Source organism: Macaca fascicularis, chromosome 1, assembly GCF_037993035.2.
Source record: "Macaca fascicularis isolate 582-1 chromosome 1, T2T-MFA8v1.1".
NCBI lineage: Eukaryota > Metazoa > Chordata > Mammalia > Primates > Cercopithecidae > Macaca > Macaca fascicularis.
The window spans coordinates 61,621,762-61,756,223 of NC_088375.1; the positions used below are offsets into that span (position 1 = coordinate 61,621,762).

General features: G+C 41.3%; 4 protein-coding genes and 3 pseudogenes across 58 annotated transcripts; 4 read left to right on the plus strand and 3 right to left on the minus strand.

Annotated features, from left to right (window-relative positions):
• Nucleotides 1-1,979: 1,979 nt before the first annotated feature.
• On the plus strand, nt 1,980-60,244 carry ZC3H11A (zinc finger CCCH-type containing 11A). 50 transcript variants are annotated; one of them, XM_074033621.1, is made up of 21 exons: nt 1,980-2,111; nt 2,611-2,919; nt 7,904-7,957; nt 9,303-9,361; nt 19,331-19,411; nt 22,987-23,185; nt 24,625-24,744; nt 34,847-34,970; nt 35,979-36,182; nt 36,308-36,424; nt 36,655-36,735; nt 38,150-38,260; nt 40,572-40,634; nt 45,004-45,102; nt 47,937-48,005; nt 53,483-53,986; nt 54,626-54,702; nt 55,864-56,179; nt 56,666-56,832; nt 57,198-57,265; nt 58,264-60,244. In XM_074033621.1, exons 6-21 carry the CDS (start codon nt 23,132-23,134, stop codon nt 58,520-58,522), a joined length of 2,433 nt encoding a protein of 810 aa, XP_073889722.1. In that variant the 5' UTR covers nt 1,980-2,111; nt 2,611-2,919; nt 7,904-7,957; nt 9,303-9,361; nt 19,331-19,411; nt 22,987-23,131; the 3' UTR covers nt 58,523-60,244. The 50 variants fall into 50 exon arrangements, with proteins under 50 accessions (XP_073889722.1, XP_073889719.1, XP_073889742.1 ...); XM_074033618.1 differs by having other exon boundaries at nt 2,611-2,814; nt 8,918-9,361; XM_074033641.1 differs by having other exon boundaries at nt 2,611-2,814.
• On the plus strand, nt 3,551-7,247 carry ZBED6 (zinc finger BED-type containing 6). The gene has a single exon (XM_065540010.2). It carries the CDS (start codon nt 3,843-3,845, stop codon nt 6,774-6,776), a length of 2,934 nt encoding a protein of 977 aa, XP_065396082.1. The 5' UTR covers nt 3,551-3,842; the 3' UTR covers nt 6,777-7,247.
• LOC135969663 (uncharacterized) lies at nt 8,441-9,360 on the plus strand. The gene has a single exon (XM_074033692.1). It carries the CDS (start codon nt 8,441-8,443, stop codon nt 8,537-8,539), a length of 99 nt encoding a protein of 32 aa, XP_073889793.1. The 3' UTR covers nt 8,540-9,360.
• Nucleotides 11,628-12,501, minus strand: LOC102115034 (charged multivesicular body protein 5 pseudogene; annotated as a pseudogene).
• A 7,719-nt stretch (nt 60,245-67,963) lies between the features above and the next one.
• On the plus strand, nt 67,964-76,139 carry SNRPE (small nuclear ribonucleoprotein polypeptide E). Of its 6 annotated transcripts, none has more exons than XM_065540148.2 (5): nt 67,964-68,123; nt 68,547-68,587; nt 70,064-70,126; nt 71,434-71,512; nt 75,933-76,139. In XM_065540148.2, the coding sequence occupies exons 1-5, from the start codon at nt 68,021-68,023 to the stop codon at nt 75,986-75,988; spliced, it is 342 nt and encodes a 113-aa protein (XP_065396220.1). In that variant the 5' UTR covers nt 67,964-68,020; the 3' UTR covers nt 75,989-76,139. The 6 variants fall into 6 exon arrangements, with proteins under 6 accessions (XP_065396220.1, XP_065396218.1, XP_005540571.1 ...); XM_065540146.2 differs by having other exon boundaries at nt 67,964-68,104; XM_005540514.4 differs by having other exon boundaries at nt 67,964-68,074; nt 68,561-68,587.
• Nucleotides 76,140-77,701: 1,562 nt separating this feature from the next.
• Nucleotides 77,702-80,353, minus strand: LOC141409750 (keratin, type II cytoskeletal 8 pseudogene; annotated as a pseudogene).
• Nucleotides 80,354-105,562: 25,209 nt separating this feature from the next.
• On the minus strand, nt 105,563-109,000 carry LOC135968555 (10 kDa heat shock protein, mitochondrial pseudogene; annotated as a pseudogene).
• Between the last annotated feature and the right edge of the window lie 25,462 nt (nt 109,001-134,462).

Below are 134,462 nucleotides of genomic sequence, written 5' to 3' on the forward strand. Positions count from 1 at the left end.
GCCTCCAAGAAGCTGGGATTACAGATGTGTGCCACCGTGCTGGGCTAATTTTTGTATTTTTAGTAGAGGTGGGGTTTCACCATGTTGGCCAGGCTAGTCTTGAACTCCTGACCTTGTGATTTGCCCGCCTCAACCTCCCAAAGTGCTGGGATTAGAGGAGTGAGCCACCCTGCCTGGCCGGCCTGTCAGTTTAATTGGCAATTGGTGGTTTTTTTCTTCCACTTAGAGGCTTGTAAAATAAAAGTGTATCTTACAATCAATGACACGTTAGGTTTAATGAAATATGATATAACTATAAATACTAGTCAGGCCAGGACTGCATCTTGGAAAGCCCTAGGTTGGAAAACCCTTAAGCTATGTGGAGAGCCCTCTGGTAAATTTTAAAAACCCTAGGTGTTGTGGCACAGACAGAAATTGGTTACCAGTAAGAGTCACACAGACCAAAAAAATAAAGACCAAAACAAAAGAAAAAGAAAAAGAAAGAAAGAAAAAAAGAAATTGGCTACCAGGAACTTGCTTATTAGGTCTGTTGACATGGCAATGCCAGAGCATTGTCACGTAAGGCAGAGATTGGAGCTAAGATTCTAAAGTTGTGGTTCTTCCTTTGAACGGAGATAAAAGCCCAGATATGAGGAGGCTCAGGACCCCTCTGCTCTGATAAATTCCCAGTCTTGGGCTGCCTGGGACTTGAGCACCACCAAGCTGGCAGCTGGAAGAACAAGCACACGAGGAAATAAAAGGTGCCTGAAGTCCCATTTGCTTTATCATCAAGTGTTTCTTTCTTAGTAGCATTATATCCTTTACCCAAGTTAGGTAAAATGTTGCCACCTAATTAGAGTTCTGCTGAGCCACTACTCCAGGGGGACCTTTGGCTTCTATTATACGTGTAATATATTTAAGGATATTTTCAGTGTAAAAGCCAGAAAGGATATATGGTAAGTTAATGAGAGCTATTTCTCAAGAATGAGATTAATAGAGATTTTAACTTTCTACTCTATATATTTATGTATTAAGTTTCTAAAAAAACACGTGTATTACCTTTTTTTTTTTTTTTTTTTTTTGAGATGGAGTCTTACTGTGTCACCAGGTTGGAGTGCAGTGGTGCGATTTCAGCTCACTGCAACCTCTGCCTCCCGGGTTCAAGCGATTCTCCTGCCTCAGCCTCCCGAGTAGCTGGGACTACAGGCGTGTGCCACCACGCCTAGCTAATTTTTGTATTTTTGGTAGAGACGAGGTTTCACCACGTTGGCCAGGATGATTTTGATCTCTTGACTTTGTGATCCCCCTGCCTAGGCCTCCCAAAGTGCTGGAATTACTGTCGTGAGCCACCGCGCCCCGCCACGTGTATTACTTTTATAACCAGGGGGAAAAGGTAAAAGCATTCAAAAGGGAAAATAAGGGACAATGTTAATAATGAAGCGGGGATGAGACTGCTGATTGCGACCTCCAACTAACCCTCCTGAATTTTGTCACGAGCTTGAATTAGTTTTCCAGTATACAGATTTGCTTTAAGAAATCAAAGAAACGTCCCCAAAGCTCAATCTCACTTCTTCAAGTAAAAATAAACTAACAAATCCTTCTACATTGCATGCTTAGGAAAAGTACAGTTTATTTCTAAATTAAATATATACATGGTTTGGGAGATTTACTCATTAAGAAAACACTTTGGTAAGAATAAATTGAGCGTTTACTGAATGGTAGTCTCAGTTCCTGCGGCCCTCCCGCTTATTACCTCATTTGATTTAAAAACAAAAACAAAACGTTATGAAAGCCAGCTTCAAGGCATTCCTTTGAAGGGAAGGGACTCCCCGACCCAGCGCCTCCCCCGTCACGTGACCCTGTGACCCGGAGCAGCCATCTTAGGCATCGCCTCATAGAAGAACTACATCTTCCAGAACCCTCGCGCCCTGCGTCGTGCTGGCACTTTTACCGGCCGGGCCTTAGAGCGGAGCCTGTAGCCGGGCGCCATCTTTGACGCTGGCAGTCTTGGTTTTCTGCTGGTGCTGCTGCTGGGAGGACGACGGACGGCAGCGGCCAAGCAAGAAGAAAGACGTGGCAGCAAGCGGGAGTCGGGGATAGTGTCATCGGTTCGGTAAAGTTTCTGTTCTCTGGTAACTAGACCCGTTTTTTTGATTCCCGGGTGGCTTGGGGCCGGGGAGGTGGGGGAGAGGGCGAGGGGAGTGGCAGCGGCCTCCCCTCGCCCCTGGGTCGCGGCCTATCCCGGGAAGTCAGAGCGGATCCTCCAGCTTCGCCGTAACGACCCCTCCCCCCCACCTCCCGGCCGCGGCCCTCGCCGGGGCGGGCTGGGAGCCCCAGGCTCCAGCTCACTTTTCCCATCCTCCCCACCCCCACCCCCCTTCACCCCACCCCCACGGCGCCTGCTCCTTTCCCAGCCAACCTTTCTCCCCTCCCCCACATCCGGTGTTCGCTAATCTGGGGGAGCCTGGAGCAGCCCCCGAAAGCCGACTGTTCCCCCGAATCCGAAGAGTGAACTGACACTAGATTGCTTTCTTCGGGGCAACAGTTTCTCGAGTTGAGCGGACCCTCACTGCCTAAATCAATCAGACAGAGTGCCGGGCGCTGAATTTACCTACTCTCATTCCTCTCCAGGGTCCCACTACTTTGGAGCTTGTCTCAAACTCCACATACAGAAAGCCACCGACCTTATTCCGGTATCCTACACCCATTCCCCACCCTCATTACACTCCCACCCCTGGCCCTCAGCGTCGGAGTCAAGAGCAACAGGGACACTTCCGTTCTCCTTGTAGGATTGGTGAAACCGTAATGAAGAACACCCCTAAACTCCCATAATCGGTGCGGATTCCTATGGGGAAGGCCTATATTGTTGACATCTTCCAGGCCTTGGTTCTGGACCTTGAGAAGGAGGCTGTGGAACTAGAGATAGCGATGCTTTTTAGGGTAAATGTATGTAGGTATTGGGGGAAGGGGAGGGATCAAGCGAAAAGAAATGGAAGTGGTTTAAAGTTCTTATTTCACTTTTTGCTATCCCTATAGCGTCCAACTTGTGAGTTACTTACAGGCTGTAAAAGCTTTTCCAGTCTAAAAATATCTGAAAACTAAACTTGAATTAACTCTTGATACAAATAGTACTTTGAAAATGCAGCATTTAACCTTGTTTTAAAATTTTATTCTCAAAGCATTTTTTTTCCAGCCAGTTACATTTTTAAAAGGTTGTATTTTAGTTAGAACTGAAAGGGCTCAACTAGCATTTGCTGTGACCAGTATGCGGAGTCTGTGTTGGCTTTCCAGAATTGACTTTTTGGGTTGTATTGGCAAATCACAGTCCTAAATGATGAATGTTGAATGATGCACTATGTTTTTGTTTAAATGAGATTTCCTGAAAATAGTTAATTTCAGAATTAAGGGAAATTGATGCCGCTATCATGAGGCATCATAAAAATATATATTTTAAAAGGCGAAGGCATTTGAAGCAGATATAGTTCTTGATGAAGCAGAAAGACTGTGGATCTGGGATTTGGAAGACCTGGCTACTAGCTGCTACTAACCAACTCTGTGACTCTGGGAAAGGGGGACTCAGTTCTTAACTTCTGTAACATGAGGACACTGGACTATTTGAATTCAGAACTTAGAAAATTGGAAGGGACCTTAAAGCCCTCTAAGAAAGAGTTCGGGAATGTTCTCCATTGCTGTCACTTTTCCTCCAAAAATAACCGGGCTTGGAAGTTATTGGTCCCGTGGGAATTTGATTCCCCATAGAAATTGGAGAAAAGGTAATGCAAGTAGAGAGGGACAGCTGTATTTCTGCTTGAGTTATAAACCCTCTAACGGATTCTGGTACGAATTGTGGAGACATAAAGAGAATGAGTGTATGTACTTTAAGTGTACCAGTTTCCTCACTCTCTCCTGGCAGAAGATGCAGCACTTTTAGTGATTCTGGGATTCTGGGATGTGTTCCTATTAATTCTAATACAGATGAAGAAGATGTGGTAGAGGAAAAGATGGTAGCGGAAGGAGTGAATAAAGAGGCCAAACAGCCTGCTAAAAAGAAAAGAAAGAAGGGTTTGCGAATTAAGGGGAAAAGGCGTCGAAAAAAATTGATTCTTGCCAAGAAGTTTAGTAAGGATTTGGGATCTGGGAGGCCTGTTGCAGATGCCCCTGCTTTGTTAGCTTCCAATGACGCTGAGCAGGATGAAGAAAGTCTTTTTGAGAGCAATATAGAAAAACAGATCTATCTGCCTAGTACTAGAGCCAAGACCTCCATTGTGTGGCACTTCTTTCATGTTGACCCCCAGTACACCTGGCGGGCTATTTGTAACCTCTGTGAGAAAAGCGTCAGCAGGGGTAAACCAGGTAGCCATCTTGGTACATCTACTCTTCAGCGACATCTGCAAGCAAGGCATTCACCTCATTGGACCAGGGCCAACAAGTTTGGAGTTACTAGTGGAGAGGAGGACTTTACCTTGGATGTATCTTTATCTCCCTCTTCTGGAAGCAATGGAAGCTTTGAATATATTCCTACTGATCCATTAGATGATAATAGAATGGGTAAGAAGCATGATAAATCAGCATCTGATGCCCTAAGGGCAGAAAGAGGGAGATTTCTCATCAAAAGTAACATTGTCAAGCATGCTTTAATTCCTGGAACTAGAGCCAAGACATCTGCCGTTTGGAATTTTTTTTACACTGATCCTCAGCACATCTCAAGAGCTGTGTGTAATATATGTAAAAGAAGTGTGAGCCGGGGTAGGCCAGGGTCCCACTTAGGGACTTCAACACTTCAACGACACCTGCAAGCCACACATCCTATCCATTGGGCTGTTGCCAACAAAGACAGTGGTGCTGTTGCAAATGGATTAGATGAAGCTGAGACTGAGAGAAGTGATGTCTTGAGTGATGCCTTGCATGGAGAAAAGTCTACAGGCAGCCAAGATTTAACAGCTGAGGACCTTAGTGACTCTGATTCAGATGAACCTATGTTAGAGGTTGAAAATAGATCTGAAAGTCCTATTCCCGTTGCAGAGCAAGGCACTCTGATGCATGCGCAGGAGAGAGAAACAACATGTGGAAATCCAGTCTCAAGTCAAATAAGTCAAGCAATTATCCAAATGATTGTGGAGGATATGCATCCTTACAACTACTTCTCAACCCCAGCCTTTCAGAGGTTCATGCAGATTGTGGCCCCTGATTATAGGTTGCCATCAGAGACTTACTTTTTCACTAAGGCTGTACCTCAGTTATATGATTGTGTCAGAGAAAAAATTTTCTTAACTTTAGAGAATGTTCAAAGCCAAAAAATACACCTGACTGTTGACATATGGACCCATGACCCATCCACTGACTATTTTATTGTGACTGTACACTGGGTTTCTTTGGAAACTGCATCTTTTCTCAATAATGGCAGGATCCCCGATTTTAGAAAGTGGGCAGTGCTTTGTGTTACAGGTTTGGCTAAAGACTGTTTGATAACCAATATTTTACAAGAATTAAATGACCAGATTGGTCTGTGGCTTTCTCCAAATTTCCTTATCCCTAGCTTCATTGTTTCTGACAATTCCTCTAATGTGGTACATGCAATCAAAGATGGTGGTTTTACCCATGTGCCATGCTTCCTGCATTGTTTAAATATGGTCATTCAGGACTTTTTCTGTGAGCACAAAAGCATTGAGAATATGTTAGTGGCTGCTAGGAAAACCTGTCATCATTTTAGTCATTCAGTCAAGGCCCGTCAGATACTGCAAGAGTTCCAAAATGATCACCAACTTCCATGGAAGAATTTGAAGCAGGATGAAACTGGCCATTGGATTTCTACTTTTTATATGTTAAAATGGCTCTTGGAGCATTGCTACTCAGTTCACCATAGTCTTGGTAGAGCCAGTGGAGTTGTGCTCACCTCCCTTCAGTGGACTCTAATGACTTATGTTTGTGATATTCTTACGCCATTTGAGGAGGCTACCCAGAAAGTGAGCGTGAAGACCGCAGGATTGAATCAGGTGCTACCCCTAATCCATCATCTACTCCTTTCCTTGCAGAAACTCAGAGAAGATTTTCAAGTCAGAGGTATTACTCAGGCCCTCAATCTGGTGGATAGTTTATCTCTGAAACTTGAAACGGATACCCTACTAAGTGCCATGCTTAAATCCAAGCCCTGTATCTTGGCTACTTTGTTAGACCCTTGCTTTAAAAACAGTTTGGAAGACTTTTTTCCTCAAGGTGCTGATTTAGAAACTTATAAGCAGTTCCTTGCAGAAGAGGTCTGTAATTATATGGAATCTTCACCAGAGATCTGCCAAATTCCAACTTCAGAAGTTTCTTGTCCCTCAGTTACAGTAGGAACTGATTCATTTACCTCATCTCTAAAAGAAGGCACCTCCAATTCAGGTTCTGTCGATAGCTCAGCTGTAGACAGTTGTGCCCTTGGAAGCAAAAGCTTCATGTTCCCTTCTGCTGTAGCAGTTGTGGATGAGTACTTCAAAGAGAAGTATTCAGACCTCTCAGGAGGTGATGACCCTTTAATTTACTGGCAGAGGAAGATAAGCATATGGCCAGCTTTGACCCAGGTTGCCATCCAGTATCTAAGTTGCCCCATGTGTAGTTGGCAGTCTGAATGTATCTTTACTAAAAATAGCCACTTTCATCCAAAACAGATCATGAGCCTGGACTTTGACAATATAGAACAACTAATGTTTCTGAAAATGAACTTGAAAAATGTTAACTACGATTATTCTACATTGGTTCTGAGCTGGGATCCTGAGAATGAAGTTGTTCAAAGCAATGAAAAAGAAATACTGCCTTAATTTCTTTTTCTCCGTTTAAAATGGGCAACTTTTTGCTGTGTTACTGTATCTTAATAGCTATAGTTGTTAAATATAATCATTATCTTTATAAACACATCTGGGGAAACCTGAAATCACAAAAGGGCTGAAAATTCCTCAGAGGCAATATAATTTTGATAAAATGAAGATTAAAAATTTCATAGCTATAACTCATTGTCGCTAGCACTTGAAAATTTTGCTTATACCAATGAGAGAGAAAAGATATTTTTAATTAAAAAAAATATAGTGCAGCATTGAAAGGCCTTAGGCTTTCTGCCTGGTAGATTGAACTAGTAATTGGTTTTAAGTAAAATTTCCCCCACCATGGGAAATTGTATTGCTCTGAAACCAACGAAATGAGAAAGAAGTACTCTAGGCTGGCATTCCTCCTGCCTCCGTTTTTCTGTTTCCTTAAAAACCCTGATGCTTAATTACAACTTGGCAAAAAGAAAACCCGTGAAATTGTTTTATATTTGGAAATTTCTAATTGCCTCCTCATACTGGTCAGCTTTATAATTTCAAATTGTCGAGTGTGATAGTGTTACCCTTTATATTTAGAATTGGATCTTACATAAAAGGGAAATATTAGAAAACAATTAGGAAAATATACTTTTAGTCTTTGAAATACCTGTTTTAACCTTTACAAAATATTATAAAAATAACAAGGATTGTGTAGGTACTTTCAAATGATTTATGGGTAAAAACAGACTAAAACGTTTGCAAGAATTGGAAAAGATTGAATGGGAATTGTAATGAGAGCCCTTTGAACATGCTTGGAAAAACCCAGTAGATATTTCCCAAAAATTGTTTCTGTAATTTTAGGTAATCTTTTTAAAAACATACTTAATGACCCATAATACTGTATTAACTGTGCGGTTGTTTCGGCCATTGAATTCTTAATGAAAACTAACAGGTCGGTATTTTTATGTGTTAGGAATCATTGGTGAAATGAGTGAATTGATCTCATTTTAAGATCCCTTTTTACTCTGAAAGTATGTTTCTGTGATTGAGTAGGAGGCCAGAAAATGATGACTTTAGTAAAAGTCTATTAAAAGTTTCAGACTGAATAACTAATGTGAGATCCCAATTTTTCCTTTTTTTCATTTTAGATTTGGGGATATTCCCTGCCCAAAAAATTCCTGGAAAATTGACTAGTATTAAGTGTGAGTAAAAGGTGTCCACTTTTTTTTTAAGTTTTGACTTTAGTTTTGTCTTGGATAGTATTTGGCAAGATTTAGCCTAGAAATTATGTAGTATTTATTACATGAGAATCAAAATTGCTTTGTTACTGGGCTGGTTTCAAAGTTTAGAACTCATTTCTATGTATCAAAATAAGGGTTTTTGTTTTTGTTTTTGTTTTTGATTTTTTTTTTTTTTTTTTTTGAAATTCTTAAATGGTAAATACGCCATTGTGAAGTGAAATCTCAACTCCAAAAGTTTACCCTTTTACTAACTGGAGTAAATATATACTTACAAAGTCTTTAGCTGTAGCCATTAGTAGTAAAGAATTTGGACCTAGGCTGCGTAAGCAAGCCTTTCCAGGGCCACTATTTAATGGCAAACCAGTGACACTGGTGTTGATACAAAATAAGAAATAAATTTTCCCTTAGATAAAGCTTTCTGTGTTTTGACAGTGCCAGTTTAGAATGGCTATAATGCTGCTCTGCCTTCTACAGCTTGCTGCACCACTCTGTAGTTACTCTATTACCATACGTTTCTATCTTTTTTGGTTAAACACTCCCTGATGACGATGATGGATTTATATACATACATCCATATTATACATATTGATATATGTGTAAGGATTTACCTTCGTCTTTATTTTGTGGGCTGGGCAAAATTTAGTGTAACAATAAGTTCATGATACTTTGGTATAAGAGTAAGTTCTTTATTTTTATAATGAACCCAAATCTAAAGTCTTTTATAGTGCATTTTAAAAGGGGAAACTTACCCAAATGTTATATTTCTATACATTTGTGTATATATGTGTGTGTGTGTATAAGCCAGTTAGTATATATCTGTACGTATATTATATACATAAAACACTATATTTTTACATACAAGTATGCTTTTATTATACAGATAATAAAGATGGGGGAAGGTTTCTGTTTTTTTCTTAATAGGTGAAGAAATCTTGAAGACCAGAAATTGGATCTTACTGAAAAACTGATGGTTATTTTTGTTTTTTTTTTAAATTACATTGTTCAGCTATGGAAGATGGATTTTTGTTTTCATGATCCTTTGACTCTCAAGTTCATCTTTAAATGAACTCTTTTTGTTTTTGTTTTTGTTTTTGTTTTTGTGTTTGAGGAGATAACTAACCCTAGCTGTCTCCAGTCTGACAAAGGTTATTTGAATGGACTTTATCTCCCAGTAGTTGGGAGATGTTTTAAAAACACATGCTGTGTTTGAATTGTGGCTGAGAGGTTTTCTTGGCAGTGTGAAGAGGAAAATTTTTTCTGCCTCATTATTATTAATTCATGGATTGAGTGTTGGTTCGACCTACAGGCGTAATAGATTGGAACTCAGTGAAGACACAGACGTTCCTGTGAGAACAACCAGCTAATGTAAGTGGGGGAAGCAGGCATTTTTGTCATGAAAGGAGTGAACATTCTTGTCATTTAAGGCATAATTTTCATGGATCAGTAAGAAATTAAAAGGTCATTGTTCAGATATTTTTGCTTGTACATAATTGTTTACAAACTTTTAGTTTTTGAATGGAAACATATTTTTTTCTTTCTTTTTTTTTTTTTTTTTGGAGACGGAGTTTTACTCTTGTCCCCCAGGCTGGAGTGCAGTGGCGCAATCTTGGCTCACTGCAACCTCCTCCTCCTGGGTTCAAGCAGTTCTCCTGCCTCAGCCTCCTGAGTAGCTGGGATTATAGGCATGCACCACTACACTCAGCTAATTTTTGTATTATTAGTGGAGATGAAGTTCCACCATGTTGGGCCAGGCTGATCTGGAATTCCTGACCTCGGGTGATCCACCAGCCTCAGCCTCCCAAAGTGCTGGGATTACAGGCCTGAGCCACTGCCCCTGGCCCATATTTTTTCTTTCTTTGTTTTGATAATATATGTACATTGTAAAAAAGGTAAAAACAGTATAGCCAAAGTGAAGTCCTCCTGTAATTCCATCTTCTTGGAGAAAAGCACTGGGTTATTTTGTTTCGTTTTGAAACAGGGTCTTGTGCTCTTGTCACCGAGGCTGGAGTGCAGTGGCATGATCATAGCTCACTGCAATGTCAAACTCCTGGGCTCAAGAGATCCTATTGCTGAAGCCTCCTGAGTAGCTGGGACTACAGGTGCGCACCACTGTACCTGGCTACTTTTTAAAACTTTTTATAGAGATGGAGTCTCCTTGTGTTGCCCAGGCCAGTCTCAAACTCCTAGGTTCAAGCAGTCTTCCTGCCTTGGCCAACCAAAGTGTTGGGATTAAAGGTGTGAGCCACCACGCCTGGCCTCCCATTCCTTTTTAAATAACGATTCTAGATGATTTTATAATCAAGTTCCAGTAATAAACTCTCATTGGGATTTTGACTTGAATTACATTCGATGTGTGCATTGTTTTGGGGAGAAGTAATTTGTTTAATCCTTTATTCTATTTATTCATTATCCAGGTCTTCTGTGCCTTAGTAGTTTCATAGTTTTTTGGTTTTGTTTTTAATTTAATGTGAGTCTTGCATACGTCTTCATTTTCTTCTTGTATATCTTTTTATTGTGAATTGTCTCTTCCTGTATATCTTTTTACTGTGAATGGTACTGTGTCATCATCTGAATGATTATTGCTGGTATGAAGGATATTTACTGCTTCTGGTAGATCTTATATTTTTATTATTTTCAGTTTGTTTTAGTTGATAGATTTTCTAGTTTGCAAGCGTGTAATCTGCAGGTTCTGGATTTTTTTTTTTTTTTTTTGCCTCATCTTTTTTTTTTTGAGATGGAGTGTTGCTCTTGTTGCCCAGGCTGGAGTGCAATGGTGCTATCTCGGCTCGTTGGAACCTCTGCCTCCTGGGTTCAAGTGATTCTCCTGTCTCAGCCTTCCAAATAGCTGAGATTACAGGCACATGCCACCATGCCCGGCTAATTTTTGTATTTTTAGTAGCGATGGGGTTTCATCATATTGGCCAGGCTGGTCTCAAACTCCTGACCTCAGGTGATCCGCCCACCTCAGCCTCCTAAAATGCTGGGATTACAGGCGTGAGCCATTGTGCCCGGCCTGTCTCATCTTTTTAATATATGTTTGTAATTTATGCCTTTTTTTCCTTTGGAAAAAATTGAGTAAATGTCCTATTCATCAGATATCAAGAAATATTCATTATTGATTTCAAGATGTAGTATTGAGGAAATCACAGAATCAGAATACCCACTTCTGATACAGTAGTGATTTTTTTTTTGAGACAGAGTGTCGCTCTGTTACCCAGGCTGTTGGGGTGATCTTGGCTCACTGCAACCTCTGCCTCCCGGCTGCTTCAGCCTCCTGAGTAGCTGGGACTACAGGTGCCCGCCACCACGCTTGGCTAATTTTTTGTATTTTTAGTAGAGATGGGGTTTCACCATGTTGGCCAGGTTGGTCTCGAACTTCTGACCTCGTGATCTGCCTGCCTCAGCCTTTCAGAGTGCTGGGATTACAGGCGTGAGCCACTGTGCCTGGCCAGAATCAAGTTTTAGTACAAAAAAAGCATTTCCCAAGCAATGAGTCTCAAAGGAAAAAAATAGAAGAGTAATGTAATTAAACTTTCCTTCAAAGAAAGGACAGAAACATATCTCTTATGGTAAGTTTCGAAAGATCAGTATTTCATGGTCCCATAATATGTGTTTGTTTTACATGATGTACTTAAATAATGCAAATGTATGAAGCAGGGATCTGTGGCAATCCAAATTCATCCACCAGAACTCCATCGTTGGTTTTTTGTGTCAGTGGAAACACTTTCTGGAATTGCAGGTGCAGATACTGCCTCATCTAAATAGAACTGTCTTTGTCAGCCACAAGCTCATCACCCAGTGTGTATCCAACTCTGCTTCTAGGTCGTCTTCATTGAATTCTGGGCCACCATAACTGCGACTCAGTGCTTCTTGGATTTCATTTGCATCTTCCATCATGTCCACTACCTGGTCTTGTAAATTCTCAATCTGGTCAGTTTTCACTTACTTGTATGCCTTCATTTCCCCTGCTCCCAGTTTCATTGCATCAGCCGTGGTCTTGGTATCCTTCAATGACTGGATGGTGTAATTGACTTGTTCCGTGTTGAATGACTGTTGGGTGCGATTCTCCTGCTGCTGCTCATACATCCGCTTTTGTTTTAAAACTCGCAAGGCTTTCTGCGTAACGGTATTCTTTGCAGGACCCCCTCTCATCTTAATCTGGTCCTTACACTTCACTAGCTCAGTATCCAATCTAGAAATCTTCTTGTCAGTGGATTCTGCCCTGCCGTCCACCATGCCAATGCAGTCATTCAGGCTGGGCGGCGGAGCTTTAATTTCACTTTCCTGAAGAATCAGTTCATCTTGAGCGGCTGTGAAGAAACCCAAACACCTTTTTTTCTTTCTTTTTTTTTTTTTTTGAGATGGAGTCTGGCTCTGTCGCCCAGGCTGGAGTACAGTGGCCGGATCTAGGCTCACTGCAAGCTCCACCTCCCGGGTTCCCGCCATTCTCCTGCCTCAGCCTCCCGAGTAGCTGGGACTACAGGCGCCCGCCACCTCGCCCGGCTAGTTTTTTGTATTTTTTAGTAGAGACGGGGTTTCACCGTGTTAGCCAAGATGGTCTCGATCTCCTGACCTCGTGATCCGCCCGTCTCGGCCTCCCAAAGTGCTGGGATTACAGGCGTGAGCCACCGCGCCCGGCCTTTCTTTTTTTTTTTTTTTTGTCTCACTCTGTCACCAGGCTGGAGTGCAGTGGCGTGATCTCAGCTCACTGCAGCCTCTGCCTTCCGGGTTTAAGTGATTCTCCTGCCTCAGCCTCCTGAGTAGCTGGGATTACAGGCATCTGCCATCATGCCCAGCTAATTTTTGTATTTTTTAGTAGAGATTAGGTTTCACCATGTTGGCCAGGTTGGTCTCGAACTCCTGGGCTCAAGTGATCAGCCCGCCTGGGCTTCCCAAAGTGCTGGGATTATAGGCATGAGCCACTGTGCCCGGCCTAACACCTTTTTTTCTTAATGCATATATTAGAACATCAGGAACAGTGTTGAAAGATGGTGAAGACAGTTGAATGGGTGTCCTTTTTTCATTTATCTTGAGTGAGTTTACCTCTAGTGTTTTACCATATTGCATATGCTGATGATTTCTGGTGATTATGTGCATTTATGCTGGGAAGTACCTTATAGTTTACCAAGTTTTTATTGAGTGGATATTGCACTTCAGGTTCCTTTCTGGTTTTTTTTTTTTTTTTTTTTAGCTATTTTAATAGTTTAAAAAAGACAACTTCAAATACTTTTCTTCACTTTTTAACCATTTTTTCTTTTTTGAAGTCTTTCAAAAATTACTACAGAATTTTGTTTTTTGTTTTTTACCCCTTTTACTCTATTAAATATAATGAGTTTCCTAATGTTAACCCATTCCTAGTCCCAGAATAAACCTGTTTGATTATGTAGTGTTATTTTTATTTATTTTATTTTAATTTTTATTTAGAGATGGGATCTCACTGTGTTGCCCAGGCTGGTATCAAACTCCTAGCCTCAAGTCAGTAATCCTCCCAAAGCTATGGGATTACAGGCATGAGCTACCATACCTGACCATGTTACTATTTTAATATACAGCTAGTTCAATTTGCTAATGCTTTATTTAGGATTTTTTATCTATCATAAATCAGATGTCCAAAGCAGCTGTTTTAAACATTTTTAAAATTTTTATTTATTTAGAGACAGTGTCTTGCTCTGTTGCCCAGGCTGGAATACAGTGATGTGATCATAGCTCAGTGCAGCCTCAAACTCCTTCAAGTCTTCCTCCAGCATCAGCTCCCTGAGTAGCTGGGATTACAAACGTGACTCACTATGCCTGGCTATTGGTAAAAATATTATGACTGTTTTTTGAGTTTGTAATGTATGTGGCACAAAGTTTTGTTTTGTCTTGCTTTTTTTTTGTTTTTTAAGAGATAGAGTCTTGCTCTGCCTCCCAGACTGAAGTGCAGTGATGTGATCATAGCTCACTGCAGTCTCAAACTCCTGGCCTCAGGTGATCCTTCCAACTCAGCCTCCTGAGTAGCTAGGACCACAGATGCATGGACCACGCCCAGCTAAATTTTTTCTTTTGGGAGGGAGACATGGTCTCACTATGTTGCCCAGGCTTATTTATTTATTTTTCGAAAGAGGGTCTTGCCCTATTGCCTAGACCAGAGTGCAGTGGTGCAGTCACAACTCACTGCAGCCTCGACCTCTTGGGCTCAAGCAGTCCTTCTGCCTCAGCCTCCCAAGTAGCTGGAAGTAAAGACATATGCCGCCATACCTGGCTAATTTTTTAATTTATTGTAGAAACTGGGTCTCACTATGTTGCCCAGGCTGGTCTTGAACTTCTGGGTTCAAGCAGTTCTCCTGTCTCGACCTCCCAAAGTGCTGGCATTACAGGTGTGAGCCACTGTGCCTGGCCTTTTTTTTTTTTTTTCTACTTTCATTGAGTACATTTTTGTAAATTCTTTTTCTTAAGTTAGAATACTTTCTTATTTTTCAAAGTATGAGTACATAGGTGGTATAGAGCTATCTGTGAAATGTAATTTGAAATTTTAAACTTAAAGGTCATAATCTCCTTTAAATTCTGGATGAATAGCATTTTTGTCTTTTGGCATGTAGAGATTCAGATGAGAAGTCTAATAATGTCAAGTCTGGTTTTCTTTGTTGTCAATCTGATTTCTCCTGGAAGTTTGTATGATTTTGTCTTTACCATTGGAATTCACAAATTTCACCATGTCTGTGTATAGCAGAGATGTCTTTAAAGAAAAGTTCTGCCTGGCATTTGATGAGCCCCTTTAATGTGAAGACTCAAGTCCATCAAATTGAGGGAAATGTTCTTATATTGTTTCTTTCATAATCTCTACAAATTCCATTCCTTTTTTGAATTTCTATTTATAGAAATTGAGTTTTCTGGAATTATTTTCATTTCGTATACAATTTTCCTCTTAGTGACATATGTTGGCATTTTTGTTTGGATTCGTGGAGATGTCCTGTCAGTAATCTCTTGTAATTCAGTTATTACGTTTTTCATCAGTGTGTATTCTGTTCTTTCCTCTACTGAAATCTATTTTTGAAGGTAGGGGCTAGAAATTTGAGTCTTCATCTTCTTCGTCGTCATCGCAATCGTCATCTTTTTCTTCTTCATTATTACTATTATTTTATTTACTTTTTTGAGAAGGCGTTTCTCCCTTGTTGCTCAGGCTGGAGTGCAATGGCACAATCTTGGCTCACTGCAACTTCCACCTCCCGGGTTCAGGTGATTCTCCTGCCTCAGCCTCCCAAGTAGCTGGAATTACAGGCATGAGCCACCACACCCAGCCTGAGTTTTCTTATTTTTTAAGCTTTGTTTTTTTCTTACTCTTTTTTTTATTTTTTGAGATGGAGTCTCGCTCTGTCTCCCAGGCTGGAGTGCAGTGGCGTGATCTCGGTTCACTGCAACCTCTACCTCCAGGGTTCAAATGATTCTTTTGCCTCAGCCTCCCGAGTAACTGGGACAATAGGCGCACACCACCGCGCCCAGCTAATTTTTTATATTTTTAGTAGACACGGTGTTTTACCATATTGGCCAGACTGGTCTCGAACTCCTGACCTCGTGATCTGCCCGTCTCTGAAATCCCAGGTTGCTGGGATTACTGAGCCACTGCACCCAGCCCCACTCCTTTTTCATAGTGGTATGTTCATTTGTAGCAATGCTATATCCTTTAAAACTTGCTGAGCACATGAGGATTTTAAAATAATATCTCCTTTTTCCTACATTAACTTCTAGAGAGTGGGTTGAGAAGGTCCTGTTATTTTTCTTGGCTTCATATTTTCAAGCAGTTATTTTCTGTTGAAAAGTAACCAGGTTAACTGGGTGTGGTGGCTCATGCCTGTAATCCTAGCACTTTGTGAGGCTGAGGCGGGCAGATCACTTGAGGTCAGGAGTTCGAGACCAATCTGGCCAACGTGGTGAAACCCTGTCTCTACTAAAAATACAAAAATTAGCCAGGCGTAGTGGCAGGCGCTTGTAATTCCAGCAACTCAGGAGGCTGAGGCGGGAGAATTGCTTGAACCCAGGAGGTGGAGGTTGCAGTAAGTCAAGATCATGCCACTGCACTCCAGCTTGGGCAACAAAGCGAGACTTTGTCTCAAAAAAAAAAAAAAAAAAAAAAAGTAACTGGGTTTTTCTTGGCAACCTGGATACTTTTTTTTTCCTTTTAAACTTAAGAAATGTATGAATGTGCATCTTTGTTTTGTGTTTTTGCATGGGATGGTATTTATTATAAAGTAATTGGAGCATCATTTAAAAGCTGGAGTGGATTTTTTTGTTTTTGTTTTTGTTTTTGTTTTTTTTAGAGATGAGGTCTCTTTTGCCCTGTTCTTGAACTCCTGGCCTCTAGTGATCCTCTTGCCTTGGCCTCTCAAAGTGCTATGGTTATAGGCAAGAGCTACTGCACCTCGCCTTGCCGTTTTCTTGAATAGCAATTATATTTGTTTTTTCCCTAGTGAAAATTACAGAAGCTTAGTGTATGAAGATGATATATAAAGAAACTTTTCTTTTTTTCTTTATCTCTTACTTTTTCTTGTTTTACACTGTAGCTCTTAGATCTGGTTTTTTTTTTTTTTTTTTTGAGATGGAGTCTTGCCCAGGCAAGGCTGGAGTGCAGTGGCACGATCTCAGCTCACTGCAACCTCCACCTCTGGGGTTTACGCCATTCTCCTGCCTCAGCCTCCCGAGTAGCTGGGACCGCAGGCACCCGGCTAATTTTTTGTATTTTTAGTAGAGACAGGGTTTCACTGGGTCAGCCAGGATGGTCTTGAGCTCCTGACCTTGTGGTCTGCCCACCTTGGCCTCCCAAAGTGCTGGGATTACAGTCGTGAGCCACTACACCCGGCCAGCTCTTAGATCTTATGAAGGAGTTTTTATTTGTTGAAACATTAGTAAGGGAGTGTTATCTACTCAGGATTCCATTTCTCCACACTCCGCCCAACTTTGGGGCTCTTTTCAGAAGCTGATTTGAAAATTAGTTGTGGACCAGATGGCTCACGCCTGTAATCCCAGCACTTTGAGAGGCTGAGGCCGGTGGATCACCTGAGGTCAGGAGTTCCAGACCAGCCTGGCCACCATGGTGAAACCCTATCTCTACTAAAAATACAAAAATAAATTATCAGGGTGTGGTGGTAGGCGCCTGTAATCCCATCAACTTGGGAGGCTGAGGCAAGAGAATCGCTTGAAACCAGAAGGTGGAGGTTGCGGTGAGCCGAGGTTGCACCACTGCACTCCAGCAGCCTGGGTGGAAGAGTGAAACTCCGTCTCAAAAAAAGAAAAAAAATTAGCCAGGTGTGGTGGTGGGCACCTGTAATTCCAGCTACTTGGGAGGCTGAGGCAGGAGAATTGCTTGAACCCAGGAGGCAGAGGTTGCAGTCAGCTGAGATCGTGCCATTGCACTTCAGCCTGGGCAACAAGAGCAAAACTTGAAACTCTATCTCCAAAAAAATAAATAAATAAATAAAATTCATTGCCAAAAAATTGTAAATTCTGCTGTGTCTTTGCATTTCATAGCTACCATTTTATTGTTTCAGTTATTTTGTTGCTGGTCTTTCTGAAACCGGTAACAGTTTCAAATATGTTCTTTGGAATGTTGATATCATGAGTGAAATTGACCTCTAAGCCTTTTATTCCCCTTCATAACTTTTTTTTTTTTTTTTTTTTGGAGACAGAATCTTGCTCTGTTGCCTAGTCTGGAGTGCAGTGGCAAAATGGTGGCTCACTGCAACCTCTGCCCCTGAGTTCAAGCGGTTCTTGTGCCTCAGCCTCCCGAGTAGCTGGGACTACAGGTGTGGGCTACCACGCCTGGCTAATTTTTTGCATTTTCAGTAGAGACGGTGTTTTGCCATGTTGGCCAGGCTGGTCTTGAACTCCTGACCTCAAATGACTTTTTATTATTATTAAACTTTTTCCTTTGTTGCATATACGTCTGAAAATTATTCAGATAGCCTTTTTTTTTTTTTTTTGGACAGGTCTCACTCACTGTCACCCAGGCTGGAGTGCAGTGGTGTGTTCTTGGTTCATTGCAACCTCCATCTCCTGTGTTCAAGTGATTCTCCCACCTCAGCCTCCTGAGTTGCTGGTACTACGGTTGTGTGCCACCATGCCTGGCTAATTTTTGTATTTTTTGGTAGAGATGCGGTTTCACCATGTTGGCCAGGCTGGTCTTGAACTACTGACCTCAAGTGATCCACCCACCTTGGCCTCCCAAGGTGTTGGGATTACAAGCGTGAGCCACCACACTGGGCCTTAACTTTTATTTTAAATTCAGGGGTGCATGTGCAGGATGTGCAGGTGTTACACAGGTAAATGTATGTCGTGAGGGTTTGTTGTACAGATTATTTCATCACCCAGGTATTAAGCCTCGTATCCATTAGTTATTTTTCCTGGTCCTCTTCCTCCTCCCGCCTTCTACCTTCTGATAGGCTCCAGCATTTGTTGTTCCCCTCTATGTCCATGTGTTCTCAGCATTTAGCTCCCACTTACAAGTGAGAACATGCTGTATTTGGTTTCCTGTTTCTGCGTTAGTTTGCTAAGGATAATAGCCTCTGGCTCCATTCATGTCCCTGCAAAGGACATGATTTTGTTCCTTTTCATTGGCTGCATACTATTCCATGTTTTGTGATTTTTCAGACTTCTGTCTTGTTGCTTGCCATCCTCACCAGCATTTAGTGCTTTTGGTATTTTGGATTTTAGCCATTTTTATTTTTTTTTATTATTATTTTTTGAGACAGAGTCTCACTCTGTTGTCCAGGCTGGAGTATAGTGGCACGATCTTGGCTCACTGCAGCCTCTGCCTACCAGGTTCAAATGATTCTCCTCTCTCTGCCTCCTGAGTAGCTGGGATTACAGGTGTGTGCTACCATGGCCAGCTAATTTTTGTATTTTTAGTAGAGACGGGGTCTCACCATGTTTGCCAAGCCCATCTTGAACTCCTGACCTCAGATGATCCACCTGCCTCGGCCTCCCAAAGTGCTGGGATTACAGATGTGAGCCACTGTGCCTGAATGGATTTTAGCCATTAGAAAAGGAATTTGCAGTCCCTAATGATGTATGATGTTGGGCAAGGTTTCAAATGCTTATTTTCCATCTGTATACCTTCTTTGGTGAGGTACCTGTTCAGATCTTTTGCCTTTTTGAATTGGGGGGTTGTTTTCTTATTTTCGAGTTTCAAGGGTTATATATTTTGTGTATCAGACCTTATCACTTATGTTTTGCAAATATTTTCTCCCAGCTTGTGACTTTTTCATTGTTTCTTTCTTAAAGCTTCTTAACAGACCTTTCACAGAGCAGACCTTTTTTAATTTTAATGAACTCCAATTTAATGGGTTTGTTTTTTTTTTTCAGATGGTGTTTCGCTCTTGTTGTGCAGGCTGGAGTGCAGTGGCGTGATCTCGGCTCACTGCAACCTCCGCCTCCCGTATTCAGGTGATTCTCTTGCCTCAGCTTCCCCAGTAGCTGGGATTGCAGGCATTCGCCACCGTGCCCGGCTAAATTTTAATGGTTTTTATTGAAATCCAATTTATTGGTTTTCTTTTATATTTAAGTTGTTATCCATTTTATTTTTGTGAAAAGTGTAAAGTCTGTGTCTAGAATTATTTTTTTATATGTGGGTATCCATTTGTTCCAGTAACATGTTGAAAAGACTATCCTTTGCTCCTTTGTCAAAGGTCATTTGACTATGCTTGTAATCTGTATTAGTTCCTAGGACTTCCATAGCAAAGTATCACAAACTGGGTAGCTACAGAAGTTTGTTGTCTCACAATTCTGAAGGTGAGATGTCCAAAACGATTTCAGCAGGGCCATTCTCCCTCTGAAGCCTGTAGAGGAATGATCCTTCCTTACCCCTTCTGGCTTCTGGTGTTTGTTGGCAATCCTTGGCATTCCTTGGTTTGTAGATGCATCACTCCAGCCACATGGTCATCTTCTCCTTGTGTATCTTCTCATCACGTCCCCTCTGTACATGTCTGTCTTTCGTTTTGAGCTGGCAACATTTTTTGCTAAGATGGTTGCCTGAATCTAGTCACACACCTAATCTCCAACAAACTGTTGCCCACCCATACCCTTTTCTCTAGAGAGCATACATTCTTGTTTTTTTTTTTGCAATATGGATAGAGTGAGAATTTTCTAAATTTTCAAGTTCAGATTCTTTATTCCTTTTTGCTTGATAGTTCTTGCCTCAATATATTTCTCTCCTTGCATTTCACTATAAGCAGCAGGAAAAGCCCAGGCTGTTCCTTCCACACTTTGCTTAGAAATCTCCTCAGCTAAAACCCAAGTTCATTGCTTCCAAGTTCTGCCTTCTGTGCAACAGAACACAATTCTAAGTTCTCTGTCACTTTATAACAAGAATAACCTTTCCTGCCGGGCACAGTGGTTCACACCTGTAATCCCAGCACTTTGGGAGGCCGAGGTGGGTGGATCACCTGAGGTCAGAAGTTTGAGACCAGCCTGGCCAACATGGTGAAACCCTGTCTCTACTAAAAATACAAAAATTAGCCATACGTGGTGGTGCAAGCCTGTAATTTCAGCTACTTGGGAGACAGGCAGGAGAATTGCTTGAACCTGGGAGGCGGAGGTTGCAGTGAGCCAAGATGGTGCCATTGCACTCCAGCCTGGGTAACAGAGCAAGACTCCATCTAAAAAAAAAAAAAAAAAAAAGCCTGTCCTCCACTTTCCAATAACTCGATCCTCATTTCTGACTGAAACCTCACCATAAGTACCTTAAGCACCTTTAATGCTCATATGCTTTAGCAGCAGTTTCTTCTCGGCCTTTTCTATCAAGCACCTCGAAAGTCTTCCAGCCTCTACCTGTGATCCAATAACAAAGCTACTTACATATTTTTAGATTTTTTTGTTTTTGTTTTTGTTTTTTTACGGCAACATTCACTTTCTGGTATGAAACTCTAATGGCTGTATATTGTCACATTATGTGAATATACCATAATTTTTTAAATTATTATTTATTTTTGAAATGGAGTCTCACTCTGTTGCCCAGGCTGGAGTGCAGTGCGTGATCTCGGCTCACTGCAACCTCCACCTCCCAGGTTCAAGAAGTTTCCCTGCCTCAGGCTTCTGAGTAGCTGGGACTACAGGTGTGTGCTACCACACCTGGCTAATTTTTGTATTTTTAGTAGAGATGGGGTTTCACCATGTGCCCAGGCTATTCTCAAACTCCTCACCTCAAGTGATCCACCAACTTCTACCTCCCAAAGTGCTGGGATTATAGGCATGAGCCACCGTGCCTGGCCATATATCATAATTTTTAAAAACAGTCTCCAGTTTTTGAACAGTTAGGTTTCTAGATATTATTTCATTATTTTTTTCCTTTCCTTTTTTCTTTTTTGAGACAGTGTCTCGCTCTGTTGCCCAAACTGGAGTGCGATGGTGCAATCTTGGCTCATTGCAACCTCTGCCTCCTGGGTTCAAGTGATTCTTGTGCCTCAGCTCCCCCAAGTAACTGGGATCACAGGTGTGCGCCACCACAGCCAGCTAAATTTTTTTCTGTTTTTTAAGAGGTGGGGTTTTGTCATGTTGTCCAGGCTGGTTGGTCTCAAACTCTGGACTCAAGTGATCTGCCCACCTTGGCCTCCCAGAGTACTGGGATTATAGGCATGAGCCACTGCACCTGGCCTATTTCATTATTAAAAGAAGATTGTGATAACATTTCTTGTGCATTGTTACCTTTAATACTTTTGCCTTATAATAAATTCTAGAAATTGAATTGTTTGTCCAAGGGTATGTAAACTTTAAACATTTGGGTACGTGTTTAGTATCAGACTGTTACTCCTAATCTGGGTTGTTAACATCAAGGCGACTTTTCATCATGGCATACCATTCTTGCATTAAGAATTATTAGTGGGAGATATGATTGAATTTGACTTAATTGATTTCAAGTTGTAGATCACTGTTTCTGAAACCTGATCTTATGGTGTATATAAGTTTGTGGAAACCCCTTCCATATTCTTATATGTGCTCTTGTTATATGCTTTTGCAGAAGCTTGCTTGGACGTTTTAGTGTGGAGATCAGGGTATGCCGTGGACTAGGGGAGAAAATATTTGTTGTTTTGTGGACTTACTATTATGGAAAGCCCCGAAGACTTCTTTTGCTTCTTGTTTGTAATTGGTGTACAGCTCTAGTCATCTTCATTAATGTAAGCTAGATCCGTAAATGCTTTCAGAAGTAATTGTTTCGTCAGTTATTCTAGCTAAACAGGGTTTTCTCACCTAGTTATGATTATATACTTTTGAAATAAAAATGCTTGTGAAAATATTTGAACTTTTTCATTTAGATGAAACATTCTACTTTAATACATTTTGTTAGCAAGTATCTTGTGTTAGTAACCTAAGTCCCATTAATAATCTAAAATGTATGTAGTGTTTTGAGACTTTCAAATTATACATATATGTATAATGTAGATCAGGCTGGGCGGGATGGCTCACAGATGTATTCCCAGCATTTTGGGAGGCCAAGGGAGGAGGATTGCTTGAGGCAGGAGTTCAAGACCAGACTGAACAACATAGCAAGATCCTGTCTTTACAAAAAATTTTTTTAAAAAAATTAGGTGGGCGTAGTGGCATGTGCCTATAGTCCTAGATACTTGGGGGAGGCTGAGGTGGGAGAATCCCTTGAGCCCGGGAGTTCAGTGTTGCAGTGAGCTATGATCACATCATTGCACTCCAACCTGGGCAACAGAGTGACTGTCTCTAAAAAGAGTTAAAAATAAAATGTAGATCTTTAGTTAACAATGCTTATTTACAATGCTGTAATCGTGTAATAAGCATCATAGAGGATATAAAAGAACAGCATGGCCTTTCTAGCCAAAATTTTACGTTGCAGATGGGAATGTACAGTATTCACAATCAGTGTGTATACAAGGCTCTGTATAAGCAAGTTTGTATTAATAAAATTTGATTCTAGCAATATGATCTCATTAGCCATGGTGATTTGAAGGAGGAAGAATTTACCTGAAATATTTTCATTCATTGTCTCCTCATTTTAGGTTTACAGTTTAAAGACAGTTTCTGTGATTGAGTTGTCATTTGGAAGATTAAACTCATTTCACGAGGACTTGGAGCCTGGTCCTTGCTTTGAGGAAGCAGTGGCTTGTTTCAAGAAGCCACTTCTGATCTAAGAATCTACCCAGCATGCCTAATCAAGGAGAAGACTGCTATTTTTTTTTCTATTCTACATGTACCAAAGTAAGAATTGACATCTTTAAATTAGTTCTTTCTACAATTTGCTTAATAGAATTGGATAAGATTTTCCCAACATTTTAAGTTGTTTTTAGTATATTTATATTTTTTGCCCAGCTGTTTATTATTGGCTGTCAGTTTTTTAAAGGATAGTGTATTTAGAATAATTCATTGTTTTTTTCTCTTCATTTTATATATAACTAATTTTCCCATCTTCTACAAAAGTGAAAAGGCATGTGGCATGTAGTCATCATTCAGTGTTCACAGTTAATCTGTTCAGGGTGGCTTTGGAAATGGGGGCACTTTGACCTATGCCTTACTAACTGATTTTATATACTTTATATTAAATGAGTGAGTGAATTGTGTTGTACTTCCAGAAACTGTCATGGGTTGAATTTGACTTCTTTCTTCTCCCAGATTTCCTGCTGAGTACTGAGAATATAGAGCCATCTATATTTAGCTTTTGCATATTTAGAATGGCTTTATCTTTGTCAAAACTTCTGTTTTTCTGCTTGATTCTTTTGCAGCTCTATTTACGTATACCTATTGCTTTCTGTGATTTTATGACTAATTCTGTAAATGTATATGTTACAAAAGTTTGTTCTTCAGTCATCTTGATTTTTTTTGTTTTTTTTTGGAGACCAAGTCTGGTTCTCCACCCAGGCTGGAGTGCAGTGGCACAATCTTGGCTGACTGCAACCTCTGCCTCCTGGGTTCAAGCCATTCTCCTGCCTCAGCCTCCCAAGTAGCTGGGATTACTGGCGCCTGCCACCACGCCCAGCTACTTTTTGTAGTTTTAGTCAAGATGGGGTTTCACTGTGTTGGCCAGGCTTGTCTCAAACTCCTGACCTCGTGATCTGCCCGCCTCGGTCTCCCACAGTTCTGGAATTACAGGCATGAGCCACCACGCCCGGTGATATTATGTTTTAAACGATGAGTTTTGAGCAAAGCTATGATAATTTTATCTTACCTATAGCAGTTTGCACAACAGTAGCATTTTATTTCAGATATTACATTGCATAAAGTATGCAGTGAAGCACAGTCATATTGTATATATGTTAATTATATTTAAATTCTGTTTACTTTCTGATTTACATCACAAGCTAGAGTTACACAAATCAGTATGTCAGTTTTGAAGATGAACTGTAAAATATATTTTTAAAGAGTATCTAACACTCCTACTTGTCTTTTTCAACCCTTTGTCTCAGCTTGTGTCACTCATGCCAGATCAAATGAAGGGTACTGTCAAGAAATAGGTTATAGGAAATAATAAATTTGTTGCTCTCAGTTTGTTCCTGTCATTCCATCTCCATTGTTTTCTACCTTACCTATCCTTTCTTACTCATTTATGCTTATCTAAATTCCAGGAGCTATTGTTATGGGTATTTTACCTAGGGTGTATTTCAGTGCTACAGTTTTTTTCTGTGTTCTCTATTTGTTTACAGGGCGACAGCTGCCCATTCCGTCACTGTGAAGCTGCACTAGGAAATGAAACTGTTTGCACATTATGGCAAGAAGGGCGCTGTTTTCGACAGGTGTGCAGGTTTCGGCACATGGAGATTGATGTAAGTTTTTGATTTCTGTTAATAAGTAGTCTGGGGACCTGGTGGGCCAATAAAAAACATAGGGACAAAAGTGACTTCTAAAAAATATATTAAGGCTGGGTGCGGTGGCTCATGCCTGTAATTCCAGCACTTTGGGAGGCCGAGGTGGGCAGAACGAGGTCAGGAGATGGAGACTATCCTAGCCAACACGGTGAAACCCCATCTCTACTAAAAATACGAAGATTAGCTGGGTGTGGTGGCGTGTGTCTATAATTCCAGCTACTTAGAGGCTGAGGCAGGAGAATCACTTGAACCAGGGAGTTGGAGGTTCCAGTGAGCTGAGATTGCACCACTGCGCTCCAGCCTGGCGACAGAGCAACATTCCATCTCAAAAAATATATATGTGTATATATATATACACACACACGTGTATATATACACACACACGTATATACACACATATACATACGTATATATACACATATGTGAATATATGTGTATGTGTATATGAATATATGTGTGTATATGTGCGTATATACATGTGTATATACACGTGTGTGTATATATGTATCTGTATATATATGTATATGTACGCATACATATGTGTGTGTATATACATATATACACGTGTGTGTGTATATATATAAAAAACTTAAGAATTTTATATATTTTGTTATAGATACGGGATTTCGCTATGTTGCCCAGTCTGGTCTCAAACTCCCCGGCTCAAGCTATCCTTACGCCTCTGCCTCCCAAAGTCCTGGGATTATAGACATGAGCCATCGTGTCTAGCCAATTTTTATTTTTTTTAATGATCCAGTGAAATTCCCAACATTACTAATGTTCACTTAATGTCTAAATGATATAAGCATAAATTGATATAATTTTTCTGGAGGATAGTTTGGTACTATCTAAGCTTTAAAAATACATATGCATATTTGGAGAGTATCTGTTAATTTCTTTTTATTTTTAAAAAATTGCATACTTAGAGGAAAGTTGTCAATACAGTATAAAAATGTTTAAAGCCGTGTAGGAGTAAATTACTGACATTCCCTGTTACCTCCAAATACTTGATTAGTGTTTCCTACAAGCAAGTAGGACATTCTCCTACATAATCATAATACAGCTATCAAAATTAGAAAACTAGGCTGAGCATGTTGGCTAGTGCTTGTAGTCCCACCTTTTCGGGAGTCTGAGGTGGGAGGATACTTGAGCCCAAGAGTTCAAGGCTGCAGTGAGGGCTGCACCATTGCACTCCAGCCTGGGCAACAGAGCAAGACTCCCACATTTTTTTTTTTTTTTTTTTGAGGCAGAGTTTCACTCTTGCAGCCCAGGTTGGAGTGCAATGGCGTGATCTCCGCTCACTGCAACCTCCGCCTCCCAGGTTCAAGCGATTCTTCTGCCTCGGCCTCCTGAGTAGCTGGGATTACAGGCGCCTGCCACCATGCTGGCTAATTTTTGTATTTTTAGTAGAGACGGGGTTTTACTATGTTGGCCAGGCTGGGCTCGAACTCCTGACTTCAGGTCATGTACCCACTTCAGCCTCCCAAAGTGCTGGGATTGCAAGCATGAGCCACTGTGCCCAGCTGACTCCAATTTTTTTTTTTTTTTTTTTTTTTTTTTTATGAGACGGAGTTTTGCTCTTGTTGCCCAGGCTGGAGTGCAATAGTATGATCTTGGCTCAGTGCAACCTCAGCCTCCCTAGTTCAAGCAATTCTCCTGCCTCAGCCTCCCTAGTAGCTGGGATTACAGGCATGCACCACCATGCCTGGCTAATTCTGTATTTTTAGTAGAGATGGGGTGTTGCCATGTTGGTCAGGCTGGTCTCGAACTCCTGACCTCTGGTGATCCACTTGACCTCGGCCTCCCAAAGTTCTGGTATTGCAGGCATGAGTCACTGCACCCAGCCAACCCCAATAATTTTTTGAAAAAGATTAACATTGAAATATTACCGCCATTTAATCCTTTGATCTCACTCAAAGTTTGCCAGTTTTCACAATAATATCTTTTATTTTAGAAAGAGCAAGTCCAGGCTGGGCACAGTGGCTGATGCCTGTAATCCCAGCACTTTGGTAGTCTGAGGCGGGCGAATCATGAGATCAGGAGATCGAGACCAGCCTGACCAACATGGTGAAAGCCCATCTCTACTAAAAATACAAAAATTAGCTGTGTGTGGTGGCCGGCACCTGTAATCCCAGCTACTCAGGAGGCTGAGGCAGGAGAATCGCTTGAACTGGGAGGCAGAGGTTGCATTGAGCCGAGATTGCACCACTCCACTCCAGCCTGGGTGACAGGGCGAGACTCTCAAAAAAAAAAAAAGAGCCTGGGTGACAGGGCGAGACTCTCAAAAAAAAAAAAAGAGCAAGTCCACATTCAAGTGTTGCGCATAGTTGTCGTGACTCTTTTTGTCTCCTTCTGTTGACAGCAGTCGCTCAGTCCTGCCTTGCGTTTCATTGGCCTTAACACTTATGGTAGCTATAGAGAAATTGTTTTTAAGAATATTCTTCAATTTGGGTTTGTTTGTATTCCCCCTCATTATTAAATTAAGATTATGTATCTTTAGCAGGACTATCACAAATTATATATATATATTTATTTTGAGACAGAGTCTCATGCTGTTGCCCAGGCTGGAGTGCAGTGGTGTGATCTCAGCTCACTGCGACCTCTGCCTCCTGAGTTCATGTGATTCTTGTGCCTCAGCCTCTCGAGTAGCTGGGACAGTGGGCCTGCATTACCACACCCATCTAATTTTTTGTATTTTTGGTTTTTTTTGTTTTGTTTTGTTTTGTTTTGAAACGGAGTCTTGCTCTGTCGCCAGGCTGGAGTGCAGTGGCATGGTCTCAGCTCACTGCAACCTCTGCTTCCCAGGTTCAAGCGATTCTCCTGCCTCAGCCTCCGAAGTAGCTGGGACTACCACATCCAGCTAATGTTTGTATTTTTAGTAGAGGCGGGGTTTCACCATGTTGGCCAGGAAGGTCTCAATTTCTTGACCTTGTGATCTGCCCGCCTTGGCCTCCCGAAGTGTTGGGATTACAGGAGTGAGCCACCTCGCCCGGCCTAATTTTTTGTATTTTTTTAGTAGACACGAGGTTTCGCCGTGTTGGCCAGGCTTGTCTCGAATTGTTGGCCTCAAGTGATCCACCCGCCTCAGCCTCCCATAAATATTTTGTGGAGAGGTACTTTTAGACCCTTTACCCCATTTCTCATCAGACTTCAGCTTTTTCCCCATTATTTATGTGAGTTAATGCAAACTTGTGATGATACGGTTTGGCTCTGTATCCCCACCTGAGTCTCACCTCTGTTGTAATCCCCATATGTTAAGGGAGGGACCTGATGGGAGGTGATTGGATCATGGAGGTGGTTTCCCCCATGCTATTCTTGTGATAATGAGTGAGTTCTCATGAGATCTGATGGTTTAAAAATGTGGGACTCCCTTTACTTGCACTCTCCTGCTGCTTTGTAAGCCTTGTTTGTGCCTTGTGTCCTCTTCACCTCCTGCCATAGTTGTAAGTTTCGTGAGCCCTCCCCAGCCATGCGGAGCTGTGAGTTAGTTAAACCTTTTTTTTTTTTTTTAAATAAATTACCCAGTCTCAGGTAGTTCTTTATAGCAGTGTAAAAATGGACTGATATATGTGGTTTTCTATTTTAACTAGTGTGTCATACTCTTGTTACTATCATTACTGACTTTATGCTCAGATTGACCCAGATTTGGCCAGTAGGAGCCTTTCAAGCTGATTTTTGTGTCCTTTTGATGTTTCCGTCATTCTTTGAGCATCTCTGCTTTTTGGCCTAGCCAAGATTTTCCAGGCTCATCCTGTCCTTTTCCTACTTCAGCCCTGGATTCAGCCATTTATCCAAGGTGCCCTGGTTTCTTTTAGTGAAGAATGGTATATAGAAGTTAAGATTTGGGCTGCTCCTAGAGTGTCATCACTTTCAGGTCGTCTCAGTGGACAGAGCTAAGGAATATATAAATGTATACACTTAACAGACATTTACATCAGAACTTTTTTTTGTTTTTTGTTTTGTTTTTTTGAGACGGAGTCTCGCTCTGTCGCCGAGGCTGGAGTACAGTGACGCGATCTCGGCTCACTGCAAGCTCCACCTCCTGGGTTCACACCATTCTCCTGTCTCAGCCTCCCGAGTAGCTGGGATTACAGGTGCCTGCCACCACACCCGGCTAATTTTTTGTACTTTTAGTAGAGATGGGGTTTCACCATGTTAGCCAGGATGGTCTCCATCTAATGACCTCATGATCCACCCGCCTCAGCCTCCCAAAGTGCTGTGTTTACAGGCATGAGCCCCCATGCCCGGGCCTATGTATTCAATAATAGATACTTAGTATTAAAAATTATAGTTCATATAGGTGCTTCCAGTTCATCAGTACCACAGGACTTAGTGTAGGCTTCTCCTTTTCCGTACCTGTGACTCTTCTCCAGAAGTGAGAAACTTGGTTTTCATTGTTCATAATACTTTTATTTATTTGATCAGTCTCCTAGTATGAAAACCAATACTGTGTCACAGCCTTTTCCTTCCTCTCAGGCTCTGGCATGACACACAAAGCTTCTCCACAGGGACACCTTTCTCACCATGTTCAACTCCAGTGCCCTGTGCTAAGCCTCCCTGCTTCCTTCACCGTAGGGACCTCTTTCTCACCCTCCTTGGACCCCGGCATCCTACTTTTGACCCCCAACCCAATCCCTACAATGGATACTGTTTTCACACCCTTGGGCTGTGATACTTTGTGCTGAGCGGCTCTCCCATGTGAGATGCTGTCCTGACCCTGCGCACATATTCCAGCTCTGTACGAGGTTCCCTTGGGAGTACCCTGCCTTCCTCACCCCACTTGGTCTTTGATGCCATTCTAAACTGACCCTACATGAGTATATATTCTTCATCCTACATTGGGATCTCTTCTGCACAGAAACATTGCTAACCCTGCTCAGGCTCAACACTTGTCAGGGTACCTTCTCATGCACATGTCCTCTTAACTCTCCATGGGTTCCAACACCCTATGCCAGTTCCACATGGTCATGTGGATACCTTCCTATTCTCAGTCAGACTCCAGTACCCTGCTCTGGGCCACCATGTCTTTCCCTCCTCCCATCTGAATGCCTGTCTCCCTCAGCCCCATCTAACAACTTTGGACTGAATTGTTGGGGTGAGACTAAATATGCAGTTCATATGCCTGGGGTCAGCTACTCCAGTCTGGTTTCATATTTCTTGTCTGTTAACTACATTCTAAGCTACCTGTCTTGCAAATAGCAGCAGATATCAAATAAATTGATAAAGGAGTACTCTGCAGCTTTTATATTTTATGTTACAACATGAAAAGTCTTGTTGTAACATTGTTAATGGAGCGTATATTGGCACAACTCCTACGGAGGGTATGTCAGTGTCTCCAGGAGCACCTCTTCATTTTAGAGATTCTCTAGAATGTATTCAGAGTTAAGATTTATTACAGCAATAGAGTGAAGACACACTGTAAGATCATAAGGGAAAAAGACATTGGAGGAATCTGGAAGAATCCATGTGCCTGTTTTTTTATGCCCACTCACTTTAGGGGTGACACAGAGCACACTCTTCTACGAGTCATGAAAATGCAGCAGTGCGTGTGTGGTGTTCCTGCCCAGGGAAATCCATTAGAGACTCAACATCCAGGATTTTCATTGGTGCTGGCCAAGTAAGCACCCTTTACCAAACATGTACCCAAATTCCAGACTCCCAAAAGGAAGGCAGATGTTCAGCATTAACCATATCGTTTGCACAAACAGTCTAGACATACCAAGCCTTCTCCCTCCCCCACTTACCAATTAGCTTGGAGCATCTAAAAGCCAAGTTCCCAGATGCTAGCCAAGAACAAGCCTTGCAAGCAGGCATTTCTAAGATAGTAGTCTCAGAGTTGCTATGTTAACTCTTTTCTGCACAGAGGCTTATTGGCTATATTGCTTGAAAGAACTAAATGCTTATACTTTTTACACATAGGTATTTACCTGCAAAATAAGATGTGTGCAGAATTACTTATTGTAGTAATTTGTAATAGTAAAATACTGGAAATAACCTAACTGTCCTTCTTTTAAAATAAAGTTTTGCTACATTCATGCAGTGGAGTGCCAGGTAGCTGTTAACAAAAAATTTTAAAGGGGAAACTAACTTATTGATATGGAAATAATTAGGATATATTGTCAAGTGGAAAACCTAAGGTGAAGAGCAAGATGGGTTAAAAAAAGAGAGGGAAGCCTGGTGCCGTGGCTCATGCCTGTAATCCCAGCACTTTGGGAGGCTGAGGTGGCTGGATGACCTGACGTCAGGAGTTTGAGACCACTTGGCCAACACAGTGAAACCCCATCTCTACTAAAATTACAAAAATTAGCCGGGTGTGTTGGCACACCCCGTCGTCCCAGCACTCAGGAGGTTGAGGCAGGAGAATCACTTGAACCCAGGAGGCAGAGATTGCAGTGAGTCGAGATTACACCACTATACTCCAGCCTGGGCTATACAGTGAGACTCCCATCTCAAAATAAAAAAAAAAGAGGGAAAACAGTTTATATTTGTTTTTCACTTGCATATGAATTTTTAAAATCTCTGGAAGTATAAAGGTGAAACTTAACAACAGTGGCTATGGGAAGGTGACAGGGATGAGAAGGAGTCTTTTTATTGTTTACCGCTTCTGCATGCAGTTCATTTTCATTATTCATTGGTTCCATATTTGCAAATTTGCCTACTTGCTAAAATTTATAACCCCCAAATCAGTACTTGGTCATTTGTAGACATGTTCATAGCAGCAAAAAATTTGAGTCATCTGACATGTGTCACATTGGTTCACAAATTGAGTCACATTTCCAGGTGAGGTGGAACAGAGCTCTGCCTTCTTCTGATACTGTAAACAAGTGTCCTTTTCATGGTCTATTTGGTTCCATGGCTTTTGGTTGGTGGTGATGCTGCTTAAAATGGCTCCTAGGCCTATTGCTGAAGTGCTTTGTAGTGTTCCTGAGTAGAAGAAAGCTGTGATGTGTCTTACAGAGAAAACAGATTGTTAGGCCGGACACGGTGGCTTACGCCTGTAATCCTAGTATTTTGGGAGGCCGAGGCAGGCAGATCATGAGGTCAGGAGTTCGAGACCAGCCTGGCCAACATAGTGAAACCCTGTCTCTACTAAAAATACAAAAAAATTAGCTCGGCATGGTGGCATGTGCCTATAATCCCAGCTACTCGGGAGGCTGAAGCAGAAGAATTGCTTGAACCTGGGAGGTGGAAGTTTCAGTGAGCCGAGATTGTGCCACTGCATTCCAACCTGGGCGACAGAACGAGACTCCATCTCAAAAAAAAAAAAAAGAAAATAGATGTTAGATAAGCTTTGTTCAAGTGTGAGTTATAGTGCTATTGGTCTTGAGTTTCGTATTAATGAATGAACAATATTAAATGCACCCAAAACCAAGTTATGTATTGATTAGTTGATGAAAATGTGACCAGAGGCTCACAGGAACCCAACTCGATTTCCCTTAGGAAAAACGGTTTAGTATTTACTAATTCAGTGTTCCTAGTGACTTTATAGAACATAACTACTGCAAATAATGAGAATCAACTTGTTTTAACTTTGGATCATGTGCTGTATTACTGTTAAAAATGTGAAGACATAATTATGTAGGAGAAATATTATTGTGGAGGATTTTTTTTTTAATTGGTTTTTTTTTTGAGACAGAATTTCACTCTGTCTCCCAGGCTGGAATGCAATGGCTCCATCTTGGCTCACTGAAACCTCCACTTCCCGGGTTCAAGTGATTCTCCTGTCTCAGCCTCCTGCCTAGCTGGGGCTTCAGGCGCCCTCCACCATGCCTAGCTAATTTTTGTATTTTTTAGTAGAGACGGGGTTTCACCATATTGGTCTGGCTGGTCTTGAACTCCTGATCTCAGGTGATCCACCCACCTTGGCCTCCCAAAGTGTTGGGATTACAGGCGTGAGCCCCCACGCCTGGCATGTGGAGGATATTACTAAGGAAAAATGTACAGAATTACATGGAATACCTTTCTTTTTAGTATGCATATAGTCACTTGTGTTTTTTTTTTTTTTTTTTTTTTACAAGTAAAAAGAATTCATACCAAAATAAGTGATTCTCTTTGGGTAATAGCATAATTGGCATCTATTTCCATTTTCCAAGTTGTCTTCATTGCACATATATTACTTTTCAATTAGAAACAATCTAGTAAACGTATTAAACAGAGCAGATAAATGTCATGTGACTTCTGTATATAGAAGATTCTGTTACAGAAGTCATTCAGTAATTTGAAAATTGCTTCCAGGAAAGATGTAAAATTTAAGCAAAGGCAGGCTTAGGAACAAGGAAGATTGGCTTTAGGTTCTGCCTTGAGAAAGGGAGAATTGAATAATTGTTGTTATTCCTGTCTAAAAAACAGTGGTAGCTATTACATCTATCTTTTGGGTGTGACAGAGGACTAAGAAATTCTGTCTAGTTCTTTGAAAGTAATGATATTTGCTGTACTTTTAGTTTTACTTTATTTATTTTTACTGCTCCTTGCGGAGCAGTGTGCCCACAGTAACCTACACTTTAAAAAAATGTTAATAGGTAATTATGCATATGACATAAACTTAGAACATATTTTTAAAAAACTGATTTTGCCAAATCACCTTTCAGAGATGTGGAGCTAATTTACATTTCCATTATATGTTTGAGACTGCCTGATTCTTCCACATCCCTAAAAACAGTGTATTATTGAATTTTATCAGTCTCTCAATATAGTAGATTTTGGAATTTGCCCTTTTTGATACATTTAAGCATCTTTTTGTAATGGTTATTGTTTCTCTGTTTCTCTTCTCCATATCTTACATTTCAATGCTAGTGTTTTTTCCTGGAATTTTAAACCTTAGGCTGTTTATGATGATTAGAGATTCAACATAATGCAGTTCATCGGAGGTTAGTTACTTTTTCGGAGTACTTCTCATATCTTTTTATCCCCTTTTTTGAACTATTAAAATGTATATAGAAAAGTGCACAAATCGTAATCTTACAACTTGAAGAATTTTCATAAAGTGAATATACTTACTTGATCAGCACCTAGTTCAAGAAATAGAGTATTAGCAGTAATCTATCTTCCCCTTCATCCCCTTGTTACTAACCACATCCCCAAAGCTGATCACCATCCCTACCCTGCCGTGGAGAAGTTTTGACTGTTTTGATCTTTTCATAAACGGAATCATATAGTATGCACTCTTGTGTCTGGCTTCTTTCATTCCACATGTGTGGCATTGAGTATAGCAATGGTTTATTCCTTCTCATTACTAGATGACATTCTGTTGTATGAATACTTTACGGTTTCTTTATCCATTCTGGTGTTGATGTACACGTGGGTTGGCAAAAGTATAGAGCTATTGAAAATAATATTGCTGTGAACATTGCTTATACACAGCTTTTGGAGAACTAATGTATATATTTTTCTTGGACATATATCCTATGATCCGGCAGTTTATTCTAGATGTACAGGTATTCTTTTTTTCCTCCCAATTTTCGTTTATAAAAGTAAGGTGACTTGGGAAGGATACCTAACATCCTTAGTGTGCTGTTACATGTGCCTTACTTGGAGAATTCATGAATGGAAAGAATTTTCTCAAAGCCTTGAACTCTCAGCTTCAAGTAATAACTGCAGTTTATTGAGTTTGAACTATGTGCTTAGTGCTTTATTTTATGTGCTCTTCATAAGAAACCATTTATTCCCGTTTTATAGCTAAGGAAAGTGAGGCTTAGAGGCATAAATTGTCCAAGGCTATCTGACCAATAAGTAGCATAATAGAGATTCAGATCCTATTATCTTTGATTTCATAAACTTAAACTACTGTATCATCCTGCTTCTTTAAGTATAGACATTTTAGGGGTTCCAGGATGAGGGTAAAAAGGGAAAGAATAACATAAACTACTCTCCTGCTCTTTTCAGCTCTCCATCATGCCTAAGTTATGTTGTTTTCAGCAACCTCTCTTCCTTGTAAAAATCATCTCATCTCACATGCCTCGGATTTTTGAACCCTGTATGAACTTTGCCTAGAAAACAAACTACCACTTTAATACATGTATCACTGTTTTATTTGAAAGCAATGTGTTTTTCCCTCTTACAGAAAAAACGCAGTGAAATTCCTTGTTATTGGGAAAATCAGCCAACGGGATGTCAAAAATTAAACTGCGCTTTCCATCACAATAGAGGACGATATGTTGATGGCCTTTTCCTACCTCCGAGCAAAAGTGAGATCAGTTTTTAATTTTAAAAGAATACTATCAAATGAACAGCTATTATGCACACTGTACAACAGTACTTTTCAGACGTTGGCTCCTTTCAGTCTTGTGAAACAGCAGAATTATTTCCACTTTACAGAGTGAACTGAATCTTATTAAGGTTAAATGATTTATCCATGGCCATAGAACCATTATATCTTGGCATGCCATTTAAGTTATTATACTTACTTCATTTTTCATATTCTTATCAGACCCATAAACATTTTCAAAATAAATTTGATTTTCTAGGCCAAAGGTCGGCAAAACTGGTCCTCTGCCTGTTTTGTAAAATAAGTTTTATTGGAATGCAGCCTTGCCCATTTACATGTTTTCTATTACTAGTTTTGTGCTAGTGCTGTAGAACTGAGTAGTTGAGACAGAAACCATATGACCTACAAAGCCTAAAAACTGGCTCTTTGCAAAAAATATTTGTGCCAACCCTACTCTAGACTATAAAGTAAAACTAAAAAAGCTAGTAGTTATTCCCAAAATCCATTTTAAAATAATTTATAAGTGGAATTGGCGATTTAAAAGCCACATTTGCTACGTGATTAAAATTTGATGGCTACATCTTTTTACCTCAATTTAAGGGAAAAAAGTAGACCTACTCTGTTCTGGTTTGGTTCAAATAAGTGTCATATGCTTGGTCTTAAAAGCTACTTTGCTGAGCAAAAAGCCTAGAATTACACTATTAAAATTAAAGGTCTAGAATTTGTGAACAGGTACTATGCTTCTTCTAGTCTTCTGTTTATTCTGTTTTGAGTGCCCACTTTGTGTTTATGTACAGTGGAGAGTTAATTAGCTAAAAGCACATTTTTTCCCTCCCTAGGACTTTAGAACTTAAATGAGGAAATTTAGTGAAAAGACGTAACTGCTCATAAGATAAATACACCATACTTTTTATAGGAGGTCAGGAATTTTTGGTAAATTGGGGTTGTATCTTCTGTTTTTAATTTATGACTGATTTTGCGCGTTTAGCTGTGTTGCCCACTGTGCCTGAGTCACCAGAAGAGGAAGTGAAGGCTAGCCAACTTTCAGTTCAGCAGAACAAATTGTCTGTCCAGTCCAATCCTTCCCCTCAGCTGCGGAGCGTTATGAAAGTAGAAAGTTCCGAAAATGTTCCTAGTCCCACGCATCCACCAGTTGTAATTAATGCTGCAGATGATGATGAAGATGATGATGGTAAGTTCTGTGTGGCTCCTTCTTTAAGGCAAATAAATAGGGTCACATAGTAAATTGGGCAGAATCAGGATTAAAGCTATAGGCTTATTTTTAATTGTTAATTTGCCTTAAATGTTGGCATACAGATCAGTTTTCTGAGGAAGGTGATGAAACCAAAACACCTACCCTGCAATCAAGTCCTGAAGTTCACAATGGATTACGAGTGACTTCTGTCCGGAAACCTGCAGTCAATATAAAGCAAGGTAAGAAGAGGCTATATTGGTGCCAAATCTTACAGCACTGTTGAAACTAACTTTGAAATTTAGTTCACAATAATTGGCTTCCCTCTTCCTTTTCCCATGCTACACACATACATACCTATACTTAGTTTCTGTTGATCATTTATTCAAAAAATAAATGCCTGCTATATTCATATAGAATACAAAGATGAAAAGGCTCTAGTTCCTCATAAAATTTCTATTTGGATTTTCAGGTGAATGTTTGAATTTTGGAATAAAAACTCTTGAGGAAATTAAGTCAAAGAAAATGAAGGAAAAATCTAAGAAGCAAGGTGGTAAGTCATCACAAGTTTTGGCATGGATAGTTTTATGTTGCTAGGGAAGAATACTAAGGACGCTTCTAGAAACAACAGCCAAAATGAGAAAATAGATTTTCATTTCCATGGCCTGTTTGAAGTAAAACACAAACTTACTTAAATTGTGGTTGCTTTTAATTCACTGCAGCTGTGTTTCAGTCCCTAATGATTGAGAGCTGAGTACAATAAAGAATCTGAAAGAACCTGTATATCTTGAAAAATACAGCTCTAAAGAACATCATATAAGAACTATATTAATTCTGTAAGTTCTTATAGTGGTTAAAAAGAAGTTATATTAAGAGAGGAAAGGCTGGGCGTGGTGGCTCACGCCTGTAATCCCAGTACTTTGGGAGGCTGAGGAGGGCAAATCATGAGGTCAGGAGACGCAGACCATCCTGACGAACATGGTGAAACCCTGTCTCTACTGAAATACAAAAAATTAACCACGTGTGGTGGCATGCGCCTGTAGCCCCAGCTACTCGGGAGGCTGAGGCAGGAGAATCACTTGAACCCGTGAGGTGGAGGTTGCAGTGAGCTGAGATTGCACCACTGTATTCTAGCCTGGCAACAGAGCAAGACTGTCTCAAAAAAAAAAGAAAAAAGGAAAAACTTCATTTTCTAGTAGAAGAGTTATTCCTGAAGAGCTGCTAGGATTTTCTTCTGGAGCTTACGGTAGCCTGACTGATCTGTATTTCCAACCCCCAATTTTTTTTTTTTTTTTTTTTGAGACAGAGTTTTACTTTTGTTGCCCAGGCTGGAGTGCAGTGGCGCAGTCTTTGCTCACCACAACCTCCACCTCCCGGTTCAAGCTCTTCTCCTGCCTCAGCCTCATGAGTAGCTGGGATTACAGGCATGCACCACCACGCCCGGGTAATTTTGTATTTTTGGTAAAGACAGGGTTTCTCCATGTTGGTTAGGCTGATCTCAAACTCCCAACCTCAGGTAATCCACCGCCCCATTTATAGTTTGAAGTGTAGTATATATAGAGAGAAATGGTTCTAAGAACGTTGTTTTAAGGCTTGCTTTATAGGAACCTTGGAGTTGTGTTTTCAGATGATTAAATTTGAATAGAATAGGTTGGATTGATACACCTGATGGCTAGTATACCTCTGAGGTTAATTTTAGAATAATATTAGCCTTATTGGTAAATAAAAGTAGTTTGGGTGCCTAAGTCACTCAAAATAATTTTATATTTTGTTTTCACATCTTGCCCAAGGCTCCCCTCACCACTACCCCGTTTGACTGTAGGCAAACAGATACAGAAAGGCTGATTGGCTTATAGTCATAATATCAGTCTGTATTGGACTTAACTAGTTACAAAAACAAATCTTTTGACTTGCAGTAGCATTATTTTCCATAAATTATTTGCTGTTCTTTGACTTGCCTTATTCAGAGGGTTCTTCAGGAGTTTCCAGTCTTTTACTTCACCCTGAGCCCGTTCCAGGTCCTGAAAAAGAAAATGTCAGGACTGTGGTGAGGACAGTAACTCTCTCCACCAAACAAGGTAAGGTATAGGTAGGTCTTAGAGTTGTCAAGCCTCTACTTTTATATAATTGGGAATGCAAAATCCTTGAGTATCTTTTACCTTTGATGAATTTTCAGGAATTTGTTAGTATGTTGATGAGATACAAAGATGAAAAGTTGGTACATTCAACTCTAATATTTAAAAGGTTGAAATTCTTCAACCTTCAAGCAGCCCTCACATTTATTTTTCCATTTACTGTTGATACCCACTCAATACATTTATTGGCTTCCTGTGTGACTAAAGAACTATAATAAAGTTTTTTATTTATTTATTTTTTTGAGTTTCACTCCTGTTGCCTAGGCTGGAGTGCAATGGCACAATCTAGGCTCACCGCAACCTCCGTCTTCTGGGTTCAAGTGGTTTTCCTGCCTCAGCCTCCCGAGTAGTTGGGATTATTGGCATGCGCCACCACGCCCTGCTGAGTTTTGTGTATTTTTAGTAGAGACGGGGTTTCTCCATGTTGGTCTGGCTGGTCTCAAACTCCCGACCTCAGGTAATCTGCCCACCTTGGCCTCCCAAAGTGCTGGGATTACAGGCGTGAGCCACCATGACCAGCCATTAATTTTTCTTTTTTTTTTTTTTTTTTTGAGATGGAGTCTTGCTCTGCCGCCCAGGCTGGAGTGCGGTGGCTGGATCTCAGCTCACTGCAAGCTCCGCCTCCCGGGTTCACGCCATTCTCCTGCCTCAGCCTCCCGAGTAGCTGGGACTACAGGCGCCCGCCACCTCACTCGGCTAGTTTTTTGTATTTTTTAGTAGAGACGGGGTCTCACCGTGTTAGCCAGGATGGTCTCGATCTCCTGACCTCGTGATCCGCCGGTCTCGGCCTCCCAAAGTGCTGGGATTACAGGCTTGAGCCACCGCGCCCGGCCCTTTTTTTTTTTTTTTAATGGAGTCTTGCTCTGTCGCCCAGGCTGGAGTGCAATGGTGCGACCTCCACTCATTGCAACCTCCGCCTCCCGGTTTCAAGTGATTCTCCTGCCTCAGCCTCCCCAGCAGCTGGGATTATAGGCACCCGCCACCACACCCGGCTAATTTTTGTATTTTTGGTGGAAATGGGGTTTCACCATGTTGGCCACATTGGTCTTGAACTGCTGACCTCAAATGATCTGCCGGCCTCGGCCTCTGAAATTGCTGGGATTATAGGTTTTAGCCACCACACCCAGCCTGTAATAAAGTATTTTCATTTAATAATTTTAAGTTTAATAAGGAATTATAAATACATTCAAGTGTTTGTGCAATTCAAACAACAAAGAATTAGAAGAGAGCTCACTTCTTCCTGAGGTGATCAAAGAGAGTTATATTGGAGAGTTAACATTGGAGTAGAGTACAGTTTCATTTAATGTATCAAAGTGCATAAGCAAAAGTATAGTTTCAGCTTTATAACCAATTGGTTGAGAATACAATCTGTCTTATACTCGACTGCTATTACTAATTAGTACTATGCTAGGCCAGGTGCAGTGGCTTACATGTATAATCCCAGCACTTTGGGAGGCCAAGGTGGGCGGATTGCTTGAGGCCAGGAGTTCAAGACCAGCCTGGCCAACATGGTGAAACCCCATCTCTACTAAAAATACAAAAATTAGACTGGGTGTGGTGGCTCATGCCTGTAATCCCAACACTTTGGGAGGCCGAGGTGGACGGATCACAAGGTCGGAAATTCGAGACCAGCCTGACCAACGTGGTGAATCCCTGTCTCTACTAAAAATACAAAATTTAGCCGGGCGTGGTGGTGCACGCCTGTAATCCCAGCTAGTCAGGAGGCTGAGGCAGGAGAATCGCTTGAACCCGGGAAGTAGAGATTGCAGTGAGCTGAGATCGGGCCACTGCACTCTAGCCTAGGCGACAGAGTGAGACTCTGTCTCAAAAAAAAAAAAAAAAAAAGCCAGGCGTGGTAGTGTGTGCCGTAGTCCCAGCTACTCGGGAGGCTGAGACAGGAGAATTGCTTGAACCCTGGAGGTGGAGGTTGCAGTGAGCCAAGGTGACACCACTGCACTCCAGCCTGAGTGACAGAGCGAGACTCTATTATTATTATCAAAAATAATAATAATAATAATTAGTACTGTGCTGTTGCTTCTGTTTGGGCTGTATGTTTGGCTGTTTGTTATTAATAGGTTCTGGGTTTGTTTTTTTTTTTTAATGTAGTGGGCTTCCTTGAGACTGAGACCTGATTTTCAAGAGACTTTTCTGGGTGGGTTCATGCTAATATCAGAACATACTTTGTACCTATTAGTAGTTACTGAATACAGAAAAATTGACTAAGGATAGAGAAATTCTGCTTTTGCCATTTCAGGAGAAGAACCCTTGGTGAGATTGAGTCTTACTGAGAGACTGGGGAAACGAAAATTTTCAGCAGGTAAGATAAGTTTTGTGCATATCTTTTCTTTTCTGCTTGTTTGTGCGTTAACATGATAGCTTCTCCAAACTCTCTTTAAACAGATCACATCATTGTTATTGGTGCGCCTGTATTGGCTGAAAGCACTTATAAATTCCTCATGTTTTCATGAGTGCTTTGTACCTTTTATTGAAGTTATAGAGATTTGAAGTGTTGCAGTTGAATTAGATTATGACCATGACCAGCATTTTGAAAGGAACTAGATTTTTAAAATGGTAAAGAACACCTCTATTTCTCTGGACATATTTAAATGTGAGTGTTTTAGAGGTGAAAAAAATCATTGGTTAATATAATGTGTGTCTCTTAGAATATAGGAATCCGTAAGAAGAAAGAAGAAAATATGTATATATAAAATTTGAGTCCTTGAGTCTATTGGTGCTTGCTTATTTATTTATTTAGAGACAGTCTTGTTGTGTTACCCAGGCTGGAGTGCAGTGGTGCAATCTCAGCTCACTGCAACCACCATCTCCTGAGCTCAAGTGATCCTCCCACCCCAGCCTTCCAAGTAACTGGGACCATAGGCATACACCACTATACCTGGCTAATTTTTGTAATTTTTGTAGCGATGGGGTTTCACCATGTTGCCCAGGCTGGTATCCAACTCCTGGGCTCAAGTGATCTGCCGGCCTTGGCCTCCCAAAGTACTGCCATTACAGGCATGAGCTACCATGCTTGGCTGCTATTTTATTTTTGGGGGGAGGTACTTTACCATATTAGTAAATTGTTGTATAACTACCCTAATGTGTCTGACTCCAAAAAATTATTATTATTTTTTGAAACGAGAGTCTTGCTCTGTCGCCCACTCTGGCGTGCACTGGCACAATCTCAGCTCACTGCAACCTCCACCTCCTAGGTTCAAGTGATTCTCCTGCCTCAGCCTCCTGAGTAGCTGGGATTATGGCACTACCCCTGGCTAATTTTTGTAGTTTTAGTAGAGATGGGGTTTCCGCCATGTTGGCCAGGCTGGTCTCGATGAACTCCTGCCCTCAGGTGATCCACCCACCTCCGCCTCCCAAAGTGCTGGAATTATACGTGTGAGCCACTGCGCCTGGCTTTCAAAAAATTATTTTGAGAATTTTTTCTGACTTCAGAATTTTCTTCATACTACTTTAAATGTCCTAAAAAGGAAACCTTACCTTCATTTTGTGTTTTCTTTGATGCAATTCTCGCTACCCTATCTTCAGAACTGTTCTGAACTTAGTAACATTTCGAAGTTTCAGACAGTGAGAGATGGGAATGTGTTGTTGAATGAGTTATGCACTTTACGCTCTAAGTAATAAAAACTTTCAGTGATGAGATAATGCCCATGAATTAAATTAATATTTGCTGTGGCTTTGCTGTATATCGAGCATTATGTAAATTCTCATCGAATCCTCGGCAACCATGAGTAAACCATGTGCAATGTTTGGCACTTGATATCAGTAAATATTTTCTGCACTGAGCTCAAACTCAGGAAGGGTTAAATAACTTGCCCAAGGTTATAGTCAAATGAATACTTTACACGTTATACAGTCATTTACAAAAAGAGCTTAGAAGAGACAGAAATGAGGCAGTCTTTAGAAATCTCTTGTAGCTGTAAATCAAGAAACAATACCAGTTCTAGGTTTTAAAGAGCAGTATTTTATTTTTATTTATTTACAATAGCACAAATCCACTTTTACTGACTTTTCATTGGTTTAAACCCTTGTGGTGTACAGCATCACTCAGATTCTGTGTCCAATAGCATTAGCAGGAAGATTGCTTTGGAATTTGGCATGAACCACACCACTGTTTCCATGGGCCTGAGTTACCTTTCTCCAGATTACTTTGGTTTTGTTTGGTTTGCCACCAGGAGTCACTGTGTTGTTCTTTGCTTTGTATACATAAGCACATCTCTTGCCCAAATAGAATTCTGTTTCTTCTGGGACATAAACACCTTCAATTTTAAGAAAAACTATGTGCTCCCTTTTTTCCCGGAGACCTGTGCCCTTGGACCACAGCCTTCTAGACATATTCCCTTTAAGAAGTCCTGTTCCCAGCAGGCCTCCACAGGATCCAAGATGGTGGGGAGAGCTAAGAGCAGTATTTTAATGTCTCAGCATGTATTTAGAGTACAAACCAAACCAGGGTTTCAAATTAATAAGACTTTCAGTTTGGATAAAGCTGATCTAGACATTTTAGGTAGAAAAAAATAATACTAAACCAGGTATGGTGGTGCGTGCCTGTAGTCCCAGCTACTTGGGCAGCTGAGGTTAGAGGATCCCTTGAGCCCAGGAGTTTGAGTCCAGCCTGGGCAACATAGCAAGACCCTGTCTCTAAAAATAATAATTAAAAGTTTTTAAAATATAGAAATGAGCTGTTTTAACATCAGCATACGTATAAACTTTGTGATTGTTTTCTATTTAAATTATAAATGAGGGGAGAAAGACAATCATACTCTGTGTAGGGTCTTTTGAAGTTTTTAATGGTACCTTGCAAACAATGTAAGTTCAGTCAAGCAATCTAAAAAACCATTTCTAAAAACTGGTGACTTTTAAGCAACTTGTATTGAACAGTGTAATAAAACTAGAAGGCTGAACGTGGTAGCTTATGCCTGTAATCTCAGCACTTTGAGAGGCCAAGGCGGGTGGATCACAAGGTCAGGAGTTCAAGACCAGCCTGACCAACATGGTGAAACTACTGAAAATACAAACATCTCTACTACAAAAAGGTCTCTACTGAAAATATAAAAATCAGCCGGGCATGGTGGCGTGCGCCTGTAATCCCAGCTACTCGGGAGGCTGAGGCAGGAGAATTGCTTGAACCTGGGAGGCAGAGGTGGCAGTGAGCTGAGATTGTGCCACTGCCCTACAGCCTGGGCGAAAGAATGAGACTCCGTCTCAAAAAAATAGCAACTATAATTAGGAAACTTGATTTAGGTCTTGGCTGTATCACTAACTAGTTGATGACTTGGGTAAGATACAGAATATTTCAGAACCTTAGATTTCTTTTGTAGAATTGGAGAGAAAGGGGTTATGTGGCTCTTAAAGTCTTCATACTAAAAAACTTAAAATTTTATAATTCTTAACCTGTCTTCCTCATCCTGGATGCATTTACTTAATTCAGCAGCTGACCAGTTAAGATTTTTGGGGGGGGGGCTTGGCATAGTGCTGTAATCCTAGCATTTGGAGGCTGAAGTGGGCAGATCACCTGAGCTCAGGAGTTCAAGACCAGCCTGGGCAACATGGCAAACCCTTGTCTCTACTAAAAATACAAAAATTAACCAGGCATGGCGTGTGCCTGTAGTCTAGCTAATTGGGAGGCTGAGTTGGGAGTATCGCTTGAGCCCAGGAGGTGGAGGTTGCAGTGAGCTGAGATTGCACCACTGCACTCCAGCCTGGGTGACAGAGTGAGATCCTGTCTCAAAAAAAAAAAACAGATTCTTTGTACATGAAGATTTTTCACATTTCTAATTCTGAACTTTAATCTCAACCAGGGTTTATGACCTTTCCTTTGTAAGTTTAGTCAGTTAATTTATATGGTAAATGTTTGTGCATTCTAATTTTTTGCTCTTTTTTTTTTTGAGACGGAGTCTCGCTCTGTCGCCCAGGCCGGAGTGCAGTGGCGCGATCTCGGCTCACTGCAAGCTCCGCCTCCCGGGTTCCCGCCATTCTCCTGCCTCAGCCTCCCGAGTAGCTGGGACTACAGGCGCCCACAACCGCGCCCGGCTAATTTTTTGTATTTTTAGTAGAGATGGGGTTTCACCGTGGTCTCGATCTCCTGACCTTGTGATCCGCCCGCCTCGGCCTCCCAAAGTGCTGGGATTACAGGCGTGAGCCACCGCACCCGGCCTTAATTTTTTGCTCTTTTCCTTGTCTCTTTTTTTTCTTTTCTTGAGAATGGGGCCTTGCTGTATCGCCCAGGCTAGAGTGTAGTATTACGATCATAGCTCACTGTAGCCTTTCTACCTCCTGGGCTCAAGTGATCCTCCTGCTTCAGCCTCCTAAGTAGCTGGGACCACAGGTGTGTGCCACCATGCCCGACTATTTTTTATTTTAATTTTTTTAGAGACAAGGTCTTGCTGCGCTGCCCAGGCTGGTGTCGAACTCCTGGCCTTAAGTGGTCCTCCTGCCTTAACCTCCCAAAGTGCTGGGATTACAGGCCTGAGCCACTGCATCTCGCCTTCCTACCTCTTCTTTCTAGGACATTTTTATGTTTCTAACATTGAGCTCTAAGGAAGCTGATGAACAAACATGCCATATGTATGCAGAACACTTAACAGAATTATGCTGTGTTGTCTGTTTTTGTTTGTATTTCTTGACCTTGCTGAAGATTGACTTGAAATCTTAAACTAAGTTCTCCCTCTTTATAGGCAGTGACAGTGATCCTCCATTAAAGCGTAGCCTGGCACAGAGGCTAGGGAAGAAAGTTGAAGTTCCAGAAACTAACATTGACAAAACACCAAAGAAAGGTACCTGTGTTCTTATATACTTTGTGTGTGTATGTAATTGTGACACTTGTTTCTTGTAATGCTAACAGCTGTAGTTTGTCATTCTTTTGTTCAGGTAAATGGGTTATTTTGTATTTGTTATATTATTCACTCAACAAACATTTAATCCTTACTCTGCTAGATTCTGGGTAGACACCATTGAAAAAAACACCGTCACACTCCTCAGGAGCTTATAGGATAAATGGCAGGTAGGAATACTTAGAAATGCGATAAATTTTGTAACAGAGAAAAGTACACAGTGTTCATGGTAACATGTAGGAGAGGCACCTGTTATTACCATCTGTTAGGGGAAGGTTCACAGAAGAAGTTATATTAAAGTTTGGACCTAAGGCATGAGTTAGCAATTAGCCAGATGAAGTTCGAGAGCCAGGGGCTGTGTCTCAGGCAGAGAGAATAACTCCTGCAAAGGCAGAGCTAAGAGTGGTATGCTCAAGGAACTGCATATGGCTAAAACATAGAAGTGGGCTGAAGAGCGTGGTGACTGGATCATAATGTTGTCTTTAAGCCATGTTAGAAAGTTTGGACTTATTCTAAGATATTAACAACCCATTGAAAGGTCATAAACAGGCTGGGCATGGTAGGTCATGCCTGTAATCCCAGTACTTTGGGAGACCGAGGGGGGTGGATCACTAAGTCAGGAGTTCAAGACCAGCCTGGCCAAGATGGTGAAACCCTGTCTCTACTAAAAACTACAAAAATGAGCTGGGCGCAGTGGCAGGCACCTGTAATCCCAGCTACTCGGAGGCAAGAGAATCGCTTGAACCTGGGTGGCGAGGTTGCAGTGAGCCGAGATCGCACCACTGCACTCCAACCTGGGTGACTGAGTGAGACTCCATCTCAAAAAAAAAGAAAGGTTATAAACAAGGATCAAAGGTTCAAATGTGCATTTTAAAACCATTACTTTGCCTGCAATATGGAGACAGATTAGAAGGGGGCAAACATACTGGCCTGGAGATGAGTTGGCAGGCTGTTAAAATAATCTGGATAAGACGAGGTCGTGGCATAGGTTTGGTATTTTGCAAGTTTATTTGAGGCATGTGGACTAAATCAAGAGATGGCTGGGAGTTAGATTTTTTTGTTTTGTTTTGTTTGTTTAAAGACAAGATTTCGCTGTGTTGCCTAGGCTGGATTCAAATTTCTGGCCTCAAGCCATCCTCCTTCTTCAGCCTCCCAAGTAGCTGGGAATATAGGAATGTACTATTGCGCCGCTCAGGGAATTAGAATTCTTTCTGGTTGAAGGAGAACAAAAAGCCAAGGTTGGATTTATGTTTTTTCCCCTTTTATGACTTGCAGTGAAACACTGGCATTAAATTATTAAAGAATAGGTGTTTTTTTTTCTTCTCATTGTGTTTGGTTTTAACTTTCTTTGAAATAAGAAGCTTCCTTTAATTTTTCCCCTTGCCCGAGGGGCTTTGATGAGTAGATGTTCCTGTTTGGAGGTTTTCTTGTATTCTCAGAGCAAGCTAAAGTTGCTTTCTTTGCCACATTCCTTTCCTCCTTGTGTATCGATCATATTGAAGATTTTCATAACTAAGGAGCATATTTTAAATTTACTTGGAGGAAAAATTCTTTCGCTGACAATAAGGTTTTAGAAGGCTCTACAATAACAAAATTATTTTCTTTAATTCAGTAGTTTTTGCTTTTCAGATATAAAGTAAGTTTTTCTTTGTTTCTTTTGGTATTTTTGATTTTTGAGACAGAGTCTCACTCTCTCACCCAGGCTGGAATGCAGTAGCGCGATCTCAGCTCACCCCAACCTCTGCCTCCTGGGTTCAAACAATTCTCCTGTCTCAGCCTCCAGAGTAGCTGAGATTACAGGCATGTGCCACCATACCTGGCTAATTTTTGTATTTTTAGTAGAGATGGGGTTTCACCAAGTTGGCCAGGCTGGTCTTGAACTCCTCACCTCAGGTGATCTGCCCGCCTCAGCCTCCCAAAGTGTTTGATTATAGGCGTGAGCCACCATGCCTGGCATGTTTTAAGCTTTCCAGAGTACTCTAGGGAATCTGTGATTGACATAAATCTGTTCTGTGGAGAAGAAAAATTTAATTTTTTTTTTTTTTAATACAGAGTCCCTCTCTGTGGCCCAGGCTGGAGTACAGTGGCGCGATCTTGGCTCACTGTAACCTCTGCCTCCCTGGTTCAAGTGATTCTCCGCCTCAGTCTCCCTAGTGGCTAGAATTACAAGCACACGCCACCATGCTCGAGTAATTTTTGTATTTTTAGTAGAGATGTGGTTTTACCATGTTGGCCAGGCTGGTCTCAAACTCCTGACCTCAGGTTATCCACCCGCCTCGGCCTCCCAAAGTGCTGAGATTACAGATGTGTGCCAATATGCCCAACAAACCTGTATTTAACCTATAAAAAGTTTCTGTTTAACTTTTGATTTTTTAAAATCTTTATTTTATTTATTTTTTATTTTTTTGAGACAGAGTCTCACTCTTGTCACCCAGGTTGGAGTGCAGTGGCATGATCTCAGCTCACTGCAACCTCTACCTCTCAGGTTCAAGTGATTCTCCTGTCTCAGCCTCCTGAGTAGCTGGGATTGCAGGCACCCGCCACCATGCCTGGCTAATTTTTTTTTTTTTTTTTTTTGGTATTTTTTTTTGGTAGAGACAGGGTTTCATCATGTTGGCCAGGCTGGCCTTGAACCCCTGACCTCAAGTGATCAGCCTGCCTCGGCCTCCCAAAGTTCTGGGATTACAGGTGTGTGCCACCATGCCCAGCAAACCTACATTTAAGCTGTAAAAAGTTTCTGTTCAACTTTTGATTTTTTAAAATCTTTCTTTTCACAGCTCAAGTTTCCAAGTCTCTTAAGGAGCGATTAGGCATGTCAGCTGGTCCAAATAATGAAGATGCAACAGGTAAATAAATCATAAGACCAGATTCTGATAATTTTTTTCTTTGCTGTAAGAGCCTTTGCTTTTTCTCACATTTACCTGTTGCTCGTTAAGGGCTTTGGATTTTTGGGTTTTTTTGTAGTTCTGTTTGTTTTTTAAGTAATTGATCAAGTCAACTCAAACTCAACTGGGATCAATTCCTTTTTTGTGCTTAGAGATGGTAAAATGATTGTTCATCATAGCATTAATAGTAGAAACTTACTTATTTAATTTATTTATTTTTGAGACAGAGTTTTGCTCTTGTTGCCCAGGCTGGAGTGCAATGGCGAGGTCTCAGCTCACTGCAACCTCCACCTCCTGTGTTCAAGTGATTCTCCTACCTCAGCCTCCCCAGTAGCTAGGATTACAGGTGTATGCCACCACGCCTCGTAATATTTGTATTTTTAGTAGAGATGGGATTTCACCATGTTGGTCAGGCTGGTCTCAAACTCCTGACCTCAGGTATCCACCTGCCTCAGCCTCCCAAAGTCCTGGGATTATAGGCATGAGCCACCGCACCTGGCTAAATAGTAGAAAATTAGAAACAACTTAAATATACAACAAAAAGGGTTTAGATAAAATTATGATAGTTATGTGCTAAAATAATTGCTGTCATGAAAAGTCAAATGCTGAACAATGATGATACGGAAAAATCAAATTGCATTAGTGAAGAAAGATAACAAAAGAGCACATACCACTTTTGACCTCCTGATTTAGGGCAACATAAGAATCTTTTTTTTTTTAGTTTATTTTCTTCTTATAGAAACTTATTGTCTAGGGAATCATGCATATATATGAGATTATTCTAATTTTGTAAAGATATAAACATACGCCTTTAAAAAAATCTTCAAAAATACACCAGAATATAAATAAAATTTGGTGTTATCTGGGTATTGGGGTTTTCTGTATATTCTTCCTGTGTTATAATTTTTAAATTTTTTAAAGTATGAAATATAACTACATAAGTATATATATGTACAATTTAAGGAATAATAAATTGAACATCCATGTATTCAACCTTCCATCTTTTTTTTAATACCTTGCTGGATTCAGTTTGAGGCTTTTAAAAATTTTGTATTTTTACATCTCTATTTATGAATGGTGTTAGCCGCCTTAGGTTACTTTTTATCCCCCATCCTTATCTGATTTGGATGTTAAAGTTATATTAGCATCATAACAAGGAAGTCCGATGTTGGACATTCTTATTCTGTTGTACGCAACCTGAATTATTCAGAGATTTCTAGGGTTTTATCTCTCCCTAGTATGCTACAGGTTCACTGTTATGGATCAAACATGCATCATTTTTGTTCATTCTCCTAAATCAGTATTTATGATAAATACATAAATACTGATTCAGTAAATACATAAATACTGATTCAGTGGGCCCTTTGAATCTAAAGATTTGTCTTCTTTAGCTCTAGAAAACATTAATTTCTTTTGAGTATGACCACTGCACATTTCTTTTTGTTTTCTTGTGAAATTTGTATTAGATAGATGTTGGAACTTTGGGACATATGCCTGCATGTCTCTTTATACTTTTTGTTTCTTTGTTTTTGGCTAACCTTCTATGAGCTTTGTTCAACTTTGTTTTTTAGATAAGGAATTGACAATTTTTTTCTGTAAAGGGTCAGATATAAATAACTTTGCAGTCCACAGTATTGCAGCTACCCCATAGAGTGAAAGCAGCCATATGCATATGTATGCAATATGTAAATGAATGACTGCTGGTGTGTTCCAGCAAAATTTCATGTACAAAATTAGGTGGTTGCCATATGGGCTATATGTAGTTTGCCTATTCCTTTTTAGATTGCTGATTTGGGGCCAGCCTTATCTTTTTTTATTATCCAGTCCTTCACATGAATTTATTTTGGCACTTGAAAAATTTTATTTTTCAATAACTTTCTTTGTTCTCTTATTTTTTTTTTTCTTTTTTCTCAGCTGGGATTTCTAATTTTTTTTTTTTTTTTGAGATGGAGTTTCGCTCTTGTTGCCCAGGCTAGAGTGCAATGGTGTGATCTCGGCTCACCGCAACTTCTGCCTCCCAGGTTCAAGTGATTCTCCTGCCTCAGCCTTCTGAGTAGCTGGTATTACAGGCACGTGCTACCACGCCCGGCTAATTTTGTATTCTTAGTAAAGACGGGGCCTCTTCATGTTGGTCAGGCTGGTCTCGAACTCCCAACCTTAGGTGATCTGTCCACTTTGGCCTCCCAAAGTGCTGGGATTACAGGCGTGAGCCATTGTGCCCACCAATTTTTTTTTTTTTTTTTTTTTGAGACAGAGTCTCAGTCTGTTTTCCAGATTGGAGTACAGCGTGATCTCAGCTCACTGCAACCTCTGCCTCCCAGGTTAAAGTGATTCTCCTGTGTCAGCCTCCCAAGTAACTGGGGTTACAGGCACGCACAATCGTGCCTGGCTAACTTTTGTATTTATAGTAGAGATGGGGTTTCACCATGTTGGCTAGGCTAGTCTCCAACTCCTGACCTCAAGTGATCCGCTCACCTCAGCCTCCCAAAGCGCTGGGATTACAAGTGTGAGTCACTGTACCTGGCCTGCTCTGGGATTTCTAATTCAAGTCTTTATTTTTATTTTAAAAAGTTTGTGTATTATTTTGGCTTCTTAACCACTTCTTTTTATTTATTTTGGTTTATCTTACATATTGTTTTTCTATAGTTGTAAGTACCTGGCTTGGGTTTCCTTTGATTTTAAAGACCCTTCCCCAAGTTGTCCTCTTTCCTGATTGGGAGACTTCATTAACGTCTGGCTAAGTGGAGAGGGTGTACTAACAGGCAGCTTGTGTAGACTGAAGATGGGAAGTCTGGGGGCTCATACAATTGCCGCAATAAGACTATTTTCTGATGGAAACAACTTTTTTCCTTTTTCAGATTTGCTATTTTATCCCTCCTCCCTCCCCTTTTTCTGCTTGGTATTGTGAAAGCCTGGGATTTTCATGCTCTGCTTCTCTCCAGCCCCAACATCATAATGTGCTCTTCGTGGGCAAACTTGCCTCTTTTTAGTGAGCAGTTCTCAGGAGGAGATCTTGACTCGCCCATCTGTTGTATAGGTGGTCCTTAAATTCTACCCTAATGGTTATGTCAGATCCCATTGTTGCTTTTAATACTAGTTAACCCAAGTTTGGCAGTTTCCTTTGGCTCTATTGGGAGGAGCAGAACTCACGCCTATGGTTTTAACTATTCTTTTTCCATTTTTCTGTAAGTTCAGACATCTGCTTTCTGTTTTAGAAATTCTTCAAGATGTATGCTCTGCCAGAGACATCCTTATTTCTCATTGCTGGTGTGGATTTATTTTTAATGTTTTGTCATTTCAGTGAAATTTTGGTAGCGGAGGGAAACAGGGCCTCCATGTCACCATTCATATTGTACTTTCTTGGAGTGGTAATTGTGAAATGTTTGCTACCTTGGATTGAAAGAACTTGCAATTTTTTATTAAAGAACTTGAAGATACAGGCAATTACAGTGTACTGAGTGTTCAGTGCTGTGATCAGAAAAACTAAATTGGAGGGTATCAGGTTTTAAGTGGAACTCATTTGAAACTAAGCAGGCCCAGTGTGGTGGCTCACGCCTGTAATCCCAGCACTTTGGCAGGCCAGGCAGGCAAATCTCTTGAGGCCAGGAGTTTGAGACCAGCCTGGCCAACATGGCAAAACCCTGTCTCTACAAAAAATACAAAAATTAGCCAGGCATGGTGGCGGGTACCTTTAGGCCCAGCTACTTGGGAGGCTGAGGCAGAGAATCACTTGAACCCAGGAGGTGGAGGTTGTGGTGAGTCAAGACGACACCACTGCGCTCTCCAGCCTGGGCAACAGAGCAAAACTCTGTCTCAAAAAAAAAAAAAAAAAAAAAAAACCAGGTAGCAAGAGAAATGAGATCAGCAGGGAATACTCCAAGTAGAGGGAATAGCATACTTAAGAGTTCAGAAAGTGAGACAGAACACAGTATATTTAAGATTTCAGACTGGGTATGGTGGCTCACACCTGTAATCCCAGCACTTTGGTTGGTTGAGGCAGAAGGATTGCTTGAAGCCTGGAGTTTGGAGACCAGCCTGGGGCACATTAGGAAGACCTCATCTCTACCAAAAAAAAAAAAAAAAAGATTTTGGAAGGATGTTTTTTTTAGGTGTGGGGGTGGGGGTTCATTAAAAGCTGTTATTCAGTGATTACATATATATGTGTATGATCTCCAAATTATTTATTTCATAGCACTATCTCTTTTTTTTTTTTTTTTTTTTTTGAGACGGAGTCTCGGTCTGCCGCCCAGGCTGGAGTGCAGTGGCCGGATCTCAGCTCACTGCAAGCTCCGCCTCCCGGGTTCACGCCATTCTCCTGCCTCAGCCTCCCGAGTAGTTGGGACTACAGGCGCCCGCTGCCTCGCCCGGCTAGTTTTTTGTATTTTTTAGTAGAGACGGGGTTTCACCGTGTTAGCCAGGATGGTCTCGATCTCCTGACCTCGTGATCCGCCCGTCTCGGCCTCCCAAAGTGCTGGGATTACAGGCTTGAGCCACCGCGCCTGGCCAACACTATCTCTTTTCATTATTTATTTTCTTAGCCCTTCGGTAATGAGAATGGTTCTATCTGTGAAGTGTGACATTTGCTCTTCAGTTTAGACAGATATAGAATGATTAATGTATCGTTGAAAATAGCTCTTCAGTGGCATGCCAATTTCTGGGCCTTTTGTATTTTTCTTCTATCTCGTTACTTGTTTTACCTTCTTTTTATCCTTTATCATTTAATATCACTTTCTTGTAGACAAGGGTAGGTGTTCCTGCTGTGTCCTTTTATAGCATTATACGTCCCTTATCAAAGCAGTTATCATTACCATACTCTGCTATAGCTTGTTTATTTATCTATTAGACTGTAAATTACATGTGAACAGAGATTTTATTTTGCTTACCATTGTATTTCTAGCCCAGTGTTCATTACATGTTTATAGCCATAAGTTAATGAATGATTTATTGCTATTTTTGTTAAGGTTTATAGTGACAAATTTATCCAACTAGTAATGGCTTTCAGTTTCTGAAGAATAAGCTTCTGAATAGAAATGCAAATCGATTTTTGCCTCCAAAGAGTTTTCCTTGAGGACCACTGCCTGAAACTTGTAATAATCTAAAATTGAAATAGAAACAATTAGCCGGGCTTGGTGGCGGGTACCTGTAGTCCCAGCTACTTGGGAGGCTGAGGCAGGAGAATCACTTGAACCCTGGGAGGCAGAGGTTGCAGTGAGCCGAGATTATTACCACTGCACTGCAGCCTGGGTAAAAGAGCAAGACTCTGTCTCAAAAAAAAAAAAAGAAAAGAAAAGAAATAAATGTTACCCTTTTGATCCTTTTAATTGACTGCTTAAATGATAGCTCTCTATTGGACTGTCTTGATCCAAGAATAGAGAGATCATAAGTCAATAAGAGGTGAACTTCAAGTATAATGACATGTTTTTCTCCTATGAAAACAGAGAAAGTTAATAAAGTTGGTGAGATCCATGTGAAGACATTAGAAGAAATTCTTCTTGAAAGAGCCAGTCAGAAACGTGGAGAATTGCAAACTAAACTCAAGACAGAAGGACCTTCAAAAACTGATGATTCTACTTCAGGAGCAAGAAGCTCCTCCACTATCCGTATCAAAACCTTCTCTGAGGTCCTGGCTGAAAAAAAACATCGGCAGCAGGAAGCAGAGAGACAAAAAAGCAAAAAGGATGCAACTTGCATCAAGCTAAAGACTGATAGTGAAATTAAAAAAACAGTAGTTTTGCCACCCATTGTTGCCAGCAAAGGACAATCAGAGGAGCCTGCAGGTAAAACAAAGTCTATGCAGGAGGTGCACATCAAGACACTAGAAGAAATTAAACTGGAGAAGGCACTGAGGGTGCAGCAGAGCTCTGAGAGCAGCACCAGCTCTCCGTCTCAACATGAGGCCACTCTAGGGGCAAGGCGGCTGCTGCGAATCACCAAAAGAACAGGTAACAAGAGAACTTGGTCTCTAGTACCACGTCCCCACATAATATTCTAGAGGGGTGTTCCATGGGATCTTCCTAGGAGTTCTTTGACAACCTTTCTTTACTCAGATAACGTTGAAAACACTGAATTAAATGAAGTTTTTCAGTAGTGCTGTGTAGACCTTTGCTTTTGTTTTATTTTATTTTTGAGACAGTCTTACTCTGTCACCCAGGCTGGAGTGCAGTGGCGTGATCTTGGCTCACTGTAGCCTCCACCTCCTGGGTTCAAGTGATTCTCTTGCCTCAGCCTCCCGAGTAGCTGGAGCTACAGGCATGTGCCACCACATCCGGCTAATTTTTGTATTTTTAATAGAGATGGGTTTTCACCATGTTGGCCAGGCTGGTCTCAAACTCCTCACCTCAAGTGTGATCTGCTCACTTCAGTCTCCCAAAGTGCTGGGATTACAGATGTGACCTACCATGCCTGGCCAACCTTTGCTATTTTAATGTGTATTTTGAGACTTTAGGAGCACAAATGGACTTTAACTGTAATTTTATTTGTCCTGTCTTACTACTTTCATTAAATAAAGTTTTGTTTAACATATCTATCATGAAGTTGCAGCTTAAATAAAATAACTGATGATGTCTTTAATGTGAATATAGGGATGAAAGAAGAGAAGAACCTTCAGGAAGGAAATGAAGTTGATTCTCAGAGCAGTATTAGAACAGAAGCTAAAGAGGTAAATTTAAGATCATTGTATGGTTTTGTTCATGGCAAACAAAGGCTAGATAATTGGTAGTTTTACCTTACAGTAAATTTCTCAATAATTCACTCATATATTAGGTAAACAATCTTTTTTACTTATAATTTCTTATGAGAATTTCCTATAGTTCTGTGTATATCAGTATTTGCTGCTGTTTTAAAGTTTTTTGTTTAATTGGCCATCAATATTTTTTAAACTGAGTTTTTTCTAATGCTATGCATCATACAAAAGTTGGAAATTTAATTTTTTTAAAAAATGAACAAGCCCTAAAAATATACAGCTCAGATGTAACCATCATTATCTTTTCCGTGGATTTCTTCGAGATTTTTCAGTCTTGCTCTGTTGCCCAGGCTGGAGTGCAGTGGCATTATCTTGGTTCACTGCAACCTTTGCCTCCTGGGTTCAAGCGATTCTTGTGCCTCTGCCTCCCATATAGCTGGGATCAAAGGCATGCACCACCATGCCTGGCTAATTTTTGTATTTTTAGTAGAGACAGGGTTTTGCCTTGTTGTCCAGAGTGGTCTCGAACTTCTGGCTTCAAGTGACCCGCCTGCCTTGGCCTCCCAAAGTGCTGGGATTACATGTATGAGCCACCACACTTGGCCTTCTTCGACCTTTTTGTTTATATATGCATGCATGTGAATTTGTTTAATGTTAAACCCATATTTAGAACATAATCGAGAACTCTACAGTGTATCATTTGACAGCCTACTTTAACTTTATCATGTTAATAATTCTTCAAGAAGTTTGTTTTTACTGACCACATGATTCTCCATTACACAAATAAAGTCTTTTCCTGGACATTCAGAGTTTGTTTTACACAATCATAAATAAAATAATATCTTTGTACATAAATCTTTGTGCAAGTATTTGATTATTTAGGAATCATTAGTATTTGACTTAGAGTCATGGTTTTCCAGCCTGTAGAATCTGGGTTTTTTTATTATTCCACACATGTCTAATTCTAATCTTTCATCTCTAACAGGGTATTGTCTATTTGACATCAAATAAAGAGCTTTTCTCTCAGATTCTGGATCATGTGAGACTCTGCTTAACTTAGATGTTAGCCTGGTACTTATATCATAGAGGTTATTAGAGGTATCAGATTTTAATTCTGTCATTTAAATTTATCCACAGGCTTCAGGTGAGACCACAGGAGTTGACATCACTAAAATTCAAGTTAAGAGATGTGAGACCATGAGAGAGAAGCACATGCAGAAACAGCAGGAGAGGGAAAAATCAGTCTTGACACCTCTTCGGGGAGATATGGCCTCTTGCAATACCCAAGTGGCAGAGAAACCAGTGCTCACTGCTGTGCCAGGAATCACACGGCACCTGACCAAGCGGCTTCCCACAAAGTCATCCCAGAAGGTGGAGGTAGAAACCTCAGGGATTGGAGACTCAGTATTGAATGTGAAATGTGCAGCACAGACCTTGGAAAAAAGGGGTAAAGGCAAGTATTTCTATACTATGTATTGCTTCAGGTTATCAAAATTACCAGATTCAACCCAGTTGTTGCCAGTAACTTCCTGGCAATAACTGGGTTGAATTTCATTTGCCTTATATCCACAGGTAGACAGTAATATTTCTGATATTTTTATACAAAGGCAAAACGAGATGAGTTCTTTTCTCAGAATTTAAAATTGCTATTTAAAAAGCTTTGTGTAAAACTTTCTATGGTGCATCTTCCCTCTGGTATTGAATAAAAAGGAATAGAGGAATGGTAACAAATTTAAGTGGTATTATATCTACATGGTGACCACCTATAGTGACCACCATGGTGACCACAAATTGCCTTTGGACCATTTTCAGTCTCTTTTTAAATAAATTATTTGTGATATTTCTAATACTGAAGGAGTTTTGATATTTTATTCTGAGTTATTCTCCATTTAAAAGAGTTTATTCTCGCTGTTTATCAGATATTTTCTGCCCCTTGTAGCTAAACCCAAAGTGAACGTGAAGCCATCTGTGGTTAAAGTTGTGTCATCCCCCAAATTGGCCCCAAAACGTAAGGCAGTGGAGATGCACCCTGCTGTCATTGCCGCTGTGAAGCCACTCAGCTCCAGCAGTGTCCTACAGGAACCCCCAGCCAAAAAAGCAGCTGTGGTAAGACGTATATTCACTTCGTGGTGCTTTATTCTGTGTGGTGGGAAAGCAGGAAAGACTGTCTACTAGCACTCTTATCTATATCTTGTGTATATCGCTTCCTGGCATTTCCGTAATTTGGGTTATTACTGTATTTTATATTCACAGTTTGATATTTGTGAAGTAGCAGGACAGGATTTTTTAAAAGCTAATTTTTAGGTGGCAAGATATTTTGCTTATTTATATACTCAACCTTTAGATTATCGATTCTTAGATTCACAGGCTTCAAGAATCAGCCACAATTCTAAGAAGGCAGCAAAAGAAAATGAATATGCTCAAATTAAAAAGCCAACTCTCACTGAATTACCTGACTCTTCCTTTTGCAGGCTGTTGTCCCGCTTGTCTCTGAGGACAAATCAGTCACTGTGCCTGAAGCAGAAAATCCTAGAGACAGGTAATGCTTTGTAATTCTTTCTAAACAAACTCCAGGCCCCTGTTACTGTTTAGGCTCTCTAGAGAATAACACTGATAAACAACTTCAGCAACATCCAAATAAATCTGCTGCACTTCAAATTAAATGCAAGAAAGTATGAAAATTTAGGGTTGCTGTTCTCCTTTGGTGCCATTATTTACATTTTGCTATATTACCTAAAAGATGTTTTTTGTTTTTTTGTTTGAGACAGGGTCTCACTGTGTCACCCAGACTGGAGTACAGTGGCACAATCTCTGCTCACTGCAACCTCCACTTCCTGGGTTCAAACAATTCTCCTGCCTCAGCCTCCCAAGTAGCTGGGATTACAGGTGCCTGCCACAAGGCCCAGCTAATTTTTGTATTTTTAGTAGTGACAGGGTTTTGCCACATTATCTTCGGTGGTCTCAAAGTCCTGACCTCAAGTGAGCCACCTTCCTTGGCCTCCCAAAGTGCTGGGATTACAGGTGTGAGCTACCATGCCCAGCCTCTGAAAGATGTCTTTAACACCTACTTTGAGTTATAGAAATGCTTGGTGCTGGCCAGGCAGGGCGGCTCATGCCTGTAATCCCAACACTTTGGGAGACTGAGGGTGGAGGACCACTTGAGCTCAGGAGTTCAAGACCAGCCTGGACAACGTAGTGAGGTCTTGTCTCTAATAAAAAAGAAATTATCCAGGCATGGTGACACACACCTGTAGACCCGGCTACTTGGGAGGTGGAGGCAGAATGATCGCTTGAGCCAAGAAGGTCGAGGCTGGAGTGAGCCACGATTGTACCACTACACTCCAGCCTGGGTGACAAAGGGAGACTCTGCCCCCGCCTGCAAAAAAAAATGCTTGATCCCAAATCAGTAAAAGAATTGTTTCTTTATGTATGTTCTTAGAAACAAATTTTTGCTCACTCTTTGTGTCCATGAGACTAGGTGATTCAGCCAACTATTGAAAAAAGGGCAGTTTTCTAATAATCTCTTTTTTCTTACAGTCTCGTGCTGCCTCCAACCCAGTCCTCTTCAGATTCCTCACCCCCAGAGGTGTCTGGCCCTTCCTCATCCCAAATGAGCATGAAAACTCGCCGACTCAGCTCTGCCTCAACAGGAAAGCCCCCACTCTCTGTGGAGGATGATTTTGAGAAACTAATATGGGAGATTTCAGGAGGCAAATTGGAAGCTGAGATTGACCTGGATCCTGGGAAAGATGAAGATGACCTTCTGCTTGAGCTATCAGAAATGATTGATAGCTGAAGGTGGTAGTGAGGACACTTAAAAAAAAATCGCCAAAAAGCTGGACTTAGTTTCATCTATTGTAACATTTACCTGAGATGATCATTTCTTTAGTCTAGAATTTGCCCCAAATCAGAAGTATACCTCTGAATTATCTGTATGTGTCCTGGATTCCTTGGGGTCAGATTTTTAAAGTTACTTTATAACCATTTTGTCCATTTGATGCCATTGTTTATCATCTTCTGAGAAAAAAGTTCTGTCATACCCTTCTCTCCACAAAAAAGAGACTGAGAGGGAGGTCAAGTGAAAGGGTGCAAGCGAACTTAGTGACTCCTTGAGGTGTTTGTCAGTTTTGGCTTTTTTCTCCTTTGTTGTGTTCTTTATGTATTGTCTTGATGTACTTAATATTACCTGACTTTGAAATGGATGAAGACAGCTGCTACCATTAAGGACCAAATTTTGTGCTACCACTAAACAAAAATACCCAGTCTGTGTTAAATTGTATGTCTTTTTAAAGGTATTTAGAGATTCAGCTGAGCTTTAAAGAGGGCTGAGCAGCTCAGGAAGCCTGTAATGTGGGCATAACTCTTTGGACCTGATTTTGATGCTTCTGCTGCTCCATTAGCCTCTGAAGAGCAATATCTAATTTATTATTACTGTAATTTTTTAAAAGGCTTTAAAGTGCCTCAGGGGGTCCCCTGAAACTAATTTTCTATTTCTGGGATTCCCTGGATTCATTATATGAAATGGTGACATGATTAGAGGAAATTCTTTTGTAGTATGAAAATTGTCCCTTTTCTTCTTCAGTACTTGCCTCCTTACTGGCATTGAATTATCACAGGGACAAAATCTGGTAAATTTTTTATTTCTAACTCTCCCATCAAACCCCTGTTGCCCAGTATTTATTTGGTGGCCTTCACCCACCGGAGGGAAAAAATGAGCTTATTCAAGCTGCCAATGTTTATCTATGGGCTGTAGCAGTACATGGAACTGTACTGTGCCAGGGATATTGAGATGCTCTGGGGGTGTATTGTATACCTGCCAGTTTTCTTCATTTCTGAATTGAGTTTTCTTTTCTTGATGTTGGTTTCCTTCATATCACCTCAAGGTTTAGATTTGTGAAGGAATAAGCATGATGGGAATAATAGTCTTGAAAGGAGATACGTTGTATATAATCAGGAGGAGGAGGAGGAAGGAAGGACTTTCCCATTTTGATATTTTGCTGTAGGTGGCCAGTTTTGTTTCTCATAGGGAAATCTGACCCACCTGTCATGTTGGCTCCTAAGGAACTGCTGTTGTAAGCGGCTCATCAAGAGTTGAACTTCATGTAGCCTTGTTGGGAATATGGAAAAGGAAGAAAGCCACAGGACTGCCCATTCAGTCTTGGGAAGATTTGGATGATTCTGCACAAGCAAAAATGACTTGAAATTTATGTATAGACACACCTCTACCAATCCATCTTCAGCTGACTGAATGTTGTATGATAGCCCTTCTCCAAAGCAGGGGTAGAATGTTCAGGTTGCACCACAAATTTTCTACTTATTTCGTTTTTGGAATCAGCTTACAGATTCCAGGTCCCTTTTGTATATATTCTTTATTCTTTTGCTTTTTTAAAAAATAATTTTGTTTCATATTTAAAGCACTTGTATTAGTCAATGTTTCGTGTTCCGCATTATTTGAACCATTTGCCCTTACAGAAAGAGAAATACTTGTTTGTGTTTTAAATAAAACTGATGTAGGAAACTCTTGATGTTGTGAGCTAAGTAATCTTAGATCATATCATCCTGTCAGCCTAGGATCCACCTTGACAAGAGACCCCAATCAGAATGTTATTGGCCTTTCCTGTAAGTGCCCAAATTTCAGTTATTATTTGGCTTAGAAATCTTTCACCTGGATATATTGCCAAATTAACAAGTGTGCTCAGTTTTAGCTGCATGTGCTTTAGGTAAGAATTTATATTATTATAATGTGAGGATTTTTTTTTCTGACACAGATACTTCTTAGTGTTGTAACTCAAGCAATGCCATTAAGTTTTTAAAAGGAGGGAGGGTTTAAAAGTGATCTTAGGGAGTCTCTCTGGGCCTACTCTGCCTCAAGAGGCTGATGAAAAATAAATGAATAAACGTGATCTTTAGAGTCAACGACACAGAATTTTCAAGCATGAAAGTGCGGCAGATAAGAAATTTAATTGATGAAAGTCCAGGTTTCTTAATAGGTGTGCCAATTTTTTAAATTGTGGGAATGCATATGTTTGTTAGCTACCAAAGAACATAGATTTTTCCTGTTAGTCTAAAGTCGTCCCAACAAGTTGAATCAACTTTTCACAAAAAGCAAAAGACTAGTTTTGATTGATAGTTTTTCATTTTACCAGTAAGAAAAGGGCCCAAATGTTCCAGTTTGGTTATAACAGAAATAAGATAGTTTTATGTTTCATATATTTTATCTCAAGATAATAATTCCTAAAGTTCTGGCCTTAACCCTAAATCTCTGGTTCCTCTTTAAAGCCAGAACATAGTATGTTTTCATCTTGATCAGTATTTGAAAGATAAGACTAATGTTTAATAATTACAATTGCAGTGACAAAACTTGATCTATTAATATATTGATCAGAGTTCTATGATCCTTTTCTAAAATGGTGGCTTTATTTTGCCAGAATAATTCTGCACGGTATGTTTTTTGAGACAGAGTCTCACTCTGTTGCCCAGGCTAGAATGCAATGAGTGGCACAATCTTGGCTCACTGCAACCCCTGCCTCCCAGTTTCAAGCGATTCTCCTGCCTCAGCCACCCCAGTAGTTGGAATTACAGGGGTGTGCCACCACACATGGCTAATTTTTGTATTTTTAGTGGAGACAAGATTTCACCATGTTGGCGAGGCTGGTCTGGAACCCCCGACCTAAAGTGATACGCCTTGGCCTCCCAAAGTGCTGGGATTACAGAGCCACCACGCCCAGCCAACAGTTCTGCAGTTCTGTAAAGTATTTGATTGCTTTGAATTTGGCTGTAGCAACAGGAAATACATGGTCTCCAGTTGTAACTGCTTAATAGGTAACACTTCTAGCTAACATTTATTGAGTACTTACTGTGTATCATTAATTCACATACTCATTTTGACACTAAATTCTACAGGACATTAAAGATGACTATTCCCCCACTGTAGTTTCAGGGTCAGTGTGTTTATATATTATGTGCCATTGGGTTTGATTAGTAGATCTTTTCAAGAGTGTTTTTAAAATCTTGATTTTATGAAGCTGCTCAATAAATCTTTGAAAGTTCCTACAACCCAGACATTTAACTGCATTAATAATTAAGACTCCAAACTGCAATTTATTTTGAATTTGCAAAATGATGTTAGTTAAGGGGCATGAGCACAATTAAAATCCTTGACCATTCTCTTAACACTGTACAATAAAGTGAGCAAAAAATAAGTGATGACCCTAAATAAGAACAGCAATCTAGAATTTAATTTTACATTAAAAAAAGTAATTTTGGCTGGGCGTGGTGGCTCATGCCTGTAATCTCAGCACTTTGGGAGGCCAAGGTGGGTGGATCACCTGAGGTCAGAAGTTTGAGACCAGCCTGGCCAACATGGCAAAACCCCATCTTTACTAAAAATACAAAAAAAAAATAGCCAGATGGGGTGGCACACACCTGTAATCCTAGCTACTTGGGAGACTGATGCAGGAGAATTGTGTGAACCTGGAAGGCGGAAGTGAACCAAGATGCCAAGATCAATCACACCACTGCACTCCAGCCTGAGCAACAGGGCAAGACTCCATCCCCCCCCCCAAAAAAAAAGAAAAGTAATTTTTGATTTATATTTACTGAGAGGGTCTGTTACTACGGTTATTTATATTTGGTTGGATTTAACTGCTAAAAATGTTGCAGAGTCTGAATCTATGGCATGGCAGAGAATAGTTAATCACAGCCATTCAGCAAGTTGTGAAGCTTCTGATTGGGATGAAAGAAACTTCAAGCTGAGAGGAAGAATGTTCTGAAATATTTGGGAGATTTGGCAGACTCCTTTCTCAGGGGTATGTTTATTTGGGTCAGTGGTTCTCAAGCCCACTTTGCAGATACCTTAAGGGTAGTTGTAATAACAAAAGGAAACAAATGTTTCGTCTTACTTTCCGTTATCTGTATCTCAGGTATTCTTCCAGAGATACTTTAGCCACGTGTAAGGCAATACACTTACATACAGTGTCACGCGTAAAACACATGACATTTTGAACCGTGCCTTTTTTATTAAAATTTCAAATGTATTTAGAATTAAAGTATAATAAACTCCACATAGTCACCCAGTTTCAACAATTACAGATTCATGGCCAATCCTCTTTCTTCTTTACCATACTAACTATCCATCACCCCCTATTCTGACCTACTTAGCTGGGCTGAGGGTGAGGCAAGCAAGGTACTTAGGCACAATTTAAGGAGGCACTCACTTTTCAAAGCTTGTATTTGTACATGTGATTGTGATTCCTACAATTATGCTAAATCCTTAGGCTTGCCTTATCTGAGATCTGGTCCTGCTGGCTCCCCTGAGTTATTTTGAAGTAAATCTCAAGCACATTATACCTTCCTTTTTTTTCATCATGTATATTGGATATCATTTCATATCGTGGCACAGAGAACTTTAATCTTAATAACAGTTGCATAGAATTACACCCTATGAAGATGCAGTAATTTATAGTAGTCCCTATTGATAGACATTTAGGTTGCTTCCCATCTGGGTATTTTAAACAATGTTGTGATGATTACATTATACCACACATGTAAGTTTGTATGGAGGATAAGTACCTAGAAATAGAGCTTAATAATTTACAGTAGCACTATTTTTTCATCATTGCCAAACTAATAAGGGAAATAGCACTTCAGTGTAGTTTGGTTTGCTTTTCTCTTTCTTTTATGACAGACATTCTGACTGTAACCTTTCTCTTATGAGTGAAGCTGGGCATCTTTTCATGTTTAAAGAACTTTCCTATTTCCTTTGCTACAAACTGATTGCTCACATCCATTGCCAATTTTAATTTTGGGGTTTTGTTTTTTGTTTTTTGTTTTTTGTTTTTGAGATGGAGTCTCACTCTGTCACCCGGGCTGGAGTGCAGTGGTGCGATCTCCACTCACTGCAACCTCCGCCTCCTGGGTTCAAGCAATTCTCCTGCCTCAGCCTCCTGAGTAGCTGGGATTACAGGTGCCCGCCACTATGCCCAGTTAATTTTTGTATTTTTAGTAGAGATGGGGTTTCGCCATGTTGGCCAGGCTGGTCTTGAACTCCTGACCTCAGGTAATCCGCTGGTGTCAGCCTCCCAAAGTGCTGGGATTACAAGAGTGAGCTACAGTGCCCGGCCCAGGCGTGGCTTTTAAAAGTGCTGGTAGAGCGGCCGGGTGCGGTAGTTCACACCTGTAATCCCAGCACTTTGGGAGGCCAAGGCGGGTGGATCAAGAGGTCAGGCGATCAAGACCATCCTGGCCAACATGGTGAAACCCCGTCTCTACTAAAAATACAAAAATCAGCTAGACGTGGTGGTGCGTACCTGTAATCCCAACTACGGGAGGCTGAGACAGGAGAATCGCTTGAAGCCAGGAATCGGAGGTTGCAGCGAGCCAAGATTGCACCACTGCACTCCACCCTGGCGACAGAGTGAGACTCCATCTCAAAAAAAAAAAGAAAAAAAAGTGCTGGTAGCTTCGGCCTTGGTTTGCTAGACCCCTAATCCCCCATATAAGAAAGCATACTACCCTTCTAGAGAAACCATGTGGTGAGAGCTGAGACTACATAGAGATAGGGACCCAGCTAAGGCCAGTTTTCCAAAGATACACACCAAAGCCACAGATGTGTCTTGTGGAGCAGAAGAATCACCCAGCTGAGAACCTGCCCAAATTCCTGACCAATGAAGTCATGAATTATAACAAAATGGTGGTTGTTTTAAGCTACTAAGTTTTGGAATATTTCTTACACATCATTAAAGAACCAGAATAGCATTCTTTTTCAGGAACTCTACATATTAGTAAAATTAGTCATTTTTCAGATGTAATGCAAACATATTTTTCCCAGATGTTTTGGCTTTGTTTTCACTTTTTAGTCACGCAAAATTTTATTTTTATGTACTTGCATTTATCATTCCTTTTTTCCCCAAAAATCAGCTAGAGCATACAATTGAGGAAAAGATACAATTTTTAAGAACAAGAGAGATGAAATATCTAAGGTTGAACTTAAGAAATCACAAGGTCTATATGAAGAAAACCAAAAACTTTTGAAAGATTCAAAGGAAAGTTTGAACAAATAAGAAGACATCATCTACTTGGATTTAAAAAAGTAATCCTGGCCGGGTTCAGCTAACACGTGTAATCCTAGCACTTTGGGAGGCCGAGGCAAGATCACTTGAGGCCGGGAGTTCAAGACCAGCCTGGCCAACATGGCAGAACCCCGTCTCTACTAAAAATACAAAAAATTAGCCAGGTGTGGTGGTGCATACCTGTGGTCCGAGCTATTCCAGAGACTGAGGTGGGAGGATCGCTTGAGCCCTGGTGGGGAAGTTGCAGTGAGCCGAGATTGCACCACTGCATGTCAGCCTGTGCCACATCAGAAGATCCTGTCTAAAAAAAAAGGGGGGGAGGGTAGTGGGGAAAAATAAACATGCTGTCTTGAAGTCAGACAACGTGACACTCTATTGGGTTTGGATGGGGGAATATTTTTTAAAGACTGGGTCTCACTATGTTGCCCAGGCTGGACTGTAGTGGCTATTTATAGGTGCCATTACAGCTCACTGCACTCTTGAACTCCTAGGCTCAAGCAGTCCTACTACCTCAGCCTCCCCTAGTACTTGGGAATACAGGCCATGCCACCAAACCCAGCTAGGCAATCTTTTTTTTTTTTCTTTTTGACAGGGCCTGGCTCTGTTGCTCAGGCAGGAGTGCAGTGGCATGATCTCTGCTCACTGCAACCTCTGCCTCCTGGGTTCAAGAGATTCTCCTACGTCAGCCTCCAGAGTAGCTGGGATTACAAGCACGCACCATCAGGCTTGGCTAATTTTAAAATGTTTTTGTAGAGCCAAGGTCTGATTATGTTGCTCAGGCTGGTGTTGAACTCCTGGGCTCAAACAAGCCTCCTGCCTCTGCCTCTCAAAATGCTGGGATTACAGGCATGAGCTAGCGCACCCGGCTGAAATTTTTTTTTTTTTTTGAGGTGGAGTCTCACCCTGTCACCCAGGCTGGAGTGCAGTGGCGCGATCTTGGCTCACTGCAACCTCAGCCTCCCAGATTCAAGCAATTCTCCTGCCTCAGCCTCCTGAGTAGATGGGACTACAGGTGCCTGCCACTAGGCCCGGCTAATTTTTGTATTTTTAGTAGAGATGGGGTTTCACCATATTGGCCAGACTGGTCTCGAACTCCTGACCTTGTGATCCACCCACCTCAGCCTCCCAAAGTGCTGGGATTTACAGGCATGAGCCACTGTGCCCAGCCCCGGCTGAAATTTTTTTTTTTTTTTTTTTTTTTTTGAGACGGAGTCGCCCAGGCTGGAGTGCAGTGGCTGGATCTCAGCTCACTGCAAGCTCCGCCTCCCGGGTTTACGCCATTCTCCTGCCTCAGCCTCCCTAGTAGCTGGGACCACAGGCGCCCACCACCTCGCCCAGCTAGTTTTTTGTATTTTTAGTAGAGACGGGGTTTCACCATATTAGCCAGGATGGTCTTGATCTCCTGACCTCGTGATCCGCCCGTCTCGGCCTCCCAAAGTGCTGGGATTACAGGCTTGAGCCACCGCACCCGGCCGAAATTTTTTAAAGGAAATAGTTATCCCAAGCATTTGCTAGCTTTGTGTAGTTTATTTATTCTTATTTATTTTTTTGAGACAGTCTCGCTCTGTCGCCAAGGCTGGAGTGCAGTGGCATGATCTCGGCTCACTGCAACCTCTGCCTCCCGGCGATTTGCAGACAGCGATTCTCCTGTCTCAGTCTCCCACAGTAGCTGGGATTACAGGCGTGTGCTACCATGCATGGCTAATTTTTGTATTTTTAGTAGAGACAAGGTTTCACCATGTTGCCCAGGCTGGTCTTGAACTCCCGACCTCAGATGACCCACCTGCCTCGGCCTCCCAAAATGCTGGGATTACATGCATGAGCCTGGCCGCTTTGTGTAGTTTAAAAATCACTTTCAATTCAAACCCTTTCTGAGGTTGTCATTACTATTATCCCCACTAAACAGAAGCCCTCAGAAAAGCTAATTTTGATTCTGCCATTTGCCCTAATCCGTGTTCCCTTAAGGCAAGTCCTTTCAAAAGTCTAAACTTCAGTTTCCTCTTCTATAACATGTGTATGCCAATTAAATGAACTCTCTGCCAGGCCACAAGCCATGACACAATGGAAAGGTAGTTGGGCTTTGGGGTCAGGCACAACTACGAATTCCAGCTCCTCCACTTAGTAGCTGTGTTATCCAGGGAAGGACATGTTCTGACACTGGCTGACGCCTAACTGTGTGCACACATAGACAATTCTTTCATTGAATCTTCAACCCCCTGAGTAAAGTTAATCTTTAATCTCCGTTTTGAAAACTAAGCCAAGACACGGTGAGGCTGAGTAATTTATCCTTTGTCACCCAACTCTAAAAGAGCTGGATTTGCGCCCGGCATGTAGATTTCAGCGTCTTCATGGTAGATCGCCACCCTCAGTTGCCACCTGAACAGTAAACTCGCTCCACGAAGTGGCTGAGCTGAATCCGTAACTGGAGCGAACCAGCCGTCTGGCTTTGGAATGCAGACCGCCCCTGGCCGACTGCCAGAGGCGGGAGGCCTGAAGTTTGGGCTTCTTGCCGCCCTACCCTGTCCACCACAACGCTGTTATCAAGCCTAAACTTTTAGGAAAGGCACGAAATTAACTCACTTTACACACAGAGATACACAGTGGGACGATTTTGGCTTTTTAAGCTAACTCAGAAAATGGAGATACGGGCTGGGCGCAGTGTCTCACGCCTGTAATCCCAGCACTTTGGGAGGCCGAGGCGGGCGAATCTTGAGGTCAGGAAATCGAGACCATAGTGGCCAACATGGTGAAACCCCGTCTCTACCAACAATACAAAAAATTAGTAGGACGTGGTGGCACGCGCCTGTAGTCCCAGCTAACTCGGGAGGCTGAGGCAGGAGAATCGCTTGAACCCGGGAGGCGGAGGTTGCAGTGAGCTGAGATCGCGCCACTGCACTCTAGCCTGGGCGAGAGAGCGAGACTTCGCCTCAAAAAAAAAAAAAAAGAAAAGAAAAGAAATTGGAGACATGGCAACCGAAGGCACCTCCTCCCGCCTGCCTCCAGGTGGCGCTATAGGACCGGTCCACCTTCCACAGCGCAGACGCCTCAGTTTGGCCTCCCTCGGAGGCCATGCAGCGGAGAAACATGACTTCGTGGCTAGAGGGGCATTTCCTAGGAGACGCCCATGTCGCCGCGTAACCTTCACATACTTCCGCTTCCGGTTCTTTATTCCGGAAATTGCTCTCAGAGGCAGCGTGAGGTTGTGCTCTTTGTGAAATTTCACCATGGCGTACCGTGGCCAGGGCCAGAAAGTGCAGAAGGTTATGGTGCAGCCCATCGTATCCTACGCAGGATGTCAGGACTGGGAGGTTCGGGCCAGAATACGGGGTGCGAAGGCGCAGACTGAGAGCAGGCCTGGGGTAGCGGAGTACGAATCCACATCCCATGAGCCCCCGGGGCGACCAAGACTGGAAGAAAGCGCGGGTAGTTGAAGAACCGTGATGGTGGGGAGGTGGTCTTGGGTGGACCCCTGCCGTGGGGGAATGCAGGAATGGAGGCGGCGAAAGGAGGGAAGAGAACTTTAGGTGCGGAGTGAAAACGGGAGTTAAAGGTTTCGGGAAACTCCAGGGGAATGAAAGTAGAAGGGATGTTCTTTAATCTTTAGAAGACCCCTAATGAATGCCCAGCTGGGCACTTTTTGTTTGCGTAAGCACCAGACCTCGCGTTCAGTATACCAAGGTGAGACGGGAACAGGGTCGTCCTGTTGTTTCAGGAAGCAGAGCCTATGCTGCTTTTGTATTTTTTCCTTAGCCACTGTGGTGCAGAACCTCATCTTCAGATACTTACAAAATGTACGTAAGTTGCTTGTTTCGTAACTATTTTTTAAATAAGAGATGAACTGATTTAGTTTTTTGTGTTAACCTGAGTGATCGCTGTGTTCTAGAATTTAAAAATAGATGTAACTGGAGATTGAAGGGTAATCGAGGGGAAGGAGTACTGAGAAAGCACTAATGTGCTGAAGTGGTGTGTATCCATGCCACTTCCCAACATGCAAAGAATTGTATTATTACTTTGCAAGATCAAAAATACTTTTTAATTCCAAAAAGTATTATCAGCAGACTTGAGCATGGTATTTGGGCATCAGTAGTTTTGTTAGTAGTGATTATGCCTAGAACGTTGGAACCTCTCCCCTTTAAGATGAAACACATTGGAAGAAAAACCCAACCAACTTAAACCATGTCAAGAGGTGGTGTGTTTAATATCTGTTGGAAAACTTAAAGACGGAAAAAGAAAGAAGGGGTAGCTTCAGAGGAATTTGGTGGCAGCTGCTTTCCTTTGGGGGGAACTTTAGCAACTTAAATTTTATAGTGTGACAACACAACTGAAAAACATTAATTTCAGGTGATAATAATTTTTAACCACCTGAATTGAGGGCTCCTGTCCTGGTTGTTAGGTGTGTGACATGAGAAAGCTTTGTTTTGGAACTGGATTTTGCTGCAAGATATAAGCCCTTGGTCATTAGAAATTGCTGCTTTGTGCTATGCTGTCAAAAACTTTCACTCTTAAATAGATTGAAACCAGAAGCAGTAAGAAATGTTGAGTCCCAAGATCACAGGAAAATTATTAGGTTATATAGTTCCAATATAGAACTTATTAAATGAAAATTCTCTTTGAGATTATTATTACTGGTGAATAATTCTTAGATATGGGCTAATTAGTTAAAACTCTTGATTTACATTCATTACAGTTTTTTTTAGGAGCCATATTTCTCTTGTCGTTTGACCAAAATGGTTAGGTTTTGTGTACTTCAATTTTGGGAGGGGGGCGGGGGAGGGGGCAAGATCTTGCTTAATGTTGCACAGGCTAATCTTGAACACCTGGCCACAAAGCGAATTATTCTGCTTTGGCATCCCAAAGTACTGGAATTACAGGTGTGAATCGAGGCAGCTGGCCTGTTTTTCTTTTTCTTTTTTTTCTTTTCTTTTCTTTTCTTTTTTTTTTAAGACGGAGTCTCACTCTGTCGCCCAGGCTGGAGTGTAGTGGCTCGATCTCGGCCCACTGCAGTTTCCGCCTCCCGGGTTCAAGTGATTCCCCTGCTTCAGCCTCCTGATAACTGGTACTACAGGCGTGTGCTACCACGCCCAGCTAATTTTTTTTGTATTTTTAGTAGAGATGGGGCTTCACCATGTTAGCCAGGATGCTCTCTATCTCTTGACCTTGTGATCCACCTGCCTGGGCCTCCCCAAGTGCTGGGATTACAGGCATGAGTCGCTGCGCCCGGCCCTATTTTTCTTTTTTTAACGTTTCCACTTTTATGATTATTTCAGAGATCGCGGATTCAGGTGTGGCTCTATGAGCAAGTGAATATGCGGATAGAAGGCTGTATCATTGTGAGTATCCAGGCAATTTTATCTCATAGCAGTTTGGTCATAGAAAAAGATTTCTCAGAAAGTGGCTAGCCAGAACAGTGTATAAAAAGTGAAAGATCCAACCTAAGCAAAGTTTTTTGGGGGCCGCTATTTAGCCTTTTTTCATTGTTGATAGGTAAGGATTGGGTAATTTTTAATACACAGGGAAAATAAACTTTTAATTCATTTTCTTTCCTCTGTCTGTGTTGAGAAGAAAATTTGTATTTTATTTTTGAGAAAGGGCCTTGTTCTGTTGCTTAGGCTGGAGTGCAGTGGCACAGTCATGGCTCGTTGTGGCCTCAACCTCCTGGGCTCAAGCAGTCCTCCTGCCTCAGCCTTCCAAGTAGCTAGGACCAAAAGTGTGCACCATCACAGCCTGCTAAATTTTTATTTTTTATAGAGACGAGGTCTCACATTGTTGTCCAGGCTGGTCTCCTGGGCTCAGGTGATTCTCCCACCTCAGGCTCTCAAAGTCTTGGGATTACAGGCATGAGCCACGATGCCTGGCTGAAAATTAACTTTTAAAAATTATTTGAAAAAAAATATTTGAGCAACGATGTTAGTATGGAGAGAGGGGACAAAAGAAAGGAAATTAGGAAGGGTGGGGACTAATGGAATTGTTTGTTGTGGGTTAGGTGATACCTGAATAGAGCTCAGTGGGGTTAAATAGGGATAGCAGGCTACCCTAAGTAATTTTTTTTTTTAAGTTGGGATCTTGCGTTGTCACCCAGGTGCTGTCAGAGCTCACTACAATCTTGAACTCCTTGGCTCAAGTGATTCTTCCACCTCAGCCTCTAGTAGCTGGGACTATAGGCATGCACCACCATGTCCAGCTAATTTTTAAATATTTTGCTGGGCACGGTGGCTCACGTTTGTAATCCTAGCACTTTGGGAGGCCGAGCATGATGAATCACTTTAGCTCCGGAGTTCGAGACCAGCCTGGGCAACATGATGAAACCCTGTTTCTACCAGAAATACAGAAAGTAGCCAGGCACGGTGGTGCGCCCTGTAGTCCCAGTTACTTGGTGGGGCTGAGGCAGCAGAATTGCTTGAACCCAGGAGGTCGAGCTGCAGTGAGCCGAGGTCACACCACTGCATTCTAGCCTGGGAGACAAAGTGAGATCCTTTCTCAAAAAAAAGAAAAAAGACTTTGGGTGGAAGGTGGAGTGCGGGGCTTGAGATGAGTGAATCTTTGAAGTTAGTTGGATTTTGTATCTGCATAGGTATACACATTTAAAATGGGTTGGATGTGATTTTCTTTGACGATGACAGTTTGTTTATTTTTCTAGGGTTTTGATGAATATATGAACCTTGTATTAGATGATGCAGAAGAGATTCATTCTAAAACAAAGTCAAGAAAACAACTGGGTAAGGATATAAGTGGTCTTACAGAATCGTAGAAATGTTTTGTTCACTTGCAGAATTCAGTGACCTGCGACTCAGTTCATGTTTGATTTTACTTTGCATTTGAGAAGTTATTATTCAGAGTAGTAGTACACTTTTGAAATTATTCTCTACCACTCACTTCTCACCACACTCCATTTTGGCTTCTCTGCCCAGAGAGCTCTCACCAAGGGAACCAAAGACTAGTGGTGTTAAATCTAATGATCAGTACTAATCCTCATTTTAATTAAACTCTCAACAGCATTTGGCACCATTGGCCACTCCCTCCTTAAAGCGCTTTGTTCCCTTGTCTGAGTGGGGGGGAAAACCCAAGTAGATCTTTCTATTTCCTCAGTTGACAATAATTAACATAGAAGACTTCTGTGACCAGATGTGTGGGCGTATTTCCCCACACACCAAGCAAGCAGTCAGTTCGGCAGTGGACGTCAGCTTGGAGTCGTCAAGTTCAGTTCAGTTCTAACACTATCTACCTGGAGATAGTGTCAGTTCCCAGAGGTTGAGGGCTCAATCCCCAAGATTGCCTTCCCTGCCCCTCGATGCTCCACCAGATGCCGATTGTCAGCTCCAGATTGTTTTACCTGTCCTTCTTACTGACTGGCTGTAAACTGGGTCCCATAACCCCTCCTTTGGTTTAATTAATTTGCTAGAGCAGCTCACAGAACTCAGGGAAACACTTATATTTACTGGTTTATTATAAAGGATATTACAAAGAATACAGATGAAGAGATGCACAGGGCAAGGCATATAGGAAGGGATGCGAAGCTTTTGTGCCCTCTACAAGCTTACTGCTCTCTGGGAACCTCCATGTGTTGAGCTGTCAGAAACCCACTGTTTTCAGTTTTTATGTAAGCTTCATTATGTAGGCCTGACTGAATAAATTGGCTATTGGTGATCAGCTTAACCTTCTGCTCCTCTTCTCCTCCCTGGGTTGGAGGGTGGGGCTGAAAGTCTGACCTCACTAATGCCTTGGTCCTTTCAGTGAGCAGCTCCAATGCTGAAACTTTGCAGGGGCTGCTGGTGGTCAGTCAATCATTAGCATACAAAAAGGCAACACCTTAGAGATTCTGAGGATTTTAGGAGTTGTATGGGATTGAAGACCAAATAAATATTTTGCAGTATCACACCTTGGCTCTACGATATTATACTTGGGTTTTAATTTTTCATTTCTGGCTATTTTTCAGACTTGTATGTTCATTCTTTGGGACCCAGTCACTAAATGAGTTGCTCCAGGCTTGGTTCTAGGCCCTCCTGTCATTCAGTATTGTCTGCCTAGGCACTGGAGTACAGCTTCAATTACCATCTATGTATATTGACTCCCAAATTTGGGACTCCCAAGTCTGGGCCTATTCACCATTTCTACTTGAATGTTTCAAAGGCTTCTTAAAGTCAGCATATCAGAAAGCAAACTCAATTCCAACTCACACTGTTTAGAGCTATTGTATTATTATTTCCCGCCTTATTGAATGGCACCAGTTTCCAATTCAGCTTACTAATTGATTTCTCTGCAGCTACCTCCAGTTTGCTTTCCAGGCCTCAGTCATCTTTTAAAAACACCAACCTGAACATGTCATCCCTTTGCTTGAAATTCTTCAGTGACTTCCTGTTGCTCTTAGGATAAAAAAAATCTAATGATTCTGCAAATCTAATGATCTTTATGATCTAGTCTTATCTCCCTCTGCTCATCTCATATCACTGTGCCTTACTTTCTGAGCTTTAGCAACACTTGTCTTATTTCAGTTCTTTGAGTCTGTGCATTTGCCCAACCATTAATCTTTGTATATGATATTCCTTGTGTCTTGAGAGCTCAGATCAAATATCAGTTCTCTTAAGACAGTGGTCCTCAACCATTTTGGCACCAGAGACCAGTTTTGTGGAAGACAGTTTTTCTATGGACCGGAGTGTGGGGGATGGTTTTCGGATGATTCAAGCACATTACATTTATGGTGCACTTTATTTCTATTATTATTACATTGTAATATTTAATAAAATAATGATACAACTCACCATCATGTAGAATCAGTGTGAGCCCTGAGCTTATTTTCCCACAACTAGACAGTCCCATCTGGGGGTGATGGGAGACAGTGACAGATCATCAGGCATTAGGTTCTCATAAGGAGTGCGCAACCTAGATCCCTCTATGCCCTGTTCACAATAGGTTTCATGCTCCTATGAGAATCTAAGGCCTCTGCTGATCTGACAGGAGGCAGAGCCCAGGCAGGAATACTAGTGATGTGGAGTGGCTGTAAATACAGATGAAGCTCTGCCACCTTGCCCACTGCTCACTTGCTGTGTGACCTGGTTTCTAACAGGGACCAGGACTGGTACTGGTCTGTGGCCCAGGGGTTAGGAAGCCCTGTTCTAAAAAGTTCAGAGTTTAATTTGATTTTGCTGGGGATGGGGGAGGCGGGGTTATGTGCTCCCTGAGTTTGTAGTAAAACATTTATTATTGAAATTATTTTATTAATGTCTCTCCTGTTATGAGATGCTTCACCATAAGTGCATGAATCATGCCTTTTTTGATCCCTAGTGTGCTCAGTACCTAACTCAATGCCTGGCGCATAATAGAAACTAAAAAATACTTGAATAATGAATGGTATTTCTTTCTTTTGTTTTTGGAGACGGAGTCTCACTCTGTTGCCCAGGCTGGAATGTAATGACACGATCTTGGCTCACTGCAACCTCCGCCTCCTGGGTTTAAGCAATTCTGCTGCCTCAGACTCCCGAGTAGCTGGGACTACAGGCGTGCACCACCGCGCCTGGCTGATTTTTTGTGTTTTAGTAGAGATGGGGTTTCACTGTGTTGCCCAGGCTGGTCTTTAACTTCTGAGCTCAGGCAGTCCACCTGCCTTGGCCTCCCAAATGCTGGGATTACATGTGTGAGCCACTAAGCCTGGCAATGAACGGTATTTCTTAACCCAGTTAATGAATGGTCTTAGTATTCACGGTTTCAAGACTCACTGAATCATTTCTATTAACATCCCATTCACTTGAGGTTTATTTAGGCATTTTGTCTTCATTTGTTAAATGCTCACTAATACTTTTATCAGTGGTGGGTTTCAGGTGTCTCTCAGACCCTCAGGATTCTCATGAACCTATACTAGATATGTGGAAAGTAGATTCTGAGAAGCAGTGTGGTGTTTCGCTAGCTTCTTCCTGCTTACACTATTATGAAAACCTGGGTTTTTTAGATTGATTTATTTATTTTTTTGGAGACGGAGTCTTGCTTTGTCTCCCAGGCTTGAGTGCCATGGCACAATCTCGGCTCACTACAACCTCCACCTCATGGGTTCAAGTGATTCTCCTGCCTCAGCCTCCTAAGTAACTGGGATTACAGGTGTATGCCGCCACACTTGGCTGATTTTTTATATTTTAGTAGAAGACGGGGTTTCACCGTGTTGTCCAGGCTGGTCTCAAACTCCTAAGCTCAGGCATTCCGCCCACCTTGGCCTCCCAAAGTGCTGGGATTATAGGCATGAGCCACCATACCCAGCTGGATTTTTCAGATTTTAAGATGTCTTGCCAGGAAGGGCAGGCTTAGCCTCACCGAGGTCATATTATTTATAAATTATTTACCAACTGTTGAATTCTCATGGTAGTATTCATCCTGTAGAATAGAATATTATTAATACCTGCAGAAGCCTGGGAAAGTAGAACAGTTTAATTACTGTTGGAGTTGATCAACATGTCTCAAACTGTTCTGCCAGTGAACACCAGTGTTCCTGAAGATGTTTATAGATTTCTTAGAAAAGTATCATCTTAAATAACCTTAGGAAAGTTTGGGTAAAACTTAAACAGGTTTGTTTATTGTAGGGTGGAGTTTTGGTTTTTTTTTTTTTTGAGACAGAGTTTTGCTCTTGTTGCCCAGGCTGGCGTGCAATGGTGCGATCTCGGCTCACTGCAACCACCGCCTCCCAGGTTCAAGCGATTCTCCTGCCTCAGCCTCGCAAGTAGCTGGGATTACAGGCACACGGCACCACGCCCAACTAATTTTGTATTTTTAGTAGAGATAGGGTGGAGTCTTTAATATACTAACAGCTTTAAGAATGGAGTTATAATATGCTATATTTCCCAAACTTGACATACGACTCGTTTCCAAACTTTTACAAACTCAGCATTGGGAAATGTTGTATGAGGCCTATTGAGTTGACTTAGTTCATAGAAATGATGCTTGTCATGAAATACCATCTACCTTTGTTAGTTTGTAGAAAAGGTAAATGTATTCTAATGGAGCCAGAAAGCATTTCACTATATGGACACTTGAAAATGTTTACGTGTTTTTATAAGAAAGCATTTTCAAAATGTTCAAAAACTGGATACAAAATTCTGAGAGTAAAACATCTGAGTGTGTGGCTATTAATAGCCTTTTGTTGTTTTTGTGTTGCAGGTCGGATCATGCTGAAAGGAGATAATATTACTCTGCTACAAAGTGTCTCCAACTAGAAATGATCAATGAAGTGAGAAATTGTTGAGAAGAATACAGTTTGTTTTTAGATGTCCTTTGTCTAATATGAACATTTATTCATATTGTTTTGATTACCCTTGTGTTATACAAGATGGCAATAAATGCTGTGGGATTGTTTGTATTTAAAAATTTACATTGCTTCTTCCTATTCATCAGTAGAGACTTTTTACACACTAACACCGTTCGTTGTTGGTATTTACTTTAGTTTTCTGAAGGGTGGCAGTTGCCTTGAGCACTTGGTATTCGCAGAGCTTGGACCTGTAGATTTTGAGGCAGATTAGGAATTCTGCCTGACAGGTAAGCTTCCAGTATTGGGAGGTGGAGAAGGGGAGGGTTCACAAAAATAAATTGGGGTTATTGCACTAATAAATGTCTTCATCACTTCTGGTTCTGGATGCTGGAATACCAGAGTTTCTAACCTAAATAGGTTGGGTACGTTATTTAATTGGGTCAGTATTGCTCAACACTGTAACTGAGTCACTGTGAGGTCTTTGTGAATTTTATCACTAAGATCAGAATGTGAGAAGTATTTGGGTATAGGCAAAGAATGAAGTGCCTTTCAAGTACTTTAAAAATGAGTTAAGAGTTTACAGGAAAGAGACTGAGATTGGTAATCTGAAAAGGACCACAAGCACAGCTGGTAGGTAAATTGTTAGGCAGAATAATGGTATATTAGAGAAACACACCTGTCTCTTATTCTTATCTCTTAAGAATTTTGGTTCTTCCCCCAGTGATTTCTGGTTGAATTCTTATGTGGGCAGGTTTCCCTTCCCCCAATATTGCACATGGTTCTAGTTAGAATTCTGTTAGATAGATAGTGAGCATATGCTGTTAGCTAGACACAGTGTTGAATCAGTACAGTGAAACAGACTGGTAAACAGGTAGTTTTAATGCCTCATCCTAAGTACTATTTAAATTGGATCTTGAAAGGTGAATAAGGCCTGCCTTAAGTTCTGCTAAAGGCAATGCTGTTATTAAGGATGGATGAGGAAGGACCAAGAAGTCTGGCTCCTACTTTTCTACATGCCTGTGAAGGAGACTGTAGTTTCAGTTCATGAAACTGAATAAAAGAAATCCTTTCTGAGATAAAGGAGATTTGTAGGTGAATGCAGAAGTGTATGCCTGTGAAGGAGACTGTAGTTTCAGTTCATGAAACTGAATAAAAGAAATCCTTTCTGAGATAAAGGAGATTTGTAGGTGAATGCAGAAGTGTATACAGCTTTGAACCGTGCATTCCATCTATATTCCTCCTGTCTGAACTCATGCTCTTTCGATTATATTTTGAAATAAAGGGCTGCATTAGTTCTTTTAACGTTTGAGTTTGAAATTATTTAAACTGATCACAACATGCAAAGAAAACATTGGGCAGCAGAGGGAGTTACAGCCCTGAGACTGCTTCAGCCCTGCTCGTGAAAAGATTGAGTTGAAGCTTTTTCAGAGCAGAGCAAAGACCTCCCTGCAGCCTTCTTGGCACCAGAATAGCTGGGAAGAAGGATAAAAGCCCAGAGGAGTATAATCTCTAAGAAAACCTGCTGGCTGCCTTTTCCATTTCCCTGTGTGGCCTTTCTGACCTGGCTGCCCTGTGGAAGCAGAGCTGTGCCTGCTGTGGCTTATTCTGAATGGATCAAGACATGGAAGGTTCTATTTTTGACAGAGCAAATGATGATAGTGAGAATTAAGGTACAGCGAACTCTTACAATTGAGGTCTGTATTTAGAAATCCCTGCTTGCTTTCCTGCTCTACTGGAGCCTGTGGTGTTTGCTTTTTAAGTTGTACTTTTCCACCATCTCTAGATCGTTTCTTCCAACCAGAATTTACGGGAGGCGTTGCTCTCTGCCTCATTAAGGTTACTAAAACATCCTGCTGGGAAGCTGCTCTTGTTGGCAGCCCTGGGTTATGTCAACTTTTCTAGAACGGCTGTTGGTTGCTGAGGGGGTCGTGATAGACACCCCTAACCCTCATAGCATTCTTGAAGTGGGGGTAGGAGGAATAGAGAATCAGGCTCTGAAAGAAAAGTGCTGATGTGGGCCTGGTGGTCAATTAGTAGCAGGTAGGGAGAAGGAAAAGTTTGAAAATAATAGGATGTTGTGCTTTGGGGTACCAACTCTTGTCATATCACACTTGTCAACAGTTTCAGGATTAGAGAGTGTACCTCTAGTTTGGATTAAGGCATTATGGGCCGGAAAGTGTCATGGTGGGGTAAGTAAGCCTAGTAGCATCTCAGGTTAACTGGGTAACACAGGCATTTTCCTTAACTATCTACTGATGCATGCTTTTGTGAGGAAATGCTTGTTTGAACTTTATTGTTGAGACAGAGTCTTGCTCTGTTGCCCAGGCTGGAGTGCAGTGCCACAATCATAGTTGACTGTGATCTTGACCTCCTGGGCTCAAGCGATTCTCCCACTTCAGCCCCCTGAGTAGCTGGGACCACAGGCACACACCACCAAGCCTGGCAATTTTTTTTTTAAATGGCAGAGGTAGTTAAGGCTTTATTTTGGGGAAAAAAAAAATTGTTTTATAGCTGGAGTCATGGGCCAGGGGGGTACCCCAGGCAATAAACTCCATGACTGGGTTGAGGGCTAGGACTGAGCCTCACTTAGGCGAGGCTATGTTCACTCCTGTTTCCTATGCTCCCTTGCACAGTGGCCTCTTCCACTGGCTCTGGGGCATCCACAGGAAGGGATGGGCTGGGAGGGGCTGCCATGGCCATTTACTTGGACAGGACATCAGAGGACTCGGACACCAGCTTCCCATCTTGCATCTCTATTTTCTTCACAACCACAGCACTGGAGGAACCCTGGAGAAGCTGGTGCGGCTAGAGGAGCTAGAGCCCCTGCCAGAGTCAAAGCTGGAACCTAGCCATAGCTGAGGCCAGGGCTTGTGAGGCCCCATGGGCCAAGCTCAGTGTACCTGAGTAGCCACTGGTGGTCTTTATATATATACTTATGTTCTACACCCCAGACTCCAGCCTGCTCTTGTTGCCCTCCAGCAGCTTCATGTAGGTGGCAGCCTTTGTGTCCAGGGCCAGCTTGACATTCCTCAGCTCCTGGTACGCCAGCTTGGGGGGTGGTGTCTTTAAAAAAAAAAAAAAATTTAGTTTTACATATTTATTTTTTTGAGACTGGGTTATAAGACTAGTTAATTTTTGTATTTTTGGTAGAGAGGGGACTTCGCTATGTTGCCCAGGCTGGTCTGAAACTCCTGGCCTCAATCAATCTATCTGCCTTGGCCTCCCAAAGTACTGGGATTAACAGATGTGAGCCACTGCACCCAGCTGCATTGCTGTCCTTAATGGAGGCTCCCCATGATGCTTGGCATTCATGATGGCAGCCTCCAGGGAAGTCTTCTGGCCTTTGAGGCTTTCAGTCTCAGCCTGGAGCTGGCTGATATTCTGGTTCATCTCCAAGATTTTCGTCTTTGTGCGACACATCATCCTCCTGCTTCCCAGCCAGTGTCTGCAGTTCCTCGTACTTGATCTAGTATATGTTTTCAGCCTCCACCCAACTGCGGTTGGCAATCTTGTGCTGGTCCTTGACCTCGGTGATGATGCTGTCTGTGTCCATGGAGTGGCTGTTGTCCATAGACAGAACCACAGATGTGTCCAAGATCTGGGACTGCAGCTCCTGGATCTCCTCTTCATACAGCTGCCTGATGAAGTTGATCTCATCAGTCAGCCCTTCCATGCAAGACTCCAGCTCTGCATTGTTCATGTAAGCTTTATCCATAAACTTCTTGAAGACAAATTCATTGTCCATCTCTGTACACTTACTGATCTCATCCTCATGCTTATTCTTGAAGTCCTCCAGCAGCCCCTCCATGTTGCCAAGCTCTGCCTCCAGCTTCAGCTGCTCCTGGCCTAGAATGTACAGCTGCTGCTGAAGGTTGTTGATACAGCTCTCGAGCATGTTGTCCGTGTTGCTCCACGCTGTCTTCTGCTGCTGCTGCTGGAGACTACACTTGCTCTCCAGCATCTTCTTCTGCTGCTCCAGGAGCTGTATCGTGTCAGTGATGGAGGCAGACTTACTGATAAGGGTCTTGATCTGCTCTTTCTCCTGGGTACACATGGCCTGGGTGTTGGGTTACACCTCCAGCTTGAGGGGGCTCAGCAGGCTCTGGTTCACCATGATGGCTGTGATGCTCCCCATTACCACTGGCCCCACTATAGCCTCCACTCAGACCCGGGCCGGCACCCAGACCACCCCAGAAGCACTGCTGCTACCCACTCGGGAGAGCCTTGAGGAGCTAATGCGGGTACTGGGCCTACTCATGTAGAAGCAGCTGCTGAAGACCCAGGGACCAGAGACGGATACCTTGTAGGACTTCTGGGTCACCCTGGTGAACATGGTAGGGGCAAGAGTGGAGGCAGATGGTCCAAACCAGGCAGAGATTTGAGAGGGAATAGAGAAGCTACATCTAGTCTAATTTTTAATTTTTTTTTTTGCCCAGGCTAGTCTCCAACTCCTGAGGTCAAGCAATCCTGCTTCGGCCTCCCAAAGTTCTGGGATTACAGGTGTGAGCCACTGCACTCGGCAAAACTTTATTTTTAAGGTAGCTTGAGGACTTATGTCTGTTAGTACCTGGAGATTAACTTAAAAGTTATATCCAATGGAATTATTAAAAATTTAAAAATGTTAGTACATTTTTATGATCAAAATCCAAACAGTATAGAAATAGAAATAGAAAAAAAGTTGCTCCTTTTCCTACTAGTGTTCTCCTAGATGACCACTGTTAAGAGTTAGATGCTTATTCTTCTAAACTTCATGCTAATAGATATAGATTGTTTTGTTTATCATTTTGGTATTTTATTCCTTTTTAAAAAATTGTTTTTAGGTTGAGTGCAGTGGCTTACACCTGTAATCCCAGCACTTTGGGAGGCTGAGGCAGGAGGACCACATGAGCTTAGGAGTTCGAGACCAGCCTGGGCAACATGGTGAGACCTCATTTCTTTTTTCTTTTTTTTTTTTTGAGACCGAGTTTCGCTCTTGTTGCCCAGGCTGGAGTACAATGGCATGATCTCGGCTCACCACAGCCTCCGCCTCCAAGGTTGAAGCAATTCTCCTGCCTCAGCCTCCCAAGTAACTGGGATTACAGGCATGTGCCACCATGCCTGGCTAAATTTTTTTGTAATTTTAGTAGAGACGGGGTTTCTCCATGTTGGTCAGGCTGGTCTCGAACTCCTGACCTCAGGTGATCCACCACTTCAGCCTCCTAAGGTACTGGGATTACGGTTGTGAGCCACCGCGTCTGGCCTGTGAGACCCCATTTCTATAAAAAATAAATTTTAAAAAAGCCAGTTATGGCTCTGGTCCCAGCTACTTCAGAGGTTGAGACAGGAGGACTACTTGTGCCCGGGAGGTTGAGAGAGGCTACAGTGAGCTATGTTTATGTCACTGCATTCCAGCCTGGGTGACAGAGTGAGACCCTGTCTCAGAAGAATAAAAAATTGTTTTGAATTGTGGTAAAATACACATAATATATATTTACCATCTTAACCATTTTTAAGTGTGCAGTTCAGTAGTGTTAAGTATATTCACATTGTGCAGCCAATCTCCAGAACTTTTCTTCTTGCAGGACTGAAACTCTGTACCTATTAACTCTACATTTTCCCTAATGCCCTGGCAATCACCATTCTTCTTCCTTTCTGTCTCTATTATATTTTCTGTTCTAAGTACTTCATATAATAGAATCATGCAGTATTTGTCTCTTTGTGACTGGCTTATTTTATTTAGCATAATGTCCTCAAGCTTCATTCATGTTGTAGAAAATGTCAAAATTTGGAAAATGTAGAAAAAAATTTTTTCCGTCTTTTTGGGGGGACATGGGATGAAGACAGAGTCTCGCTCCATCACCCAGACTGGAGTGCAGCGATGCGATCTCGGTTCATTGCAACTTCCACCTCCCAGGTTCAAGTGATTCTTGTGCTCAGCCTCCTGTGTGCTTGGACTACAGGTGTATGCCACCACACCTGGCTTATTTTTTCGTATATTTAGTAGAGACAAGGTTTCACTGTGTTAGCCAGGCTGGTCTTGGAACTCCTGGCCTCAGGTGATCCACCCGCCTCAGCCTTCCAAGTGCTGGGATTACAGGTATGAGCCATCATGCCCAGCCTCTTTCTTTGTTAGGCTGAATAATATTCCGTTGTATCCACATTTCACATTTTATTTGTCCATTGATGGACCATCTGGGTTGCTTCCATCTCTGCCTGTGGTGAGTAATATTGCTATGACCATGGCTATACAAATGTCTCTTTGAGAACATGCTTTCAGTTCTTTTGGATATATACCTAGATGTAGAATTGCTAGATCATATGGTGATGTTGTTTTTAAATTTTTGAGGAAGCACCCTACTATTTTTCATGGCAGCTTCACCATTTCACATTTTCACTAGCAGTGGATAAGGGTTCCAGTTTCTCCATATTTTTGCCAACACTTTCCTGGTTGTTTCGATAGCCACCTTTCTAATGGGTATGAAATGGTATCACTGTGGTTTTGATTTGTATTTCCCTAACAATTATTGATCTTAAGCATCTTTTCATGTGTTTATTGGCTATTCAGATGGAGAAATGTCTATTCAAATCCCATTTTTAAACAGGTTATTTAGTTTTTTTGTTGTTGAGTTGTAGGAGTTCTTTGTATATTTGGGATAATAATCTTGTATCAGATCTGTGATGTTTTCTCCCATTCCATAGGTTGCTTCTTTTCCCTCCATTGATTGGGTCCTTTGGTGCAAAGAAGGTTTTTAATTTTGATGTTCATTTTATCTATTTTTACCTTTATTGCCTTTTTGGTGTCTTAGGTGTTTTTACTTTGGAAAGGATTTCTTTTTCTTTTTTTCTCCTTTTTACAGTTGAGTATCCCAAATCCAAAATCTGACATGCTCCAAAATCTGAAGTTTTTTGAGAGCCTACATAATGCTCCAAGGAAATGCTCATTGGAGAATTTTGGATTTTGGATTTTCAGATTTGGGACGATTAATGGGTAGGTATAATGCAAATATTTCAAAATCTGAAAAAAACCTAAAGTCTGAAACACTTCTAGTCCCAAACATTTTGGGTAAAGGATACTCAAACTGTATTTTTTATTATAAGTAGACAGTTTATAATAATACTTTTTTTTTTTTTTTTTTGAGACAGTCTCGCTCTTGCCCAGACTAGAGTGCAGTGGCATGATCTCAGCTCACTGCAACCTCCGCCCCGTGGGTTCAAGCGATCCTCATGTCTTAGCCTCCCTAGTAGCTGAGATTACAGGCGCCCAGCTAATTTTTATATTTTTATTAGAGATGGGGTTTCGCCATGTTGGCCAGGCTGGTTTCAAACTCCTGACCTCGAGTGATCTGCCCGCCTCAGCCTCCCAAAGTGCTGGGATTACAGGCATGAGCCATCGCACCCGGCCTTGAAATAGTACTTATTTATGGAACACAAAGTGATGTTACATTTATGAATACAATGTAAAATAATTAAATCAAACCAATTAACATATTCATTACTTCAAACCCTTTTTTTTGTGGTGAGAACATTTGAAAGTTAGCAATTTTGGAATGTTCAATACACTTATGAACTACATTTGTAATGATGTATGATAGGTATCAAAGACTTAACTTATTTCTCTGTCTCCTATCTGTTTGTTTGTTTGTTTGTTTGTTTGAGACAGTCTCACTCTTTCGCCCAGGCTAGAGTGTAGTGGTGCGATCTCAGCTCACTGCAACCTCCGCCTCCCAGGTTCAAGTGATTCTTCTGCCTCAGCCTCCCGAGTAGCTGGGATTACAGGCGTGCAGCACCACACCCAGCTTATTTTTGTATTTTTAGGAGAGACAGGGTTTCGCCATGTTGGCCAGGCTAGTCTCAAAGCCCTGATCTCAAGTAATCCCCCCACCTCGGCCTTCCAAAGTGCTGGGATTATAGGGCTGAGCCACTGCGCACAGCACTCTGACATCTTTTTAAAGAGACCAGTTCTCACTGTGTTACCCACTGTGCCTGGCTTAACTGAGATTTTGTACCCATTTACTGTTACCACACCATTCTGCTCACTCTCCAGCCTTTGTAACCACTGTTCTCAGCCTCTATGCGTTCAATGGTTTTAAATTTCGCTTGTGAGAATTTGTCTTCCTGTGCCTGGCTTATTTTTCCTTGCATAATGTTCTCCAATTCCTTCACATTGTTTCAAATAGCAGAATTTCCTTTTTTTAAGGCTGAGTAATATTTCATCATGTATGTATAACACATTTTCTTTATCTATTCATCTGTTGTTTGTTTGAGACAGGGTCTTAACTCTATTGCCAAGGCTGTAGTGCAGTGGCATGACCACAACTAACTGCAGCCTCAAACTCCTGGCCTCAGATGTTCCTTCTACCTCAGCCTTCTGAGTAGCTGGGACTACAGGTGTGTACCCCCACACCCGGCTAATTTTTTTGTATTTTTTATAGATACAGGGTTTCGCCATGTTGCCCAGGCTGGTCTTGCAAACTCCTGGGATTAAGCCATCCTCCTGCCTTGGCCTCCCAAAATGTTGGGATTAGAGGTGTGAGCCACTGCACCAACCATTGATTCATCTGTTGATGAGGACTTAGGTTGATTCTATAACTTGGCTGTTGTGAATAGTGTTGCAATCAACATGGGAGTGTGGATGTCTTTGACAAACTGACTTCAGATCTCCATACAGTTTTTCATAATGGCTCTTCTAATTTACATTACCACCAATGATATATAAGTTTTCTGTTTTCTCCACATCTTCTCCAACACTTACCTTTTTTTGATAATAGCCATTCTGGCAAGTGTGAGATGATATCTCATTGTGGTTTTAATTTGTGTTTTCCAAATGATTAGCAATATTGTACATTTTTTCTTTTTTTTTGATACGGGGTCTCACTTTGTCACTCATGCTGAAGTGCAGTGGCGCCACCTTGGCTCACTGCAGCCTCGACCTCCTGGGGTCAAGTGGTTCTCCTCCCTCAGCCCTGAACAGGCAGTCTAGCTGGGTCATTATCTCCACTGTTCCTTGTGAGGTAGGACCAGGTTGGGCTTCCTGAGAAGCACTTCAGAATGCTAGGGAAGCAGTGTGTCTGCCTTCAGTTCTCTTTTCTTCTGTAGAAACCATGGTCCCTCTGGTGGTGTGCTAGCTTGGGGAAGGGGGTGGCATGGTCGAAGTGAGGCTGTATCTCTCTACCCCTCTAATTCAATTTTCATTCAGTCCTTTGGACCACATGTGTTTTAGGCTTGTTTCCAAATAATGGGGTTTTCAAAAAGATATTTTAATCTGTGGATAGTTGCTAGTTGAACTTTCTGGAGGTGTCAGGGACTGGAGTCTGAGACTTCCTATTCTGCCATCTCGCTGGATGTCATTACCCACATTTTTACTCTTTATACACACACACTCTCTGCAGCTTGACTCTTGCCAGCAAAACTTGGACATAATCCCATATTAAATGGCTGTGACATTCTCCATTGTATGCTCTCCCAATTTAAGTAATCAGCCCCATTTTTATAGATATTCTAGGGCCTTTCCAATTTTTTGCTGTTATAAAGAGTTCTTGTACATCTTTATACCTGTTTGTGTCTACCTACATGATTCTGTGAGATAAATTGTTACAAGTAGAATTGCTAAATCAAAGGATATGTATATTTAAAAAAATTCTGTAGGTACTTCTAAATTGCCTTCTAAAGAACATATGAGAAAATTGTTTTCCTTATACCAGCCAATCATCAGGCAGCAGTTTTTTTTTTTTTTTTTTTTTTTTTTTTTTTTTTTTTTTTGAGACGGAGTCTCACACTGTTGCCCAGGCTGGAGTGCAGTGGCGCGATCTCGGCTCACTGCAAGCTCCGCCTCCCGGGTTCCCGCCATTCTCCTGCCTCAGCCTCCTGAGTAGCTGGGACTACAGGCGCCCGCCACCGCGCCCGGCTAATTTTTTGTATTTTTAGTAGAGACGGGGTTTCACTGTGGTCTCGATCTCCTGACCTTGTGATCCGCCCGCCTCGGCCTCCCAAAGTGCTGGGATTACAGGCTTGAGCCACCGCGCCCGGCCCAGGCAGCAGTTTTAATAAAAATGAAAGGCTCAGTCAGGGGCCATGGCTCAGACCAAGAGTCCCTTTCTTCAGTACCTTTTAATCTTAAAAGGGGATCATGTGTCCAATGAAGAATTGTTAAATGCTAAATCGTTGAAAAAGTTGGCAGTTGAAGTGGTAATCTTGGACTGTATGGGGGAATACAAATGAAGAAGTGATGCAACTGATTCTACTCAGTAAACCGGTAGATATTACTCCCTCTTCTAATTAAGAAAATAATTCGGCCGGACACAGTGGCTCATGCCTGTAATCCCAGCACTTTGGGAGGCTGAGACAAGCGGATCACGAGGTCAGGAGTTCCATACCAGCCTAACCAACATGGTGAAATCCCGTCTCCTAAAAATACAAAAATTAGCTGGGTGTGATGGTGGGCACCTGTAATCCCAGCTACTTAGGAGGCTGAGGCAGGAGAATTGCTTGAACCCAGGAGGCAGAGGTTGCAGTTGCAGTAAGCTGAGATCACACCACCATTGCACTCCAGCCTGGGTGACAGAGCGAGACTCTGTCTCAAAAAAGAAAAGAAAAGAATTCCTGGGTAAGATGATCTGGATCTTCATTTCATGTCCATAGAAACTACTGTCTCGAGTGCTAAGAGATTAGCTGTGTACCCAGGGCCATCCTGAGATAAAGGTGTTTTGCTAGGCAGGGAAATTGTACAGGGGAACTGGGAGGAAAGAACAAATGAATACCTCTTCCTGATGAACTGATTGCTAAATCAGAGATATGGTAGACAGTAGGAATGGAATGGGGGAAGGAGTATTTTCTTTAGAAAAGCCGACTTCTTTAGATCCTGAACTTGATAGTGGACTGAGTTTTTGAGGATATATTTTAGTTTTCACCATTGTTGGCTTTTATTGGATATTATTATATGCTAGGCACAATGAAGAATATAAAATTCAGTCTGTTTTTGGAGTTTTGGTGGCACAGTTCGGTATAGAGGGAAAGATGACATGGAGACATTTAAACCCAGTCCAACATACGTGGGTTTAAATCCCAACTTCATAATTACCCATACCTCTCAACCTCAGTTTCATAGGGCTGTTGGAATAACTTGAGATAATACGTATAAAGTACTTTATCAGGCTGCAAAAATCCTTGGAAAGTATTTGTTACAAATGAAAATGATTTATAGTTTAAGTGATTTATCTAGGAATATGTGTAGGGAAAAGATAAACTCAAGCTTCTGTTCCACATAGAGCAAGACAAGAAATTACAATTTTGAGGATCAGTTTTGTTTATTTAGTCAAGCATATTAAGGTATAATTTATAGGTACCAAAACTCATGCTTTTTACATGTATACTTTGATGATTTCTGGCAAGTGTATACAGTCGTGTAACCGTTATCACAGTCAAAATACACAATATTTCTGTGATCTCAAATGTTGCCCTAGGCCCCTTTACAGTCAACCTGTCTCACTTACCCACAGCTCCTAGTAACCACTGATCTGATTTCCAACTCTATAGTATTATATTTTTCCAAATGTTATGTAAATGAAATATTATAATATGTAGTCTTTTGTATCTAGCTTCCTTCATAGAATGCGTTTTTTTTTTGTTTTTTTGTTTGTTTGTTTGTTTGTTTTTCACAGAGTCTCACTCTGTTGCCCAGGCTGGAGTACAGTGGTGCAATCTCGGCTCACTGCAACCTCCGCCTCCCAGGTTCAAGCAATTTTCCTGCCTCTGCCTCCCAAGTATCTGGGATTACAGGCACACGCCACCATGCTCAGCTAATTTTTTTGTATTTTTAGTAGAGACAGGGTTTCACCATATTGGCCAGGCTGGTCTTGAACTCCTGACCTCAAGTGATCTGCCTGCCTCAGCCTCCCAAAGTGCTGGGATTACAGGCATGAGCCACTGCACTGGGCCCATACAGTGCTTTTGAGATTTATTAATTCCTTGCATGTATCAATAGTTTGTTCCATTTAATTACTGATTAATATTTCTTTGTATGGATCTACTTTTGTCAATCAAGTATTAATAGTGGACATTAGGCTGGGCACTGTGGCTCACACCTATAATCCTAGCATACTCTAGGAGACCAAGACGGGCAGATTACTTGAGGTCAGGAGTTCAAAACCAGCCTGGCCAACATGGTGAAACCCTGTCTCTACTAAAAATACACACACAAAAAAAAGCTGGGCATGGTGGTGGGTGGCTACTTGGGAGGCTGAGTCAGGAGAATCGCTTGAACCTGGGAGGCGGTGGTTGCAGTGAGCTAAGATCATGCCACTGCACTCCAGACTGGGGGTAACGGAGCAAGACTCCATCTCAAAAAAAAAAGAAAAGTGACTTTAAGGTTATTTACTGCTTAGGGCAATTTTGCATAAAGTAAAATTTACGTGTAGGCCTTTTGTGAACATTTTAACTTTTTTGGATGAATATCTAGGAATGTGATGGTTAGGTCAAATGATTAGTTGTGTTTAACTTTGTGAGAGGTTCTCAGACTGTTTTGAAAGTGGTGGCACCATTTTGCATGCCCACTAGCGATGTTTAAGAGTTCTAGTTGTGGCCAGGCACCATGGCTCATGCCTGTAATCCCAGCACTTCGGGAGGCTGGTGTGGGTGGATCATGAGGTCAGGAGATCAAGATCATCCTGGCTAACACGTTGAAACCCCATCTCTGCTAAAAATACAAAACATTAGCCGGGTGTGGTGGCACGTGCCTGTAGTTCCAGCTACTTGGCTTGGGAGGCTGAGGCAGGAGAATCACTTGAACTCGGGAGGTGGAGGTTGCAGTGAGCTGAGATCACGCCACTGCACTCACACCTGGCGACAGAGTGAGACTCCGTCTCCAAAAAAAAAAGAGTTCTAGTTGCTCTGTATCCTCACCAACACTTGGTATTGTCAGGTTTATTTTATTTTTTTCTCCATGCTAGTAGATGAATAGCAGTATCATTGTTTTAATTGTCATTTTCCTGTGACAAATGATTTTTGTGTGTCTTTTCATGTGCTTATTTGACATCACATACTTCTTTGGTGAAGTATCTCAAGACTTTTTGCTGATTTTTAAAAATTGGGTTGTTTGATTTCCTTTTTTTGTGTTGGGAGGGTTCTTCTGGATGAAAAGTTCCTTATCAGATAGGTGTTTTGCAAATATTTTCTGCTGGTCTGTGGCTTGTCTTCATTTCTCTATAATATCGTTAAAGAACACAAGTTTTAGCCTGGACAAACAACATGGTGAAACTCCATGTCTACAAAATTAGCTGGCTGAGCATGGTAGTGCACGCCTGTAATCCCAGCTACCTGGGGGACTGAAATCTGGGGGACTGAGGTGGGAGGATCACTTGAACCTGGAAAGTTGAGGCTACAGTGAGCTGAGATCATGCCACTGCACTCCAGCCTTAGAGACAGCGTGAGACCCTGTCTCAAAAAAAAAAAAAAGAAAAAGAAAAAACACAAGTTTTTTGTTTTTATTATTTCTTTTTTTTTTTTTTTTTTTGGTGATGGAGCCTCGCTTTGTCGCCCAGGCTAGAGTGCAGTGGTACAATCTCAGCCACTGCAACTTCCGCCTCCCTGGTTCAAGCAATTCTCCTGCCTCAACCTCCTGAGTAACTGGGACTACAGGCACATGCCGCCTCACCTGGCTAATTTTTTATATTTTAGTAGCGACGGGGTTTTACCGTGTTGCTCAGGCTGGTCTCAAACTCCTGATCTCAGGCAGTCTGCCCACGTCGACCTCCCAAAGTGCTAGAATTACAGGCGTGAGCCACCGCGCCCACCCTTTTTAAAAATTCTTATATTTTTACATTTATGATACATTTTGGGTTAATTTTTAAAATATGGTGTAAGTTATGGATTATGGTTCATTTTTTTGCATATGGATGTTCATTTATTCCAGAACCATTTGTTTAAGGCTATTGGTTTTCACTGAATTGCCTTACTACCTTTTTTCAAAACCAATTGACCATATACATGGGTATTTTTCTGGATTCTCTTATTGTTTCGTTGACCTATAGGTCTGTCATTTTACCGATACCATATTATGTTGATTACTTTAGCTTTATAGTAAACTTTGACATCAGGTAATTTGAATCCTCCAATTGTGTTCTTCCTTTTGCAAGTATTTTGGCTATTCTAGGGTCTTTGCTTTTCCATTTAGATTTTAGAATCAGTTTATTGATTTCTTTAAAAAAAAAAAAAAAAAAAACCTGGGATTTTGGTTGAGATTGTTTAACTCTATTAAGCATTTTGGGGAAAATTGTTATCTTAACAATATTGTTGGCCAGGCGCAGTGGCTCATACCTGTAATCCCAGCACTTTCAGATGCCGAGGCAGGTGGATCACCTGAGGTCAGGAGTTCAAGACCAACCTGGCCAACATGGTGAAACCCCGTCTCTACTAAAAATACAAAAAAATTAGCCAGGCGTGGTGGTGGTGGTGTGTGCCTGTAATCCCAGCTACTCGGGAGGCTGAGACAGGAGAATGTCTTGAATCTGGAAGGTGGAGGTTGCCGTGAGCCGAAATCAAGCTACTGCACTCCAGCCTGGGTAACAAGAGCGAAACTCCATCTCAAAACAAACAAACAAACGAAAAACAATATTGTCTTTCCAGTGGTGAATATGGTATATCTCCCTATTTATTTGGATTTTTCTGTTTCTCTCATCAGCATTTTGTAGTTTTCAGCTTTACCACATTTTGTTAGGTTTATCCCTTCATGAGTATTTCTCTTTTTTTCTTTTTCTGAGACAGTCTCACTCTTGTTGACCAGGCTGGAGTGCAGCAGTAGGGTCATAGTGCACTGCAGCCTTGACTTCTCAGGCTCAGGTGATCCTCCCACCTCAGCCTCCCAAGTAGCTGGGACTACGGCTGCATGCCACCATGCCCAGCTAATTTTTTGTATTTTTAGTAGAGGCAGGATTTCACCACGTTTCCCAGGCTGGTCTCAAACTTCTGGGCTCAAGTGATTGCCCTGCCTCGGCCTCCCAAAGTGTTGGGATTGCAGGCACAAGCCACTGCACCTGGCTGTTTTATATTTTTGATGCCACTATAAATGGTACTGTTTTTGTAATTTTGACTTCCAATTGTTTTTATTGACCTTGTATCCTATGACCCTACTAAGCTCAGTTCTTTGTTATAGTAGGTGTTTTTTTGTAGGTGGCTTGGGATTTTCTTTTTTAAGTTGTCTATAAGGTATACAAAACTGAAATAATTACTACAGTCAGGCAAATTAACCTGTCACCTTCCATAGTAACTTGTTTTTTTGTCTGGTAAGAGTACTTAACATCTACTGTCTTAGCAAATTTTTCATTTATAATACAGTATTATTAACTGTTGTCCTCATGCTGTCCATTAGGTCTCTAGACCTGCTCATCGTACGCAACTGCCAGTTTTTGCCCTTCAACCTACTTCTCCCCATTTCTCCCCCTCCCTGCCCCTGGTAACCACTGTTCTCCTCTGTTTCTATGTTCAGATGATCTCCACCTTACAATTTTTCAACTTTTGGATGGTGAGAAAATAACATACATTTAGTACACCCCTCGACTTACTATGGGGCTCTACCCAGATAAACCCATTGTAAGTTTAATATATAAGTAAAAAACAAAAGTTTCTTTTTTTTTTTTTTTTCCCAGATGGAGTCTCACTCTGTCACCCAGGCTGCAGTGCAGTGGTGCCATCTTGGCTCACTGCAACCTCTGCCTACCAGGTTCAAGCAATTCTCATGCCTCAGCCTCCTGAATAGTTGGGATTACAGGCACCTGCCACCATGCCCGACTGATTTTTGTATTTCTTGTTTTAGTAGAGACAGGGTTTCACCATGTTGGCCAGGCTGGTCTTGAACTCCTGACCTCAAGTGATCCCCTGTCTCACCTCCCAAAGTGCTGGGATTACAGGGGTGAGCCACTGCACCGGCCTTATTTTCTTTTTTCTTTGTTTTTTTTTTTTTTTTTTGAGGCGGAGTTGTGCTCTTTCATGTAGGCTGGAGTGCAGTGGTGCGGTCTTGGCTCACTGCAACCTCCACCTCCAGGTCTCAAGCGATTCTCCTGCCTCAACCTCCCGACTAGCTGGGATTATAGCAATGAACCGCTGCGCCCAGCCTTTATTTTCAACTTAAGATATTTTCAATTTAGAATGGCTTTATTAAGACATGACCCCTTCATAAGTCAAGGAGCATCTATATTTGACTTTTTTAGAGAGTCTACATATAAATAAGATTATGTAGTACATTTCTCTCTCTCTTTCTTTTTTTTTCCTGAGTTTTGCTCTTGTCGCCCAGGCTGGAGTGCAATGGCGAGATCTCTGCTCACTGCAACCTCTGCCTCCCGGGTTTAAGCGATTCTTCTGCCTCAGCCATCCAAGTAGCTGGGATTACAGGCGCCTGCCACCACGCCTGGCTGACTTTTTGTATTTTCAGTAGAGACAGGGTTTCACCATGTTGGCCAGGCTGATCTCGAACTCCTGACCTCAGGTGATCTGCCTGGCTCGGCCTCCCAAAGTGCTGCGAGCACACAGTGAAAACGACATTTGCCTGTGCAATAGAGATTAAAATCCTTAGCATGACTTTCAATGTTTTCTATAATCTGCTTTCAACCTGCCCTTCACTCTTATCTCCCAGGACTACCGTATAAGAATACTCTGTATTCCAAATAGATGCTCCAACTCCCTCCCACTAAGTTTACCAATCTCCATGGTTTGTTTTTATGGCTTTAAATACGAATTCAATTACTTTAATAGATCTAGGGCTATCCAGGTTATTTACTTCCATTTGAGTGAGCTTTGAGAGTTGTGTTTTTATTTTATTGCTCCTTGCAGAGCAGGGGCACCCCATAGGCAGTGTGCCCAGAATAGCCCAGGGGAGCTGGAGTTGTGTTTTTAAAGGGATTTGTCCATTTCATCTAAGCTATTAAATTTATTGGCACAAAGTAGTTCACAATATTCCCTTATACTTTTAACACCTGTAGGATCTGTAGCGGTATCTTTACTTTCATTCTTCATCTATTTCTGTTCTTTATGATTGTTATGTATCTCTTTATTTGGGTTTAATTTGATCTTTTTCTAGTTTCTTAATGCAGAAGCTTTGGTTACTGACTGAAAACATGTCTTATTTTTTTAAATTTTTATTTTTATTTTTGAGATGGAATTTCCCTCTGTTGCCTAGGCTGAAGTGCGATGGTGTGATATCGGCTCACTGCAACTTCCACTTCCCAGGTTCAAGTGATTCTCCTGCTTCAGCCTCACAAGTAGGTGGGTTTACAGGCGCATACTACCAGAGCATGGGACAGACATCGCATAAAAAATTTGGTTCCTCAAATTCAAGGTTTTTCTGCTCATAACACAACCCATTGCCCGTGAGTATCATTTGGCCATCCTTGCATTGCCTTTGAGAATTAGGATCTGGGGAACTGGTACGAAAATGCTGATACACTTGGATATTGTCCTTGATAAGAGTAATAAACTGTCCTCTGACTCACATGTCCTGTGTCTTCTACCAGCATCCATGAAACCATGGGGGGAGGGGGGCGTACTTAGCTTGCAAGTAGGGTAAAACTAAGGATACTTCACAGTTCTTTACGTCATCTTACTTGTTTTTTGTTTGTCCTATCCCCATCTCTTTTTTTCCTCAAAATTTTTGCTTTCCTTTAGATTATTTTTGTGATTTCATTTTATATCTACTATTAGCTTATTAACTATACTCCATTTTTAAAAAGACTTTTACTTGATTTCCTAGGGATTATAGTATACATCTTTCTTACTACAGTTTACTGTCAGTAGTTTTTTTGTTTTTGCTTTTTTTTTTTTTTTTTTTTTTTTTTGAGATGGTGTTTTACTCTTGTTGCCCAGGCTGGAGTACAGTGGCATGATCTCAGCTCACTGCAACCTCTGCCTCTCAGGTTCAAGCGATTCTCCTGCCTCAGCCCCTGAGTAGCTGGGATTACAGGTGTGCACCACCATGCCCAGCTAATTTTTATATGTTTGGTAGAGATGGGGTTTCACCATGTTGGCTAGGCTGGTCTTGAACTGCTGACCTCAGGTGATCCACCTGCCTTGGCCTCCCAAAGTGTTGGGATTACAGGTGTGAGCCACCATGCCCAGCCTACTTTCAGTAGTATTTTAACTCTCCATGTATGCTATGAGAACCTTACACCTCCAATTCCTCCCTTCATTGTGTGTTTTTGTTGTTGTTTTTGTTTGTTTGTTTTAAGAGACAGGATCTTGCTCTGTCACTTAGGCTGGAGTGCAATGGCATAATCATAGCTCAGTGCAGTCTTAAACTCCTGACTCAAGTGGTCCTCCTGCCTTAGGACTACAGTCATGCACCACCATGCCTAGCTAATTGTTTTGTTTTTTGGATTTTTGTGTGTGTGTGTGTAGAGATGGGGTCTCTCTGTGTTTCCCAGGTTGGTCTCAATCTCCTGGGCTCAAGTGATTCGCCTGCCTCGGCCTCCCAAAGTATTGAGATTACATGCATGAGCCACTGTGCCCAGCCCTCTTTGTGCTCTTTTCGTCATACTTTTAGTTCTCAGTCCCATAATACATTGTTACTATCTTTGCTTTAGGCAGTTACTGAGATTCACATTGTGTGCCTGAATATTGGGTTGGGAAGTCCCATATTTTCTGTCTTATGAATTTTTAAAATTCTAACAAAATTTTGGACTAGAAATAATTTTTTGGGTCATTCTTTCTGAAAAGGTGTATGGTTTTTTGCCAAGTGGATCTTTTCTTGGCTTCTAGTTGAGACCTTTCCACACATAACTTTCCCACCCCCTCTTGAGGAAACCTGAAGCCTGATTCCATTTATGTATAGGATCCTTCTAAAGTCTTGGCTGGAGTTCAGTTTCAGGGAGTTAGCAGCAGGAAAGGCTGGAGGGAAGGTCAGTGAGGGCATTTCATTTTCTTCTCTTATTGTTGATTTCCTTAAGACACCTAAATAAAAGAAAAAGTACTTTCTACTCCAGTCTTTCTACCTTGTTTTAATTCTAGGGTGTTCCTTTTTATCCCATTCCATTGTTAAGACAGGACATCAGGGTTTTTAAAAATATATCACCCATAATCATGCTTTCTACAATAGTCATTTCCTGTTGCCCTCTAAGCTTTGTTCATGGTACTCCACTGAGTTGACAAATCATAATTTATGATACATTTCCTTGTGAAGCTCAGCTTTTTCATTATTACAAATTATGCCACAATAAACATCTTTGTGCATCTTTTATAGCTCATGAAGTATATTTCGATGAGCAGGTATCTATATTTTATAACAACATTTTATAGTTATTATGTATTATAAATAAGATTTAGAAAAAGAAGGACATTGGGAATGTATATACCCTGGGGGGAAAGGTCTTACGACTTTGCCTAGAGAAAAATAGATAGATTGAATTGATTATAGACTTGTTGGAGACAGGTTATTGAAAGGGAAATGTCAAAAATTTGGCTATGAATTTCAACTATGCTTTTTTCAGAGATTAGTATTTGAGGTTTAAATACCTCTTAACTGGTTTTTAAAATCTGTGTGTTGAGTCCATTCCTGAGTTGAAATTTTGACATACTTCTTCCTGTTGTGAAATCTGCTTACAAAGATTTAGGCAATGTTTTAATATATATATGGGTGTGTGTGCTTGTGTGTTGTGTAGGGATAGAGCACAGTCACCACGGAGATGAGATATTCTGTAGCTCTTCATAAAGGACCTATGCCTATGCTATTTAATATAGCTGTCACTAACCATATGTGACTATTGAGTACTTAAAATGTGGCTACCAAGGCTAAGGAATGTACTTTTTGGTTTAGAAAACTTTTAAGTATGTTTGGAACAACTTGTGTATGACAGTCTACTTTTTAAGCTAGACATCTGGCCGGGCACGGTGACTCATGCCTGTAACCCAGCACTTTGGGAGGCCGAGGCGGGTGGATTACCTGAAGTCAGGAGTTCCACATCAACCTGGCCAATGTGGTGAAACCCCATCTCTACTAAAAATACAAAATTAGCAAGGCGTGGTGGTGCATGCCTGTAATCCCAGCTACTTGGGAGGCTGAGGCAGCAGAATCGCTTGAACCCAGGAGGTGGAGGTTGCGATGAGCTGAGATTGCGCCATTGCACTCCAATCTGGGCAACAAGAATGAAACTCAGTATCAAAAAAAAAAATTAAAAATAAAAAATAAGCTAGACCGTTAATGAAACATAAAGATCAGTATTTCTGATATAAATTTAGTATCCCAAATGAATATACAGTGGGCGTTATACACATTAGATATCAGGCCAGGCACAGTGGCTCACGCCTGTAATCCTAGCACTCTGGGAGGCTGAGGTGAACGGATCACCTGAGATCAGGAGTTTTGATACCAGCCGGGCCAACATGGTGAAACCCCGTCTCTACTAAAAGGACAAAAAATTCACCGGGCGAGGTGGCGGGTACCTGTAATCCCACCTACTCAGGAGGCTCAGTCAGGAGAATTGCTTATTGCTTGAACCTGGGAGGTGGAAGTTGCTGTGAGCCGAGATCATGCCACTGCACTCCAGCCTGGATGATAGAGTGAGACTCTGTCTCCAAAAAAAAAAAAAAAAAAAAACGACTAAGTGCAAATAAAATAACTAAAGTATCTCAATAATTTTTTATGGCTGGGCGCAGTGGCTCACTGTAATCTCAGCACTTTGAGAGGCCAAGGTGGGCGGATCACCAGAGGTCAGGAGTTCAAGACCAGCCTGGCCAACATGACGAAACCCCATCTCTACTAAAAATACAAAAAATAGCTGGGTGTGGTGGCACGTCCCTGTAGTCCCAGCTACTCAGGAGGCTGAGGCAGGAGAATCACTTGAACCTGGGAGGTGGAGGTTTCAGTAAGCTGACATCATGCCATTGCACTCCAGCCTGGGTGACAGAGCCAGACTCCATCTCGGGGAAAAATATATGTATAATATATGTATATATAATATATAATATATATTATATAATATAAAAATATATATAATTATATATATATAATAACATATGTAAATAGATACATTTTTTGAGATGGAGTTTTGTTCTTTTTGCCCAGGCTGGAGTGCAATGGCGTGATCTCAGCTCACTGCAACCTCTGCCTCTCGGGTGATTCTCAAGTGATTCTCCTGCCTCAGCCTCCTGAGTAGTTGGGATTACAAGCATGTGCCACCACACCTGGCTAATTTTGCATTTTTAGTAGAGATGGGGTTTCTCCACGTTGGTCAGGCTGGTCTCAAACTCCTGACCTCAAGTGATCTACCTGCCTCAGCCTCCCAAAGTGCTGTGATTACAGGCGTGAGCCACTGCACCCAGCCAATAATAATTTTATGTTTATAACATTGAAATAGTTATATTTTAGATAAAATGGATTATATAAAACTAATTCCACCAGTTACTTTTTTTTGATGTTGCTTCTTTTTTGAGACAGGGTCTGGCTCTGTCAACCAGGCTGGAGTATAGTGGCTTGATTTCGGCTCACTGCAACTTCTGCCTCCCAGGCTCAAGCCATCCTGCCACCTCAGCCTTCTGAGTAGCTGGGACTACAGGTGCATGCCACCATGCCTGGCTAATTTTTGTGGTTTTTTGTAGAAGTAGAGTCTCACTTTGTTGCCTAGTCTTGTCTTAAACTGCTGATTTCAAGTGATCTGCTGCTCACCTCGGCCTTCCAAAGTGCTGGGATTATAGGAGTGAGCCACCGAACCTGGCCAATGTGGGTATTAGGGAATTTAGAATTACATATGTGGCTTGCATTGTATTTCTGTTGGACAACACTGGCCTACACTGTATGTGACATGAGCGAAGAAAACCACTATTTTCACAGCTTCAAAATGTCACGGCTGGGCACGGTAGCTCTTGTACCTGTAATCCTGGCACTTTGGAAGGCCAAAGTGGGAAGATCGCTAAAGCTTGGGAGTTTGAGATCAGCCTGGGCAACATGGCAAAACTTTGTCTCTACAAAAAGTACAAAAATTAACCAGGCATGGTGGCACACGCCTGTAGTCCCAGCTATTAGGGAGACTGAGGCAGGAGGATTGCTTGAACCTGGGAGGTTGAGGACGCAGTGAGTTGTGATTGCATCACTGCACTTCACCCTGGGTGACAAAGTGAAACCCTGTCTCAAAAATAAATAAATAAATAAATAAAACGTTGCAAACACAGACAACTCACTGTCTAAAGGAAGATCTGAGTTACTGAGACTAGAGTTTTCAATGTTTAGGTTGTAGGAAGGAGAGCAAGGAGGGCCAGTGCAGGCCAACTGGTTATAGGTGAAGGGTGGTAAAGGGTGTCCCATTTAAAGTGTGGGCTGACTACACAGTTATTGCTGCATGACCATGACTATCTGCTGCATGACTATCTTCAGTGTGTAACACAAGAAGTAGTGAAACCCCGTCTCTACTAAAAATACAAAATTAGCCTGGCTTGGTGGCGCATGCCTGTAATCCCAGCTACTCAGGAGACTGAGGCAGGAGAATCGCTTGAACCCAGGAGGCGGAGGTTGTGGTGAGCTGAGATCGCGCCATCGCACTCCAGCCTAGGCAACAAGAACAAAACTCTGTCTCAAAAAAAAAAAAAAAAAAATATATATATATATATATATATATATATAAAAACATGAGGCCAGGCATGATGCTACATGCCTATAATCCCAGCATTTTGGAAGGTTGAGGTGGGTGGATTGAGCCCAGGAGTTCAAGACCAGCCTGGGCAATATGGCAAAACTCTGTCTCTACAAAAAATACAAAAATTAGCCAGATATGGTGGTGCATGCCTGTATTCCCAGCTACTTGGGAAGCTGAGATGGGAGGATCACTTGAGCCTGGAAGGTCAAGGCTGCTGTGAGCCAAGATCACACCACTGCACCCCAGCATGGGCGACAGAGTGAGACCCTGTCTCAAAAAAAAAAAAAAAAAGACAAAAAGGTAAACATGATGGTTAAGGAATAAGAAAAGAACAAAATTGATGAGCAAAGTGATTAAATACTAAAATGAAAAGAACAGAAGGGTAGAATTAACAGAAAGCCAACTCAAGAAAATTCAAAAGAAAAAGAAAAAGCAAGAATTCTAAGTGTCAGATCCATGAGCCCTTCATACCAGATACAGGAGCCAATGAACCTACCTGAAATTACATTAAAAATAACAAGGAATGTTCATTTATGAGGGGAATGTGGTCAGTAGCTTTCATTAAATTCACAGAGGAGTTCATGTCTTTCCTCCACAGCAGGCTTGTAATCATAGCTGTAAAAAATAGAACAGTAGGCTTCTACTCAAAATGGAGTAAGAGGGATCAGATTTAACAGAAACAAGTAAAAATCTGGGGCTGGGTGCAGTGGCTCATGCCTGTAATCCCAGCACTTTGGGAGGCTAAGGCGGGTGGATCACCTAAAGTCAGGAGTTCAAGACCAGCCTGACCAACATGGAGAAACCCTGTCTCTACTAAAAATACAAAATTAGCCAGGTGTGGTGGCACATGCCTGTAATCCCAGCTGCTCGGAAGGCTGAGGCAGGAGAATCACTTGAACCCGGGAGGAATAGGTTGTGGTGAGCTGAGATCACGCCATTGCACTCCAGTCTAGGCGACAGGAGCGAAACTGCGTCTCAAAAAAAAAAAAAAAAAAAAATTGAACAAGAAATAATGAAACAATTAAATTTCAGACAGTAGGACACCAGGCATTCCAGGACAGAGGTTGTTCTCTCAGGGAACCATATGAAGTGAGCCTTACAATCCATCGAACTTAACATCTAAGGAGATTTTCTCAAGCCTTAGTGCAGTGGGTAGGAACTTGGGTGGAACACAGGAGTCTCCCTGAGTTGAGATGGGGTTGGGAATCTAGAGCGACCCAAGGAAATAAAGTTTTCAGGGAAGAGTTCTGGAGAGGAGAGAACTGGAGATGTGCAGAGTTTCCACCTCAAGTCTTCAGAGAGTTGACCAGCACATGCATGTGAGGTAACAACCCAGGCAAGGGAAGTAAACATCAAAAAGAAGCAGAATAAACACTTCTTTCATACATTTTGCAAAGGACTGGGGAAAGATTTTATTCCTGCCAGCTGCAGAAGAAAGACCTCACACCTCAAAAGGAGTCAGATAGAATATTTAAAAGGACATTGCAGACCGGTACAGTGGCTCATGCCTGTAATCCTAGCACTTTGGGAGGCCAAGGCATGCAGATCACTTGAGCCTAGGAGTTGGAGACCAGCCTGGGCAACATGGTGAAATCCTGTCTCTACAAAAAAATACAAAAATTAGCCAGGTGTGGTGGCATGCACCTGTAGTCACAGCTACTTAGGAGGCTGAGGTGGAAAGATCACCTGAATTCAGGGAAGTCAAGGCTACAGTGATCTGTGATTGTGCCCCTGTACTCCAGCGTGGGCAACAGAGTGAGACCCTGTCTGAAAAATGAATAGAACAACATTAATAGTGGGACAAAATTAGCACTAGACTAAGCTTGCTTTGGTGTTACCTAATAAAGCTTAAATGTGAGTTTTGAGAGAAACTGGGATGAAGCTTAAGAATATTATTATATTATGCAAAAATATCTGGCACCCAACAAAGTGAAATTCAATGTCTGGTATCCAATTGAAAATTATCAATCATGCAATAAAGCAGAAAAATGCAACCACAATGAGAAAAATAAATATGAACACCTGGAAATGACACACATGATAGAATTAATTGACAAGGATATTGAAACTAGTTAAAAGTATATTCTGTATGTTCAAGAAAGTAGAGGAATGCTTGAAACATTGAAAGATTGAAAAGACTGGTATCAGGCTGGGCACAGTGGCTCATGCCTGTAATCCTAGCAGTTTGAGAGGCCAAGGCAGGTGGATCACTTGAGGTCAGGAGTTTGAGACCAGCCTGGCCAACATGGTGAAACCCCATCTCTACTAAAAATACAAAAGTTAGACAAACGTGGTGTGGGGGTTGGGGTAGGGGGGCACCTGTAATCCCATCTACTCAGGAGGCTGAGGCACAAGAATTGCTTGAACCCAGGAGACGGAGGTTGCAGTGAGCTGAGATTGTGCCACTGCACTCCAGCCTGGGTGACAGAGTGAGACTCCATCTCAAAAAAAAAAAAAAAAAAAGTATCAAACTTCTGAAAATGCAAACTCTAGTGTCTGATATGAAAAACACACTTGTTAGAATCAGCAGCACATTAGAGAGTGTGGAATAAAAGATTAGTAAACTTGAACACATAGCACAGAAGTTCTTCAAAATTAAAGAAAAAAGGCTGAAGAAAATGAATAGCGTATCAGTAAACTGTGGGAGAACCTCTAGTGGTCTAATGTGTGTGTAATTGGAGTCTCCAAAGGAGAGGGGAGGAGGGAAAAAGGCTTAGAAAAAGTAATGGCTGATAAGTGTTCAAATTTGATGAAAACTATAAGTCCTACATAGGTCTAATGGACTTCAAGCACAAGGAAGACAAGGAAAACAGTATCATAACACGTTAACACTTAAAAAATTGTTCAAACGAGAAACTGAGAGGAAATATTCAAGGCAGTAGGAACTAGACATAGAGAAACCAAAGGATGATAGCATATTTCTTATCTATCTTATGTGAAAACAATGGAGTTACATCTTTAAAGTATTGAAAGAAAAAAAAAATTAACCTTGAATTCTATACCCAGCCAAAATATCTCTTGAAAACAAAGGTGAGCTGGGTATGGTGGCTCATGCCTGTAATCCCAACACTTTGGGAGGCCAAGGTGGGTGGATCATGAGGTCAGGAGTTTGAAACCAGCCTGGTCAACATGGAGAAACCCCATCTCTACTAAAAAAAAAAATAATTAGCCAGGCATGGTGGTGCATGCCTGTAATCTCAGCTTCTCAGGAAGCTGAGGCAGGGGAATTGCTTGAACCGGGAGGCAGAGGTTGCAGTGAGTCAAAATCGCACCACTGCACTCCAGCCTGGGTGACAGAGTGAGACTCTATCTCAACAAAAAAGAAAAGAAAGGTGAAATAAAGACTATTTCAGAAATACAAAAGCTGAAAGAATTCATCACCAGCAGACTTATACTATAAGAAGTATTAAATCCTTCAGGGACAAGGAAAAAGATACCAGATAGAAGTCTGGATCTACAAAAAGAAACAAAAAGTTTTTTTGTTTATTGTTTTTTGTGTTTTTTTTGGTAAAACAGTTACTGCTTAAAGGAAAAAGTACTACAATTAATCATGGGATTTATTTTATATTCTACATGTTCATTTGCTTAAATGACAGCTTCAAAATACATAAAGCAAAACCTGATGGAACTGTGAGGAAAAACAATTTTCACAATTACAGCCTGATTTTAGCACCTCTCAATAATTGCTAAGTAGAAAATTAATAAGAATGTAAAAGACTTGAACCACATTATCAACCAACTTAATGTAACAGATGTTTACAGAGTACCTAGCAGCAAAAATAAATTATATTAAAAATGCTTCTTAAAATAGGGGATTTGATAAAACTTTTTGAAAATAAAAGTTATACAGTACTCAGCATCAACAGAAAACTTTTTTTTTCAAGTGCACAAGGGACTTTATCAAGATAGGCTAAGTTCTGGGGAGCAAGTATCAATGCATTTAAAGGGATTAAAATCATTCAAAGTGTGACCTCATAGCCGGGTGCGGTGGTGCACATCTGTAATCCCAGCACTTTGGGAGGCCAAGGCAGATGGATCACCTGAGGTCAGGAGTTCATGACCAGCATGGTGAACCTAAATACAAAAAAAATTAGTGGGGCCTGGTGGCACATGCCTGTAATCCAAGCTACTTGGGAGGCTGAGACAGGATAATCACTTGAACCTGGGAGGTGGAGGTTGTGGTGAGCCGAGATCACACCATTGCACTCCAGCCTGAACAAAAAGAGTGAAACTCTGTCTCAAAAAAAAAAAAAAAAAAAAAAGAAAATCAAAGTGTGACTTCAATAAAGTTAGAAATAACCAATCTCTGGGAAATTAACAAATATTGGGAAACTAAATAATATCCTTCTATGTAGTCCATGTATCAACAAAGAAACCAAAAGGGAAGTTGGGACTCATTTTGAACTGAATGAAAAATGAAAGCACACATATCAAAATTTGCAGGATATAGTTAAAGCATGATTCAGAGCAAAATTTGTAGCATAAATACATACATTTGAAAAGAAGGAAGATCTGAAATCAATGACCTCAGCTTCTACCTTAAGAAACTACCTTAAGAAACTAGAAAATAAAGAGCAAAGAAATCACACCTGTAATCCCAGCACTTTCGGAGGCCAAGGTGGGTGGATCATGAGGTCAGGAGACTGAGACCACAGTGAAACCCTGTCTCTACTAAAAATACAAAAAATTAGCTGGGTGTGGTGGCAGGCACCTGTAGTCCCAGCTACTAGGGAGGCTGAGGGAGGAGAATGGCGTGAACCTGGGAGGCAAAGCTTGCAGTGAGCCGAGATTGCACCACTGCACTCCAGCCTGGGTGACAGAGCAGGACTCTGTCTCAAAAAAAATAATTAAAAAATAAAGCAAATAAAACAAAGTAAGCAGAAAAAAAGGAAATAATAAAAGATAAGGGTGGAAATCGATTAGGTATAAAACAAAAGTAATAAACTCAGTAGAAATGAAAGGGCTTTTTTTTATTAGAAGATCAATGAAATTGATAAACCTCTGGCAGGACTGATCAGGAAAAAATAGAGATGACACAAATTACATGAGAGAAGTGACATGACTACAGATACTATGTATATTAAGAAGCAATAAGGGAATATTATGAGCAATTTTATGCCAATAAATTAGACAATTTAGAAGAAATGCCTTGAAAGACAAACTTACCAAAATTCACTCAAGAGGAAATAGTTAACTTCAATAGCTATATAACTTAAATAATTTGGATTTGTAGCTAGAAACCCCACAAAGACAACACCAGGCCCAGAGAGCTTTACTATTATATTCTACCATACATTTAAGGAAGAAAAGCAAATACAAATTCCCCACAAAGTCTTGCTGAAAGTTAAAGAGAGCAGAACATTCCCCAACTCACTCTAGGCCAATCAGTGCAATTTTCCACATTCACAGCATGTAAAAGAAAAAAACAACAACTATGATCTCAACACTTAGAAAACATAAGTAAACTCTCAGCAGATTAAGGTTAGTTATCTATGAAAAACCTACATCGATATCATGTTTAATGTTGAAAGACTTAATGCTTTCCCTGTACAATCAGGAAGAAGGCAATGATGTCTGCTCTCACCTATTCAGCGTTATACTGAATGATTTAACTAGTGCAATGAATGAAACAAGAAAAAGAAGCCAAGATAAAGTAATAGGAAATGGATTTACCCTTTTGACTGAAACAACTGGAAAACTAGACTAAATACATGAAACAATGGTTTTTAAGATATTGGACGTTAGGCTACTGAGTACAGTGAACCCTGATGAATGGGAAAGAAATAGAGCTCTACAACTGGCCCAGCTTACTGCCTGAAATTGTTGCTAGGATGAAGGGAGTGGGAACCTAGGTGTAACCTAAACATCTCCCTGCATTGAAGAGATGGAACTGGATTACTGGGAGGCCATGGCAACTAGAGTTCTCAGGGTAGAGTGTCAAATAGGAGAGATGCATACAGAGGCAGGACTCAAGATCAGTTGAGCACATTCTTCTAAAGAAAAAAACTTTAAGGCTAGGTGCAGTGGCTTATGCCTGTAATCCCAGCACTTTGGGAGGCCGATGTGGGTGGATCACCTGAGGTCAGGAGTTAAAGACCAGCCTGGCCAACATGGTGAAACCCCATCTCTACTAAAACAAAAATTACCCGGGCGTGGTGGTACGTGCCAGTAGTCCCAGCTACTTGGGAGGCCGAGGCAGAAGAATTGCTTGAACCCGGGAGGCGAAGGTTGCAGTGAGCCGAGATTGCTCCATTGCACATCAGCCTGGGTGATAGAGTGAGATTCTATCTTTAAAAAAAAAAAATTAAAATTTAGAAATAAGCAAAAGAAAGTATTCCCTGTCTTTTCAATGTCTTACTAGAGCACTGTTTAACAGTCCCATCCGAGGATTGTTTACTTCTTTAGGAGAATGTGTGTTTGACTTTACTATTTACCATCTGTTACAGCCCAAATCTGTGAAGTTAAGTGTTAACTTTTAGATTTCTGTCCAGTGGAAAAGATAACCCCAAAGGTTATAGTTTTATTGCCCTGTAACTTATTGACTAGTTTTGTATCTAATCTAGCAATCTTAATCCAGCATTCTTTTTAAAAATAACATGTCTATAAATACACACTTCCTCCAATACTCTTGGAACCACTTTTATTAGTTTTGTGGTCCTATCATTAATAAGTTAATGTATTTTTGACATGGGTTCATTCTATTATTTGTGTAAAAGACATATTTTAAACCTTTTAAATATTATACGTTGATTGTTCTGGAAGTTCCAAATGGACACTTACCTGAAAGGCCCAAATGGACACTTACCTCAAACAATTAAGGAGTTTTATCCTTGAAGTGCACCTTATGGAATATTTAAGCTCAGGCATACCATTTTATTGGTCCCTGGAGTGAATCCCAGGTGGAAATATAACTTTAGCCTCCATCTCTTTCTTTATTCCTACCCTGTGTTGTTATTTTTGTTTTTGGTTCTTGGTTAAACTTGGTTCTATTTCTGATTTGCACACAGTTTACAAGCTGTTCTCAACTGATCATAGCAACAGCTGGGGGTCTGATTTTATGGTCTGCACATTTGGTTATGGATGTCAACATGATGGGAGTTTATATACTCTGTCAGCTAAGAGGTGACAGAATATGGTTTGTGACTCTTTTTTCTTTATGTGAAACTTTGCCTATTTGTTAGTTCAAGTCAAATAAGAAAACATTTTGTGACTGGGCACCAGTGGCTCACACCTATAATCCCAGCACTTTGGGAGGACGAGGCAGGTGGATCACGAGGTCAAGAGATCGAGACCATCCTGGCCAACACTGTGAAACCCTGTCTCTACTAAAAATACAAAAATTAGCTGGCCGTGGTGGCGCACACCTGTAGTCCCAGCTACTTGGGAGGCTGAGGCAGGAGAATCGCTTGAACCTGGGAGGTGGAGGTTGTAGTGAGCTGAGATCGTGCCACTGCACTCCAGCCTGGGCAACAGAGCAAGAGTCCATCTCAAAAAAAAAAAAAAAAAAAAAAAAGAAAAGAAAAAGAAAACATTTTGTGTACACTGGACAGGAAAATCTATTTGAGATCAGATCTAGTGAGATTTTGTATTCTGTGTTTACTTTGACCCTTGACTGAAGTTGTAGAATTGAAGCTGCAAACTCTGTGGGTCTGTGAGTCTGTATGAAAAAATTATTCACTCCTCATTGTATGAATTGGTCATATTTTCCTATCTCTGAGTATGTTAATTACACTCTTCATTGACAAAGTACAAAGTTATCACACTTGATAATTCCTCTTTATCTTGTCCCTTCTGATGCCTTTAAGAAGACGATGTGTGTGGGTATGTATGTGGCTATATGTGTATATGTTTGTGTTTGTGTGTATAGCTACTATTTTCAGTGGGAGGGGTTATGGTTGCCAGGTAAATACAGGACACCAGTTAAATCTGGATTTCAGTAAACAATGAATAATTTTTTAACATAAGTATGTCTGAAATTCAAATTTAACTGGGGATCCTGTATTTTTTCAATTTTTTTTTTTTTTTGAGACGGAGTTTCGCTCTTGTTGCCCAGGCTGTAGTGCAGTGGCGTGATCTTGGCTCATCGCAACCTCTGCCTCCCAGGTTCAAGCGATTCTCCTGCCTCAGCCTCCGAGTAGCTGTGATTACAGGCACCCACTGCCATGCCTGGCTAATTTTGTATTTTTAGTAGGGACAGGGTTTCTCCATGTTGGTCAGGCTGGTCTCGAACTCCCAACTTCAGGTGATCCACCTGCCTCAGCCTCTCAAAGTGCTGGGATTACAGGCGTGAGCCACTGTGCCTGGCCAAATTCTTTAATTGTAATAAGATATACATAACACAAAATGTACTGTCTTAGCCATTTTTATGTATACAGTTCAGCAGTATTAAATATATTTATAACGTGCATCTTCATAATTCTTTTCATCTTGTAAAATTGAAACTCTGTACCCATTAAACAACTTCCAATTTTTCTCTCCCCTCCACCCTCTGGCAAACACCATTCTGCTTTCTGTCTGTATGATTTTGACTACTCTGCCTCAAATAAGTAGAATATACAGCATTTGTCTTTCTGTGACTGACTTATTTCACTTAGGATAATGTCCTCAGGGTTCATTCATTTTGTAGCATGTCAGAATTTCCTTTCTTGTTAAGGCTGTGTAGTATTTCACTGTATGTGTATACCACATTGTGTTTATCCATTCCTCCATCAGTGGACGTTTGGGGTTGCTTCTGTGTTTTAAATAGTATGAATAATGCTGCTGTGAACATGGGTGTGCAGTATCTCTTTGAGACCCGCTTTCAATTATTTTGGATACACCCCAAGTAGAATTGCCATGGTAATTTTATTTCTATTTTTTCGAGAAACCACCACAGTGTTTTTTATAGCGGCTGCACCATTTTACGCAGCCACCTTGGCTGACTTTCATTTGTATCTTTTCTCTGTAAGAAACCGTAACCATGAGCATAATACTTTTCAGTGAGCTCTGTGAGTCTTGTGAATTATCAAAGAAGGCAGTTTTTGGACCCACCAAATTTATAGTTTGTATCAGAAGTGAGGATAGTCTTGTGGGCACTGTTCCCTCAAACTTTGTAGTTTGATTAACTCTAGGTAGAATATATCTGTACTTTGTATTTTTATTTTTCTGCCCCAACATGATGTGCAGAAATATACCTACTATAGCATACTGCCAGATATAGTAAATAGATCTAGTTTTAATGTGAAGGTCGTTGAGTTTTATTATCGTGCATTTTCAAACTTCTATTGAAATGATTAATAAGTTTACCTTAACTGATGTTGTGGGGTTTTTTTGTTGTTGTTGTTAGTTATCATTAGTTTATTATAAAATAGAAATATGGAAATTATTTACATGATGAAAGATTTCAGAACTTCGGTGGAATGGGCAGCTTCACGTTGATGCCATTTCAATAGTGACTTATTTCAGTCTACGTACTTTCCAAGAATGTCACCATCTCTAAATAGGAAATAATCCTTGTCATCTAGAACTACTTTGGTGCCTCCATACTCTGGGAGAAGAACTTTATCTCCAACTTTAATGCTAACTGGTTGAATCTCTCCACCCTTTCCTTTAGAATGCGATCCAACAGCAACTACTGTTGCTTGAGATTTTTCTGGAAGCATAATGCCTCCTTTGGTTACAGTTTCCGCAGCACTCCTTTCAACCAATTCTCGGTCAAAGAATGGAAGAAACTTTCTAAATGCTTGTCCTACCATGACTCCCTCCACCTCAGACTCATACTCTGCTCTCTTGTTTTCATATTCATCTGTCATCAGGAGTGGAGCCAGGCTTTGTAGGACCTGAAGCTCATGTAATTTGGGGGCTCTTTTTGTTAAAAAAAAAAAATTAAAAAGAGTGAAAATATAAATTTTAAAATTGTAAGTACAAAATTATGCACAGAAGTAAGTTTTCATTTAGAGTGAAAAAAGAAATCATAACAAATTTAAAAAATTTTTAAATCAAGAACACAAATGATAAAATCCAGAAAAACAACATAATATTTTTATTAATTACCTGAATCACCTCTGTGATACTTTTCTTCCTGCAACTCTGATTGCTTCATCATATGACAATATTTTGTAGTCTTTCTCTCTCTTCTTTCTTTCTCTCTCTTCTTTCTTTCTCTCTCTCTCTCTTTCTTTCTCCTTCCTTCCTTCTTTCCTTCCTTCCTTCCTTCCTTCCTTCCTTCCTTCCTTCCTTCCTTCCTTCCTTCCTTCTTTTTTTTTTCTTTTTTTGAGACAGGGTTTCACTCTGTCTCCCAGGCTAAAGTGCAATGGCACCATCACAGCTCACTGTAGCCTTGACCTCCTGGGTTCAAGTGATCCTCCCACCTCAGCCTCCCAACTGGCTGGGACTACAGATGCACACCACCAAGCCCAGCTAATTTTTGTATTTTTTATAGAGGCCCCAGGGTCATGCCATGTTGCCCAGTCTGGTCTTGAACTACTGAGCTCAAGCAATCCACCTACGTTGGCCTCCCAAAGTGCTGGGATTACAGTTATGAGTCACCGTGCCTGGTCAAGATTTTGTAGTATTTTCTATTAAATGAATATAAAGATAAATCAATCTTTTCTCCTTGTTTGAAATTTATTCTCATTACTGATTGTTTAGAAAAGTTTCTTTCAGCTTTACAACTTCCTTTTGGTAATACCATGTAATTTCTTAAGATTATTGTCAAATTTGGTAAAACCTCTACCAAGTTTCTTTCATATATAAACTTTAAGATTTCAGGGTGTTCAGCTGGGTGCAGTGGCTCACACCTGTAATCCCAGCACTTTGGGAGGCTGAGGTGGGTGGATCACGAGGTCAGGAGTTCAAGACCAGCCTGGCCAAGATGGTGAAACCCTATTGCTACTAAAACTACAAAAATTAGCCAGGCACAGTGTCAGGTGCCTGTAATGCCAGCTACCAGGAGGCTGAGGCAGGAAAATCACTTGAACCTGGGCGGCAGAGGTTGCAGTGAGCCAAGATTGTGCCACTACACTCTAGCCTGGGTGACAGAGTGAGATTCCATCTCAGAAAAATAAAAATAAAAAAAGATTTCAGGGTGTTCAAATTTTCTTGTGCAATGACTAATCTCAAACATACTTTGCATTAATAACATTCACTAATTTGTCATAGATGTCTTATTTTAGTGAGTACTATATTACCATTATAGTTAACTAAGCGAGACTTCAATCTATTTCCAATATGTTTATATGCTTCATTTATCTTCGTTTATTGGATTTTTTTTTTTTTTTGAGACAGAGCCTCACTGTGTCGCCCAGGCTGGAGTGCAGTGCTGTGGCTCACCACAGCCTCCACCTCCCAGATAAAGGTTCTGGCAGATTCAGTTTCTGGTGAGGCGCTCTTCCTGACTTGCAGACAGCTGCTGCCCCTGTGTACTCACATGGCTTCTCCTCTGTGTTCATGAAGAGAAAGATTTCTAGTTTCTTTTCCTCTTATTTATTATTATTATTTTTTGAGACGAAGTCTCACTCTTGTCCCCCAGGCTGGAGTGCAATGGCATGATCTCGGCTCACTGCAACCTCCGCCTCCCAGGTTCAAGCGATTCTCCTGCCTCAGACTCCCAGGTAGCTGCAATTACAGGCGCCTGCCACCATGCCTGGCTAATTTTTGTATTTTTAGTAGAGATGGGTTTTCACCACATTGGCCAGGATGGCCTTGAACTCCTGACCTCAGGTGATCCACCCGCCTCGGCCTCCCGAAGTGCTAGGATTACAGGCGTGAGCCACCGTGCCCGGCTGAGCCACCACGCCTGGCGCCTTTTCCTCTTATAAGGACACCAGTCCTGTTGGATTTGGGCCCCATTCTTATGATCTCATTTAACCTTAAAAGCCCTATCTCCAAATCTAGTCACATTGGTTAGGGCTTCAATATATAAATTTCAGTGGTGTCTGGGGAGGGGACTAGGGAGAGGTGGTGTGCTGGGAAACACAATTCAGTCCCTAACAGTAAGCATTTTAAGCTTAGCATATTACTCACTAAACAAAATCTTGGTTCTATTCCTATAAAAGACTGTTGATGCCTGGCCCATCCTCCTGCCTCAGCCTCCCAAAGTGCTGGGATTACTGGTGTGAGCCACCACGCCCGGCCTCCTGCTGGTTCTTGCTCATGGTGCTTTGTTTCCTGGCAGTTTTGTGATTTTTGTTTTTGTCTTGCTTCATTGCTCTACTGACTTTTTAAAAAACATTTTATTTGGAAATTCCTTGAGGCCTGGGATAGATGAGTTCCTCCAAAGGGACATGCTTCTTTTGAGCATCTGAGGGCATCATTGTACTAGGACTATTTGAATCCTAATTCTTGGCTTATGATTTTTTTTAGGTTATAGTGTTAGGTTATATGTGTTTCTGCTGCAAACCTGTATTAGGGCTGGCTTGTGGTTACAGGTTCTTGGAGGAGATAATCTCCCTTTCCCGACTCAGCACCAAATTTTGAGATGAGCAATTACTGTTGTAGTCATCTGGTGGTGATAATTATGGTGGAGAAATGAATGATTTCTAATTTGCCTTACACTGAGAGAGTAACTCTTTGGGACCCAGCTTTATAGGGGGAAGAGGGAATCTCCTTTTAGATTCCCTATTTTAGGTGGGTCTGGGCTTTCATTTCCAACCCACATGCTGCACAGTGCTATTAAACTTGTACCTAAGTTCTTCCAGTTTTGGTAGATATCTTCTAGATTTCACTTCATTCTTACTTTATTATATTTCATTGTTTGAAATGTATTTTTCACATTTTAACATCTTTGAAATCAGTATGTATCTTAAACTGTCTACAATCACTGTCAGCCAGTCAGCCATTACATAAATGTCATTGTTTATGCATGTATGAATATCGAAATTGCAGCATCAAAATTCATTGCAGAATGAATGTCAGTGACTTGGAAGAAAATCTTGAGACTAACAGTGGAGCATTCTTTTAACCCCAGACATCAAATGTTAGTGGAGCGGGGATGGTATAGTGAATCAGACTTTTCAGCAACACTCCTAAAACAAGTCATAAGTAGGTTAGTGCTGCATAATAGCAAAGTCAGGCTTAAGAGCCCAGTATCAATGTTTTTTTCATTATGTTAGGGATTGTTTTTTGAAATAATACATTACTAATGTTCTTGATGGCACAGAGAATTGTATGTGGAAGAGTCAGATTAAATGTGAGGTAGTTTTAAGCATACCTTAAGCAAATTTTTCACTTACATTTTACTGTTAATATATGCTCAAGAGTAATATATGATTAAAAATAAGCTGGATCAGGCTGGGGTGGTGGCTCACGCCTGTAATCCCAGCCCTTTGGGAGGCTGAGGCAGGAGGATCACTTGAGCCCAGGAGTTCAAGACCAGCTTGGACAACATAGCAAGACCCTGTCACTACTAAAGTAAAAAAATTGGCCAGGTGCCGTGGCTCATGCCTGTAATCCCAGCATTTTGGGAGGCCGAGGCGGGCAGATCACCTGACGTCGGGAGTTCGAGACCAGCCTGACCAACATGGAGAAACCCCGTCTGCTCTAAAAATACAAAATTCGCCGAATGTGGTGGCATATGCCTGTAATCCCAGCTACTTGGGAGGCTGAGGCTGGAGGACTGCTTGAGCCCAGGAGGTCCAGCCTGCAGTGAGCCATGATCACACCACTGTACTCCAGCCTGGGCGACAGAGTGAGATCCTGTCTCAAAAAAATAAAATTACAAAAATAAGCTGGTTGCGGTAGTACAGTCTCAGCTACTCAGGAGGCAGAGGCAGGAGGATTGCTTGAGGTCAGGACTTCAAGTCTTGGGTAACATAGCAAGATCTTGTCTTTAAATAAGTAAATAAATAAAAACGAAAGGAAAAAATAGAAGATATGCCTACAAGATCTTCCATAAGTATAAAATAAAAGTTATAAGAAAAAAGTTATAAGAAAGCATTATGTCATAGTTTGATAGCATTTTTGTTTCTTTCTTAGTAGTAAAGTAATGGCATATCTTTCAACCAATGATGCCTTAGAATAGACATACAATACATTAAGTAATCTTTACTTTCTGGTCAGCTTCTGAATGCATTTAAGACTTTTTAAAAATCCAGTAATTTTAGTTGATTTTACCAGATGGTTCAGTCCTGTAGTACCTCGTCTACTATACTAAACAGAAATATTTTTGTAGTACTTTTATAATCAGAAAACATAATATTTCCAAAAAATTGTTTGGTTTAGAAGTGGTCTTTCCGGAGAAAAGGGTAAGAACTATAGTAAAAAAAAAACAACCAAAACTTTTTTTCTTTGGGATAGGAACATTTTTAGCATGTTTGTATATTATTTGTGTGTTAATGCTTCTAATATTTTGTGTATCTCTTCTCTCTTCTTAATTAGATTTTCTGGAGGCTTGTATATTTCTTGTTTTGGAGACAGAGTCTCGCTCTATCCCCCAGGCTGGAGTGCAGTGGTGTGATCTCCGCTCACTGCAACCTCCACCTCCCAGGTTCAAGCGATTCTCCTGCCTCAGCCTCCCGAGTAGCTGAGATTACAGGTGCCTGCCACCATGCCCCATTAATTTTTGTATTTTTAGTAGAAACAGGGTGTCACCATGTTGGTCAGGCTGGTCTCAAAATCCCAACTTCAAGTGATCTGCACACCTCGGCCTCCCAAAGTGCTGGGATTACAGGTATGTACCTCCATGCCTGGCCTGTCATTGTTTTTTATATAATGATTTTACATAATATATAATAATTTTTCTTACTCACATACTTCTTTGACTTCATCACAAAGATTTAGATAGGTTGGTATTTTCATTATTATTTATCATTACTAATAATACTTCCTAACATTTGTCATACACTTTTATATAGCCTACCAAGCACGCTCTTTTTGTACTTCCCCTTTCTTTTTTCTTTTTTGTCCAAGTTCTCATCTGTGGGGTACTTGTTTATTTTACAGGTTACTGACGACTATTCCTAAGACTATTGATGACTATGCCTAAGAAAACATTTATGCCATTAACGTTTCATTGTGTTTGTTCATTTTTTTAGTGTCTTTTTTGTTTGTTTGTTTAAAATAGAGAAGGGGTCTTGCTTCGCTGCTCAGGCTTGTCTCAAACTCCTGGCTTTAAGTGATCCTCCTGCCTTGGCATCCCAAAGTGCCAGGATTACAGGCATGAACTACTGCACCTGGCCTAATGTTTAATTGTGGATGGAAAATATAGCCCAAAAGTGTTTTCCTTTATTGTCTTTAATGAGATTTTTCTCTATAACCGGATATGCTCAATTTCTTTTTTTCTTTTTTTTTTTTTTGAGACAGAGTCTCGCTCTGTCACCCAGGCTGGAGTGCAGTGGTGCAATCTCAGCTTACTGCAAGCCTCAGCCTCCCGAGTAGCTGGGACTACAGGCGCCTGCCACCACACCCAGCTAATTTTTTGTATTTTTAGTACAGACGGGGTTTCACTGTGTTAGCCAGGATGGTCTCGATCTCCTGACCTCGTGATTCGCCCGCCTCAGTCTCCCAAAGCGCTGGGATTACAGGCGTGAGCCACTGCACCTGGCCTGGATGTGCTGAATTTCTGTACATGAATGTGTATAGCCATTGTCTGTAGAATATAAAATCTGAAAGAATGTTTTATGTTATGAATTATACTGTTTCAGTCCTTCATGCCTTTATACATACTGTCTGCTTAATCTGTCATGGATATTAGATAATTAAAATCTCCTACTATAATTGTATTTTATATCATTTTCTCATTACAAGCCTACCAGTCTACATTATATATTTAGCTGCTATGTTAGTTCGTATCAATTCCTTAATATTGTATTTTCATCTCTGACTATCCTTTATCATATGCAAGAACTCCACTTGCTTTAGTGCTTTCTTTTTTTTTTTTTTCTCTTTTTCAGCAAAAGTGACTACTCTGTTGTCCAGGCTGGAATGTACTAGTACCATCATAGCTCATTGCAGCCTCTAACTCCTGGGCTCAAGTGATCCTCCCACTTCAGTCTCCTGAGTGACTGGGACTGCTGGCATAGGTTACCACATTTGGCTATTTTTAAATGTTTTATAGGGACAGGGCCTTGCTATGCTACCTAAGCTGGTCTCAAACAGGACAGCTATGGCATGGCAGGCGGCTTACCCAAGGGCAAATGATCCAAGAGGGAGGGAGAGAGAACAAGACAGAAGCCACAATATCTTTAATAACCCAATTTCCCAAATAACGTACTATCACTTTTGCTGTATTCTGTCGGTCATAGAGAACAACCCCAGTATAATATGGGAAGAGACAACACAAAGATGTCAATACCAGGAGGTAGGAATCATTGGGAGCTATCTTAAGGCTGGCTACCTCAAACACCCTATTTTTATTCTACTGGTGAATATTTTAAGTTCACAAACATCCTTAACTGTATATTTGCCTACTTATAGCTGCCTGATTAAAAAAAAAAAAAAAACTTTAGCCATCATATTATAAGGTAAGCAATTTGGTTTATTTTGGCTTATTTTATAACTTCCTTATCCTTTCTCGTTATTAATTTACTTGGAGGTTTTATAGTTTCCCAAATCAATCTCTCTTCTACATATTTTTCTAATATTATATTAATTAAGAAGACTTACCAACAACTGTAGTTAATATCACTGCATCAATCAGCGTGCCACCAGAGAAAAAGAACCAGTAGGGGCTGGGCGCAGTGGCTCAAGCCTGTAATCCCTTTGGGAGGCCGAGACGGGCGGATCACGAGGTCAGGAGATCAAGACCATCTTGGCTAACACGGTGAAACCCCGTCTCTACTAAAAAAATACAAAAAACTAGCCGGGCAAGGTGGCAGGTGCCTGTAGTCCCAGCTACTCGGGAGGCTGAGGCAGGAGAATGGCGTAAACCTGGGAGGCGGAGCTTGCAGTGAGCTGAGATCCGGCCACTGTACTCCAGCCTGGGCGACAGAGCAAGACTCCGTCTCAAAAAAAAAAAAAAAAAAAGAACCAGTAGGAAATACAGTTAGCCCTCGAACAACATGCGTATGAACCACGTGGGTCCCCTTATACATAGATGTTTTTCAATAATTATGTTGGAAAAGTTTTTGGAGATTTGGGACAATTTGAATAAACTTACAGCCTAGAAAAACCATGTAGTCAAAAAATATTGAAAAAAGTTAAGAAAAAGGTATGTCATGAATGCATATAACATATATATAGTCTGTTTTATCCTTAGCTATCATAAAATGTACACAAATCTATTATAAAGAGTTAAAATTTATCCAAACTGACAAACATTTACACACTGAATGTGGTAACTTTCACAGTCGTGAGCAATGTAAACACAGGTAAACATGCATTATTAAATCATAACTGCATAGAATTAACTGTTGTGCATGCTGTGCTGCTCTGATCATGTTTTACCTACCTCCTGTTGCTGTTGTGGTGAGCTCAAGTGTGGTTAGTATCTGTTTAAACCACCGTGTGGCCTTAATCATCTCTGCATGAACAGTTCATCTCTCTAGTAGATTGTACATCACAGTAAAAAATGATTTCTTGAAGTTCTAGCATATTTTTCATCATGTTTAATGCAACACCATAAACCTTGAATAACACCATGTGTCCCATACCAAGTGCCACTAGTGACTAGAAGTGCTTCCAAGAAGCAGGAAAAAGTCCTGACATCACAAAGAAAAGCCGAATTGCTTGGTGCTTACCGTAGACTGAGGGCTGCAGCTGCAGTTGCCTGCCATTACAAGATAAATGAATCCAGCACAAGGACTGTTGTAACAAAAGGAAAGGAAATTCACAAACCCATGGCTCTGCTATGCTGGCAGATACAAAAACTCTGCACACTTTGTGAAATACCTTTTTGTTTGGTATTGAAAATGTAGCTCTTTTTTTTTTTTAGACAGAGTCGTGCTTTGTCACCCTGGTTGGAGTGCAGTGGCATGATCTCGGCTCACTGCAATGTCCACTTCCTGGGTTCAAATGATTCTCCTGCCTCAGCCTCCCAGATAGCTGGGACTACAGGTGTGTGCCACCATACCTGGCTATTATTTTTTTTATTTTTATTTTTATTTTTTTTGTATTTTTTTGTAGAGAGGGAGTTTCACCATGTTGGCCAGGCTGGTCTCAAACTCTTAACCTGTTGATCCACATGCCAAGGGCTCCCAAAGTGCTGGGATTACAGGATTATAGGCATGAGCCACTGCACCCAGCCGAAAGTGGAGCTTTTATGTGGGTACAGAATTGCTGTAAGAAAGGTATTCCTATAGACTCTAATATGATTTTAGAAAAAGTGAAGTCATATGACAACTTAAAGCAAAAGGAAGGTGAAGGATCTAAAGCTGGAGAATTTAATGCCAGCAAAGGATGGTTTAATAATTTTGTTTGTTTGTGTGTTTGGGTTGATAATTTTAGAAAGAGGTTGGGATTAAAAAATGTCAAGATGACAAAAGAAACAGCTTCTGCCAACCTAGAAGCAGCAGATGAGTTCCCAGATGCCACTGAGAAAATCATTGAGGAGAAAGGATATCTGCCTGAACAGGTTTTTAATGCAGACAAATGTGTCCTATTCTGGGGGGAAAAAAATTGCCAAGAAAGACATTTATTAGTAAAGAAAAGAAGTGAACACCAGGATTTAAGACACCAAGGGATAGTCTAACTACTGTTTTGTGCAAATGCAATCAGGTTTATGATCAGAACTGCCCTTATTTATAAAGCTACTAACCCTCGAGCCTTGAAGGGAAAAGATAAACACAAGCTGTTAGTCCTTTGGTTGCACAACAGTAAGGCCTGGAAAATGAGAATCCTTTTTCTGGAGTGGTTCCATCAATACTTTGACCCTTTCTTACCTTACCAGTGAGGAACTGCCTTTTAAATTTCTTTTGATATTGGACAATGCCCCTGGCCACCCAGAACCCCATGAATTCAACACCAAAGGTATCAAAGTGGTCTACCTACTCCCAAACACAAGATTCAGCCTTTAGATTCGGGGGTCATAAGGACCTTCAAGGCTCATTAACGCAGTATTCTATGGAAACATTGCCAATGCTATGGAGGAAACCCCTGTTGGAGAGAACATCATGCAAGTCTGGAAGGATTACACCACTGAAGATGCCATCGTTGTTATAGGAAAGCTGTGAAAGCCATCACGCCTGAAACGATCAACTCCTGCTAGAGAAAACTGTCCGGATGTTGTGCATGACCTCACAGGATTTATGACAGAGCCATCCGAGGAAATCATGAAAGAAAGTGATTGTGGGTATAGGAAGAAAAAAAAAAAAGTGGGCGGGGGAGGGGGGTGAAGAGTTTCAAGATTTGAATCTTAGAGAAATTCAAGAGCTAACTGACACCACATTATAGGCATTAACAAAAGATGACTTGATGGAGAGGCGTGCTTCTGTACCAGTGCCAGATATGGAGGAAGAAGAGGTAGAAGAAGCAGTGCCAGAGAACAGACATTATACAATGTGGCAGAAGGGTTCTGATTCCTCAAGACTCTTTTTGACTTCTTTTATAATATGGCACTGAAACTAAAGCAAATGGTGGAAGAAGGATTGGTACCATACAGAAACAATCATAGAGGGATGAAAAAGCTAAAAGATCAACAATTATGATGTATTTCTTTCTTTTTTTTGTTTTTTGAGATGGAGTCTTGCTCTGTTGCCCAGGCTGGAGTGCAGTAGCGTGATCTCGGCTCACTGCAGCCTCCACCTTTTGAGTTCAAGTGATTCTCCTGACTCAGCCTCCGGTGTACCTGGGACTACCTGTGTGTGCCACTACACCCGGCTAATTTTTGTGTTTTTAGTAGAGATGGGGTTTCACCATGTTGGCAAGGCTGCTCTCGAACTTCTGACCTCAAGTGATCTGCCCACCTCAGCCTCCCAAAGTGCTGGGATTACAGATGTGAGCCACCATGCTTGGCCTATACCTTTTAAATTGTGTGACTTGATTAAGGGCATATGACTAAAACAGGATCAGGTTAGGATCAAAATTCAAATATTTGGAAAACAGGACATTTTCTTTTCCACTCTACCGTGTGCCTCCACTGTAGAGAAGAAACAGCGGCAAAATCATGGCATTGGATAGGAAATGGGCTACAGAGATTGAAATTGCTTTCTCTCCTTGGCCGCCTGCCTGCCTGCCTTACTTCCTTCCTGATTTCTCTCCTGCCTCCCTTCCATTCTTTCTTACACTTCAGTTATAAACTGTTTCAGGCAAACAGAAAACTACAGTGACTAATTTAAAAACAATGTATCCACCACTCAGCTCATCACATCTTACTTAACATTTGGTCATACTCACTTCAGATGTTTTGTTTATTTTTAAGAAGCGAAACATTACATATATAGTTTAATCCATTTTGTACCCTTCTGATAAAATCTTTTTCTTTCTCCGCAACCCTGTCCATTATCTTAGTATATATTATATTCTTGAATAGTTTAATACATTTGTTATATGCTATAATATATGATTGTGTTCTGCCTGTTTCTAAAGTTTATTTAAATGGTGTCATATTATAAATATTATTCTGAAAATTGCTTTTTCTATTGAAGATTATTTTTTAATATTTGTCCATATTGGTATATGTAACTCTAGCATATCCATCTTAACTATTAACTATTTTTTATTGAATAAATATGCTTGAATTTATATTCATCTAGTTATCTATTAATGAGCATTTAGATTATTTCTAATTTTCTCTGTTACCACAGTGCTGCAAAGAATATTCTTGTACATTTCTCATTGTACATACATACGATAGTTCTCCAGAATATTTCTACTGGGGAGTAGAATTGTTGGTTCATATGTTATATGCATCTTCAACTTTATTAGTTATTGACAAATCACTCCCCAAAGTGGTTTTACCTGTTTACCTTCTACTCGCAGTGTATAAGTTTCCAATTCTCCATATTCTCACCAACATTTAGTTTTGTAAGACTTTAATTTGATTTTCAGGCCAGGCCACAGTGGCTCACGCCTGTAGTTCCAACACTTTGGGAGGCTGAGGTGGGAGGATTGCTTGAGGCCAGGAGTTCAAGACCAGCCTGGACAAAATAGTGAGACCCAGTTGCTACAAAAAGTTTAAAAGTTAACCAAGTGTGGTGACATGCACCTGAAGTCCCAGTTACTGGGGAGGTTGAGGCAGGAGGATCGCTTGAGTCCATAGGTTTGAGGCTGCAGTGAGCTATGATTGTGCCACTGCATTCCAGCCTTGGTGACGGAGTGAGACCTTGTGCCTAACAACAACAACAACAACAACAACAAATACAATTTTTAGGCTGGACCTGGTGGCTCAAACCTGCAATCTCAGCACTTTGGGAGGCAGAGGCAGGCAGATCACCTGAGCTCAGGAGTTGGAGACCAGCCTGGCCAACATGGTGAAACCCTGCCTCTACTAAAAATACAAAAATTAGCTGGGCGTGGTGGTGCACACCTGTAATCCTAGCTACTCAGGAGGCTGAGGCAGGAGAATCACTTAAACCTAGGAGGCGGAGGTTGCAGTGAGTGGAGATCATGCCACTGCACTCCAGCCTGGGCAACAGAGCGAGACTCTGTCTCAAAAACAAAACAAAACAAAAAACCATGATTTCTGGTCTGAAGAATATGAATGAAACCTAACTGTTGTTTTAATTTGTATCTCTTTTAGTAGAGAGGTGGGACATCTTTTCTTGTGTTTATTGGCTATTTGAGTTTTCTCTTTTGCAAATTGCTCGTTCATCTCTTTTGCCTGTTTTTTCTCTTAAGTTACTTTTTATTTTATTGATTTGTAGAGGTTCTTTTTATATCTTAAATATTAACTCTTTGTCAGTTATATTTATTACAATCATATTATCTTAGCCTGTGGCTTGTTTAGCTCCTTATTTATGTTGTCTTGTTTTACAGAAGTTTACATTTGTAACACTATTAAATTTTTTGGTCTTTTTCCTTAAGGTTTGTTCCCAACAAATAAAAATATTCTCTTCTAAAAATGTTAATATTTTGATTTTGATATTTAAATCTTTATCTACATTTTTCTTTTTGTACATGATATAAAATAGGGATTTATAATAATTTTTCAATTGCAGATTATTGATTATTCTAATATAATTTTTTTCAATAATCTATTTTTTTTGCTACAAAATTTGTAATGCCACCTGCATTATGTTTTTATGGGTCTATGCTTAGCTCTCTATTCAACTCACTGGCAGGTGTGACAATTCCTAAAGCATTACCAGGATGTTAAATATTATATCTTGGTCATGTGCAGTGGTTCATGCCTGTAATCCCAGCACTTTGGAAGGCTGAGGTGGGTGGATCACTTGAGCTCAGAGTTTGAGACCAGCCTGGGCAACATGACAAAACCCCATTTCTACAAAAAATACAAAAAAAAAAAAAAAATAGCTGAGCATGATGGTGTATGCCTGTAGTCCCAGCTGCTCGGGAGGCTGAGGTGGAAGAATCACTTGAGCCCAGGAGGTCGAGACTGCAGTAAGCCGTGATCACATCAGCCTGGGAGACAGAGTGAGACCCTGTCTCAAAACAAAAAACAAAAAGCAAACAAACAAACAAACAGCAACAAAAAACACTTGTCTTTATAAGACATCTTGATATCTGGTAGAATAAGTCCCTCTACCTTGTGGTTCCTCTTTAAAATTATCCTGGCTAATCTTGGTACTTTAATCTTTCAGGTGAATTTTGTAGGTTCAACAGAACAAACTTACTGGAATATTGTTTGTAATTTCACTGGATTCTTAGATTGATTTGGGTCTGACTTACTTTTTTATCTCATTTTATTTTTTGAGGCGGAGTCTCACTCTGTCACCCAGGCTGGAGTGCAGTGACACGATCTCAGCTCATTGCAACCTCTGCCTCCCAAGTTCAAATGATTCTCATGCCTCAGCCTCCTGAGTAGCTGGAATTACAGGCACATACCACCACACCCAGCTAATTTTTGTATTGTTTTAGAGATAGGGTTTTGCCATGTTGGTCAGGCTAGTCTCAAACTCCTAGCCTCAAGTGATCCACCTGCCTCAGCCTCCCAAAATGCTAGAATTACACATGTGAGCCACTCTGACCGGACCTGACTTACTTTTTCAAATTAACTTTTAATATTAAGAATTTTCATCCATGAACCTAGTATATTTTAAAATCTTTACTTAGTTTTATCTTCTGTATGTCTTAAAATTTTAGAATATTCTTGATAAGGATTTTTGAAGATGTATTTTCAGTAGCTTTTTCCTAGCCTGATAATAGCAACAAGTATAGTAGCAGGGAGCTTGGGGATGAATACCCAAAAGAAAGAAGATTCTGAAGAATGAGGGAAGAGAAATTTGACCTGGGGCTGTCCAGTTGTGTACTGATTCTTTTTTTTTTTTTTTTTGAGATAGTTTCACTCTTGTTGCCCAGGCTGGAGTGCAATGGTGTGATCTTGGCTCACTGCAACCTCTGCCTCCCGGGTTCAAGTGATTCTCCTGCCTCAGCCTCCCAAGTAGCTGGGATTACAGGTGCCTGCCACCACGCCCAGCTAATTTTGTATTTTTAGTAGAGATGGGGTTTCTCCATGTTGGCCAGGTTGGTCTCGAACTCTTGATCTCGGGTGATCCGCCCCCCTCGGCCTCCCAAAGTGCGTCAGCCACCGCGCCTGGTCTGTGAATTACAGGCATGAGCCACCTAGCCCGGCCTGTGTGTATTGATTCTTGCAATGGCTTTGTATTGTGTCAATATAGCAAAGCTGTAACTATATTTCCCGTAATTTTCTTTCCTATGTATTTCTTGGTTAGAATTATCCACAAGAGAAAATTGCATAAGATTTTGAAGGTAGAAATGAAGTAGTAGCCAGTTTTATGCTCTGAAAGTCAGCATAGAGCAGGTGCAGTTGTGTAGCTCACATGTCAGTTATCTACTGGCTCATTTTGCTGGTTTTGGGACAGGATCCATTTCCCACTGGATCTCCTCTTTCATCTTCTCCAAATCCTGTACCACGTGCATGTACAGCTCTATGCTGAGGAATACCAGCTTATCCTGGAGCTCAATCCCATTACCTAGAGTAGAGGAAGTGAAAGAAAGACACGTACAGTTCCAGTTTGTCTTCATGGATTCCACTTTGTCCCTTGTCTCTCCCACATCTTCCCTTTTCAATCAATGACCTGGCTCACCTCAGGCCCGGCAGCAGACGCAGAAGCAATAAATGTGCATAGACTGCTTAACCAGCTCCCATGATTGCATGAGATCTAATCCCTATAATAAATCCTTTATTCTATGTTACTCATAGTGGTCTGCTTTCCTGATCAGATCTTAACCGATGTAATTGCCATTTCCCTAAAGGTTCCAGAGGGAACATCTGAAGAAAAGAATGAGAATATGATTAATTGCATATAGGCTCTGAGGGAATGAGAGAATATCTCTGAGAATTCAGGGATAAGACATAATTCTTGCAATAAAATGCACAAAGACTGATGCTGTGGAAACTACAAAGTTTAGTATCAGTAGAGAGGAGTCTGAGACATACCTCCATACTGCTGCACACAAGCAAAATCATTGAGCAGGAGGCAAAATTAGGAATGCAGGCCTTATTTGGTAATGAACTTTATTTTTTATTGCCAGTTTATTTTAGAAGTCCCTTACTGTAATATCTGGCACAGTGTGCACTTAACAAATGTTTGTAAAATGAATTGAAATTAGACTATCTATCTTGAAGATGTTACAAGACTCGCCTTTGCTACAATACTATTAATTAGACCAAAGAGAAATACTATTGCCCTGGGTTTGAGAGAGTGATAAAGGGATAGTACAATATTGTCTCTTTTTATGGGAAAATATGGACTGGATAATAGAATCCCTGGCTTTTGGAAGAGGAAGTAAGTTTAGTGCAGCCCTCTCATTTTCAAAATGAGTTCAAGAGAAGTTAATTGACTTGCCCAAAGTCAAGGGCAAAGTTTGTGTCAGAATCATGTTTACAGGAATATGTTCACCCCATTGCTCCATTCACTAAATTACACTCTCTTCCTCGCAAAACAGTTGGGCACATTTATTTATTGTTGATTGAAAAGTTAAATCTGAGTACTGACAAAATCCATCTTAATTTGGTGAGAGATCTCTAAAGGCCAGGCCTTGCCTCATTCAACATTTTCTTTAACAACTTGGATAAAGACCTATGGAAAGTACATTTTGTTTTTTCGGCCTCCCAAAGTGCTGGGATTACAGGCTTGAGCCACCGCGCCCGGCCTTGAAATTTTTATTTTAGGTTTCAGGGCTACATGTGAAGGTTTGTTACATAGTCAGTTCATGTCACGGGGAGAAATACTTATCAACATTTTCTTTTTTCTTTTCTTTCTTTTTTTTCGAGATGGAGTCTCACTTTGCCGCCCAGGCTGGAGTGCAATGGTGTGATCTCAATTCACTGCAACCTCCACCTCCCAGGTTCAAGCGATCCTTCTGCCTCAGCCTCCTGACAAGCTGGGATTACAGGCGCCTGTCACCACACCCGGCCAATGTTTCGTATTTTTAGTAGAGATGGGGTTTCACCATGAAGTCCAGGCTGGTCTTGAACTTCTGACCTCATGATCTGCCTGCCTTGGCCTGCCAAAGTGCTGAGATTACAGGCATGAGCCACCATGCCTGGCTTACTCATAACATTTTCAGGTGACATAACCTGTAGTAATTATAACCTATTACATTGACCTAGAGAGTTAGCATTCCAAATCCTAATTAAATAGGCTATATGTTTGGCTGAAAAAAAAAATGTACAGGGGTGATTGGAAAGCCCAGTATATATATTAAATATATAATAAGCATTGGAAGGGAAAGACTTGGTTTGGTAGCAGTTCATGAGAAAAAAGGCCTGGAGTTTTATAGGAACCAATGAGTGATACAAATAAACTTTTTTTTTTTTTTTTTTTTTTTTTTTTGAGACATCGTCTCACTCTGTCACCCAGGCTGGAGTGTAGTGATGCAATCATGGCTCACTGTAGCCTCCACATCTTGGACTCAATCAATCCTCCCATCTGAGCCTCCTGAGTAGCTGGGACTACAGGTGCACACCACCATGCCTGGCTAATTTTCAGAAATGTTAAAAAAAAATTTATGATCAGGCATGATGCCTCCCATCTGTAATTCCAGCACTTTGGGAGGCTAAGGTGGGAGGATTGCTTGAGCCTAGGAGTTTGAGATGAGCCAGGGTAACATGGCAAGGCCCCATCTCTACAAAAAGTACAGGCCGGGTGCGGTGGCTCATGCCTGTAATCCCAGCACTTTGAGAGGCCGAGGCGGGTGGATTGCTTAACGTCAGGAGTTCGAGACCAGCCTGACCAACATGGTGAAACTCCATCTCTACTAAAAATACAAAAATTAGCTGTGTGTGGTGGTGGGTGCTTGTAATCCCAGCTACTTGGGAGGCTGAGGTAGGAGAATCACTTGAACCTGGGAGACAGAGGTTGCAGTGAGCTGAGATGGTACCATTGCACTCCAGCCTGGGCAACAGAGCGAGACTCTGTCTCAAAAAAAAAAAAAAAGTACAAAAATTTAGCCAGGTGTGGTGGCATGTGCCTGTAGTCCCAGCTACTTGAAAGGCTGAGGTGGGAGGATTGATTGAGCCCAGGAGGTAGAGGTTGTAGTAAGCTGTGATTGTACCACTGTACTCCAGCCTAGGAGACATAGTGAGACCCTGTTTCAAAAAAAAAAAACAAAAAAAACAAAAAACAAAGAAAAGAAAAATGTTTATAAGATCTTCAGGTGCAGGAAGATGGAGAAACGAGATGAGTTGAGCATGTAGACATGGGTATGATTTGGAGAAAGGCCTGAGACAAAGCTTCAAGCTATGGGATCTATATCTTTTTCCTGGGAAGCAAGGGAAGCGCTAGTGGATAATGTGTGAGTATCCCTACTAAACTGAACTTTTCTTATTTCTGGTTATTTCACCTCCCCACCATATAGATGTAGTGTTCTGTTTTTATGTGTGCAAGGTGTATACCACCTTTCCTCTCTACTCATCTTAATTCTATCTTTCATTCAAACCTAGCTCAAGTCCTTCCCAGTTTTTAGCCCAGTTCACGATTAACTCCCTTCTTCCGAACTTCTCTAGCATTTATTCAGCCTAAATCCTGTGTACTGTCTTTTAGCTTGTTACTTTTATTTAATGATAATTATGGTGGTGATACAGGCAACATTAGTGACATATGGTATTGACAATATATATGAGTTATCCGAGAGGCTGGGCGCAGTGGCCATGCCTGTGATCCCAGCACTTTGGGAGGCCGAGGGGGATCAGATCACCTGAGGTCAGGAGTTCAAGACCAGCCTGGTTAACACGGTGAAACTCCATCTCTGCTAAAAATAAAAACATTAGCCAGGGTGGTGGTGGGCACCTGTAATCCTAGCTACTTGGGAGGCTGAGGCAGGATAATTGTTTGAACCCGGGAGGCAGAGGTTGCAGTGAGCCAAGATTACACCACTGCACTCCAGCTTACATGACAGTGCGAGACTCCATCTCAAAAAAAAAAAAAAAAAAGGGATTATCAGAGAATGATGAAACTTTGAGGAAGGTGACTCATTTCTAAGAAGAGATACAATAAAAGCCAACTTTAAAAGCTAAAGAATGAAGTTCAGCCATGTGTTGCTTAATGATGGGGCTACTTTCTGAGAAGTGCATCATTAGATGATTTTGTTGTTGTGTGAACATCACAGAGTGTACTTGGATAAACCTAGATGGCATGGCCTCCTACACATCTAGGCTGTGTGGTACAGCCTATTGCTCCTCAGACACAAACCTAATGAATACTGTAGGCAATTGTAACAAGATGGTGTGTATTTGTGTATTTAAGTGTATCTAAACATAGGAAAGTACAGTAAAAACATGGTATAAAAGATTAAAAATCGTATAAGGCACCTACCAAGAATGGAGCTTGCAGGACTGGAGGTTGCTCTGGGTGAGTCAGTGAGTGAGTGGTGAGTGAGTGTGAAGGCCTAGGACATTACTATATGCTGCTGTAGACTTTGTAAACACTGCATACTAGGCCAGGCATGGTGGCTTATGCCTGTAATCCCAGCACTTTGGGAGGCTGAGGCAGGTGGATCACCTGAGGTGAGGAGTTCGAGACCAGCCTGGCCAACATGGCGAGACCTCATTGCTACTAAAAATACAAAAAGTAGCCGGGTGTGGTGGCTCATACCTGTAAACCCAGCTACTTGGAAGGCTGAGGCATGAGAATTGCTTGAACTCAGGCGGTGGAGGCTACAGTGAGCCAACATCATGCCACTGCACTCTAGCCAGACAAAGGGAGTGACAGAGAAAAATAAATAAATAAAAATAAACACTGCACATTTAGGTTATGCTAAATGTATTTAAAATTTTTCTTTCTTCAATAATAAATTAACCTTAACCTACTATAACTTTTTTACTTTATAAAGTTTTTATTATTTTTTTTTTATGAGACAGGGTTCCACTTTGTCCCCCAGGCTAGAGTGCAGTGGTGCTATCTCAGGTCACTGTAGCCTCCCAGTTTCATGTGATCCTCCCACCTCAGCCTCCTGAAGAGCTGGGACTATAGGCATGTACCACCATGCCCGACTAATTTTTGTATTTCTTGGTAGAGACAGGGTTTCGCCATGTTGCCCAGTCTGGTCTTGAACTCCTAAGCTCAAGCCATCTGCCTGCCTTGGCCTCCCAAAGTGCTGGGATTATAGGCCTGAACCACCACACCCAGCCTGAAAATTTTCTTTCTTTTTTTTTTTTTTTAATACTTTTTGACTCTTTCATATTAACACTTCACTTAAAACACAAACATATTACACACCTATACAAAAATTTTTTTCTTTATATCTTTATTCTATATGCTTTTTTCTATTTAAATGTTTTCTTTTTAAACATTTTTCTTAACAACTAAAACACAAGCACACACATTGGCCTAGGCCTACACAGGATCAGGGTCATTCATATCACTGTCTTCCCTTCTATATCTTGTCCCACTGGAAGGTCTCCAATTGCCACAACATGCTTGGAGCTGTCACCTCCAATGATACCCATGCCTTCTTCTGGAATTCCTCCTGAAGGACCTGCCTGAGACTGGTTTACAGTTAACTTTTTAAATATATAAATAGAAGGGGTACATTCTAAAATAACAATAAAAAGTATAGTATAGTATATACATAAACCAGTAACATACTCATTTATCATTATCAAGTATTTCTTTTCATTATCAAGTATTATGTATTCTCACTTACAGGTGAGAGCTAAACAATGGCTACATAGAGATATACACAGTGGAATAACAGATATTGGAGACTCCATAAGGTAGAAAATGGGAGGGGGGTGAGGGACAAAATCCTACCTATTGGGTACAATGTATACTGTTTGAGGGATGGGTACGCTAAAAGCCCAGATTTTCCCACTACACAATATATCTGTGTAAAACAACTGCACATGCACCCCTAAATATTTGAAAATTTAAAATAAGACAAAATAAAATCTATTATGTACTGTACATAATTGTATGTGCTATACTTTTATATGACTGGCAGCACAATAGATTGGTTGAGCCCAGCATCACCACAGACATAAGAGTGATGCATTGTGCTGTGGAAATGGCTACAATGTGAAGAGGACCACCATGTCACTAGGTGATGGGGATTTTTCAGCTTCATTCTAATCTTATGGAACCACCATGGTACATGGGGTCTGTCATTACCAGAATGTCACTGTATGACTGTATATACTTTGGGAAAACCATTATTCTATTGTGACTTCGAAATATGGCATTTTGGCTGGGCGCAGTGGCTCACACCCATAATCCTAGCACTTTGTGAGGCCAAGGCAGGAGGATCACTTGAGGTCAGAAGTTTGAGACCCACCTCGTCACCATGGTGAAACTCCATTTCTAGTAAAAATACAAAAATTAGCGGGGTGTGGTGGCTCACGCCCGTAGTCCCAGCTGCTTGAGAGGCTGAGGCAGGAGACTCGCTTGAATCTGGGAGAGGAAGATTGCAGTGAGCTGAAATCGTGCCACTGTACTCCAGCCTGGGTGACAGAGTGAGACTCTGTCTCAAAAAAAAAAAAAAAAAAAAAAGGACATATGGCATCTTTAAAAATTGTAAAATTATCTTAGAGCAAAGAGGGGCAATATATAAAGAAACTAAGACCCAGAGTGCTAAGTGACTTTGCTCAAAGTCACTAAATGAGAGAGAAATTTGATTCCCAGCGTCTTACATGTCTATCAGATAAGGTTCTTAACATGTTAATTTGCAAGAAACAGAAATCAACTATGGCAGATTTAAACAGAAATGAAATGTATTTGGTGAATACATCTACCTAATATATGTTTATAGAGTGCTCACTAAGTACTATGTACTCTTTTAGGCACTGGGATATGGCAGAAAACAAATGGACAAAGGGACAAAGTCTCTACTCTCAGGCAGCTTACATCCTAGTGGCAGAGACAGACAAATGCATACATACATGCATTTGAAGAAAAAAATAAGGAGTAATGGTTCAGATGTTAGCAAAGAAACATATAGGGGAACTGGCAGGAGAGAGGAGTGCAATTTTATTTTATTTATTTATTTATTTATTTGAGACAGAGTCTCGCTCTGTGGCCCAGGCTGGAGTGCAATGGCACCATCTCAGCTCACTGCAACCTCCACCTCCTGGATTCAAGCGCTTCTCCTGCCTCAGCCTCCCAAGTAACTGGGATTACAGGCACCCACCACCACGCCTGGCTAAATTTTGTATTTTTAGTAGAGATGGGGTTTCACCACGTTGGCCAGGCTGGTCTGGAGCTGCTGACCTCGTGATCTGCCTGCCTCGGCCTCCCAAAGTGCTGGGATTACAGGCATGAGCCACCACGTCTGGCCAGGAGTGCAATTTTAGATAGGGTGGTCAAGGAAGCCTATCTGATAAAGGAGCATTTAAGTAGAGACCTGACTGAAGTGAGGAAGCAAGTCATATAGGTATCTTGGAGAAGAGCATTCTAGACAGAGGGAATAGCAAGGCCTAGAGTCCAGCATCAGGAGTGTGCTTGGCATTTTGAGGAATTGAAGAGAGACTGGTGCAGCCGGGCGGAGTGAGCAAGTAAGGGAGTGGGAGGAGATGAGATTAGAAAGGTAGCAAGCAAGAGACCAATCACATAGATCTTGACAAGCATTTTGCATTTTATTTTGAATAATGAGAAGCTGTGGGGTGACTTTGAGCAGAGGAGTGACATGATCTCACTTATGATTGTAAGAGGTAACGGACTACTGTGTGGAGACAGGTCTGTATGGGAACAAAGTGAAAGCAGAGAAACCAGTTGAGGCTGTTGCACGGGCAACAGAAGTGAAAACAGACAAATGGGATTATAACAAACTGGAAAGCTCCCGCACAGTTAAAGAAACAATCAACAGAGTGAAGAGACAACTTGTGGAATGGGAGAAAATATTTGCAAACCATACATCTAATAAGGGGTTAGTATCCAAAACACATAAGGAATCCAAGCAATCCAATAGCAAGAAAACAAATAACCCGATTAAAAATGGGCAAGGGACCTGCATAGCCATTTCTCAAACAAAGATATGTAAATGGCCAACAGGTGTGTGATGGCCAATGGGTATATGAAAACGTAATGTCACTAATCATTGGGGAAAAGCAAATTAAAACCACAAGGTTGTCTATCGATCACCTCACAGGTCGTAGAATGGCTATTAATCAAAAAGCGAAATGGTGAGTGTCAGCAGGATGTGAAGAAAAGGAAACCCTTGAGCACTCTTGGGAAATATGTAATTTATTGTAGCCCTTATGGAAAACAGTATGAAGTTTCCTCAAAAAGTTAAAGCTAGGATTGCCACATGATCCAGCAATCTCACTACTGGGCATGTATCCAAAGAGAATAAAATTAGTGTGTTGAAGAGATATCTGCACTCCATGTTCATTGCATCATTATTCACAATAGCAAAGATGTGGAATCAACCTGAATGTCCATTAATGGATGAATAAATAAATAAAATATGGTACATATACACAATAGAATACTATTCAGCCTTTAAAAAGAAGGAAATTCTGTCATTTGCAACAACATGGATGAACCTGGAAAACATCCATTATTTGCTTTGATTGCTGAAGGAATCAAATGTAATTGAAATAAAAGGGCTGGAGGACATTATGTTAAGTGAAATAAGCTACACACAAAAAGACAAATAGTGGCCAGGAGCAGTGGCTCACGCCTGTAACCCAGCACTTTGGGAGGTCGAGGCGGGCGAATTGCTTGAGGTCAAGAGTTCGAGACCAGCCTGACCAACATGGTGAAACCCTGTCTCTACTGAAAATACAAAAGTCAGCCAGGCGTGGTGGTGCAAGCCTGTAATCCCAGCTACTCAGGAGACTGAGGCAGGAGAACCGCTTGAACCTGGGAGGCGGAAGTTGCAGTGAGCCGAGATCATGCCATTGCACTCCAGCCTAGGCAACAGAGTGAGACTCCGTCTCAAAAAAAAAAAAAAAAAAAAGTGTATGATCTCACTTATATGTGGAATCTAAAAAAGTGAACTCATAGAAGCAGAGAGTAATATGGTGATTACCAGAGTCTGAGTGTTGGGGGTGGAGATATTGGTCAAACAATACAAATTTTCAGTTAGAAGGAATATGTTCAAGAGATTTGTTGTAAAACATGGTGACTAGAATTAATAACAATATGTTGGGCAAGGTGCTGTGGCTCATGCCTGTAATCCCGGCACTTTAGGAGGCTGAGGTGGATGGATCACCCGAGGTCAGGAGTTCAAGACCAGCCTGGCCAATGTGGTGAAACCCTGTCTCTACTGAAAATACAAAAATTAGCTGGGCGTGGTGGTGGGCACCTGTAATCCCAGCTACTCAGGAGGCTGAGGCAAGAGAATCGCTTGAACCCAGTAGGCAGAGGTTGCAGGGAGCCGAGATTGCGCCATTGCACTCTAGCTGGGTCAACAAGAGTGAGACTCTGTCACAGAAAAACACACACACAAAAACAATGTGTTGTATTCTTCAAAATCACAAAGACAGTAGATTTTAAGCCTTCTCACTACAAAAAAAAAAAAAAAAGAAACGTGAGGTTAAGCATATGATATTTAGCTTGATTTAGCCATTCCACAGTGTATATATATTTCAAAGCATTATGTTGTACATAATAGATACATAAAATTTTTGGCAACAAAAAATGTTTGATGAACTATTTTTTTTTTTAAAGCAGTCTATTTCAGTAATTCAGGTGAGAGATAATGGTGGTGTAGGCCAGGGAGTACTAGCAGAGGAAATGGGCCACTTCCAGAGTCTCCTATTGGATTAGATATAAGGTTATAGAGGAAACTCAACGATGTCTCCCAACTTTGTGCCTGAAGCAACCAAAGGGTTGGATAGTTCGCAGGATTACCTGGAGACTTAAGCTCCACAAATGGACATAAATAAAGCGGAGGCAGAGAGTGAAACACAGCCACTGCCAAGGTCACACCACAGAACCAGTCTAACAAAGCCTTTCTTGCTGCCGGCACCAGACACTGGATGCCACCCCTGGCATGAAAACTGGATGTTACTGTTGTTGGAATAAAGTGTTTCCCTGCTTCTTTATTTGCATTACTATTTCCTCAGTCAACACCTTGGCTGGACATGTCCAGTTGACCAAGCCAAGGTCACAGGCCTTCTCCCTTGCTGCAAGAGGTGCTGGGGCAGTAAGTATTGGATCCTTCTACTTCTATAGTGGGACATTGGCCCTGCTTTTTACTAAAGCTCAAATGATAGGGGATTATCCAAACACAAGGAGTGGGTTCAGATGAACGGCAGCCACAGAAATGAGGAATATACACCACACTATGTTAGAGCAGTCGCCATGGAAATGTGTTAGACTGCAGATGGAGGAAGGTACTGCTACTCTTTTAAGAGCTAGAGATCTTGAAGGAATTTTTAAAAAACAATCCGAGAGAGTTTCATTCATAACTGTGAAAGCATGTCAAACTCTTCAACAGGAAGATGAACGGTTGCATTATCACTCAATAGCACTGAGTATCAGTAACAAACTTCCTTTTGCTTTGCCCACTTCTCTTACCACAGCCCTGCTAGGCTGGGATTCTTATAAAAGTGAGGCTTGCTTTCAAGGCACCCAGGGCCCTATCTCTATACTACTTACCCTTCCTAATCATTGCAGAGGAAGCGAGTCTAATAACCTCTGATGATTGCTGAAGGAATCAAATGTACTTGAAATCAAAGGACTGTACCAAAGTCAGGCATTACTGAGCAGTGGTCTACAAAGTTTTCTGGGGCTGAGTGCAGTGGCTCATGCCTATAATCCCAGCACTTTGGGAGGCTGAGGTGGGAGGATCACTTGAACCCAGGAGTTTGAGACCAACTTGGGCAACATGATGAAACCCCTTCTCTACATGAATTTTTTTTTTTTTTAGATGGAGTTTTGCTCTTGTCACCCAGGTTGGAGTGCAATGGCACTATCTCAGCTTACCGCAACCTCCGCCTCCCGGGTTCAAGCGATTCTCCTGCCTCAGCCTCCCAAGTAGCTGGGACTACAGGTGTGTGCCACCATGCCTGGCTAATTTTTGTATTTTTTTCAGTAGAGACCCCTGGGGAGTATGTAAATTACACACAAGGGGGTTTCACTATCTTGGCCAGGCTGGTCTTGAACTCCTGACCTCATGATCTTCCCTCCTCAGCCTCCCAAAGTGCTGGGATTACAGGCGTGGGCCACCGTGCCCAGCCACCCTACATAAAATTTAAAAATTAGCCCAGTGCGGTGGTAAGCACAGTAGTCCCAGCTACTTTAGGAGGCTGAGGTGAGAGGATTGCTCGAGCCTGGGAGGTGAAGGCTGCAGTGAGCTGAGATCACGCCACTACATTCCAGCCTGGGTGACAGAGTGAGACCCTGTCTCCAAAAAAAAAAAAAAAAAGAAGACAGAATTTGAAACCTATTACTTTGGGTCCTACATCTGTATTGCCTGGGGAATTTCTGCTGTCATGGAATATGTGGAGGCCAGAGGTTCATTGTTCCTTGCCTCAAGAATGTTATAACTTGTGAAGCTGTGGATTATGTTGAGCAACAACAAGAAAAAAGAACGCTAACAGCCTTAATGATAGAACCAAGCTGGCAGCCTTTTCAGTCTCTCTCTTTCTCCTTCCTTCCCTTCCTTCCCTTCCTTTCCTTCCCTCCCTCCCTCCCTTCTTCCCTCTTTCCTTCCATCCTTCATTCCTTCCTTCCCTCCTTCCTTCCTTCCTTCTAGATGGAGTCTTGCTCTGTCACCAGACTAGAGTGCGGTGGCGCGATCTCAGCTCACTGCAACCTCTGCCTCCCAGGTTCAAGCACTTCTCTGCCTCACCCTCCCAAGTAGCTGGGATTACAGGCACATGCCACCATACCCAGCTAATATTTGTGTGTGTGTGTGTGTGTGTGTGTGTGTGTGTGTATTTTCTTTTTTTTTTTAGTAGAGATGGGGTTTCACCATGTTGGCTAGGAAGGTCTCGATCCCCTGACCTCGTGATCCGCCCACCTCGTCCTCCCAAAGTTCTTGGATTACAGGCATGAACCACCACGCCTAGCCATCCCCATCATTTTAAACATCATCTGAGCTTGGGATTTGTTACATTGCTGTAAACTGATTGCCACCAAAGTTCAGGTTCTAATTTATGCACCCATTGTTGAAGAGAGAGCCTCCCAGGTCAGCCCAGGATGCTTGTTCTTTCTGCATCTACCTAACCCAGGTGTTGCTTCCATTTTCCCCTACTTGGTCCCACAGCCTCCTCCTCAGGGACTTTTCTTCATTGTTTAGGTGGAAAGCTGATTGGTTAGAAAATTTCCCCTTACCACCAGCCTGGGTCTCTCCTGGCACAGGAGTCGTTCCACGGTTTGTGGTTGAGTTGACTAGAAGACAGTTCTGGGTGGCCGCGTTTGTTTAGGATGCATGAACTTAAAGCCCATGAATCGCCTCTACAGGCTTTTCCTGAAT

Coding starts and splice junctions, on each gene's coding strand:
- ZBED6 (XM_065540010.2), top strand. CDS start 3,843: ATGAGTGTATGTACTTTAAGTGTACCAGTTTCCTCACTCTCTCCTGGC.
- LOC135969663 (XM_074033692.1), top strand. CDS start 8,441: ATGGCTATAATGCTGCTCTGCCTTCTACAGCTTGCTGCACCACTCTGT.
- ZC3H11A (XM_074033566.1), top strand. CDS start 23,132: ATGCCTAATCAAGGAGAAGACTGCTATTTTTTTTTCTATTCTACATGT. Junction 36,736..38,149: donor AAAATCTAAGAAGCAAGGTG/GTAAGTCATCAC, acceptor TGCCTTATTCAG/AGGGTTCTTCAGGAGTTTCC. Junction 56,180..56,665: donor CTTGGAAAAAAGGGGTAAAG/GCAAGTATTTCT, acceptor TGCCCCTTGTAG/CTAAACCCAAAGTGAACGTG.
- SNRPE (XM_065540153.2), top strand. CDS start 68,021: ATGGCGTACCGTGGCCAGGGCCAGAAAGTGCAGAAGGTTATGGTGCAG. Junction 70,127..71,433: donor GGATAGAAGGCTGTATCATT/GTGAGTATCCAG, acceptor TTATTTTTCTAG/GGTTTTGATGAATATATGAA. Junction 71,513..75,932: donor AAAGTCAAGAAAACAACTGG/GTAAGGATATAA, acceptor TTTGTGTTGCAG/GTCGGATCATGCTGAAAGGA.